Raw genomic sequence first — 144,179 nt, 5'->3', positions numbered from 1 at the left:
AGAAAGGTAAATATCAGACTATTGATTGATTAGACATAACTGCAAAGGTATATTAATCTAAGCTACTCATTTTCCATAAAAAATAATTGTTATCGGTATAATAATAATTAATACATGTCCTTAAAATTGCCAGTGTTTGTTAGAAATTATTGATGTGCATTAGTTCATGTTATTTTGTTAACAGTCTCATGAAGTGTAGAGAATTAAGTGTTTTTCAGAGTAACACAGATAAGATGTGATCCAAATGAGACTCAATACTTGTCTGTCTGCCCTATGTGTACCTACCCCTAGAACACCACCTCTGTGTGGTGTTGGCTTCACTACTAATACTACCACTGCTACCCTTGCCTTCACCTCCCCTATTTCAAGTTCACAAAGTGACATTTGACCCTACAGGCAGAACATGCCATAAGATGTATAAACAAGTATGACTCTGGAGAACTGATGAAAGCTGACATCTAGAAGAAACTCCATATTGTTCTCTGCCTCCCTTATCTGCTCGCCAATCCATCCTCCCACAGGAAAACAACATTCAATATCTGGAACATAGAGCCTTGCACTTTTGACACGGTAGTAAGTGCATGATTTCTCTTGAGTTTCTTTTTTGGGATTTATTTTTTTTTCCACACAATGACATACGACATGTCAAAAAATATGCCTTTCTAGAATTTCTAGCTACAGAGTATTTGGTAAGGCAGTATAGAGAATTTATGCCTGAGACACTACAAAATAATTATTATGGAATTCTGTTAAATTGCTTTTCCTGCTTACTCTGTCCTTGATAGCAGGATAATTTCTTGGCAGAATTGGAGTGCTCCCAGATGGATGAGGTTTGGGCTTATACCTTGACTAAATTAAAGCAGATGTTTCACTCAGCATAGTACCCTCCAGTTCCATCCACGTCGTAGCAAATGATGGGTATAATAAGTCAATTGGAGAAGGACAAACATTATATGGTCTCATTCATTTGGGGAATTTAAAAAAATAGTGAAAGGGAATAAAGGGGAAAGGAGAAAAAAGAGTGAGAAATATCAGAAAGGGAGACAGAACATGAGAGACTCCTAACTCTGGGAAATGAACTAGGGGTGGTGGAAGGGGAGGAGGGTAGGGGGTGGGGGTGACTGGGTGTTGGGCCCTGAGGTGGGCACTTGATGGGATGAGCACTGGGTGTTATTCTATATGTTGACAAATTGAACAGCAATAAAAAATAAATTATTCAAAAAAAAGTAAATTAAAGCAGATGCCCTGTGGAGACTGACCTAACACCAGGGAAGCAGGGCTGGAGACCTCAAGCAGCCGAGCATCAAGTTAATCTGGAGTTTTCTTTCTAAATTCTCTTCAGGGAATAGGAAGGAGAAGTATCAGGTGCCAGAGGGAGGGAACTGTTTCTGAATGGAAACAAAGTGAGCATTTGCAATCTGTGTTTCACAACAGGCCCATAAGTGAAGTACAGGACTCATATAAATGCTCTTATCCACTAAATAAACTAATTTACAAGCACCACTGAGCACCATAGCTGATCATGATTTCAAATGGAACATAAAGAGTTGGACGATGGCCTTCAGTCAGTTTAAATAGTGACCTTGTTTATTCTTATAAAAAGCTCTATATTGCCAAATCAAATAATAACAATTTGTGATACCAAGAGAGTAGTGTTGAATGAATATGCAAATGCAAAACAAGTCTTGGGGAAATGGCAATATGTGAAAGTGTGGAAAACACTAACTGATTCTCACCTTGGGAAGAGTAAGGAAGACAGTCCTATGACCACAGGCCTAACATTGACAGCCAAGGGTAAAAAGGGGAAAGGACATGGAGCACCGAATAGAAGCCTCTTACAAGCGCCTCTGGCTCCTCTCCACTTTATTTCCTCCCTTCTTTCTCTATCATCAGTTAGAAATGTGGCTTGTTTGAGAGGATAGAGAAAAGGTATTTTTAGGGTTCTCTTCTTCTTATGAGGCAGGTACCATAACTTAGAGACACTCCTGCATCTTTCATCCTGAGAAGGCTAAAAAGAAGCCCAATGTTTTAGTTAATATAGAGACTCTGTTTGCCTCTTTCTATATAACAAGTTTTTCTTTGAACTCAACATTTTTCTCTATTAAAATGGGAAAATACCTGGATTTTAGCCAACTAAAAAGGAGCGAGGAAGATTGTATGCTTCTTGTGCTTTAGGCCCCTTAGGTCCACCTCAAAAATTAGATCACCTTAGAAATTAAATACTAACCATGGCTTAGCTAAGCTTGCAGACAGAAGTTTATAACGAAGCTTATGGAGAAAAAAAAAAATCTATGAGTAATAGAGATCATGCTTTTGTATTGCCTTGTCAGGGGTGCCAATCTCATTCTCCAGGGCCTGTGTTGGGCGGGTCAATGCAAATCACAGAGAGAAGAAACTAGAACAGGACTAAGGATAGGGTTGGATTCCTGTCTCCCTTCCTCATCGTAAGACTCATAGTAAAATCAATGCAGCGAGAGTATAAGACAGAATTGAGAAAACATACATCCATTTGCAGGGGGGAGGGGCCTTCTATGGAATTAATTTCTATATGAGGCTGGGAAGTGGGAGAACCTTTAGAAACAAGAATGAGGTAGTAGAGGTTTATGAACCGATGCCTGGGTATGGCTGACACCAGTATCAGGGAGGTGCAGCCCCACCTCAAGGAAGACAACCCGGACCTGCTCAGCTCTGCTAGGACGAGACAGCTTTGCCACTGCAGGTGCCACTCAGTGGGATGACAAGTTCCCCTCCCCGGATACTGTTCTATGAATGAATAAATAGGAGCAGGGGCACACACTGCCTTTCTTCTGAGTTACAGTTCTCCACAGCAAGGGCATTGCCTCATCAGGAAGATACCCACCACTCCCTCATCAGCTGCCACACTGTCTCACTGTGTTGACACAGGGGTGGACTCAGGACCCTGAGCTGTTCTATTTCATTTTCAGAGAAGAAAGGATTCATGTGCTGGGGCCTGTGCATTGAGCAACGACAACCAGATGCCCTCTGGACAGTTGAGTGGGGTGTGTGCCCTGAAGAGGGCTCAGGTTTCAAGAGGGCCAAAACACAGATTTATGAAGTCAGCCATCACTCTGTGAATTACCATCTTCCTGGCCTCAGACAAGTAATTGAGTCCCTGCTGAGGTATTACCCTATGCAGGGAAGAGGAGGACAGCTAATCAAGCAGTGCCTCCACATGAATGTCTGTTGGGAGGATCATGGAGAGCACATGACCACCAGTCGACCTACGCACTGGAGCCCAGAAATCGAGGCTCCTCACTCTTGACCCTGTCCTTGCATTGTGCATAGAGTTTGTCTTGCTTTTTCTCACAGCGGCCCCAAGGGCATAGTTTTGTGTTGCTGAGATCCTGTGGATCATATACAGACAGTTCAGATAAGGACTCTGCATACAAGCTCTTCAGGTTCCCATTCGCAGAGCAGAGATCTACTCTCTTGCCACCACCCACGATAAGCCTCCTATTTTAGTTCCCTTGCTTAGGAGCTCTGCCACTTGCCAATCTGTGGTGGCCTGGCTTTCTGTCACCTCTCCTTGTCCTCCAATTATGGGAGTCGGTATCAGATGACACTTGGGAAACTTCCGAGGAACTTGAGATCCAACAGTTTAAGTTTTGGGAGCATTGGCAGGCAGGGGGCATGTCACTTACTTCACCCTTCTGTCTGAAGGTAACTGGCAGGGGTCTGCATCTCTGCCTCGGCTCCAGCTTCTGCTGGGCAAGGTCACCTTGCCTATAGCTCCAGGAACACCACCTGTAACTTCCCCAGCCCAGTGGTTGTAGCAGCCTCCTGCTGTTGTAAATCTCTAGGTTTTATTCCCATCTGCTAGTCAGTTTCTCAACTGTTTTGAAACCCATACAAACAATTCCCAGGTTTGAGCTCATTGTTGTATTGCACTAGTTTTTATGTTAATGTTTCTCTGTCTCAATCCCACCCTTTAAGCAATTCTTTTGTTTCTAGGGCCGGACCTCTGCAACTTGTCATTTCTCCTTTGCCACCCAGTTCCCAAGATCTGCAATTGGCCAAGGGGGAGGGTGGGCTGCAGAAGGAAAACATTACAGTGGCATCATTGTTTCTATTTTGCAGCTTTCCACATTTCCAGAACTAGTCACATGATGACCTGTAAAAGACCACAGAACAAGCTAAAGATAAATCCCCTGCCAACCCCACCTCCCCCTATCAGGGTGAGTCCCAGGCACACAGGACTCTTGTCTGAACTCTTGAGACCTAAGCACCACCTAAACAGCACCCATTCCTCCAAGTCTGAGTTTCAGCTCTGGCGGGGTGGGGGGTGTCTTTGCCTTTATCTGGTCAGAATTAACACTATCTCCTATATTTGTTCCCCAGACCTAGGGTGAGAGATGACTTTAGGAATTTATACCTTCGCATTCCTTTTTGTCTGGAGTATTCTCAAATAGTTTCCCAACAACTTTTTTTACATTATGTTTTCTCCATTTAAGGAACTGATGTAGTTAAATATAACTGATGAATACTGTTCTGGACCCTGGTTTTGGTCTCCTGGGTTAGATTGTGGCTGATACATGTGAATTCAAGATTATATACAACATTCCAAACCCTGTGCTAGGACCTGGAGACACATGCCAATCAGGAGTCCTCTGGGAGCACTTATGGTATAGTCAGAAATATAGCAGGTGCATTCATTGCAGTCTGCATAAAAGGACTGTTATTGAGAAAGTAAGGCATAGTATGGGAATTCCCAAGAACACACTCTACAAATAATGAGAAACAATTGAACAGAAGAGACACTAAAATTTCACAGATGCTTAAGGAAGAAAACCATTCACAGGATTTTCATCAAATAAAGCAGAAATCATGAGTTTGTTCATTCAACAGATGCTTAAAGAATACCTTCTGGTGTGCTACAATATTTCATACAAAGTAGACACAACTGTGAACAAAATAATTAAGGCAAGGCTCATTCTGATCATGTTTATGTTTTAGTGGAGATGACAGACAACAGAGAAGTAATCATTTGAGAGCATGAAGAGTGAGATGAAGAAAATAAAATTCAAACTAGGAACACATGATTGACACACTCAGGCTTGCCACCATGCTTTACACGGTGGCCAGCACTTAATCAAAGCTCCACATGTGTTGATTGAATAAACAGAGGGAGCTTCAAGTGAGTCAAGCAATGCAGAGTTGGGTTTTTATTTTTCGTTATGTTTTATTGGGCTGGGCAGTGTGAAGAGGAGGTAAGGGGCAGCATGAGCTAAAGCACGGGGTTTGCACATGTGGAGCAGAAGGAAGTACTTCTGTCACAGCTGTTGCTGAGGAAGATCAAGAGGGAGAAATGGGAGAGGAGGTGGAGGGGAAAAGGGAGCCGAAGACGGGTGGGAGGAGAAGAGGAAAGGATGAGACAATGAGAAGGAACACGGGAAGCTCTGGAAGAAAGAGGGGTGTAAGCAAGACGAAGGAGAGTAACTGGAAGAGGAGAAGGAGCATGAGGGACAGAGAGACAGCAATAAAGGGAAGGTGAGTAGAGGTGTGATCACCACGTGCTTTATAACCACTTAATCCATGGAACTTTCCCTTCTTTTCCTTCAGCTTTGAGGTGATTGTACTTTCTTCAAGTGCCTGGAAACTACTCAGATAGTCAGCATTACATGCTGAAACCTTTACTTCTCCACCGCCCCCAAAGATCACCAGGTTAGGTGTCCATGCCCCTGGGCCATACCCTCTGTGTGTGTGATGGGGGGCTTGGTGACACTTCTATGTAATAGAATAAAGAGTAAATAAGCATGTGTGAGGCAAACACAAAACTGAAAAAAAAAAAAACCTGGAAAATTAAAGAAAGGAAGCTGAGTAGCATTATACCAGAAATCACTCCTTCTGGAGAAAGTTATGTCAAGAACATTGCTATGGACGGGCCTCCATGGAAGCCTCCTTCCAACAGCCATGCGAGTTTGGGAGTGTATCTTCCAAAGCTAATCAGCATCAGAGACTACAGCCCTAGCAAGAGCCAGATACAATGAAAGAATCCAGGCCAGACCACCCGATCAATCTACTCCTAGACCCTAAGTGCATGAGCAATATGGCAGAGTTCACCTTTTTTTCTTTTTTTGAGTACAGTTGACACATAATATTACATTAGGTCTACAACACAGTGATTCAACAAATCTATACATTATGCTGTGCTCACCGTAAGTGTAGCTGCCATGTCTCACTATACGATGCTATTACAATACCCTTGAGTGTATACCCTGTGCTGTGCCTTTAATCCCCATGACTTACTCATTAAAAAGGTGGAAATCTCTGTCTCCCACCACCTTTCACGCATTTGCCCATCCTTCACCTGCTCTGCCCACAGGTATCTTTCAGTTTGTTCTCTGTATTGATGGTCTATTTCTGCTATTGTTTCTCTGTTTGCTTATTTTTTAAATATAATCCATGTGCAAAGATAATATGGGATCTGTCTTTCTCTGATTTATTTCACATAACACAATACCCCTAGGTCCACCCATATTGCTGCAAAATTGCAAGATCTCATTATTTGTTATGACAGAGTAATATTCCACCCTATATGTAGATCATCTCTTCTTTTTTTAATTTGTTATTTTTGTATATTTTTTATTGGAGTTTGATTTGCCAACATATAGCATAACACCCAATGTTCATCCCATAGTGCCCTCCTCAGTGTGAATAGGCATTTTTCCAAAGATGAATGCATACAAATAGTCAACAGTTACTTATCATCAGAGAAATATAAATGGAAACCACAGTAAATTATCACCTCATATTTAGTTTGATGGGGATTGTTTTGTTTATTTGTCTGTTTTGAGGTAGAGAGAGAAGGGGTGTGTGTGTAGAGGCAGAGAGAGAGAGAGAAAGGGAGAGTATCTTAAGCAGACTCTACACTGGACCGAGGGTTGATCTCAAGACCCTGAAATTATGATCTGAGCTGAAATCAAGAGTCTGACCCTTAACCAACTGAGCCACTCAGGTGCCCCCCCCCTGCTTTGGTGGCTATTATCAGAAAGACAGGAGAACAAACGTTTCTGAGAATGTGGAGGTTAGAGAACCCAAGAACACTGCTGGTGGGTTACAACCAATGGTTATAACAATGGTTGTAACAATGTAATAACAATGGTTATTACAACCATTATGGAAAACAGTATGAAGGATCCTTTAACATTTAAAAATAGAATTATGGAGGGAGGAGGGGCAAGATGGTGGAAGAGTAGGGTCCCCAAGTCACCTGTCCTCTCCAAATTACCTAGATAACCTTCAACTCATCCTGAAAATCTACGAATTCGGCCTGAGATTTAAAGAGAGAACAGCTGGAATATTACAGTGAGAAGAGTTCGCGCTTCTATCAAGGTAGGAAGACGGGGAAAAAGAAATAAAGAAACAAAAGGCCTCCAAGGGGGAGGGGCCCCGCGAGGAGCCGGGCTGAGGCTGGGGCGAGTGTCCCCAGGACAGGAGAGCCCCGTCCCGGAGAAGCAGGAGCTGCACCGACCTTCCCGGGGGAAAGGGGCTCGCAGGGGCTCGAGCAGGACCCCAGGAGGGCGGGGATGCCGTCGGGTTCCCTGGGACAGTAACAGAGCAACTGCGCGCCCGGGAGAGTGCGCCGAGCTCCCTAAGGGCTGCAGCGCGCACGGCAGGACCCGGAGCAGCTCGGAGGGGCTTGGGAGGCTCCGCGGAGGGGGCTGCGGGGCGGGAGCTCGAATCCAACAGCGCAGACCCCGGAGCACAGGGCTCCGGGACACAGCCCAGGATCCGGCCTCCCCCGGGACAGGCAGAGGCCGGGAGGGCCCAGGACAGCAAGGACGCTCCTGCCCCGAGCTGAGCAGATCAGCGGCCCCGCCCCGGAGCCTCCAGGCCCTGCAGACGGAGAGCTCCGGAGTTACTGCGGGAGCTGACTCCAGGGCTCCAGAGCTGGCCCCGCCAGTGGGGTTGTTCCTCCTGGGGTCTCACGGGGTAAACAACCCCCACTGAGCCCTGCACCAGGCAGGGGCAGAGCAGCTCCCCCAAGTGCTAACACCTGAAAATCAGCACAACAGGCCCCTCCCCCAGAAGACCAGCTAGACAGACAAGTTCCAGGGGAAGTCAAGGGACTTAAAGTACACAGAATCAGAAGATACTCCCCCGTGTTTTGTTTGTTTGTTTGTTTGCTTTGTTGTTTGTTTGTTTCTTTGTTTTTTTTTTCTTTTTGATTTCTGTTTGCTTTCCCCACCGTTTTTTTTTTCCTTTCTATCTTTTTCTTTCTCTTTTTCTTCTCTTTTTTTCTTTTTTTCTTCCTTTTCTTTATTCTTTTTCTCTTTTCTTTCCTTCTTTCACTCTCTTTTTCTCCTTTTCCCGTTACAACTTGTTTTTGGCCACTCTGCACTGAACAAAATGACTAGAAGGAAAACCTCACCTCAAAAGAAAGAATCAGAAACAGTCCTCTTTCCCACAGAGTTAAAAATTTGGATTACAATTCAATGTAAGAAAGCCAATTCAGAAGCACTATTATACAGCTACTGGTGGTTCTAGAAAAAAGCATAAAGGACTCAAGAGACTTCATGACTGCAGAATTTAGATCTAATCAGGCAGAAATTAAAAATCAATTGAATGACATGCAATCCAAACTAGAAGTCCTAATGACTAGGGTTAACGAGGTGGAAGAACGAGTGAGTGACATAGAAGACAAGTTGATGGCAAGGAGGGAAACTGAGGAAAAAAGAGACAAACAATTAAAAGACCATGAGGATAGATTAAGGGAAATAAACGACAGCCTGAGGAAGAAAAACCTTCGTTTAATTGGGGTTCCCGAGGGTGCCGAAAAGGACAGAGGTCCATAATATGTATTTGAACAAATCATAGCTGAAAACTTTCCTAATCTGGGAAGGGAAACAGGCATTCAGATCCAGGAAATAGAGAGATCCCCCCCCCCCCGTAAAATCAATAAAAACCATTCAACACCTCAACATTTAATAGTGAAGCTTGCAAATTCCAAAGATAAAGAGAAGATCCTTAAAGCAGCAAGAGACAAGAAATCCCTGACTTTTATGGGGAGGAGTATTAGGGTAACAGCAGACCTCTCCACAGAGACCTGGCAGGCCAGAAAGGGCTGGCAGGATATATTCAGGGTCCTAAATGAGAAGAAAATGCAACCAAGAATACTTTATCCAGCAAGGCTCTCATTCAGAATGGAAGGAGAGATAAAGAGCTTCCAAGACAGTCAGGAACTGAAAGAATATGTGACCTCCAAACCAGCTATGTAAGAAATTTTAAGGGGGACTCTTAAAATTCCCCTTTAAGAAGAAGTTCAGTGGAACAATCCACAAAAACAAGGACTGAATAGATATCATGATGACACTAAACTCATATCTTTCAATAGTAACTCTGAACGTGAATGGGCTTAATGACCCCATCAAAAGATGCAAGGTGTCAGACTGGATAAAAAATCAGGACCCATCTATTTGCTGTCTACAAGAGACTCATTTTAGACAGAAGGACACCTACAGCCTGAAAATAAAAGGTTGGAGAACCATTTACCATTCAAATGGTCCTCAAAAGAAAGCAGGGGTAGCCATCCTTCTATCAGATAAACTAAAATTTACCCCGAAGACTGTAGAGAGATGAAGAGGGACACTATCTCATACTTAAAGGATCTATCCAACAAGAGGACTTAACAATCCTCAATATATATGCCCCGAATGTGGGAGCTGCCAAATATATCAATCAATTAATAACCAAAGTTAAGACATATTTAGATAATAATACACTTATACTTGGTGACTTCAATCTAGCGCTTTCTATACTCGATAGGTCTTCTAAACACAACATCTCCAAAGAAATAAGAGCTTTAAATGATACACTGGACCAGATGGATTTCACATATATCTACAGAACTTTACATCCAAACGCAACTGAATACACATTCTTCTCAAGTGCACATGGAACTTTCTCCAGAATAGACCACATACTGGGTCACAAATTAGTTCTGAACTGATATAAAAGATTGGGATCGTCCCCTGCATATTCTCAGACCATAATGCCTTGAAATTAGAACTAAATCACAAGAAGAAGTTTGGAAGGACTTCAAACACGTGGAGGTTAAGGACCATCCTGCTAAAAGATGAAAGGGTCAACCAGGAAATTAAGGAAGAATTAAAAAGATTCATGGAAACTAAAGAGAATGAAGGTACAACCGTTCAAAAATTTGGGATACAGCAAAAGCAGTCCTGAGGGGAGAATACATCGCAATACAAGCATCCATTCAAAAACTGGAAAGAACCCAAATACAAAAGCTAACCTTACACCTAAAGGAACTAGAGAAAAAAACAGCAAATAGATCCTACACCCAGAAGAAGAAGAGAGATAATAAAGATTCGAGCAGAACTCAACGAAATCGAGAGCAGAAGAACTGTGGAAGAGATCAACAAAACCAGGAGTTGGTTCTTTGAAAGAATTAATAAGATATATAAACCATTAGCCAGCCTTATTAAAAGAGGAGAGAGAAGACTCAAATTAATAAAATCATGAATGAGAAAGGAGAGATCACTCCCAACACCAAGGAAATACAAACGATTTTAAAACCATATTATGAACAGCTATATGCCAATAAATTAGTCAATCTAAAAGAAATGGACTCATTTCTGGAAAACCACAAACTACCAAAACTGGAACAGGAAGAAATAGAAAACCTGAACAGGACAATAACCAGGGAGGAAATTGCAGCAGTCATCAACAACCTCCCAAGACACAAAATCCTGGGCCGGATGGCTTCCCAGGGGAATTCTATCAAACGTTTAAAGAAGAAACCATACCTGTTTGGAAAGATAGGAAGAAATGGAGTACTTCCAAATTCGTTCTATGAGGCCAGCATCATCTTAATTCCAAAACCAGACAAAGGCCCCACCAAAAAGGAGAATTACAGACCAATATCCCTGATGAACATGGATGCAAAAATTCTCAACAAGATACTGGCCAATAGGTTCCAACAATACATTAAGAAAATTATTCACCATGACCAAGGAGGATTTATGCCTGGGACACAAGGCTGGTTCAACACCCGTAAAACAATCAATGTGATTCATCATATCAGCATGAGAAAAACCAAGAACCATATGATCCTCTCATTAGATGCAGAGAAAGCATTTGACAAAATACGGCATCCATTTCTGATCAAAACTCTTCAGAGTGTAGGGATAGAGGGAACATTCCTCGACATCTTAAAAGCCATCTACGAAAAGCCCACAGCAAATATCATTCTCAATGGGGAAGCACTGGGAGCCTTTCCCCTAAGATCAGGAACAAGACAGGGATGTCCACTCTCACCACTGCTAATCAACATAGTACTGGAAGTCCTAGCCTCAGCAATCAGACAACAAAAAGACATTAAAGGCATTCAAATTGGCAAAGAAGAAGTCAAACTCTCCCTCTTCGCTGATGACATGATACTCTACATAGAAAACCCGAAAGCCTCCACCCCAAGATTGCTAGAACTCATACAGCAATTTGGTAGCGTGGCAGGATACAAAATCAATGCCCAGAAATCAGTGGCATTTCTATATACTAACAATGAGACTGAAGAAAGAGAAATTAAGGAGTCAATCCAATTTATAATTGCACCCAAAAGCATAAGATATCTAGGAATAAACCTAACCAAAGATGTAAAGGTTCTATACCCTCAAAACTATAGAACACTTCTGAAAGAAATTGAGGAAGACACAAAGAGATGGAAAAATATTCCATGCTCATGGATTGGCAGAATTAATATTGTGAAAATGTCAATGTTACCCAGGGCAATATACACGTTTAATGCAATCCCTATCAAAATACCATGGACTTTCTTCAGAGAGTTAGAACAAATTATTTTAAGATTTGTGTGGAATCAGAAAAGACCCCAAATAGCCAGGGGAATTTTAAAAAAGAAAACCATATCTGGGGGCATCACAATGCCAGATTTCAGGTTGTACTACAAAGCCGTGGTCATCAAGACAGTGTGGTACTGGCACAAAAACAGACACATAGATCAGTGGAACAGAATAGAGAACCCAGAAGTGGACCCTGAACTTTATGGTCAACTAATATTAGATAAAGGGGGAAAGACTATCCATTGGAAGAAAGACAGTCTCTTCAATAAATGGTGCTGGGAAAATTGGACATCCACATGCAGAAGAATGAAACTAGACCACTCTCTTTCACCATACACAAAGATAAACTCAAAATGGATGAAAGATCTAAATGTGAGACAAGATTCCATCAAAATCTTAGAGAAGACGGGCACTGGGTGTTATTCTGTATGTTAGTAAATTGAACACCAATAAAAAAAAAAAATCTTAGAGAAGAACACAGGCAACACCCTTTTTGAACTCGGCCATAGTAACTTTTTGCAAGATACATCCATGAAGGCAAAAGAAACAAAAGCAAAAATGAACTATTGGGACTTCATCAAGATAAGAAGCTTTTACACAGCAAAGGATACAGTCAACAAAACTCAAAGACAACCTACAGAATGGGAGAAGATATTTGCAAATGACATATCAGATAAAGGGCTAGTTTCCAAGATCTATAAAGAACTTATTAAACTCAACACCAAAGAAACAAACAATCCAATCATGAAATGGGCAAAAGACATGAAGAGAAATCTCACAGAGGAAGACATAGACATGGCCAACATGCATATGAGAAAATGCTCCGCATCACTTGCCATCAGGGAAATACAAATCAAAACCACAATGAGATACCACCTCACACCAGTGAGAATGGGGCAAATTAACAAGGCAGGAAACCACAAATGTTGGAGAGGATGCGGAGAAAAGGGAACCATCTTACACTGTTGGTGGGAATGTGAACTGGTGCAGCCACTCTGGAAAACTGTGGGGAGGTTCCTTAAAGAGTTAAAAATAGACCTGCCCTAAGACCCAGCAATTGCACTGTTGGGGATTTACCCCAAAGATACAGATGCAATGAAACGCCGGGACACCTGCACCCCGATGTTTATAGCAGCAATGGCCACGATAACCAATCTGTGGAAGGAGCCTCGGTATCCATCGAAAGATGAATGGATAAAGAAGATGTGGTATATGTATACAATGGAATATTACTCAGCTAGTAGAAATGACAAATACCCACCATTTGCTTCAACGTGGATGGAACTGGAGGGTATTATGCTGAGTGAAGTAAGTCAGTTGGAGAAGGACAAACATTATATGGTCTCATTCATTTGGGGAATATAAATAATAGTGAAAGGGAATATAAGGGAAGGGAGAAGAAATGTGTGGGATATATCAGAAAGGGAGACAGAACGTAAAGACTGCTAACTCTGGGAAACGAACTAGGGGTGGTGGAAGGGGAGGAGGGCGGGGGTGGGAGTGAATGGGTGACGGGCACTGGGGGTTATTCTGTATGTTAGTAAATTGAACACCAATAAAAATAAATTTAAAAAAAAGAAAATTAAAAAAAAATAAAAATAAAAAAAATAAAAAAAAAATAAAAAAAAGAAAATTATTCACCATGACCAAGTAGGATTTATCCCTGGTACACAAGGCTGGTTCCACACTCATAAAACAATCACTGTGATTCATCATATCAGCAAGAGAAAAACCAAGAACCATATGATCCTCTCATTAGATGCAGAGAAAGCATTTGACAAAATACAGCATCCATTCCTGATCAAAACTCTTCAGAGTGTAGGGATAGAGGGAACTTTCCTAGACATCTTAAAAGCCACCTACGAAAAGCCCACAGCAAATATCATTCTCAATGGGGAAGCACTGGGAGCCTTTCCCCTAAGATCAGGAACAAGACAGGGATGTCCACTCTCACCACTGCTAATCAACATAGTACTGGAAGTCCTAGCCTCAGCAATCAGACAACAAAAAGACATTAAAGGCATTCAAATTGGCAAAGAAGAAGTCAAACTCTCCCTCTTCGCCGATGACATGATACTCTACATAGAAAACCCGAAAGCCTCCACCCCAAGATTGCTAGAACTCATACAGCAATTTGGTAGCATGGCAGGATACAAAATCAATGCCCAGAAATCAATGGCATTTCTATATACTAACAATGAGACTGAAGAAAGAGAAATTAAGGAGTCAATCCAATTTATAATTGCACCCAAAAGCATAAGATATCTAGGAATAAACCTAACCAAAGATGTAAAGGTTCTATACCCTCAAAACTATAGAACACTTCTGAAAGAAATTGAGGAAGACACAAAGAGATGGAAAAATATTCCATGCTCATGGATTGGCAGAATTAATATTGTGAAAATGTCAATGTTACCCAGGGCAATTTACATGTTTAATGCAATCCCTATCAAAATGCCATGGACTTTCTTCAGAGAGTTAGAACAAATTATTTTAAGATTTGTGTGGAATCAGAAAAGACCCCGAATAGCCAGGGGAATTTTAAAAAAGAAAACCATATCTGGGGGCATCACAATGCTAGATTTCAGGTTGTACTACAAAGCCGTGGTCAACAAGACAGTGTGGTACTGGCAGAAAAAGAGACGCATAGATCAGTGGAACAGAATAGAGAACCCAGAAGTGGACCCTGAACTTTATGGTCAACTAATATTAGATAAAGGGGGAAAGACTATCCATTGGAAGAAAGACAGTCTCTTCAATAAATGGTGCTGGGAAAATTGGACATCCACATGCAGAAGAATGAAACTAGACCACTCTCTTTCACCATACACAAAGATAAACTCAAAATGGATGAAAGATCTAAATGTGAGACAAGATTCCATCAAAATCCTAGAGGAGAACACAGGCAACACCCTTTTTGAACTCGGCCACAGTAACTTCTTGCAAGATACATCCACGAAGGCAAGAGAAACAAAAGCAAAAATGAACTATTGGGACTTCATCAAGATAAGAAGCTTTTACACAGCAAAGGATACAGTCAACAAAACTAAAAGACAACCTACAGAATGGGAGAAGATATTTGCAAATGACATATCAGATAAAGGGCTAGTTTCCAAGATCTGTAAAGAACCTCTTAAACTCAACACCAAAGAAACAAACAATCCAATCATGAAATGGGCAAAAGACATGAAGGGAAATCTCACAGAGGAAGACATAGACATGGCCAACATGCATATGAGAAAATGCTCTGCATCACTTGCCATCAGGGAAATGCAAATCAAAACCACAATGAGATACCACCTCACACTGGTGAGAATGGGGCAAATTAACAAGGAAGGAAACCACAAATGTTGGAGAGGATGCGGAGAAAAGGGAACCCTCTTACACTGTTGGTGGGAATGTGAACTGGTGCAGCCACTCTGGAAAACTGTGTGGAGGTTCCTCAAACAGTTAAAAATAGACCTGCCCTATGACCCAGCAATTGCACTGTTGGGGATTTACCCCAAAAATTCAGATGCAATGAAACGCCGGGACACCTGCACCCGATGTTTCTAGCAGCAATATCCACATAGCCAAACTGTGGAAGGAGCCTCAGTATCTGAAAGATGAATGGATAAAGAAGATGTAGTTTATGTATACAATGTAATATTACTCAGCCATTAGAAACGACAAATACCCACCATTTGCTTCAACGTGGATGGAACTGGAGGGTATTATGCTGAGTGAAGTAAGTCAGTCGGAGAAGGACAAACATTATATGTTCTCATTCATTTGGGGAATGCTGAGTGAAGTAAGTCAGTCGGAGAAGGACAAACATTATATGTTCTCATTCATTTGGGGAATATAAATAATAGTGAAAGGGAAAATAAGGGAAGGGAGAAGAAATGTGTGGGAAATATCAGAAAGGGAGACAGAACGTAAAGACTGCTAACTCTGGGAAACGAACTAGGGGTGGTAGAAGGGGAGGAGGGCGGGGGGTGGGAGTGAATGGGTGACGGGCACTGGGTGTTATTCTGTATGTTAGTAAATTGAACACCAATAAAAATAAATAAATAAATAAATAAATAAATAAATAAATAAATAATAGTGAAAGGGAATATAAGGGAAGGGAGAAGAAATGTGTGGGAAATATCAGAAAGGGAGACAGAACATAAAGACTGCTAACTCTGGGAAATGAACTAGGGGTGGTGAAACGGGTGGAGGGCGGAGGGTGGGGGTGAGTGGGTGACGAGCACTGAGGGGGACACTTGACGGGATGAGCACTGGGTGTTATTCTGTGTGTTGGCAAATTAAACACCAATAAAAAATAAATTTATTATAAAAAAATAAAAATAAATAAAAATAGAATTACCATCTGATCCAGCTATCCCACTTATGGTATATATCTAAAGGAAATGGAATCAGTATCTCTAAGGGATATCTGTACTACCATGTTAATAATAGCTTAGTATTGAAAGCACTTGTGTTCATCAACAGATGAAAGAATAGAGAAAGTCTGATTTTATACAATGAAACATTATTCAGCTGAGAAGAAAAGAAATCTTGCATTTTGTGACAGCATGGATGAAAAGCATTATGCTAAGTGAATAAGGCAGACAGAGGCAAATACTGTGTAGTATCATTTGTACATGGAACCTAAAAAAAAGGCAAACTCAGAAACAAAGAGTAGAATGATTGTTGATGGGGTTTGGGTGGGGAACAAGGGGGAAATGTTGGTCACAGTGTCTGAACTTTCACTTATAATATGAATAAGTTCTGGAGATCTAATGTATGGCATGATGACCATGGTTAATAATACTGTATTGTTTACTTGAAACCCGCTAAGAGAGTAGATCATAAGCATTCTCATCCAACACACACCCATAAAGACTAACTCTGTGATGTGGTAGATGTGTTATTCAATCAATACTTTGCAACGTGTATCTATGTTAAGTATCACACTGTACACTTTAAAGTATACAATTTTATATGCTAATTGTATTTCAATAATCTGGAAAAAAGAAAAGTAAACATTTGAGAATGTTTAGGCCACTATGGATGAATAAACTCCAGTATGCATATTAAAAGAGAGAAAGAGAAGAAAAGAAAGAAAGAAAGAAGAAAGAAAGAAAAAGAAAGAAAGAAAGAAAGAAAGAAAGAAAGAAAGAAAGAAAGAAAGAAAGAAAGAAAGAAAAAGGCAGAGGGATTAGAACAGGTAAAGACACAGAGCTAAAGAAAGGGTAGGCATTAAAGGAAATGGAACCTAATTCAGGGAAGTGGGGTTAGTTAGAAGAAACAGAAAAAAAAAATGATCTAGATTTTTTAATCTTCTTCAAACTTACCTTTTTTTGTTTCAAAAATCTAGATTATTTTAAGGAGTTTAATGTTCTAAGAACAGTGGAAAGCCGTAGGAATTTTATGCATAACATTGCACAGGTCAAAGTGTATTTTAACACATTATTCCTAAATCTACTGTTTTTTTGGGGGGGAGGGTGGGGGGTTGTGATAGTTGGCGGTAGGGTCGCTTGATTCAGTGGCCACTCTATTGCCCATAGCATACTTTACCCCTCATGAGGTGGGCAGCCTCTTTTAACCAAGGAAAAATCTAGTGCCTTAACTGCCTGAAGGAAAGTCTCATTCAACTCCAATTAGAAACCAATAAAATACCTTTCTGTGGGGCTTAGGAGTCTCTGGGGAAATAACTCTGCTGCCATGTGGTACAAAATAAGAAATGGCAGTTCACATAACTGATAGGGGCTAAAATTAACATGTATAATATATTTAAACAGGCATAAGGAAATTTCCACCTTACTCATTTAAGCATTGAATCATTTAAGAAAACCAACAGAATTTAAAGTTAAACAAATTGCTATAGACGTGGTGGTGAGTGAACTGTGGGAACTATCATTTTGAAGTAGTTGATTAGGGCTTCTATGTGGCCATCCTAGTCAGAAGGGCCAGCTGTCTACAAAGGCACACATTCTCAATCATGAAAATAGAATGATAATATTTGTGTATAAAGTAATAGTTTGTTGCTGTTATTTAAGTGACTGTGAATAGCAAGGATTCTAATTCAATTTTTTTTTGTAATCCAATTTTAAGAGATAAATTATAAATTAAGTAGGAAGGGACATCAGAGTGCATTTGCATTTTAGTCTGGTAGAAAACATTAACTAATTGACCAGAAAACTATTTTTATTAGCCCAAGCTATGGCAATGTTAAGCTATAGGTTCTATGTAACCTTATAATTGGACCATGTGTTCGCATAAAAGTCACTCAAGTTACCTATAACAAGCTCTGTTCCATATAATCAACATAGGGGAACAGAGTTTCCATAAAGGGACAGAATACATCAAAAGTAAGGATTGGATATTTTCATGACAAAGATATACCTCCTCTTGATATAAAACACTGGCAAAGAAATTTCAACTTAGAACATCAAATAAAACACTATTATGCCTTTGGCTGTTATTTTCAATGGTCTTGTGATACAAGATTTAAAGACAGCCATTGGAAATGAAATTATGTGTACTCTGTGTCCAACCAGAAGGAAACATGCCCATGAATGAAACGAAGGCAAACAATTGGCAATTTTGGGGTCCACTGTCGGGATTATTGTGGAATATCTCTGCAGACAGACACAGAGATGCTGGCTGTGCTGTTCCAGGAAGGTGACCTGGCTGATTTGGGATAAAAGAATTACTCAGGTACAAACTGGGACGTGGGCCTACAAACTCCTAATAGCTGCAGCAGGCATATCTCATGGTCTTCCCACAGGACTGTACTTTTTTTCATATTTGTTTTACCAATAAAAAATTGTATTATGCTTCAGGAAATAGCAGGAGCCAGGACTCAACGGTGAGAACAAAATATAAGCAAATGATGGATGTGATCAGACACACACAGTAACAGGAGCAGTGTGGGGAGGGGAAATTGCAAGAGGGGCATAAGGGTTATAGGCTGATCCTTTAGGAAGCCATAGAGTGATGTAGATAAGTGATGTAGATAAGAGTCATAGAGTGAAGTAGGTAAACGTGAAAGTAGCTATTCAATGAGAGAAAGTGATGGCTTGAGGAGATATTCAGAGGGAACAGCAATACATTTTTATAAAAAGACCTTCAAATCCTCCTAAGTGGTGGTGACATTTCCTGAGCATAGGAACACTGAGAGCAGGCCCAGGGTGGGGATGGGTGTAGGTTGGGACCTGTTGGATTTCAAGTAAAAAAGGGAGGCTCAGCCAAAGATACTACAGAATGGCAGCCACTGGATTTACCAATGAGAACATACTGACTTAGGCGATCAAAGGAAAGAGCGTCCAGGATCTGCTTCACTCCTGCCCAATTATAGAGATGGTGACAACCAACTATCCTGTTTTCTAGTATTAATGCTCACAGCCACATACCTACTACTCTCCCTGGGCGGGGGCGGGGGGGAAGTACGAATATCCATTGTAGAGCCTATGAAGGCCCCACTTTGAAAAGCAATAGAACATCTTGACGTGGGCCACGTGATCATTCTACGAAATGTTCGCTGTGTTAGACATTTTCACAAGCACTGGTCTACCTAGTTTGTCAACCCTTCTATAATCGCAAGAGGTAGGTACTATATTATCACCTTCTTACAGATACTAAGTGATTTGTCTGAGCCCTTTATCCAAGGAGTGGGGTCAGGGGGCAAGAGCTTAAAGCTAGGTGATGTGACAGGTGGACAAGTGCAGGGCCATATTCCCACAGGCGTGCAGGCTCATGTGCAATGCAAAATAATAAACATCCAGAGGAGGTATCAACTCCCAGGCTTGGGCATGGTTAACATAACTTCTTCAAACTTTCCCCTTGAGAGTAAGAGGATGCCAGGGTCCCTCAGGCCCAATCTATTTACTTCTTCCCCAAATTGAATATTGGCCAGAAATAATAAATGAGCAGAGAATCCATCTTTCAACCATCCCTTGCTTTCTCCTTCACTTATTTCTTTGCTTGCTGCCTGCCTTTCTTGCAGAGTTTCTAGCTGGCTCTCAGCACTACTTTTCTGTATGCTGAAATCTCTATGCCCAGCATACTTTTCTGTATGCCCAAATCTCATGATTTAGGTGAGTGCTGGCTGTTTGAGGGGTGTGGCCTGAACCAGGTATTGGACAGAAAAAAGAGGTGGGTGAGAACTCAGGGCTCAGTTTCCAGGAGCCATGCACTGAGACAGTCCCTTCCTTTCTGGGGTGATTCCCACATAGAATCCCAGGTCATGGTTACCAGAATTGCACAGATGCTCCGTCAAATGGATGACAAAGATCCAGACAGATCCACAACTACACACCTGGTTTGAAGATGGCCAAGCTAACTGTTGTCAGCAAAATTCTGGGTCAGACATGTGACAAGGACCCCCACTCTGACCTAAAAATGAGACTAAGTCTGCAGTTGTGTGTGTGTGTGTGTGTGCATACATGCATGCCTGAGCGACTTCTGTAAGTTTGGATGCATCTATCTGCTCTGTTCTCTTCTTCACCGAGTGATCTGACAGTGAAGGATGATACAGATGATAGCAAATGTGGTCTATAGAGAGACTTACAACAGTCCGTGCTTGCTATGGGCTAGATACTGCACTAGGGAGTGGTTTGGGGGCATGTCTTTTATGTCCTAATAATAACTAAGAATTAGAGCTATTAGACCCTTTTCAAAAATGTGGGAACCGAGGAATTATACAGTTCAAATAATCTCACCTATGTTCCACATTTCGTAAATCGTGGAGCTGGAATTTAAATGCTCAGCGAAATGATCTGGCTCCACAGCATACCCATGTGATAATATTTCCTTGTGTTACTATGTGAATCTGTGTCGTGTGTGTGTTTCACCATAATACCATACACATATTTAATAAAGTGAATACTAATAATTTATATCATCCAATACCTATTAATATTTAAATTCCCACAATTATACATCATCTACCAATCCTTGAATTTTTTAAAACAATTCAATAAAGAATTGCCTTGGTGGTTCATTCTCTTAAATTTATTTAACCTAGAGAAGTATTTTCCTCATCTAAGCACCTTCCACTCTGTTAATAGCATTGACTTATTTTTTTTTGTCATTTTAAATTTTTACCCATTTATTTGTGAGATTTTTATATCTCAGTTTAAATTTGAGTTTATCTAATTTGAGTGAATTTGAACATTTTTTCATATTAGAGGGCTATTTTAATCTTTTCTGTATCTGTTTGTGTCTTTTCCCATTTGTCTTGGGGTTTTGGTCTTTATCCTTCAATTTTTAAAAGTTCTTTTTATATTAGGTATATAAGCTCTTTGTGATTTATGTTATAAATATTTTCTCCCAGTTTGTCAGTTGACTTTTAACTTTGGGGTTCTTTTTTTTTTAACTTTTTAAATTTTTTTTTAAATTTCTTTTTATTGGTGTTCAATTTACCAACATACAGAATAACCCCCAGTGCCCGTCACCCATTCACTCCCACCCCCGCCCTCCTCCCCTTCTACCACCCCTAGTTCATTTCCCAGAGTTAGCAGTCTTTACGTTCTGTCTCCCTTTCTGATATTTCCCACACATTTCTTCTCCCTTCCCTTCTATTCCCTTTCACTATTATTTATATTCCCCAAATGAATGAGAACATATAATGTTTGTCCTTCTCCGACTGACTTACTTCACTCAGCATAATACCCTCCAGTTCCATCCACGTTGAAGCAAATGGTGGGTATTTGTCATTTCTAATAGCTGAGTAATATTCCATTGTATACATAAACCACATCTTCTTTATCCATTCATCTTTCGATGGACACCGAGGCTCATTCCACTGGCACAAAAACAGACACATAGATCAATGGAACAGAATAGAGAACCCAGAAGTGGACCCTGAACTTTATGGCAACTAATATTCGATAAAGGAGGAAAGACTATCCATTGGAAGAAAGACAGTCTCTTCAATAAATGGTGCTGGGAAAATTGGACATCCACATGCAGAAGAATGAAACTAGACCACTCTCTTGCACCATACACAAAGATAAACTCAAAATGGATGAAAGATCTAAATGTGAGACAAGATTCCATCAAAATCCTAGAGGAGAACACAGGCAACACCCTTTTTGAACTCGGCCACAGTAACTTCTTGCAAGATACATCCACGAAGGCAAGAGAAACAAAAGCAAAAATGAACTATTGGGACTTCATCAAGATAAGAAGCTTTTGCACAGCAAAGGATACAGTCAACAAAACTCAAAGACAACCTACGGAATGGGAGAAGATATATGCAAATGACGTATCAGATAAAGGGCTAGTTTCCAAGATCTATAAAGAACTTATTAAACTCAACACCAAAGAAGCAAACAATCCAATCATGAAATGGGCAAAAGACATGAAGGGAAATCTCACAGAGGAAGACATAGACATGGCCAACATGCACATGAGAAAATGCTCTGCATCACTTGTCATCAGGGAAATACAAATCAAAACCACAATGAGATACCACCTCACACCAGTGAGAATGGGGAAAATTAACAAGGCAGGAAACCACAAATGTTGGAGAGGATGCGGAGAAAAGGGAACCCTCTTACACTGTTGGTGGGAATGTGAACTGGTGCAGCCACTCTGGAAAACTGTGTGGAGGTTCCTCAAAAGAGTTAAAAATAGACCTGCCCTATGACCCAGCAATTGCACTGTTGGGGATTTACTCCAATGATTCAGTTGCAATGAAACGCCGGGACACCTGCACCCCGATGTTTATAGCAGAAATGGCCACAATAGCCAAACTTTGAAGGAGTATTGACTTACTGAGCAGACCAGACTGTTTCATAGATTGCCCTGACTTCTATATTTGCCTGGCATAAACGACAAACCTCAAGGATGACACAGACTATGTGTGCCCATGTGTGTGTTTTAAAGGCTTTGGGTGACTGTGTGAACATCTGTTGTGTCTGAGTGCATGACACATGAAAAGTAGAAAAGACTCCTCCTAACATGGTTATGAATCAAGGATGCCTGCAGACAAGCTGAAGAGCTGGGATTGACAGCGCTGAGCTCAGGGTCCTGATGCTAGGTGCTGTTTCAGGCTATGAGCAGCACAGAGATGGGTGGGTTTTCACATGAAAGCTGAACAACCAAATCATATCCCTACTATTGGAGAAGGGAGAATCTTAGGCCCCCCTGAATGCATAAGAAGGAGATGAAGGTCACTCAGCCAGAGAGCAGGCATACGGAGCAGATGGGGGCTGGACTGTAGCCACTGTGTGAACTTGGGGTGTGCTCCTGAGCCTAGAACCTAAAATAACAGAGACACTTTAGAAGAGGGTTTCTGAGGCTTCCAGAAAAGTGTTTTTCTGTATAGATAAGGGAAGGTCAGAGAGGAAAGAAGAGATCATCCTGCTTCTGTTTTTAACAAAAGCAGAAGGGTGGAGACTGGAAGTGTTGGTCTGGCAGATGCTGGTCTGGTGAGCTGGGCCTAAGAATGAATGAAATGTGGGGCTTGGCAGGAGGCTGAATGTGAGCTTTGTCCATCAGGACTCAGAGGTGCAGGAACAGCACAAGCTTCCTGTCACTGCTGCTCTTGGTAGTGAGTGGCTGGCTGTATGGTGGCTTATGTGTAGAATATAAATAATGTTTCATGCAACACATTGCTGGAGATGAAAGGAGGTAAAGGAACCTAGTCTTTAAAAGAGCAACTCTCCAAGTCAAAATTCTGGGAATTCATTCAAGAAATAGCAGTTCCAAAATCCAGTTGTTAAATAGGTTGTTTGTACTTTCATTGGTATGTGTGCATGTGTTGGTATGATGCATGCAATGTGTGTAGGGTGAACATGTGCAGGTATGGTGTGTGTGTGTGGTGCATACATGTGTGAAAGATGTATCTGTGACACATACAGGGTGCTGGGATTAGCATGGGTTGGTGAATCTATTGTGGTAAAATGCATATTAGATTGTAAACACAGATCAGAGAATGTTTGAGATTGTGTGTCTGAGAGAATAACTGTTGTAACATCTGTGCATCTATCCAATAGAATATGGATTTGCAAGGAAACAATCCTTTTGGAAAGAAATTTTGACTAAATGTGTTACTAAGTCAACATAATAGAATGTTATGCAGCTGTTTAGTGTAGAGGGTCTTGAAAATTATTTTTTGGGCGGGAGGGTGTGTAGAGCAGACACTCATCTGCTCTCTCATGAACCTCATCTATATGGAACTTTTCTAAATTTTATTTAAGTTCTACATGTTGTTCAGCATAGGCAAAGAACCTACTGGTTCGGCCTCTGTTTGTTCAATTGACTAAATTTTTGGATTTTTACCTCCTCCAAAAGAATGGTTAGCACACAAATGTAAGAGCCATAGCCATCCAGCAGCATTAAAAGAGCAAGTATTTATGGTGAGGCAAATTTTGGTATTCCAAATGACAGGATAAGCAAATCTCGTCAAGATATTGTCAAGACTAAACATCCAAAAGTGTCTATAAAGACACAGAAATTATTACCACCATAAAAAAGTAGATACTATAATTTTTAACTGTTATCAGAGGTATGTCATAGCATAAGAGAGGAATTGCAGCCAGTCTGGAAGGCTGCCTGGGAGAGTCGTGTAAAGTAGCCGAGATTGCTAGAAGAAGGAACATCTTCTCTTGAGGTAGAATGACTATAAGTCTCAATATATCTGAGGCAATGCTAGTTTATGCAAACTACCTGCTGTTGTATCAACACAAAACTTTATTTATTTCAAAAGTATTCTTCTTAACTGATATGGTCTTGTTGTGTTTAGGAGTAAAAAATGATGAATGGTTGGAAATGAGAGTGACTCAAGTGACCCTAACTCTCCTCTACTGCCCTCTGTCTGTCCCCAGGACCTGTATTTAGGTCATCATGTCTGCCATGATCATTTTCAACCTGAGCAATTACAACCCAGGACCCTTCATTCTGGTGGGAATCCCCGGCCTGGAGCATTGCCATGTGTGGATTGGGATTCCCTTCTGTATCATCTATGTTGTGGCCCTCGTGGGAAACTGTACCCTTCTCTACCTCATCACAGTGGAACGTAGCCTTCATGAACCCATGTTTTTCTTTCTCTCCATGCTGGCCATGACTGATCTCATCCTGTCCACAGCTGGTGTTCCCAAAACACTCAGTATCTTTTGGCTTGGGGCTCGAGAAATCACATTCCCAGGGTGTCTTACACAAATGTTCTTCCTCCACTATAGCTTTGTCCTAGATTCAGCCATCTTGATGGCCATGGCATTTGATCGCTATGTGGCCATCTGCTCCCCCCTGAGATATACCACTATTCTGACCCCCAGGACCATCACCAAGATTGCAGTAGGCATCTCCTCTCGAAGCTTCTGCATCATTCTGCCAGTTATATTCTTGCTTACACGTTTGCCTTTCTGCAGGACACACATCATACCACACACATACTGTGAGCACATAGGTGTGGCCCGGCTCGCCTGTGCTGACATCTCCATCAACATCTGGTATGGCTTTTGTGTTCCCATCATGACAGTCATCTCAGATGTGATTCTCATTGCCGTTTCTTATACCCTCATCCTCTGTGCGGTCTTCCGCCTGCCCTCCCGAGATGCCCGCCAGAAGGCCCTTGGCACCTGTGGTTCCCATGTCTGTGTCATCCTCATGTTTTATACACCTGCTTTTTTCTCCATCCTTGCTCATCGTTTTGGACACAATGTCTCCCGCACTTTCCACATCATGTTTGCCAATCTCTACATTGTTATTCCTCCTGCACTCAACCCCATTGTCTATGGAGTGAAGACCAAGCAGATCAGAGATAAGGTCATCCTTTTGTTTTCTACCAAGGGTTCAGAATGATGTTTAAATATGCTATGCAAAGCTAATATCCTTTTTTAGTGGATATTACTGTAGCAAGAAGGAAAAAGTAAGCTAAAAATATTCAAAGTGAGAACTACATACAGGTGCTTTTACATACCTGGGAAATGGTGTGATCTTAATGAAGGAAATTATTCTATGTATAAAAAATTCCCTGATGATCTGTTTACTTGTGGAATATGAGTTGCACTGAATATGAAAAGGAAGAAAGGTCAAAACAGAGAACTGACTTACTTTAAAAGGACAACACATAAATTCGGAAATAGAGATTTGCAACTATAGTTGAAGACTGTGTTAAGTAAGGCAGAAACATGAAGAGAGAGACTAAAAGTGAAAATATCAACAAAAAATTATTATTAAGGGGATCTTTAGAGGGACAGAGAGCATTTACAATAATATCCAATAGTTATTATTATTGATGAGATGCATTAGCAGATCCCATTCAGTGCTCATGCCCACCCTCCGCCCAACACATGAAATCTTTCGATACAAGTGCTATGAGCAGGGTGGTCTACCAGAAGGGTTGCAATGAGGAGGAGAGAGGATATACTCTTCACACCAGCATTGTTAGCCCCAGTGCTAGCAGAGGATGGTAGCTTCTAGGCTCCAGGACACATTGAGGAAGGGAACTGCAGAGATCATTTCAAACCATTTCACTGGGACAGTAAAGTAGACCTGGAGCCTGTGAGGCCCTTATGTACAGAGTGTGTTTCCTGGAAGGTGAGAGAGAATCAAATCTCAGACACATAAGTGTGGTACAGGAGGGATAAACAGAGGAACTCTACAGGGAAGTAGCGCATGCATGAGAAGATGCATCTAATTGCACAAGGATCACATGGCACACAACACCATGTGTCATATTCGAAGAATGATCTAGAGTTCTTATGATAAATCTTTCATTTTTTGAAAATTATCCACTGCTTTAGAATTATCTGCTGAGTACTCACTGTATTGCAATGAGCTTCAAAGCATTCGCATTATAAAGGTTAGTAATACAAAGAGACTCTGCCCTGCTCTATGGAGCTTATATTCTCAGGAGAGAGATTCACAAGAAACACGAAAACAAATAAATTCCCTACTTTCAAAGAGTAATGTAACTGAGAGAAAAATGAAGTGAATGCAGTGATGCACTACAAGTGGGCAAGGAGGACAGTGGCAGAGAGGACAGCACAGGCAAAGGTCCTGGGACTGGAAACAGTGTGACATGACTGTGGACAGAGGAGAGGTAAGCGTGGCCGGAGCACAGTGAGGTGAGGGGAGGGGGACCAGAGGAAGGAGGAGGAGGAGCATCGTCAGGTCCTGTGGGACTGGAATCATCCAAACTTCGTTCTAGGAGGAGGAAACTGAAGCCTGCAGAGTGAACATGACTTCTCTAAGGCACACGGCAAGACACTTATAAATGCAGAGCCTTGAATAGCATGTGTCAAACCCCCAGTACAGAGATTTTTCCACTCCACATAACCTCACTCCTGAGAAAATAATGCCAGAGGGATTAAAAAATAAGTAGAGATATCAGAGCCCATTTTTCTAATTTGGTGAAGTCTAATTGTCTTAAATTAAGCCCCATCGTACTACCTGAGGATTCTGCTCTATGTACTAGCTCGCTAAATCTGCTCACAAATGTCAGAAGAGATGGCCTCTTATTTTCTGAGAATATGGATTAGCTAAGGGCTGATATTTTTAAAAGTTTAATGAGGAAATCAAAATAAACACATTCTAGGAGGCCTGGGCTGCTCAGTGGTTGGGCATCTGCCTTAGGCTCAGGGCGTGACCCTGGAGTCCTGGGATCGAGTCCCACATTGGGCTCCCTGCATGGTGCCTCCTTCTCCCTCTGCCTCTGTCTGCCTCTCGCTGCGTCTCTCATGAATAAATAAATAAATAAAATCTTTGAAAAACAAAAACCAAACAGATTCTGAGCTAATTTAAAAGTATGTTCTCGTTTCATCCTGTTAGGAATTCAAAGCCATGGTTGTTCACCAACACACAGGAATGGCTCCCATGAAAGATAATGCCCTAAAAAAGCAATACAGCAAGGGAATGTCCTCTGCACTGTGTCCATTACCTTCTCCCACCCTCTATCTTTGGACCAGTTATCCGTTATTGTATTTCTACCATCGCTCTATAAAGGGGTTCATTTATTTCTGTGACTTATAGCCCCTGTGCCGGTAACTCTATATCCTAGTGTTCATATATGAGATTCCTAATAAATCCTAGTGTCTGCTTTCCTACCTAAGAGGGCCAGTGTTAGGATGAAACAAGTAATGTGGATCATGTGCTTTGCAGATTGTAAAATATTGATCTAATGCTGGCTGTTATGTTAGTATTCTACTACTTACCACTGCCATTCTCATCTGGAAAGAGAATCTCGTCACCATGTTTTACTCTGAGGTCATCCTTGTTATTTAAAATGCTCCCTCCACTTTACTATTTATGGAAATAGAAAACAGGTTAAGCCTGGTGTTTCTCTTCCCTCAGGTCAAATCTACTGCTTCAGCTGCCAATGGCTTTTTGTGGTAAGACTGGCTGCAAACATTGTGTTCCAGTGTCAGGCCATGAATGACATTACATGTTCTGGTTGGATTTAATAAAGAATACTTATACAAATATCAGCAGGTAACTTTCTCACACGTGAATTGTCTTATCCTATACCTTTTTCATTTTGCAAATTCCTTATATCCCTTATATTAGATACGAGATATTAAAACCAAACCATTAGGGGAATTGAAGTGTTTTACTTTTCCATCCTCAGAATTTAGAGCTGTTTCCTACAAAAAGTAGGGATCCATGGATGTGTTTCTACGCCATGTCTTCCAGAGTTACCACATGTCAGCATTCTTTAGATGTTTGTGTTTCTATTTTTGTTGGCTCTCATATTTTAGTCCTATTCAGTCCACTGTCCATTTGCCTACACCTTAGTCAGACATTTACTATGTGTCTAGATGTGTTTTACTTTATAAGCCAATGACAGCTAGATGTAGCCATTGTGTTCAGGAGAATAATGTAGGACTTATGAAAATGAGTAATGGAATAGAGTTGCAATGTCTCTCTTAGAAGAAAGGAGGCAATTGGAAATTTTATGCTTTGCCTGCCAATTTGAACCTATATTATTAAAACAAATATGCAATGATTTTTCTGTCATATTTCATTTCAGTAACATTCACAATATACATGTTGTAGGAAACAAAATGCATAGAAATTGGCAGTACTGATATGTAGCAAGTACTACCATGCTGCTTATGATTGGAAAACTTCTAAATTGGCAAAAGGAGTACATCACATATATGGATACTTTGCTCAGCTAATCTTATGTGTTGCAATGAGTGGCATAGGATGTTAGGGAAACATCAAGAAAGCACATGCAACCATTCCTCAGAGGCAAGGAAAGCTTCCTAGCAAGGTTTATTTCTCTGATGGCGTAGAAGAATACAAGTTGAGCCTCATGAATAAGGGGAACAGGACATGCCAGTCAGAGGGAACTGCCTGAGCCTAGGTAAGAAACCGTGTGTTTCAAAAATCAACAAGTCTTAGGTTGTTGCAGGAATCAACCATAGTGACAATGGCATTGCTCAGGGGAGCTGTAGGTTTTGGATGTGAAATATAGGGGAAATAGTCTTCAGTAGACGTAGGAAGCTAGTTGGATATCAGTAGATGAGATTTGTAAACCTACATCCCATAGGTTGATTCTATTGTTGGCACTTGAAAGTTAATAAGTTGTCACATATTCTTTATTTCCTTTTGCAAAGTAATTGAGGATAAGCATACAGGTCAGACAAATTGATATACAAATATGAGTTTTACTTCTGGTAGTGCTAAATTCAAGAATTGGATAGGGATGTCTATTCAGTTGGTTTCTTACCTCCATGCGTAATGTTGGAAGGACATATCCAAGAGAGAGTTCAGATCCATAAAACAATCATTCTTCAGCTGAAAAAATACATTGAATCACCAACGTAGATATACTTGTAGGTGGACAAAATAAAGATGCTTCTAGGAAAGCTCTTCAAACTGTCAATGTGGAAGAACCGTTTTTTTTTTTTTTTTAATTTCCAACAACTGTAGATTAAGGTTTTTGTAATAAAATAAATAAAATACTGATGAATTGCTGTATGAGTTCTAGCAATCTTGGGGTGGAGTCTTTTGGGTTTTCTATGTACAGTATCATGTCATCTGCAAAGAGGGAGAGTTTGACTTCTTTGCCAATTTGCAGTGTGGCAGGATATAAAATAAATGCCCAGAAATCAGTGGCATTTCTATACACTAACAATGAGACTGAAGAAAGAGAAATTAAAGAGTCAATCCCTAGTTATTCCTAGGAATAAACCTAACCAAAGAGGTAAAGTATCTATATCCTAAAAACTACAGAACACTTCTGAAAGAAATTGAGGAAGACACAAAGAGATGGAAAAATATTCCATGCTCATGGATTGGAAGAATTAATATTGTGAAAATGTCAATGATACCCAGGGCAATCTACACGTTCAATACAATCCCTATCAAAATACCATGGAAAAATAAATTGAATCACCAAGTAGATATACTTGTATATGGACAAATGTAAAGAGGCTTCTAGAAAAGCTCTTTTCAAACTGTCAATGTGGAAGGACCGTTTTTTTTTTTTTAAATTCCCAACAACTGTAGATTAAGTCTTTTGTAATAAAATAAATAAAATAAAATAAAAATAAAATAGAACACATAAGTCTCATTTCTAGTCTTGTATTGAAAGCATAAAATATATTACAGTAAGTATTACTAATGTAAACACAGCACACAAATGAAATACTTGCAGAAATGTATGCACTTTTTCTTGAAAGTGTGCAAATCGGTGTTTCTTTTTTTTTTTTTAAATCGGTGTTTAATATAGACAAATTATATTACTTTGTGAGATTTTAGCATTCTTTAATTGCAGTTACACAAGAAGTCAGCAGTGGAATAGTGAAAGCCTCATAGTAAAGATCTAAATATAACTTTAGAAGCAATGCCATGCTCTTGTGTATCATATTTATAAAATTTAATGTATCAAAGGAGCTTGCATCTTTCTTGTTAATTTATCTAACATATGCTGGCTTGAGATCAATGCTACTTGTAAGCAATAATTTATGTTTATTTTTTGTGTGTGTCGGGTAACAATTTGTCATGCTAAAAACAAGGAAACCTGCCTCTAAAATTTCTATTATGAAGAATAGAAGAAATGATTTCGAAGAAATTTGATCATTTTGAGAACATTTATTTGAACTTTTTATTCAAAATTAGCTAAGCATTGCTATATTCTCATTATTCCAACAATTTATCTTCTGTGTTTACACTAAATTCAACTGATCTTTCAATGAAAGAAATAGTCTGGATCCTTGATTTTCTATCTGTGGATTTTGCGTGATGGAAGATGAAATTCAACACATTCTATTCAACGTGCATGGTGTTTAGTGATGAATTTTTATTTTTACAAATGCCTAATATAGAGTTCATCACTTATTTAATTATTTTTTTATAAATTTATTTTTTATTGGTGTTCAATATGCCAACATATAGAAAAACACCCAGTGCTCATCCCGTCAAATGCCCACCTCAGTGCCCGTCACCCAGTCACCCCCACTCCCCGCCCACCTCCCCTTCCTTTTTTTATTGATAATTATTGGTACTTTGTGGAATATGACATAACATTCTGGAGAAATTCTGATCTTTCAAACTTCTAACTTGCATATCTACCTCTCAAACTCATCCACCAGTGATAAATACATTGCATGAAAGTAGCAAGCATATTAAGAATACCAAAGATGACAAAAAAGAAAATCTGGATGCTCCATTCATATCCTTAAGAGGTAGGAACAAAAATGTTTGTTCTTTTGCACAAACACTAAAGGTTTAGTCCATAGTTCAAACATCTCAGTGGAAGTTTTCCCCACAATAGCTATCAGTGCACATCAGAGAGTTCCTCTTGATTGTTTTTGTCAGCTTCTGGGTCATCACACAATAAACAGGGTAATCTGGAATTTAACCCATTAAACTTTATTATTCCCCATTCTGACTACAGCACCAATCTCATTATTCAGTTTAGCTGACTTGTTTTTCCTAAGAAGACTTCTGATATAAGCCCCATAATCATCTCCATTGCTGCAGTGTTGCTAGCATCATGACACAATTGTATAGGAAACTGAAAATTTAAACTATGAGGTGCCTGTGTGGTTCAGTTGGTTAAGTGTCTGACTCTGGATTTAGGCTCAGGCCATGATCTTAGGGTCCTGGGCAGATCCAGCCCCAACATTGGGCCCCATGCTCAGCTGGGAGTTTGTTTGGGAATTCTCTCCTGCCCTGCTCGCTCACTCTCTCTCAAATAGGTGTCAGTTGGGTTTGTTATTTGAGCAGCATGAAGCAGGTCTCCATCTGAGTCTACTGTGCCCCACCCAAGGGCTCTGCAGAGACCTCCCTGCTTGGCCTCTTCCTTTCCAGGGCTGAATGTATTAGGCATGGAAACCTAGGAGAACCAGGAGATTCAGCAGAGATGACTGCAGACTGCTGCAGATCCCTCATTAACAGTGCACAACTGAGACTCACAGGTTCTCAATCCCAATAGGAATGCAGCGTCCATGGCCCCCTGATGCCCTGAGAAGAGACCCATAAATTCTTCCTGCCCACTCCTGCTCTCCCCCAGGCTTGCCGGAGAGTACCTTTGGAGTCCCCAGATCACTGATGCCCTGACTACTGAATGGACAGGGTGGAGCAACAGGGACTGGAGCATCACTGGATAGATGGAGGCTGAATGTTCTTCCTCATCTCTAATCCCACCTCCCCAGCAGAGAGATGAGAGCTCCTGACTGATGAGCAACAGGAATTCCTCAGCCAGGCTCAGTCACAGGATCTGAGGGTTCTTGAAAACATCTTCTTTTCCCAATGCTCTACCTGGATTTATCCCATAGTGATCCAAGCACTGAAGGTCCTGCCACCATGCCAGTCATTGGATGACCTAGGAAGCTACTTTGTCCTGATGGGAATGAGTTGTTCAGATTCTTTTTCAGAGAACAACATTGGGGTGCCAAGGAGAGTGTAGGTGGAGACCAGTGTGGCTGTTTGAAAAGTGGGGTCGGGTGTCACCAGTCCCTTGTCACTGTTCCTGGAACAGTAAAACATGGAAGGTGCAGTTGGGGCCTGGGAGCAGGGATTAAAGGACAATACCACCACATTCTCTATTTTCCTTGGAAGCAATCTTATATTCAATCTGCTTCTCTTGGCTCTGTTGTCAAAGGAATTTCCTTTCTTTTTTTAAAATTTTATTATTTATTCATGAGAGTTAGAGAGAGTGTTTGTGCGTGTGTTTGAGAGAGAGAGAGAGAGAGAGAAAGAGGCAGAGACATAGGCAGAGGGAGAAGCAGGCTCCCTGCAAGAAGCAGCCCAATGTGGGACTCCATCCCGGACCCCAGGATCATGCCCTGAGACAAAGGCAGATGCTCAACCGCTGAGCCACCCAGGTGTCCCAAAGGAATTTCATTCTTTGGTCTGATTACTTAAAATCTTAGAGTTTAAGCTAGCCTCTTAACCACTGCTTTATCCATACTCAGGACCCTTCTGATTTCAAATATCCTTTGTTCAGTCCCCACCTGATATATTTTTGTTTTGTTTTGTTTTGTTTTGTTTAAGATATAGGATGGTTGGTCAGATTACAAAATTGAGAGCTAAGAGTGCACTGGAAAGGACTCAACAGAAATGGGCTCAACAAATTTTATGACTGCTGGAAAGATTGTCAATTCTATCTAACAGTGTTGCGTATTCACTTTCACTGTGTTTTAGGCAGAATTGCTTTTCATGAGATTTTATTTATATTTACATGATTCCTGTAGAGCAGGTGCATTTATTCTTTCCTCAGTTTAGGGAAAAGAAATAAAGGAAATAAAGACATAGAGAGGTTGAGTATCTTGTGAAAAGTCCCACAGCTGGTAGGTGGCAGAACTAGGGTCTGAACCATTTACTGTGGCCACGGAGCCCGCTCCAGATCTTAACCACTGTGCTAGAGGAGGAGTACATGGCAACAAGAAAAGTGGATCATTGTACCTGGCTTCCCTCTCACTCCTACCTCCACAGAGAGCATGAGGATCATGAATTCTGATTAAACCAACGGCCAAAGTGCTTAATCCGTTCACTCCAAATCATATGACAAAGCTGGGACTGAACACATGCTGCCAGAGTTCAGTTCCCGAACTCTTCCCCTCTGCCTTCTTTCTGTGTGACTGCTTCCAGCTGCATTTAATACATTCCTTGTTCTGCTCCTCCCTGGACGGAACACTTGTGCTCCCAGCCCCTTGGGCAGGACACAGTCTGTGAGCCACTCTGAGGAGAAGCAGGCAGCGTGAGAAGGATCATCAGCGCAGGAAGAGGTAGGACACAGGCTCTGGCTTGGAACCCATGGGGGCGAGACCATGGATGGATCGAGGTGAGTCTGAGTCTGTGGCTGGTTCATGCAGGTGTGTGTGTCCCAGTGCCCCCAGTGACTCATGCCAGCAAGACAGCATGCCTGTGTGAATGGAGTCAGAACAAGGACCCCCTCAGAGTGGGGGGATCCCAGGTAAGATGAGCTGCTGAATCTGTGTGAGTGGCAGAGTAGCTTCTCCTGCCAAGAGGAAAATTGCTGTCTGCTGGGAACAAGGCAAAGACTTCCCAGGCAGGAAAGGGTCCTGGAATAGTGCCTGGAGACCTTATTCCTCGTCCCAGCTGTATGTGACCCGGGCCTCACTATGCATTGGTTTCCTGATCACAGAAAGGGGCATGGACGGTGATGGCTGCGTGCATCGGCAGGTAGGAGCAGCTCCAGGGTCTAGGCTGTGGCTCAGAGACACAGTCTCCTGCCCAGGAGTCAGGGGGAATGGCAATCCCACTGCCACCTCCATCAGCATGTCCCTTGTGAACCCCTGACCCTGAGAGGACACTGAGGTGTGGATGCCTGGAGATGAGTGAGAGACCCGGCAGAGAGCAGAGCAGGCAGGGGAAGATGAGAAGCTCTAGCTGTGCACCTCTATTGAGTTCATGATACAATGTTCTCACTGAAGTGAAAGTGAATATTGTCAAATGCTGCTGAGAAGTCCAGCAAGGACTCACACCCGAGTGGGACATGGACTTCACTGGTGATGTTAGCAAAAGCTACTTTGGTGGAAAGATGAGGATAGATCTTGGAAACTAGCCCTTTATCTGATACGTCATTTGTAAATATCTTCTCCCATTCCGTAGGTTGTCTTTTAGTTTTGTTGACTGTACCTTTGCTGTGCAAAAGCTTCTTATCTTGATGAAGTCCCAATAGTTCATTTTTGCTTTTGTTTCTTTTGCCTTCGTGGATGTATCTTGCAAGAAGTTACTGTGGCCGAGCTCAAAATTAATAGAAATTATATTAGCATGAGTTAAAAAGGTAAGTAGGACATGAAAAGCGTGTATGTGGTATAGATAACTACACATCTAGCTATGATGAGAGAATTTAATTACTTTTTGTAATTTCTACTAGAAAATATTTGAGCCCATTTTAATTGTTTCTTTTTATTTTATTATTTTATTTTTTTACTGGAGTTCAATTTGCAAACATATAGCATAACACCCAGTGCTCATCCCATCAAGTCGCCCTTCAGTGCCTGCCACCCAGTCACCCTCACACCCCGCCCACCTCCCCTTTCACCACTCCTTGTTCATTTCCCAGAGTTAGGGGTCTCTCATGTTCTGTCTCCCTTTCTGATATTTCCCACTCATTTTTCCTCCCCTCCCCTTTATTCCCTTTCACTATCTTTCATATTCCCCAAATGAATGAGACCATATAATGTTTGTCCTTCTCCGATTGTCTTATTTCACTCAGCATAATACCCTCCAGTTCCATCCACGTCGAAGCAAATGGTGGGTATGTGTCGTTTCTAATGGCTGAGTAATATGCCATTTTAATTCTTTAAATGTTGAAAGAGTAGAAATTTTAAACGCGTTTGTTGAAGGCAAAGGCAAGAAGAGAATGAATGATTATGAAGATTGGAAAGATTTGAGAGAGAACGGGTTGGCTTTTTGGGACCAGATATGAAAGGGAGTTGTACGATTGTAACAGGAAATAAAATGTAGAGGATATGTATGTGCGTGTGTATGTGTATATACATACATATGTGATGTGATTGCTGTCTTACGTGATTGCATATCTAATGAGTTTAAATCTGTATGAAGTGAAATAAAAAAAACTGTCTGTTGAGAAGGAGATAGCTGGAGTTGGTGGATGTGCTTGGAAAAAATTAGGAAAAACTCACAGGGAGATGATGCTGAGCTAGATCATGTTGATAGTCATCAGGCAGTGTTGACAGTGAGCTTTAGTTTGATGATCATGAGATTATGGAAATAAAAACATACTTGGCTAAGGGACTTTCCGTCTTGATCTGAAGGTGTTATTAGGTTTTTGAATCTAGGAGTTGCGTTTTGCATACATACGTGATGGGAGGTCGGTGGAACAAGGGCAAGCAAAATACGTGTAAGAAAGCGGTTGATGTGATGAATCAGAATTTAACTTAGATTACCTAGGTTAAATTTAGTATCTTCTTCCATACGAATATCATATATATGCCATTTGCCATACACTCTATAGAGAATTATCTTTCTCACATGAGAGTCTAAGAAAAGACTCGCTGGTTTTATTTGTAGCTCTAACATTTGCTTACCTTGTGGCCTTTGGCAGATAAATTACCTTCTCTGTGCTCCATTTCTGCATCCTGAAAATGTAGGCAACATTATTACCTATATCATAGAGTTTTTAAGAGCATTATAGAAGTGATTTCATGTAAAGTTGTAACTTGTGTAGTACTGTGAAAGTTTCCAAAATATTATTTTTTATGTTACGGAATTTCCTTGTTTGCTTTTATCTTAACCTGGGATTTAAATGTGTCAATTGTATATTTCCTCCACTAGAGGTCCTCTCTGTATTTACCAAGAGCAAACTTTTTTTTTTTTTTTTTTTTTTTATGTGGTTGGAACTAGAGGGTATTATGCTGAGTGAACTAAGTCAATCAAAGAAGGACAAACATTATATGGTCTCATTCATTTGGGGAATATAAAAATTAGTGAAAGGGAATAAATGGAAAGGAGAGAAAGTGAGTGAAAATATCAGGGAGGGTGACAAAACATGAGAGACACCTAACTCTGGGAAATGAACAAGGGGTGGTGAAAGGGGAGGTGGGTGAGGGGTTGGGGTGACAGGGTAATGGGCCCTGAGGGGAGCACTTGACGGGATGAGCACTGGCTGTTATGCTATATGTTAGCAAATTGAACTCCAATTAAAAACAAAAACAAAAACAAACACAAACAAACAAAAAACAAGGGCACACTTTTAAAGATTCCCCTTTCAGTGCTGAGAAGGGGCTGGAGGCTGAACTGTGTATATCCATTTCCATATCATTCTCCATGATGAGGCACCAAACCTCAGTCTCAGAGAACATTCTGGTCTGCAAATCCCAGGTGGTAGAGTGTAAGGGAAATCAGGAGAGTAATTGCAATTGGCGTAGGGTTAGTGTGCTGGACACACTGCAGATTGAGTGTTAGGTTTTCCACCACTGACTTCCCTGCATCCCAGGCCTCTTCTCAGCGCCTGGCATCTAAGAGTGTGTCACCTGAGCAATCACCTGGTTGGCACCACAGCTGTGGTGGAGTTTTAGCTGTGGACTGTACTGACCTTGGCTCTGCCAGTTATCCAAAATGAGATCTTAGGTAAAATTTTCTCTCAGATTGTTGGATTCTAGAGCAAAACAATAAAAAACAAATGAGGAGAATGCAAATACTTACTCAGAAGATTATTCTAAATGAGATGAACTGTGTAAAGCCTGACGTCTAGTAGGAGTCTGTCATTGTTAATTATCCTGTTATTTTCCCATTGTATCCCCACTTTTCTTAGTTTCTTTCTCTGTATGTACTTAGATTGTAGTTCTCTCTGGTCAAATCAACATATCAAATAATTGCATTATTATTAATATAATTTTTATACAATAGTATACAGTCTTTGGTATTCAAATGGGAATAGCAGTTTGAAGAGATTCCAGATGCCCAAGGGTAGGACGACTACTGGGTATCAAGTCTAGGGAATCTTTCTTAAAGAGATGAGCACTGGGAGTATCTTTCTTGGCAGATAGGAAAGAGGAGAACTAACCGGAAGGAGAGAGTGCAGGAAGAATTACCATACAATATTCTCAGGTTCACTATACACATTTTGTTTTTCAGACTCAAGATCGATTCATGAGACCACCCTGGCCATGTACAACCTGAGTAGCTACAACACAGGTGACTTCACCCTCCTGGGCATCCCTGGCCTTGAGCAGTACCACGCCTGGATCAGCATCCCCTTCTGCTTTATCTATCTCGTGGCCATTGTGGGCAACAGTATCCTCCTCTACCTCATTGCCGTGGAGCGGAGTCTTCACGCACCCATGTTCTTTTTCCTTTCCATGCTAGCCATTACAGATGTGATCTTGTCTACCACATGTGTCCCCAAATCCCTTACCGTCTTCTGGCTTGGTCCCCAGAAAATCAGTTTTCCTGGTTGCCTCACCCAGTTATTCTTTCTGCATTATAGCTTTGTCCTGGACTCAGCTATACTCCTGGCCATGGCATTTGATCGCTATGTGGCCATCTGCTTCCCCTTGAGATATACCGCTATTCTGACCTCCAGGACCACTCTCAAAATTGTTGTGGGAATTTCCTTCAGAAGTTTCTGCATTTTTGCTCCATGTGTTTTTCTTGTAAATCGTCTACCTTTTTGCGGGACACGCATCATACCACACACATACTGTGAGCACATAGGTGTGGCCCGGCTCGCCTGTGCTGACATCTCCATCAACATCTGGTATGGCTTTTGTGTTCCCATCATGACAGTCATCTCAGATGTGATTCTCATTGCCGTTTCTTACACCCTCATCCTCTGTGCGGTCTTCCGCCTGCCCTCCCGAGATGCCCGCCAGAAGGCCCTTGGCACCTGTGGTTCCCATGTCTGTGTCATCCTCATGTTCAATATACCAGCATTCTTCTCCATCCTTGCCCATCGCTTTGGCCATAATGTCCCCCGGACTTTTCACATCCTCTTTGCCAACCTCTATGTAGTTATGCCACGTGCACTCAATCCTATTGTCTACGGAGTAAAGACCAAGAGTATCTGGGACAAAGTTGTTCTCTTGCTCTTCCCTCGTGGGACTCAATGATGTAGGCCTGAAATCTGGGTGGGCAGGGTAAGTTCTTAGTGTATATTAGCTTAGAAACCTAATCTGTAGCCCTAGGTCCAGAGAAGGGACACAGATGAAAAAATTATTTGGTAATCAGAGCTGTGGTTTTACCTGTAATTTTATTTTTTTTAATTTTTTTAATTTTATTTTTTTTGCCTGTAATTCTGGTCAGATTTTTACTTACTCATTCAGTTTACAAAAAAGTGTAATCTGTGTCTGGGCAACTGTGTATATATATTTTGCAATTTCTTCTTATTGCTATGAGGTAATTACAAAACTCTTAATGAAAATAATAAAATGGCATCTCCTTTTCATGACAAATATTTTTCTACAGAATCTGAATAATCTTTATCCAGCTCCATAGATCTTAGCTGTTTACACATCACTGAAGATCAAGAAACTTCTATTGTGATGACGCTGAGGTTTGGGACTTTTACTTTGGTTACTCCAATCCATTTCTAGACAGCTTCAAGCACAGGTTGTGGCACGTAATAGGTGCATAGGGAATGTTTATCATACAAATGAGTGGCAAATAATCATGAAATCAAAGTTAAGACTGCAGGCATTTATTGTGGACAAAGGAAGAAGGCAATCGGGAACCTAAAGCTCATTTTTCACTCAATCTTGGAAAAGTCGAATGAGATATGAGTGGTCAGAGGCCCCTAAGAATAAACGTAAAGGTGATGCTAACTTCCTATGGCCAATTAGAAGGAAAAGTACATACAGTATAAGATGTGGGTTTGAAACCCAGGCAGTTGGAAGAACCGGTGGCCCAAGTCTCTTCTTCCTTTTCATACCTCAAAGAGATGTCGTCCAATGCTAAACATGTCTCTTTATTTGTATGATTCTCTTTTCAAATCCAGCATGTCTATAATTGGGTCAGAGGGAGTCACTCAGTCTATGTTAAAGAATAGCTATTTTTGGTGTTTGCCAGGTGTCAAGGGTAGTTGATGTCTGCTTTTCTCCCAGATCCAAGGTGTCCTCAATGCCTGTTGCTTCTTTCTATACAATCTCTTCAAGTCCCCAGGGAGTGTGAGGACCTCCTCTCTCCCCATAGTGATCCCCACACTTGTCACTTTCCTCTGCAATGGAAATGCCAGAGTTCTACATGGTTTCTCTACTTCTACTGCTTTCCCATCCTTTTCACATAGGATTAGATTCATCATTCTACAGTAACTCTCAACATATAATTGTAATAAGTAAGACTGCTTTTGTGGACACAGACACTATAGTTTGAGTGTATGTTCTTTTCCTATGTGACAATAGTCACATATTTTCCTCCAGAATTATTGGATATATTTTGAACACCATACATAGAGATGCGATGAAGTAAGTACAGGAGGTAGTGGAGGCAGAGAAAAAAAAAGCAGTGATGAAGATTTTTTTTTAATAAGAAAAGGATTAATATACTTTCCCTCTACCAAGTGTTCCTATGCTTTTATTACATGAGGGTAAAGAATTAAGTTGTAGTCTACGTGAGAGATAATCATGATTCAGTTTCATAATCCGTAGTGAATATAAACTAGAAGACAGTGAGATGTTCAGAGAAGAGCGACCTCTCCTGCTATGAGAACAGAAGGGAGTATCATCAGAGAGCTCGTAGAGAGAAGGCACCGGTAATTATTCATACTCTTGCAGAATATAGTTTCAAGCAACTCTTTCGTCTCTCATCCCAGTATAGAGCTGTTAGAACATCCTAAATTTCTAATCAGTAAAAGCAAAAAAAAAAAAAAAAAAGATATTTTTCCTAACAAAGTTGGGAATCATAAGAAGAAGCCAGTCAAATTGGGTTGGGAAGAGTGCATGGTTCAGGAAGAGGACCTGATGTGGCTACAAAGGCAGAAGGAAATGTAGACAAAATAAAATATCCTTATAACCTGCAGCCCGTTGACAAATACTTGAGGCAGGCTGAGTATGCTGATTCCCAGGAAGCTCCCAAGAGTCTGAATGTTACTGCCTTGCTAGAGGGAGAAACATCCTTAGTTTTACAGTAGCAAAGCCTCCAGAATGCTCTGGAGTCTTCCTTAGCAAATGAAAGTCCTTTTGGAACTTCCCTCATTTTTACTCCTCTCCCCTCCCCCTTTACGATCCTGGGGCAACAGTTCTTTCCGCACAGGACTGCTGTCCCTGTGCTTTATAATAGCACCTTGGCATTGAAGGTGTTTCAAGAATTCTTTTTTGGCCATCTGCTCTGGACCCCAAACATTACTATTCAAGTCACATCAAAATCACATCAACCACCTTACGTGTCCTCGACCCGTGGTGCAAACTTGTTGAGTACTTTCCTCTCCAGGGGTTTTTCAGGGGTATGATCTTAATGGAACACTTTCATGTGGATTGCTTGGGCTGCAAGCTTCCAGGCTGGGGCTACTCTATGGGGAGGAGAAAGCTTGGCTTGGCTGGAAGTTATAGTACAATAGCCAGAATGGTAACGATGAGGTAGCAGAAGGCATGCTGAGGACGAAGCACAAGCTGATACCCTGCAACCCTCCCCAACCAGGTGGGGTATGTGTGCCGTTCCTAGGCACTCCTGGCTGCCCTAAAGTTAAAGGAAGGAACAACGAATACATAATAGAGATGACAGCCCAGCCAGACACGAATCTTCCTCAGTTTACAGATGTCTTAGTGATTTGCAAGGAAAAATATATTACCAATAACCTCACTTTCAGAAGGAAACTCTCAACTTGTCTTCATGTTAATGATTTGTTAGAGGGAAAAACAACCTTAACTTGACAATGGTAAGATCATGTAGGATCTTGTAGGTCCTCTTTAGGATGTACAAGTTCTTTTGAACTTATCCCCTTTTTCCTTATCTCCAACTCCCAAGTCCTGGGAGTTATTGTAATCTCCAACTGATGATATAAATCAGTCACCCCTCACAACCCTGGTGCAGCAGCTCTTTCTGCCCACAGGTCCTGTCCCTGTACTTTAGTAAAACCATCATTTTGTACAAAAGATGTCTCAAGATTTCTTTCTTGGCCATGGGCTCCAGAACTCACCTCACCTACATTCTGAAACTACATCAGTAATAAGACCCAGAAACTTGATGCCCTCTCTTTATTCCTGTCTTTATACAAAGTTGCCTGTCTTGGGCACAGGACAGCCTCCTAAGTGACTAACATGGCTGCCAATCTTCAGAGTCCTGTGTGGGGTTTCCTCCTCATTGGGCTAATGTGATCCCCTCCCCATCCCTGTTCTAGCTGCTTCTGGCAGAGAGACCTCCCCTAGAAACCGGCCTAAACAGTACCTGATTGAATTAAAACCCAACCAGGGACTATTTCCTAGGGAAGTTGGCTGAAAAGACTTCATATGTTGGAATGTTGCTTAGAGCCATGATGGATTTAAATCTTTACTGTTTTCTGTCAATATCCTCCACTAACTACTTAAGTTACACAACTGGGTGATTTCTTTGATCTTGTAAAACTTTTCTAGTGTTTCCATGGGTTTAGAACGTGCGGTTCAACATGGCCTTCATGGCAGGGCCTTTGCAGCAAGGCATCCTCGGTCCATATGCTGGCATACATCACAGTCTAGAATGCAAAGGGGAAGCAGGAGAGGGCAAGCCTCCCTCCTCCAAGGCCTTCAGGGCAGGCGATGATCAGAGCAATCTTGTTGAGGGATGGCTCCGGTCACTTTGACATCAAGAACCTCTAACATATCCTGCAGGCGGGAGACCACACAGGTAATGGGAGTTGGAGGGGCAGATTTTCTTGGTAATAGAACTTCTCTCTTCAGTCCCTAAAGACTCTGCCTTGGGATGCTCTTTAACCCACTGGAAACAATTCAGATTGCAGGATTTATGAAAAAAAAAATGGTGACTGGTCATCTCTGAGGTTGAAGCAGGAGAGCTAGGTTCTTATCTCACCTAGTAGAAGAATGAATCTTGCGGGCAAAAGAGAGCGAATAAAGTGATAGAAGTTTATTAAGCAAAGATACAGAGAAAGCTCTCAGGGGTGAGAGGGGGTCCTGACTGTTGCCAATGTGGGTCTCTTCTGATAGTCTTTGATTTAGAACTGACCAGAGAGCTTATGGCCTTAGCATTCTGTGACGTCTTGGTTCGAGTAAGGACTGGTGATACCATCTTTAATGGCTTCTCTTTTGGGGGGTCTGGTTATTCTTTGTTGTCACAGATGACTATCAAAAAAAGACCTAGGGCAGAGTGGTCTGGTTTGTTCCCTTATCTCTGGTTTCCTTACATCTCAGCATTTTGGGGATTTCTGTGAGCCTGATCCCATAGCCCCCTACCTATTTCTCCCTTCCTAGCTCCACCTGTCCCTTACTCCAGGTGATGAAGTTTTGAACCGGGAACCCTTTTTCTCTGTCTTCTGGCAGCACCTCACCTTTTCTGCCTTCTTTTCCTCTTGTGTCTGTATCACCATGGGTGTGGCCTTCATAATTGGCTTCTAAATCATCCTTGGTGCCTCTCCCACCAGTGGCTTCTCCTCCTCCTCCCCTTGCTCTCCTGGAAGAAAGAACACTCCTGGACTTATCACCTCCCATGTCCCCACCAGTGCCCCAGGTAAAAACTGGCAGTGGGGAACATACTGATTGATTTTTTAAATGTTTTATTTTATTTAAATTCAATTTCCCAACATAGTATAACACCCAGTGCTCTTCTCATCACGTGTCCTCTTTAATGCCCATCACCCTGTTACCCCATCCTCCCACCCACCTCCCACTCTGCAACCCTTTGTTTGTTTCCCAGAGTTAAGAGTCTCTCATGGGTTGTTTTCCTCTCTAATTTTTCCCCTCTCAGTTTCCCCCTTCCCAATTGATTTTTCAGTGGACCCAGGTGGAACATAATTCAGTATTTAAACTAATTGAAACTTTTTATTCTATAAGCTTTACTAAAGGTCAAATAGCTGGTGTTATCTCTGTTGCAAGTTGTTAGCAAAAGGATGATTTACAATGATAATCTTCAGTCTCAACATTTCCATGGGTAATTGTTAAGATAGCTTTGCAAAGTCTTTGGTCATCTGAAACTGTATAAAAAGTTTTGCTTGGGTGATAAATTTGGATTGAATTAATTGGATATCTAGGTCTTTCCCAAAGAGAATGGAATACTAAAGCAATGATTACCAAAGTAGGTTTGAAGTTTTGACTTATTGCAGAGAAATAAGGATATTTGAGTCTGTTGGAAAACATGTTTTGTGCTGAAATGGTTGATAAATTTGCCATCTAAGGAATTCTGGTGTAAGAGTTCACACTTGGTTACTACTTAGTTTTCACTGGACACTAAGGTTTCTAAGAGTTAAAATTCTGCTAAATGTAATTAAGACTGATGGAAATAAGGGAAACAACTCTGAACAAAAAAGTTGTAAAATGCTTATGAAGGGAAATCGTTAGAAAGGAATTTTATATGTGACCAGGACTTAGGTTGACATGAATGGATTTTATTTTATTTTATTTTTTTTTTTTTTTATTTTTTTTTTTTTTTTATGAATGGATTTTAAAAGTACTTTGGGGAAAGATTGAAATTCTACTTTTCTCAGTTCAAAGGAAAAAGTTTTCTTAAATCGTTTGCACTTGATAAGAAAAGGTAAACAGAGATTTTTTCCTTCTCTTTTATCTGCCCAGAAAACCAGGTTCTAGGTTTTATCTTTATCAGTTCTCTGTTTTCTTGGTTAAAACGTCTCAATATTAAAGGAGCTCAGTTTTGCTAACAACTATATAGCTATACATTGCCTTTGAAATGTCTTATTGCCACCTTGGTTAAATAAATAAGTTCAATTTTGCAATGATCTGTAACCCTATTTATTTACTCATGTGCTTTCAAAACGTTCTGAGGTTTTTGAACAAACTTCCCCAAGATTTGAATTGTAAAGAAAGTCACATTGACTCATAAGGTCTTTTTATTTGGTATGTCAAGTTGCTCTGGAAGCACTTATTGTTGCTTAATAAGTCTTAGATTATACTTGGGTAAATGCCATTTTAGAGATGATATGCAATTTATAAAGTTTTAATATGTTCTAGTATAAGGCCATTATTTGATCTTCTTTTTTTTTCATTACTTGATGTTCTAATTATTGAAGTGTTATGTGTCACAGAAATAATGATTTCCTTGCCAGCTATATTGTAACCTCTCATCAGATATTTAACCACGTCCATTTTTGAGTCTTTTTGTCATTTGTAGTTATAGTTCTTATTCTCTTGCAACACAGGTTTCATCTTAGGAGATTCATCAAAAGGGCTTTTGACAAATGCAGGCTTTTGATACCTTTAAAGTCCTAAAGCTAAAATTGGTATTTCCACAACTTCCTAAAAAGCTGCATTCAGACTAAATACGAATTAGTAACATGGAACTAAATGAGCTTAAAAAGATGAGTATAGTTTGTGACTCTTGTTTGAATCTCATTACAGGACACGATTGGAAACACTAGTTATTTTACCCAGGCTTTGACTGTAATGTTATATTTGAGAGAAATGCATAGACTCAGATACAGCTAAACAGCTCTAAGGAGCTAAAGTTGACTTTATGAAGCATGAAGACAATAGAGCCTTTTGGAAAGGTTGGCCAGATGCCTTCTTAAGAGCTGCCAGCACCTTACCAGGTGAGTAAAGAATGTCACTTCCTGGCAAGTGCAAGAACCTTAGGATACTTTGGGGACCTCTTGAAGAAGAATTTGCCCAAATCTATAGGTATTGCAGGAATGTGAGATGGCAAGTACTTGGCATGGCTTCTGGCATGGAGAGACTACCAAAAGGTCAATCTGATTCCTTATAAAAAATATCAGCAAAACAGAGTCTAAAAGACCTATATGACTAGTCACTATTCTTACCGAGTTTATATAAATCATTAGGCCAAGTTTGTTAGAATTAGACTTGCTTTACAAATGAATTAGTACTGATTTGGTTATCTCTGATTTAAATGGAGGGTTATTATAGACAGAAAATGTGTCAATAACACATCTTTCTGGATACTATATTCTAAGCACTGAGACTCAAGAAAACTGGATTACTACTCTTTTACTATTAGGGCTTCTCAGAAGTGAGATTGCCTCCAAACCACCAATATGATTCTGTCCCTTTGAATTACTCTATGAAAAGCCCTTTCTCACTGTAGACCTGTCAATATATGGAGATTATAATGGTCTGTTAAATTATTCCCTTGAGGCCAGGTGAATTCATAAATCTCTAAATGCACACACAAAACATATCCTCCCTAAAACTAATCTGATGGTCACTAGCAACCACCATATAAATGACTGGAAGTCTAATACAGCAGGGGTTTTAACTTTAAAATGGAAGGGCCCCTACTGGGTCATAATATGTACTCTCACTGCAAAAGAGTTAGAGGGACACTCTTCATGGGCTCATATATAGAGAATGAAACCTTATCTCCTTCACATGAAACCAATGAGCAAACTAATGTGCCTTCTTATTCCTGTGAACCTGTGGAAGACCTCAAATTTCTCTTCAAACAACAATAAAGGACTGGAGGACAATTTTAGTCAACTATCAGGTCTTTTTATTCAGACTTCTATTTCTTACTATAATACTAAACCTTCTTTTGTTGTCTTTTCTGGTGCCTTCCTGCCTGGTGCCAAACTTCTAGCTACAGATGATCTATTCTACTCAAGGAGGTTCATATATGATGTCTACCTTGCATTGGCTGTCACTGCCTTTGGGAACTCCTATATGAATCGCCCATTTGATCAGTGTTGACCCATAGGTAGGGATATCTCTATGCCTCTATTAAGTAGGAAGAACTTATGGAGAATAAGACCTTCCACCCTCATCAACCTTAAAGATTTAAGGTTGTCAAAATTGTTCATAGGGGATTGATATATGAAAAACACAGGCAGAAGGAAATGTAGGGAAATTAAATGTCTTTATAACCTCAGCCCATGGAAAAATACTTGAGGCAGGCAGAGTATAATGTTCCTCCAGGAAATTCCCAACCGTCTTAATGTTAATGCCTTGTGAAAGGGAAAAACAACCTTAGTTTGAGAACAGCAAGACATATGGTATCCTGCGAGTCTGTGTTAGAGCATGAAAAGCCTTTTGGAACTTCCCTGTCTTTACTACCCCCCACCTCGACCAACACCCACTCTCCCGAGAACTATATAATCAGTAACTCCTCACCATCCCAGGGCAGCAGCTCTTTTTGCCCACAGGTTCTGTCCCTATGCTTTAAGAAAACCACATCTCTGCACAGAAGACATCTCAAGATCTCCTTCTTTCTTCGCCCTCAGCTCCGGAACTCAACGCCACTTCAAACCACATCAAGGTGGCTGCTAATTGGGAGGATAAGAGCTTCTTAGGTTCAAACTGAGACCTGTCCTCCAAGCTCCTAACATTGTCAGTGGGCACATTTAACAGACCTCCCGCAGGAAGATACTTTATTATTCATATTTGTTTTATCAGTAAAAGTGGTATTAGTGTTTCATTTGGGTTGAGTTCATTAAGGAAAACATGAAAAAGTTGCCAATGAAGATTAGTTAAGCTACCAAAAGGCAGCAGGAGCCAGGAATCAGAGATGAGAACAAAATGGGATATAGCAAAGGGTGGGTGTGACCAGATATACATGGTAGGAAGAGCAGTGTGTAGAGGGGACACTGTGGGGGAGGGGCACAAGAGAAATAAGCTGATCCTTTAGGAAGCCATAGAGTGATGTAGATAAGAAGTGATGTAGGTAGGAGCCATGTGTGATGTAGTTAAGACATGAAGGTAGCTAGACAATGAGAGAATTTGAGGAGATATTCAGAGGGAACAGCAATACATTTTTATAAAAAGACCCTCAATTCCTCCTGAGTAGTGAGGTGACATTTGCTGAGCCTAGGAACATTGAGAATGGGCACGGGGGTGGGTAGTGGATGCATTTTGGAGACTGACGGATTTCAAGTAAAAAAAGGAGGCTCAGACAAAGCTATTACAGAATGGTAACCACTGGATTTTCCAATGAGAACATACTGACTAAGGCATCAAAGGAAAGAGCGTCCAGGGTCTGCTTCACTCCTACCCAATTATAGAGATGGTGACAATCAACTATCCTGTTTTCTAGTATTAATGCTCACAGCCACATACCTACCACTCTCCCAGGACAGGGAGGCAGGGAGGTATGAATATCCATTGCAGAGCCTACGAAGGCCCCACTTTGAAGAGCAATAGAACATCTTGACATGGGCCATGTGATCATTCTAAGAAACGTCTGGTGAGTCTCTGCTGTGTTAGACATTTTCACAAGCACTCGTCAACCTAGTTTGTCAACCCTTTTATAATCGCAAGAGGTAGGTACTATATTATCACCTTCTTACAGATACTAAGTGCTTTGTCTGAGCCCTTTATCCAAGGAGTGGGGTCAGGGGGCAAGAGCTTGAAGCTAGATGATGTGACAAGTGGACAAGTGCAGGGCCATATTCCCACAGGCATGCGGGCTCATGTGCAATGCAAAATAATAAATATCCAGAGGCAGTATCAACTCCCAGGCTTGGGCATGGTTAACATAACTTCTTCACACTTTCCCCTTGAGAGTAAGAGGATGCCAGGGTCCCTCAGGCCCTATCTATTTACTTCTTCCCCAAATTGAATATTGGCCAGAAATAATAAATGAGCAGGGATTCCATCTTTCGACCATCCCTTGCTTTCTCCTTCACTTATTTCTTTGTTTGCTTCTTGCTCTTCTTGCAGAGTTTCTAGCTGGCTGTCGGCACTACTTTTCTTCTTCCCGTGTGGCCCAAATCTCATGATTTAGGTGAGTGTTAGCTGTTTGAGGGGTGTGGCCTGAACCAGGTATTGGACAGAAAAAAAGAGGTGGGTGAGCTCTTAGGGCTCAGTTTCCAGGAGCCATACACTGAGACAGTCTCTTCCTTTCTGGGGTGATTCCCACATAGAATCCCAGGTCATGGTTACCAGAATTGCACAGATGCTCCGTCAAATGGATGACAAAGATCCAGACAGATTGACAGCTATACACCTGATTTGAGCATGGCCAAGCTAACTCTTGTCTCCAAAATTCTGGGTCAGACGTGTGACAAAGACCCACCACTCTGACCTAAAGGATGGGATTAAGTCTGCAGTTGTGTGTGTGTGTGTGTGTGTGTGTGTGCGCGTGTGTGTATGCACATACATGCATGCATCAGAGGCTTCTGTAAGTTTGGATGCATCTATCTGCTCTGTTCTCTTCACCAAATGACCTGACAGTGAAGGATGATACAGATGATAGCAAATGCGGTCTATAGAGAGACTTACAACAGTCCGTGCTTGCTATGGGCTAGACACTGCACTAGGGAGTGGTTTGGGGGCATGCCTTTTATGTCCTAATAATAACTAAGAATTAGAGCTATTAGACCCTTTTCAAAAATGTGGGAACCAAGGAATTATACAGTTCAAATAATCTCACCTATGTTCACACATTTCGTAAATCGAGGAGCTGGAATTTAAATGCTCAGCGAACTAATCTGGCTCCACAGCATACCCATGTGCCAATATTTCCTTGTGTTACTATGTGCATCTGTGTCGTGTGTGTGTTTCACCATAATATCCACATAAATATTCACGCATTTAATAAAGTGAATACTAATAATTTATATCATCCAACACCTATTCATATTTAAATTCCCACAATTATGCATTATCTCGCATTCCTTGTTATTTTTGTAAGCAATTCGATAAAGAATTGCTTTGTTGGTTCATTCTCTTAAATTTCTTTAGTCTAGAGGAGTATTTTTCTCATCTAAGCACCTTCCACTCTGTTAATAGCATTGACTTATTGAGCAGACCAGACTGTTTCATAGATTGCCCTGACTTCTAGATTTGCCTGGCATAAACGACAAACCTCAGAGATGACACAGACTATGTGTGCCCATGTGTGTGTCGTAAAGGCTTTGGGTGACTGTGAACATCTATTGTGTCTGAGTGCATGACACATAAAAAGTAGACAAGACCCCTCCTCACATGGGTATGAATGAAGGATGCCTGCAGACAAGCTGAAGAGCTGGGACTGACAGCACTGGGTTTAGGGTCCTGATGCTGGGTGCTGTTTCAGGCTGTGAGCAGCACATAGATGGGTGGGTTTTCACATGAAAGCTGAACAACCAAATCATATCTCTACTATTGGCGAAGGGTGAGTCTTAGGCCCCCCTGAATGCATAAGAAGGAGATGAAGGTCACTCAGCCAGAGAACAGGCATACTGAGCAGATGGGGGTTGGACTGTGGCCACTGTGTGAACTTGGGGTGTGCTCCCGAGTCTAGAACCTAAAATAACAGAGACACTTTAGAAGAGGGTTTCTGAGGCTTCCAGAAAAGTGTTTTTCTGTATAGATAAGGGACAATCAGAGAGGAAAGAAGAGATCATTCTACTTCTGTTTTGCCAAAAACAGATGGGTGGAGACCAGAAGTGTTGGTTTGACAGATGCTGGTCTGGTGAGCTGGGCCTAAGAATGAATGAAAATGGGGGCTTGGCAGGAGGCTGAATGTGAGCTTTGTCCATCAGGACTCAGAGGTGCAGGAACAGCACGAGCTTCCTGGCACTGCTGCTCCTGGTTGAGTGGCAGGATGTATGGTGGGTTATGTGTAGAATATAAATAATGTTTCATGCAAGACATTGCTGGAGATGAAAGGAGGTACAGGAAGCTAGTATTTAAAAGACCAATTCTCCAACTAAACGTTCTGGGAATTCACTCAAGAAATAGCGGTTCCAAAATCCAATTGTGAAATAGGTTGTTTGTATTTTCATTGGTATGTGTGCATGTGTTTGTATGATGCGTGCAATGTGTGTAGGGTGAACATGTGCAGGTATGGTGTGTGTGTGTGGTGCAAACATGCGTGTAAGATGTATCTGTGATACATAAAGGGTGCTGGGGGGTGTGTTTTGCAGGAGTATGGGTTGGTGAATCTACTGTGGTAAATTGCATAATAGATTGTAAATATAGACCAGAGAATGTTTGAGATTGTGTGTCTGAGAGAATAACTGTTGTAACATCTGTGCATCTATCCAATAGAATATGGATTTGCAAGGAAACAATCCTTCTTTTGGAAAGAAACATTGACAAAGTGTATTACTAAGTCAACATAATAGAATGTTATGCAGCTGTTTAGTGTAGAGGGTCTTGAAAATTATTTTTTGGGTGGGGGGGGTAGAGCAGAGACTCATGAACCTCATCTCTATGGAACTTTTCTAAATTTTATTTAAGTTCTACATATTGTTCAGCATAGGCTAAGAACTCGGCCTCTGTTTTTTGAATTAACTAAATTTTTGGATTTTTACCTCATCCAAAAGAATGTTGATCACACATATGTAAGAGCCATAGCCATCCAGCAGATTTAAAAGAGCAAATATTTATGGTGAGGCAAATTTTGGTATTCCACATGACAGGACAAGCAAATCATGTCAAGATCTTGTCAAGACTAACCATCCAATAGTGTCTATAAAAGACACAGAAATAATTTCCACCATAAAAAAGTATACACTATAATTTTTAACTTTTATCAGAGGTATGTTATATCATGAGAGAGGAATTGCAGCCAGTCTGGAAGGCTGCCTGGAAGAGTCGTGTAAAGTAGCCGAGATGGCTAGAAGAAGGAACATCTTCTCTTGAGGTAGAAGGACTGTAAGTCTCAGTATATCTGAGGCAATGCTAGTTTATGCAAACTACCTGCTGTTGTTTCAACACAAAACTTTATTTATTTCAAAAGTATTCTACTTAACTGATATGGTCTTGTCGTATTTAGGGTCAAAAATGATGAATGGTTGGAAATGAGAGTGACTCAAGTGACCCTAACTCTCCTCTACTGCCCTCTGTCTGTCCCCAGGACCTGTATTTAGGTCATCATGTCTGCCATGATCATTTTCAACCTGAGCAATTACAACCCAGGACCCTTCATTCTGGTGGGAATCCCCGGCCTGGAGCATTGCCATGTGTGGATTGGGATTCCCTTCTGTATCATCTATGTTGTGGCCCTCGTGGGAAACTGTACCCTTCTCTACCTCATCACAGTGGAACGTAGCCTTCATGAACCCATGTTTTTCTTTCTCTCCATGCTGGCCATGACTGATCTCATCCTGTCCACAGCTGGTGTTCCCAAATCACTCAGTATCTTTTGGCTTGGGGCTCGAGAAATCACATTCCCAGGGTGTCTTACACAAATGTTCTTCCACCACTGTAGCTTTGTCCTAGATTCAGCCATCTTGATGGCCATGGCATTTGATCGCTATGTGGCCATCTGCTCCCCCCTGAGATATACCACTATTCTGACCCCCAGGACCATCACCAAGATTGCAGTGGGCATCTCCTTTCGAAGCTTCTGCATCATTCTGCCAGTTGTATTCTTGCTTACACGTTTGCCTTTCTGCAGGACACGCATCATACCACACACATACTGTGAGCACATCGGTGTGGCCCGGCTCGCCTGTGCTGACATCTCCATCAACATCTGGTATGGCTTTTGTGTTCCCATCATGACAGTCATCTCAGATGTGATTCTCATTGCCGTTTCTTACACCCTCATCCTCTGTGCGGTCTTCCACCTGCCCTCCCGAGATGCCCGCCAGAAGGCCCTTGGCACCTGTGGTTCCCATGTCTGTGTCATCCTCATGTTCTATATACCAGCATTCTTCTCCATCCTTGCCCATCGTTTTGGGCATAATGTCCCTCGTACATTTCACATCCTCTTTGCCAACCTCTATGTAGTTATCCCACCTGCACTCAACCCCATTGTCTATGGAGTGAAAACCAAGCAAATAAGAGAAAGGGTCATCCTTTTATTATCTACCAAGAGTTCAGAATGATGTTTAAATATGCTATGGGAAAGCTAAACCTTTTATAGAGGATATTAATGTAAGAAGAAAGAAAAAGTAAGCTAATAATATTCAAAGTGAGAACTATATACAGGTGCTTTTACATACCTGGGAAATGGTGTGATTTTTATGAAGGAGATTATTCTATGTATATAAAATTCCCTGATGATCTGTTTACTTGTGGAATATGAGTTCACTGAATATGAATAGGAAGAAGAGGTCAAAACAGAGAACTGACTTACTTTAAAAGGAAAACACGTAAATTCTGAAATAGAGATTTGCAACTATAGAGAGAAAAATGTGTTAAGTCAGAAACATGAAGAGAGAGACTAAAAGTGAAAATATCAAAAAATAAATAACACTGAAAATATCACTCACTCTCCCGAGAACTATATAATCAGTAACTCCTCACCATCCCAGGGCAGCAGCTCTTTTTGCCCACAGGTTCTGTCCCTATGCTTTAAGAAAACCACATTTCTGCACAGAAGACATCTCAAGATCTCCTTCTTTCTTCGCCCTCAGCTCCGGAACTCAACACCACTTCAAACCACATCCAGGTGGCTGCTAAGCGGGAGGATAAGAGCTTCTTAGGTACAAACTGAGACCTGTCCTCCAAGCTCCTAACATTGTCAGTGAGCAAATCTAACAGACCTCCCACAGGAAGATACTTTATTATTCATATTTGTTTTATCAGTAAAAGTGGTATTAGTGTTTCATTTGGGTTGAATCCATTAAGGAAAACATGAAAAAGATGCCGATGAAGATTAATCAAGCTACCAAAAAGCAGCAGGAGCCAGGACTCAGAGATGAGAACAAAATGGGATATAGCAAAGGGTGGGTGTGACCAGATATACATGGTAGGAAGAGCAGTGTGTAGAGGGGACACTGTGGGGGAGGGGCACAAGAGAAATAAGCTGATCCTTTAGGAAGCCATAGAGTGATGTAGATAAGAAGTGATGTAGGTAGGAACCATGTGTGATGTAGTTAAGACATGAAGGTAGCTAGACAATGAGAGAATTTGAGGAGATATTCAGAGGGAACAGCAATACATTTTTATAAAAAGACCCTCAATTCCTCCTGAGTAGTGAGGTGACATTTGCTGAGCCTAGGAACATTGAGAATGGGCACAGGGGTGGGTAGTGGATGCATTTTGGAGATTGATGGGTTTCAAGTAAAAAAGGGAGGCTCAGAAAAAGATATTACAGAATGGTAACCACTGGATTTACCAATGAGAACATACTGACTTAGGCCATGAAAGGAAAGAGCGTCCAGGATCTGCTTCACTCCTGCCCAATTATAGAGATGGTGACACCCAACTATCTTGTTTTCTAGTATTAATGCTCACAGCCACATACCTACTACTGTCCCAGGACAGGGAGGCAGGGAGGTACGAATATCCATTGTAGAGCCATGAAGGCCCCACTCTGAAAAGCAATAGAACATCTTGACATGGGCCATGTGATCATTCTAAGAAATGTCTGGTGAGTCTCTATTGTGTTAGACATTTTCACAACCACTCGTCTACCTAGTTTGTCAACCCTTTTATAATTGCAAGAGGTAGGTACTATATTATCACCTTCTTACAGATACTAAGTGTTTTGTCTGAGCTTTTATCCAAGGAGTGGGGTCAGGGGGCAAGAGTTTGAAGCTAGATGATGTGACAAGTGGACAAGTGCAGGGCCATATTCCCACAGGCATGCGGGCTCATGTGCAATGCAAAATAATAAATATCCAGAGGCAGTATCAACTCCCAGGCTTGGGCATGGTTAACATAACTTCTTCACACTTTCCCCTTGAGAGTAAGAGGATGCCAGGATCCCTCAGGCCCTATCTATTTACTTCTTCCCCAAATTGAATATTGGCCAGAAATAATAAATGAGCAGGGAATCCATCTTTCAACCATCCCTTGCTTTCTCCTTCACTTATTTCTTTGTTTGCTTCTTGCTCTTCTTGCAGAGTTTCTACCTGGCTGTTGATACAACTTTTCTTCTTGTTGTGTGGCCCAAAACTCACCATTTAAGTAGTGTTAGTTGTTTGAGGGGTGTGGCCTGAAGTAGGAATTGAACAGAACGCAGAGGTGGGTGGGCACTTAGGGCTCAGTTTTCAGGAGCTATGCACTGAGACTGTCATTTCCTTTGTGGGGTGCTTCCCACATAGAATCGCTAGTCATGGTTACCAGAATTGCACAGATGCTCCATCAAATGAATGACAAAGATCCAGACAGATCCACAACTATACACCTAGTTTGAGCATGGCCAAGCTAATGTTGTCTGCAAAATTCTGGGTCAGACTTGTGAGGAGGACCCACCACTCTGATCTAAAGAATGGGGTTAAGTCTGCAGGTGTGTGTGTTTGTGTGTGTGTGTGTATATGTATATGTATATGTATATGCACGTATGCCTGAGAAGCTTCCTTTGGTTTGGATGCATGTATGCTCTGTTCTCTTCTTCACCGAGTGGTCTGACAGTGAAGGATGGTACAGATTATATCAAATGCGGTCTATAGGGAGACATACAACAGTCCATGCTTGCTATGGGCTAGACTGCAGCAGGGAGTGGTTTGGGGGCATGTCTTTTCTGTCCTAATAATAACTAAGAATTAGAGCTTTTAGACCCTTTTAAACACGTGGGAACCAATGAATTATACAGTTCAAATAATCTCATCTATGCTCATTTACATTTGGTAAATCGTGGAGCTGGAATTTAAGTGCTCAGCGAACTGATTGGCTCCACAGCATACCCATGTGCCAATATTTCCTTGAGTTACTATGAGCTTCTGTGTCATGTGTGTGTGTTTCACCATAATACCATAGACACATTTAATAAAATGAATACTAACACTTTATATCATCCAATACCTATTCATATTTAAATTCCCACAATTACGCATCAGCTCCCAATCCTTTTTATTTTTGTAAACAATTCATAAGAATTGCTTTGGTGGTTCATTCTCTTAAATTTCTTTAGTCTAGAAAAGTATTTTCCCCATCTAATCACCTTCCACTCTGTTAATAGCATTGACTTATTGGGAAGACCAGGCTGTTTCATAGATTTCCCTGACTTCTAGATTTGTCTGGCACAAACGACAAGCCTCAGAGATGACATTGACCATGTGTGCCCATGTGTGTGTGTTGTAAAGGCTTTGGGTGATTGTGTGAACATCTGTTGTGTCTGAGTATATGACACATAAAAAGTAGACAAGACCCCCCCTCACATTTTTATGAATCAAGGATGCCTGCAGACAAGCTGAAGAGCTGGGATTGACAGCGCTGGGTTTAGGGTCCTGATGCTGGGTGCTGTTTCAGGCTGTGAGCAGCACACAGATGGGTGGGTTTTCACATGAAAGCTGAACAACCAAATCATATCTCTACTATTGGCGAAGGTAGAGTCTTAGGCCCCCCTGAATACATAAGAAGGAGATGAAGGTCACTCAGCCAGAGAGCAGGCATACGGAGCAGATGGGGGTTGGACTGTGGCCACTGTGTGAACTTGGGGTGTGCTCCTGAGTCTAGAACCTAAAATAACAGACACTTTAGAAGAGGGTTTCTGAGGCTTCCAGGAAAGCGTTTTTCTGTATAGATAAGGGAAGGTCAGAGAGGAAAGAAGAGATCATCCTGCTTCTGTTTTACCAAAAGCAGACTGGTGGAGACCGGAAGTGTTGGTCTGGCAGATGTTGGTCTGGTAAGCTGGGCCTAAGAATGAATGAAATGTGGGGCTTGGCAGGAGGCTGAATGTGAGCTTTTTCTGTCAGGACTCAGAGGTGCATGAATAGCAGAAGCTTCCTGGCATTGCTGCTCCTGGTAGTGAGTGGCTGGCTGTATGGTGGGTTATGTGTAGAACATGAATAATGTTTCATGCAAACACATTGCTGGAGATGAAAGGAGGTATAGGAACCTAGTCTTTAAAAAAGCAATTCTCCAAGTAAAAGTTCTGGGAATTTACCCAAGAAATAGCAGTTTCAAAATCCAATTGTGAAATAGGATTTTTATATTTTCAGGTATGTATGCATGTGTTTGTATGATGTGTGGAATGTGTGTAGGGTGTACATGTACATGTATGGCATGTGTGTGGTGTGTATGTGTGTGTGGTGCACACATGTATAAGATGTATCTGTGATACATACAGGGTGCTGGGGGTGTGTTTTGCAGGAGTATGGGTTGGTGAATCTATTGTGGTAAAATGCATATTAGATTGTAAACATAGATCAGAGAATGTTTGAGATTGTCTGAGAGAATAACTGTTGTAACATCTGTGTATTTATCCAATAGAATATGGATTTGCAAGGAAACAATCCTTCTTTTGGAAATAAACTTTGACAAAGTGTGTTACTAAGTCAACATAATAGAATGTTATGCAGCTGTTTAGTGTAGAGGGTCTTGAAAATTATTTTTAGGCAGGGGGGTAGAGCAAAGACTCAAGAACCTCATCTCTATGGAACTTTTCTAAATTTTATTTAAGTTCTACATATTGTTCAGCATAGGCTAAGAACTCGGCCACTGTTGTTGAGTTGACTAAATTTTTGGATTTTTACCTCCTCCAAAAGAATGGTTAGCACACATATGTAAGAGCCTTAGCCATCCAGGAGCATTAAAAAGCAAGTATTTATGGTGAGGCAAATTTTGATATTCCACATGACAGGACAAGCAAATCTTGTCAAGATCATGTCTAGACTAAGCAACCAATAATGTCTATAAAGACCTAGAAATTATTTTCAGGGACTCCTGGGTGGCTCAGCAGTTGGGCGCCTGCCTTTGGCTCAGGTTGTGATCCCTGGATCCGGGATCGAGTCCCGCATCGGACTCCCTAGGAGGAGCCTGCTTCTCCCTCTGCCTATGTCTCTGCCTCTCCTCTCAATCTGTGTCTCTCATTAATAAATAAATAAATCTTAAAAAAAGAAATCATTTCCACCATAAAAAAAACTACACACTATAATTTTTAACTTACATCAGAGGTATATTATATCATGAGAGAGGAATTGCAGCCAGTCTGGAAGGCTGCCTGGAAGAGTCGTGTAAAGTAGCCGAGATGGCTAGAAGAAGGAACATCTTCTCTTGAGGTAGAATGACTATAGGTCTCAACATATCTGAGACAATCCTAGTTTATGCAAACTACCTGCTGTTGTTTCAACACAAAACTTTATTTATTTCAAAAGTATTCTACTTAACTGATATGGTCTTGTCGTATTTAGGGTCAAAAATGATGAATGGTTGGAAATGAGAGTGACTCAAGTGACCCTAACTCTCCTCTACTGCCCTCTGTCTGTCCCCAGAACCTGTATTTAGGTCATCATGTCTGCCATGATCATTTTCAACCTGAGCAATTACAACCCAGGACCCTTCATTCTGGTGGGAATCCCCGGCCTGGAGCATTGCCATGTGTGGATTGGGATTCCCTTCTGTATCATCTATGTTGTGGCCCTCGTGGGAAACTGTACCCTTCTCTACCTCATCACAGTGGAACGTAGCCTTCATGAACCCATGTTTTTCTTTCTCTCCATGCTGGCCATGACTGATCTCATCCTGTCCACAGCTGGTGTTCCCAAATCACTCAGTATCTTTTGGCTTGGGGCTCGAGAAATCACATTCCCAGGGTGTCTTACACAAATGTTCTTCCTCCACTGTAGCTTTGTCCTAGATTCAGCCATCTTGATGGCCATGGCATTTGATCGCTATGTGGCCATCTGCTCCCCCCTGAGATATACCACTATTCTGACCCCCAGGACCATCACCAAGATTGCAGTAGGCATCTCCTCTCGAAGCTTCTGCATCATCCTGCCTGATGTATTCTTGCTTACACGTTTGCCTTTCTGCAGGACACGCATCATACCACACACATACTGTGAGCACATAGGTGTGGCCCGGCTCGCCTGTGCTGACATCTCCATCAACATCTGGTATGGCTTTTGTGTTCCCATCATGACAGTCATCTCAGATGTGATTCTCATTGCCGTTTCTTACACCCTCATCCTCTGTGCGGTCTTCCGCCTGCCCTCCCAAGATGCCCGCCAGAAGGCCCTTGGCACCTGTGGTTCCCATGTCTGTGTCATCCTCATGTTCTATATACCAGCATTCTTCTCCATTCTTGCCCATCGCTTTGGCCATAATGTCCCTCGTACTTTTCACATCATGTTTGCCAACCTCTATATTGTTATTCCACCTGCACTCAACCCCATTGTCTATGGAGTAAAGACCACACAGATCCGACATAAGGTCATCCTTTTGTTTTCTACCAAGGGTTCAGAATGATGTGTAAATATGCTTTGAAAAGGTAATATGTTTTTATAGGGGATATTCATGTAGCACAAATAAGAAAAAGTTAATCTATTTAAAGTGAATTGTTTGTAACTGCTTTTGTGTACCAGGAAAATGGCATGTTATATACGAAGGAAGTTGGTCTATGTATAAACATTTCCTTGATGATCTGTTTGCTTGTGGAATATGAAATTGTATAGGATATAAGTAGGAAGAAGAGGTAAAAACAGAGAGCTGACTTACTAAAAGGACAATGCAATACAACTGTGCAAATTGATATTTTCAGCTGTGGAAAGAGAAAAATGTTAATTATGCCAGAGATGATGAAGAAGTAAGACAAAAAGTGAAAATATCAATGAATAATTCTTTATTTAGGGGATCTGTAGGTGGATTGAGAATATTTACAATAATATTCAATACTCATTATTATTCATGATGTGCATTGGCAGTTCTCTTTCAGTGCCCCCAACACATGAAATATTTCAGTACAAGCACTGTGAGCAGAATAATCTACCAGCAGTGATGCAATGAAGAGGAGAGAGCATATACTTTTCAACACCAATGTTTATCACCCCAGTGCTGGCAGAGGACAGTAGCTTCTAGGTTCCAAGACACATTGAGGAAGGGAACTGCAGAGATTGGGTCAGGAGATCTCATGCCAGTTCGCTGGGACAATAAAGTAGATATTTAAACCCACTGGCCTGGAGCCTGTGGAGCCCTTGTTTACAGAGTGTGTTTCCTGGAAGGTGAGAGAGAATCAAATATCAGACACATAAGTGTGGTACAGAAGAGATAAACAGAGGAACTCTACAGGGAAGTAGCGCATGCATGAGAAGATGCATCTAATTACACAAGGATCACATGGCACACAACACCATGTGTCATACTCGAAGAATGATCTAGAGTTCTTATGATAAATCTTTCATTTTAAAAAAATTATCCACTGCTTTAGAATTATCTGTTGAGTACTCACTGTATTGCAATGAGCCTCTAAGCAGTCGCGATATAAAGGTTAGTAATACAAAGAGACTCTTCCCTGCTCTATGGAGCTCATATTCTTAGGAGAGAGATTCACAAGAAACATGAAAACAAATAAATTCCCTACCTTCAAAGAGTAATGTAACTGAGAGAAAAATGAAGTGAATGCAGTGATGCACTACAAGTGGGCAAGGAGGACAGTGGCAAAGAGGACAGCACATGAAAAGGTCCTGGAACTGGAAACAGTGTGACATGACTGTGGACAGAGGAGAGGCATGTGTGGCTGGAGCACAGTGAGGTGGGGGGGGGTGTCCAGAGGAAGGGGGAAGAGGAACATGGTCAGGTCCTGTGGGACTGGAATCATCCAAACTTCGTTCTAGGAGGAGGAAACTGAAGCCTGCAGAGTGAACATGACTTCTCTAAGGCACACAGCAAGGCACTTATAAATGCAGAGCTTGAATAGGGTGTCAACTGGGTGTCAAACCCCCAGTTCAGAGATTTTCCCACTGCACATAACCTCACTCCTGAGAAAACAATGCCAGAGGGAAGAAAAAATAAGTAGGGATATCAAAGCCCATTTCTCTAATTTTGGTGAAGTCTAAGTGTTTTTATTATGCCCCATCCTACTAACTGAGGATTCTGCTCTAAGTACTAGCTTGCTAAATGTGCTCACAAATATCAGGAGATGACCTCTAATTCTCTAAGAACATGGATTAGCTAAGAGCTGATATTTTTTAAAGTTTACTGAGGAAATCTAAATAAACAGATCCTGAGCTAATTTAAACATACATACCTATTTCATCCTGTTAGTAACTCAAAGCCATGGTTGTTCACCAACACACAGGAATGGCTCCCATGAATGCTTAATGACCCAGACAAAAGCAGCACAGCAAGGGTCTTCTGCACTGTGTTCCTTACCTTCTCCCACCCTCTGTCTTTGGACCAGTTATCTGTTATTATATTTCTACCCCTCTTCCCTGGAGGATTCGTTCATTTATTTTCATGACATATTATCTCTGTGTTGGTAAGTCTATATCCTAGTGTTCATATATGATCTTCTTGATAAATCTGTGTCTTTTTCCCACCTAATAGGGCCAGTATTAGCTTTAAACAAATAATGTGGATCATGTGGCTTGCAGATTGTAAAATATTAATCTAATGTTAGCTGTTAGGTTAGTATTCTACTACTTACCACTGCCTTTGTCTTTGTCATCTGGAAAGAGAATTTCATCATCATGTTTTGCTCTGAAGTCATCCTTATCATTTAAAAACCTCCTTCCACTTTACTATTTACAGGAGTAGAAAACAGGTTAAGCCTGGTGTTTCTCTTCCCTCAAGGTCAAATCTACTGCCCCATGTGCCAATGGCTTTTTGTGGTGAGACTGGCAGCAAACATTCTGTTGCAGTGTCATGCCATGAATGACATTACATGTTCTGGTTGGATTTAATAAAGAATACTTATACAAATATCAGCAGGTAACTTTCTCACACACAAATTGACTTATCCTATATCTTTTTTCTTTTTCCAAATTCCTTATCCTTATGTTAGATATGAAATTAAAACCATACCATTTGGAGAATTGGAAGGTTTTACCTTCCCATTTTCAGAATTTAGAGCTGTGTCCTACAAATATTAGGTGTCCATGGATGTGTCTCTAAATCATCTCTTCCGGAGTTACCAGATGTCAGCATTCTTTAGATGTCTGTGTTTACATTTTTGGCACCTCTTAAATCTGAGCCCTACTCATTCCACCATTCCATTGGCCAACACCTTAGCCAGACAGTTACATAGTGTACCTAGACTAGAGAGTGCACATATAGTTTAAATTATAAGGCAATGACGTCAAAATGTAGTTATTGTGCTTAGAAGAATAATGTAGGGGGGCACTTGGGTGACTCAACCTGTTAAACATCTGACACTGGCTCAGGCCATGGTATCTGGGTCCTGGGATCCAGCCTAGCATCAGACTCCATGCTCAGTGGGGAGTCTTCTTTTCCATCTCCTTCTCCGTGTCCCTCTGCTTCTCCCCCACTCATTCTCTCTAATATCTCTCTCAAGTACATAGCTGAAATCTTTTTTAAAGATTTTATTTATGCATTTGAGAGATAGAGTATGAGTGAAATAGAAAGCATGAGCAGGGGTGTGGTAGGAGAGGAGGAGCAGAGGGAGAGGGAGAGGCCAACTTCCTGCTGAGCAGGGAGCCTGACATGGGGCTCCATCCCAAGACCTTGTAATCATAACTATAACCTAGGTCAAACACTTAACCAGGGATCCCTGGGTGGCGCAGCGGTTTGGCGCCTGCCTTTGGCCCAGGGCGTGATCCTGGAGACCCGGGATCGAATCCCACGTCGGGCTCCAGGTGCATGGAGCTTGCTTCTCCCTCTGCCTATGTCTCTGCCTCTCTCTCTCTCTCTCACTGTGTGCCTATCATAAAAACAAACAAACAAAAACACTTAACCATCTAAGCCACCCAGGTGCCCCTAAATAAATAAGATATATATTTTTTAAAACACAAAAAGTATGTAGGGCTTATTACAAATGAGTAATGGAATGGATTTACAAGGTCTCAGAAGTAAGGAGGAAGTTCAAAGTTTTTATGCTGTCCATCTGCCATTTTGAAACTTTTTAAAAATAAATACACAATGATTTATCTAATTTCAGTCCGGTGACATTCATGAAGTATCTGCTATAGGAAATAAATGCATACAGACTGGCAGTAAATAGAGATAGTAAGTACTACCCACATTGCTTACAATCAGAAAGCTTATGGGTTGGTAAAAAGAACGTATCACCTGTATAGATACTTTGCTCAGCTAATCTTATGCATTGCAATGAATGGCAGATGATGTTAAGGGAGCACAAAGGAGCATACTCAACCATTCCTCAGAGGCAAAGAAAGCTTTCCCGCAAAGTTCATTTCTGTGACTGCTTAGAAGAGCACAAAGCGCCCGGCGCGCCGGCCTGGGCGATGATGCCGGACTTCTGCGCTGCCCCCACCTGCACGAGGAAGAGCTCGCAGTCGGGCCTGGCCTTCTTCAGGTTCCCGCGGGATCCGGCCAGATGCCAGAAGTGGGTGGAGAATTGTAGGAGAGCATATTTAGAAGATAAAACACCTGATGGACTAAATCAACATTATCGATTATGTGCCAAACACTTTGAGACCTCTATGATCTGTAGAGCTATACATTTTGCAGAGGCATCAGAAAACTAAAGAAGGATTGGGTTATTTTATTTCTCAAAATTAACTGAAGCAGATACTTGTGAAGTCATTGGGAGAGTCCTTATAGGACAGTTCTTCGTGATATGCAATACCAACGATATTTGATCTTACCAGTCATTTGAGCAATCCACACAGGAGACACAGAAAACGAATAAAAGAATTGAGTGAAGATGAAATCCGGACACTGAAACAGAAAAAAAATTGATGAAACTTCTGCACAGGAACCCAAACATAAAGAAATAAACAACAGCAATGCTCAGAACCCCAGTGCAGAAGAAGGGGGTGAAGAACAGGATGAAGACATTTTACCTTTGACTCTTTTTTTTTCTTTTTTTTTTAAATTTATTTTTTATTGGTGTTCAATTTACTAACATACAGAATAACCCCCAGTGCCTGTCACCCATTCACTCCCACCCCCCGCCCTCCTCCCCTTCTACCACCCCTAGACTCTTGAACAGAAAGAAAACAAAGTACCTAAAATCTTTCTTTGAAATTTTGATTCTTATGGGAAAACAAAACATACCTCTGGATGGGCATGAAACTAATGAAATCTCAGAGGGTCTCTTTACTCCTGATAACTTTCAAGCACTGCTGGAGTGCCGGATAAATTCTGGTGAAGAGGTTCTAAGAAAGCGTTTGGAGACAACAGCAGTTAACACATTGTTCTGCTCAAAAACACAGCAGAAACAGATGCTAGAAATCTGTGAGAGCTGCATCCGGGAGGAAACCCTCAGGGAAGTGAGAGACTCTCACTTCTTTTCCATCATCACTGATGATATAGTGGACATAGTAGGGGAAGAACACTTGCCTGTGTTGGTGAGGTTTGTTGATGAATCTCATAACCTGAGAGAGGAATTTTTGGGCTTCTTGCCTTACGAAGCCGATGTGGAAATTTTGGCTGTGAAATTTCACACTACAATAACTGAGAAGTGGGGGTTAAATATGGAATATTATCGTGGTCAAGCTTACATTGTATCTAGTGGATTTTCTTCCAAAATGAAAATTGTTTTTTTAATAAATTTATTTTTTATTGGTGTTCAATTTGTCAACATATAGAATAACACCCAGCGCTCATCCCATCAAGCACCCACCTCAGTGCCTGTCACCCAGTCACCACCACCCCCCGCCCACCGCCCCTTCCACCACCCCTAGTTCGTTTCCCAGAGTTAGGAGTCTTTCATGTTCTGGCTCCCTTTCTGATATTTCCCACTTATTTTTTCTCCTTTACCCTGTATTCCCTTTCACTATTTTTTATATTCCCCAAATGAATAAGACCATATAATTTTTGTCCTTCCCCGATTGACTTATTTCACTCAGCATAATACCAAAATGAAAATTGTTGCTTCTAGACTTTTAGAAAAATATCCCCAAGCTGTTTACACACTTTGTTCTTCCTGTGCCTTAAACATGTGGTTGGCAAAATCAGTGCCTGCTGTGGGAGTATCTGTTGCATTAAGAACAATTGAGGAAGTTTGTTCGTTCTTCCATCGATCTCCATAACTGCTTTTGGAGCTTAACAATGTAATTTCTGTCCTCTTTCAGAATAATGAGCAAAAGGGTAAAGAACTGAAGTAAATATGCCATTCTCAGTGGACAGGCAGGCATGATGCTTTTGAAATTTTAGTGGATCTTCTACAAGCACTTGTTCTATGTTTAGATGGTATAAATAGTGATACAAATATTAGATGGAATAATTATATAGCTGGTTGAGCTTTTGTACTCTGTAGTGCAGTAACAGATTTTGATTTCATCCTTACCATTGTTGCTCTTAAGAATGTTCTATCTTTTACAAGAGCCTTTGGGAAAAATCTCCAGGGGCAAACCTCTGATGTCTTCTTTGCAGCCAGTAGCTTGACTGCGGAGCTGCATTTTCTAAATGAAGTGATGGAAAATATTGAACTTTATCATGAATTTTGGTTCGAAGAAGCCACAAACTTGGCAACTAAACTTGATATTCAGATGAAACTCCCTAGAAAATTCCGCAGAGCACAGCAAGATAACCTGGAATCTCAGCTCACCTCTGAAAGTCACTATAAAGAAACTCTAAATGTTCCAACAGTGGAACACATTATTCAGGAACTGAAAGATATATTCTTAGAACAGCACATCAAAGCTCTTAAATGCTTATCTCTTGTGCCCTCTGTCATGGGACAGCTCAAATTTAATACATCGGAGGAGCACCATGCTGACATGTACAGAAGTGACCTGCCCAATCCTGACACACTCTCAGCTGAGCTGCATTGCTGGAGAATCAAGTGGAAACACAGAGGGAAAGATATAGAGCTTCCATCCACCATTTATGAAGCCCTACATCTACCAGACATCAAGTTTTTTCTTAATGTTTATGCATTGCTCAAAGTCCTATGTATTCTTCCTGTGATGAAGGTTGGGAATGAACGCTATGAAAATGGGTGAAAGTGTCTCAAAGCATACCTGAGGAACACTTTGGCAGACCAAAGGTCAAGTAACTTGGCTCTGCTTAACATAAATTTTGATATAAAACATGATATGGATTTAATGCTAGACACATATATCAAACTCTATACAACTAAATCAGAGCTTCCTACAGATAACTCAGAAACCATCGAAAATACCTAAGAGACTTTTAAAGTAGGCTTTCTCTTATGTTTGATATTTGGAAAACTCTGTAAGAAATTTGAAACATCTTACAGAAAGAAAAGCTGTCGGGTGTATGTAGGCCACTTAATCACCGAATATCTTGACTTATTGACCTCTCATTAAGTACATTAGCCATTGATAATCTGCCTATTTAAAACGGCCCCTGATTGAACTCCTGTGCTTTGGAGACATAACTGTTCTTCCAGAAGATAGCGTTGAAAGTGCCACATTACACTTCTACGGGATCTCTGCTACTAGCACTTGGGAATTGTTTTAGTTAAGTCATTTTAGACATAACATTTATTATCACTGGATCCAATTGTCGGGTATTGAGCTATCAGTTCTTAGGAGAAAATAGATTTTGAAGAGGTGTGGGCAGAAGGAGTACATTTTGTAAAATGTTACAAGGAAGCTCACGAGTGACCTTTGAATAGTAGGGGTGTTAGTATGTTAAAAATTTATAATGGAGTTAAGGGAGTTACCAGACAGAGAGAAAAGTGAGCTTGCCAAGCAAAGATTGCAGTGTTTGATAAAGATTTTGTCTTTATCAAACGAACTTAAAGGAACAAGTTATACTTAAAGTTTGAATGAGAGAACCTGCCATTGTTCCACATTGGGTTGTTGCTGTTTACATTCCTTTGTTGAGCCTACATCCTCATGAGCTGTTTAGCAAGTATATGTTGAACACCTATGTCTTCGTAAGCTTTTTAGCAGGTGTATGTTGAACACCTCTGTTCATGGTCAAGACAGGATCAGAGGCCATGGATACTGACAACTGATTTGTCTGTTTTCCTCTGTCTTTTCCCATGACTATTATCTACTGCCTCATCTTGATTTATAACCAAAACCTGAAAAAAATAAAAATAAAAAAATAAAAATAAACAAAACCTGGAAAACCTACAAAGATAAGTGTTTTGTGGTTATCTAGGAATAATACAGAAAATACTGCTGTTATTTTTGGTGAAGAAAATCAATTTTGTATAGTTTATTTCAACCTAAATAAAATGTGAATTTTGTTTAAAAAAAAGAAAGAGCACAAAACAGTTGAGCCACAAGAATAAGGCGAACAGGACCTGCCAGCCAGAGGGGATCACCTGAACCTAAGGTGAGAAACCATGTGTATCAAAAATCTGTTTGTCTAGGTTGCTGAAGGAAGCATCCATAGTGATGATGGCATTGCTCAGGGGAGTTGTAGGAGTTCAGCAGTGAGAAATAGGGGAACTCATAAACTAATCTTCAGTGAATCTAGGAAGCTGATTGGAATATCAGTAGATGAGATTTGTAAACTATCCCATAGCTTGATACTCTTTTTGACATTTGAACGTTAATAACTGTTCACACATTCTTTGCTTTCTCCTTTAAACTAATTAAGAGATAGTTATAGAAGTCAAACAAATGGATATATGAATATGTGCCTTATTTCTGTTAGTGTCATATTTGTGGATGAGCACTGGGTGTTATTCTGTATGTTGGCAAATTGAAGACCAATAAAAAATAAATTTATTATTAAAAAAATAAAAATAAAATTGTGAATGTGATATGAGTGTGTATTCAGGTTAACTTCCTACTATTTTATTTCCAAGTATAAACTTGGGGAGACACAACCTAGAGTAAGTCAAGATCTACTGATCTACCCTAGATCATTCCTCTGCTGAAGAAAATGACTGAATCACGAAGGTGGATATACTTCCATGGGAACATATAGAGAGAGGCCTCTAGAAAAATTCTTCTCAAAATATCAATGAGGAAGGACCACTTTTTTTTAATGTCCCCAAACTGTAGATTAAGGTTTTTGTAAAATAAATTTCTAGAAAAATACATTTTTAAATAATCATAGAATACACAATCTCATTTCTATTATTGTATCCAAAGGCATAATATATAAGTATTATTAGAATAAACAGAGGAAACAAACGAAAGATTTGCAGAAATGTACATACTGTTTCTTGAAAGTGTGTATTGTGGTATTTACTGAAAATTTATATTACATTGTGAAATTGTCATTCTGCAATTATAGTTAAACAAAAAGCTATGAGTGGAAGAGTGAAAGCCTCACAGTAAAATCCATTATATCCTTTAAAACAATGGCATGCCATGCATATCATATTTAAAGTTTTAATGTATCAAATGAACTTTTATCTTTCTTCTTAATTTACCTAACATAACTTGGCTTGATGTCAATGCTACTTGTAAACAATAATTTATGACTAAACCATTTTTTGGTGTATTGTTTGCTTAGGTTCTGCATTTCTACCCTTAGCAGTAGGCGAATGTGTCTCTAAAAGGTCTATTTTTTTAAAGATTTTATTTATTTATTTATGAGAGACACAGAGAGAGGCAGAGACATAGGCAGAGGGAGAAATAGGTTCCCTACAAGGAGCCTGATGTGGGACTGGGATCATCCCCTGAGCCAAAGGCAGATGCTCAACCACTGAGCCACTCAGGCTTCCCCAATATCTGTGCATTCTTCAAGAGCAAATGAAATATACTTTTCCAGCTTTATTTGTTTTGTGAGTTGGCTTCTGTATCACTAGCAAGTCCCTAAACATGTGATGTTATGTGGTCATTGTAAAATGGGCAGCCTGCTTAGGCACATATTCTGACAAACCGCAGTACGGGATGGATTCCTCACTTGGAACTCCTAGGAATCAATTGTCATGTTTGCAAAGTGGACTTGCTGTTTCTGTCTCTGGACCATATCTCAGCCACTGCTCTCACATGCTCCTGCCCAGTGTATCCACACACTCTCTGCAAGGGAAAGGCCAGTCATGAGAAGAGTTTATTGGACTGTTCTAGAATATTGAAACACATGATTACTATAGTAATAAGGATGTTTTTGTTGTTTTTTGGAAACCAGTAGGTTTGTTCTGTGACAGTGTAAATACGGAACAAGTCATTCAAACTAGGTCTAAAAACAAATATAAACTGTAGGGGACATATTTTGAAATATCTGGTGTTACCACATCTTCTTCTGCCCTGATAAATGGAAGGCAGGGCATTTTTGAGAGAGGGAAGATTTGTGAAATACTGTCTACTATGAGGGTCCAGTAGCTACCCCATGTGGGTCCCGCAGGCATCTCAGATAGCCAGAGTTTGTCCTTAAGCTGACACTGTAAGCCACACACTGTAAGCTGACACTGTAAGCTGAGTAATGTGTCAGCTCTCCCAGGCTCAAACACCCTGCTGGTGCTCCGGTTTGCTGCTCTACTCTTCACACCACCTCTTGGGGAAGGTCCATGAATTGTCATTGTATAAAAGAAAAAAAAAATAGCTCAAAGAATAAGACACTTACTCTAGTCTGTTTAACAGTGGAATCTATCCCATTTTTGCCTGATTCAACAGCCCAGGCTCTTCCCCCACACTGCTTTGTCTGTATATCGGGCTAGGGGGCAGAAACAGTGCTAAGTAATGAGGACTGTCCATGTCAAGGTGGCAGCTGGGGTTGTTATTGTGCAGCAGGAAGCATGTCTCCATCTGAGTCTGCTGTGCCCCACCCAGGGCTCTACAGAGACCTCCCTGCTTGGTCTCTTCCTTTCCAGGGCTCTGAGTGCATGAGGCATGGAAACCTGGGGGGACTAAGAGAGTCAGCAGAGATGACTGCAGACTGTTGCCGATCCCTCATTAATAGTGCACAGCTGAGACTCACAGGTTCTCAATCCCACCAGGGACACAAGGTCCATGCTCCACCTGATGCCCTGAGAAGAGACCCATAAATTCTTCCTGCCCACATCTGCTCTCCCCAAGGCTTGCCTGAGAGTACCTTCAGAGTCCTCAGATCACTGATGCCCTGACTACTGAATGGACAGGCTGGAGCAGCAGGGACTGGAGCAGCACTGCATAGATGGAGGCTGGACGTCTCTTCATCATTAACCCCACCTCCCCAGCAGAGAGGTGAGAACTCCTGACCCATCAGCAGTAGGAATTCCTCAGCCAAGATCAGTGTCATGTACACAGGGTCTGAGGGCTCTTGAAAAGCTCATCTTCCTTGCCCTACCTGGATTCATCTCATAGTGAGCCAAGTACTGAAAGTCCTGATAGCAGTGCCAGCCCTCCTGTGAATCCTTCAGAAATACTTTGTCCTGATAGAAATGTGGTGTTTAGACTCATTTTCAGAGAACAGCTCTGGGGTGCCAGGGAGAGCATGGGTGGAGGCCAGTTGTGGCTGTTAAGTTTGAAAACTGGAGTGAAGTGTCATCACTTGCTTGTCACTGTTTCTGGGTCAGAAATATGTGGAAGGTACAGGTTGGGAACCAAGGAAGAGAGATTAAAAGATATTCTCTATTTTATTTGGGAATTTTGTATTTAATCTACTTTTCTTGGCTCCATGATTCCTGTAAAGCAGGTGCATTTATTCTTACCTCAATATATGTAAAGGAAATAAAGGCATAGAGAGGTTGAATATCTTGTGCAAAGTCCCACAGCTGGTAGGTGGCAGACCTAGGGTCTGAACCATATACTGTGGCCATGGAGCTCACTCCAAATCTTAACCACTATGCTAAAGGGGGAGTACATGGCAACAAGTGGATCATTGTGCCTGGCTTCCCTCTCACTCCTACCTCCACAGGGAGCATGAGGATCATGAATTCTGATTAAACCAACGGCCAAAGTGCTTAATCCGTTCACTCCAAATCATATGACAAAGCTGGGACTGAACACATGCTGCCAAAGTTCAGTTCCCGAACTCTTCCCCTCTGCCTTCTTTCTGTGTGACTGCTTCCAGCTGCATTTAATACATTCCTTGTTCTGCTCCTCCCTGGACAGAACACTTGTGCCCCCAGCCCCTTGGGCAGGACACAGTCTGTGAGCCACTCTGAGGAGAAGCAGGCAGCGTGAGAAGGATCATCAGCACAGGAAGAGGGAGGATCACGGGCTCTGGCTTGGAACCCACGGGGGCGAGGCCACAGATGGATCAAGGTGAGTCTGAGTCTGTGGCTGGTTCATGCAGGTGTGTGTGTCCCAGTGCCCCCAGTGACTCATGCTGGCAAGCATGCTTTGCCTGTGTGAATGGAGTCAGAACAAGGACCTCCTCAGAGTGGGAGGGTGGAGAGGGGGGAACCCAGGTCAGATGAGCTGCTGAATCTGTGTGAGTGGCAGAGTAGCTTCTCCTGCCAAGAGGAAAAGTGCTGTCTGCTGGGAACAAGGCAAAGACTTCCCAGGCAGGAAAGGGTCCTGGACTAGGATCCAGGAGACCTTATTCCTCGTCCCAGCTGTGTGTGACCCGGGCCTCACTGTGCATTGGTTTCCTGATCACAGAAAGGGGCATGGACGGTGATGGCTACTGTCAGAAGACTGTAGTTTTTTAGTCAGATGAGTTTTGATTCAAATCCTAGTTTTATTTACTAAATGTGTGACCTGTAGTAAGCCTGTTGACCTGTAAGAAACCAAATTCCTTCATTCATTTTATGGGAACATTAGCAAATCCACAGGTAGCTAGGGAATCCGCGGGTCAGCATATGGCTCTCAGCAAATGCTGTAGCACCCAAAGTCCTGACCCTCATCACCACCTACCTAAAATCTCTGGGGAACTGGTGATTGCTTCTCACAGGCCTCATTCATACCCTGCAGGGATAGAACCAGGGTGAACCAGGAGATGGAACTGGATCCTGCACTGCCTGTTCTCAACCAGACTGTGCTCACCTCTGGGCCTGGGCCTTTTGTCCTGTTGGGGGTGCCAGGACTGCAGACCTTGCATGCCTGGCTTTCAGTGCCTGTGTGTCTGCTGTACATGGCTGCTTTGGCAGGGAATGCCCTTCTCTTGGGGCTGGTAGCCACTGACAAGACACTTCAGACACCCATGTACCAGCTGCTGGGGCTTCTGGCAGCCGCGGACTTGGTTCTGGCCACATCCACAGTGCCCAAAGCTCTGGCTGTGCTCTGGGGCCTGTCAGGGGAGATCTCCTTCGCAGCCTGCCTAGCCCAGCTCTTTGTAACCCATGTGACCTTCATTGCTGAGTCTTCAGTGCTCCTGGCCATGGCCATAGACCGCTATGTGGCCATCTGTCAGCCTCTGCGCTATGGGGCACTGCTTACCCAGCGTGTGGTGGGCATAGTGGCAGTAGCCGCAGTGACCCGTGGTGCCTGTGTCATGGCACCTCCAGTGGCCTTGCTCCAGAGACTGCCTTACTGTGGGCAGCGGGAGCTCCCCCACACCTACTGCGAACACATGGGTGTGGCTCGGCTGGCATGTGGCGACACACGCCCCAACGTTTGGTATGGCTTGGCCACCACATTGCTGTCTCCAGCCCTGGACTTAGGGCTCATTGCTGCTTCCTATGCCCTCATTCTCCGTGCTGTATGTCGCCTGCCATCCCATGGTGCCCGCTGCAAAGCCTTGGGTACCTGTGGGGCGCATGCCAGCGTCATCACTCTTTTCTACACCCCTGCCCTCTTCTCTTTCCTGGCTCACCGTTTTGGCCGCCACACAGTGCCCAGTCATATCCACATCCTCCTGGCTAACCTCTATGTGGTGGTGCCACCTGCCCTTAATCCTGTGGTCTATGGAGTACGTACCCAGCAGATTGCTCAGAGGCTCCGGTACTTGCTTCGGCTCTGGTGGGCAAGGGCAGTAAGGGATGTGGGCCCCGAGAGGGCCTCCCGTGGCAGTGAATGAGCACCTGTTTGCTGCAGGATGTGCCCTCAGATGGCTAAATGGTGCTGTGAGGCTCCTCTGCCCAGAATGCTAAAGAAGGTATCTTCATTATCTGCCAATAGGTGGCGCTCTGGTCACCCCAACCTTGTTTCATTGAATGAACAGAAGGCATACTGAACTCACCTCTTCTGGCCTGTGCCTAGTGTGGCTAGTTTTTCTGGTTTTTCTAACTATGTATTCATCCCCACAGTTACGTATCACACACATAGAACATGTTGGACCTGGACTGTGGCAAACAGGGAGGCCCAGGACACAACCTGGAGATCAAAATCTCATCTTTCTCCATCACTCTGCCCAGCCAGCACCAAATTAAGTGAAAGATGGCTTTGTGTAGGGCCTTCGGTGTGTGTGTGTGTGTGTGTGTGTGTGTGTGTGTGAGAGAGAGAGAGAGAGAGAGAGACTAAGCAGGAACTCCATGTTTGCTGAAGGGGTGAAAACAGAAGGGGCTGAGGAAATGGTACTATATGAATAAAAGAAAACATAGCTCTGGAAACTTGACACAACTTTTTTTTGTATTTTTTTCTTTTTTTATTATTTAAAAAAATTTATTGGAGTTCAATTTGCCAACATATAGTATAACACCCAGTGCTCATCCTGCCAAGTGCCCCCCTCAGTGACCATCACCCAGTCACCCCACCCCCCCGCCCACCCACTTCCCCTTCCACTACCCCTTGTTCATTTCCCAGAGTTATGTTGACACAGCTTCTGACCTGGCTGATTCATACCTCAATCTTGGAAAAGCTGCTGGCTCTGGGAGGGAAGACAGTGGACTGCCCCATGCTACCTGCCTGAACTATTTCCGCTCTCTGCTCACAAGCCTAGCTTTTCTATGCTTTCCCAACTAGTTCCAATCACCAGGTTGAGTTGGCAAAACAGGAAGATGACCCTAGCACCAGTTGTCATGCTTCATGCTCTGTGTTCTTGCATGCTTTCTCCTCTCCATCCTTCCTTCCATAAAGTTCTAGTAACACCCACCTGTGGACAGTGATTCTGGAGATGCTTCTTGCTCCATGCAGCTTAGGGTGCCCAACTCTCATACCTCCCTAACCTCTGTGGCTCCCCTGGACCCATGGCTATGGCAAGGCTAGGCCAGAGGAGTTGATGGAGAGTGGATACCAGGCCTCAAGCAAGGAGTCAGAAGGTGAAAATCTGTAAAACAAGATGAGGGTATAATCTTTCATCAAAGATTGCCCAATGGAACTCAAGGTGTGTCTTCCTGGAGTCATATGTTCATTTAAGCTCTCCAACCCCTTCCCTAAAAGGAGAAGTAGAGACTTCATATGCTTCTCTCTACTGGGTATCATGTGTTGGGCAAAGGGCTCTAAAGGAGGGGATGCATTAGCAAATGGCCTTTATGCTAAATGCCTATGATATCTGAACTGGGGGAGCAATGACAAGTAGGAAATACCAAAGGATACAAATTGCTCAATGGAAAAATGGGGAAAATGCAGTCTTCATAGGAAATCTGACATGTCCTTAGGTATTTGGAGGGTTTAAAACTACTGCTGCCTGGGAAGTACTCAAGAGACATAGTGGAAGAAGAAAGAACAGTTTTGAGTGTCTGGCACTAGGAACACTGAGCTATGACCCAGGAACCAGCTCTTCCTTTTCTTTGGGGTACCCTAGGCAAGAGCCCAGAGGACCAGAGGCTTAACAAGAAGATACTGGCCAGGGGGGCCTTCTTGAAGGACAGGCAGTGGAGGCTGTTGGCATCAGGAGCTGGGATTAGGAGAAACATTTGAATAGTGGGATGAGATGGAAACCTTTGGAGTGCTTAGAACAGTGAAAAAGACAGACTTCTAGGTGTGGGGAGGGCATGCGGCAGAACAAGCCAGCACAGGGCCGCACAGTCCCTCCAGGTATACAGCTTGGTCTTCCTCCAAGGGCCCTTGGTTACCAAAATGGCTTTTGTCCTAGAGATGGATCAGATGGAGTTACTAAATATCAGAGGAGTACTCTAGAGTATTCATGTTGAGAGAAAGACCGTAAACCCTCCTGAAAGGGACCCATCCCAAGGCCCCCACAGCCTGTCTCAGGTTTGCCTTATTCTGTTTGGACAGGAGAACCCAGCAGGATGAGGATATATCTCAGCTTGAGGACAGATGAGAGAGATCCTGTTCATGTAAAAAAGTCACTTCCACCTCATTTCTGGAAGCACAAGAGTGTCACAGCCTCTTCTCCCATACCCCACCCCATCCCCTCCCCACCCCTCTCATGCGCTCAGTCCTTTCAGGTGTTGAAATCTGTATCCCTCCTACTGAGACCATTCACTTGGACTGGAGATAAAAGGCTAGGAGGACTCAAAGGTCTTGTTCCCCTTCTATAGCAGAAGCAAGATGCAGCCTGCCCTGGCCCTCACAGTACCCTTACTGCTGCTGCTCCTGGTGCTCCCAGGACAGCCTCAGGTACAGACTGGGGGTGGGGAGATCTCAATCAGGTGGGGAGGTGGTTCTGGGTTTTGGACTGGCTTCCCTCACCATTCTGATCTGTATCAAGAAGCCCCAGGTTCTGAGAGAGTGAAGGTGGAGAGGCCTAGGGATGTCTGGAACAAGGATGGGATACCCAGTCAACTCTGTTGCTGGGCTTGGGTAAGCATTGAGTGAGAGAGGGAAAACAAGGATGAAGGTTAGAGAGGAGGATTTCTGGGCTGTCCACCCTGCTCTTCTATGAGGCTTCACTTTCTGCAGAAATCTGCCACCCTTTTCCTGTGTGAAGGATGCTGGAGCTGAGGGAGGCCAGCCTGGGCTATTATAGGCATGTGCCCTCTGCTTCATCATCCCCAGAAACTAAACCACTGGGCTGGGGTTGCAGACTGAAGACATAGCCAAATTAATTCCCAGGACCAGAGAAGCTACATGTGGGACTATTCAGAGAAGGACAGGAGTCACATATCTTGATTCTTGAAGAATCTGTAAGAACCCCAGCTGATTCTTTTTTTAAACTCTCAGTACCTCTAGTTTTTCACCTAAAAAAAAAAAAAAAGAAAAAGAAAAAAGAAGAAGAATTGAAGTCATATGTTGTCACATTCTTGTGAATGCTAAATATCAGTCTGGTGCCTCATGGTGCTACTAACATCCATCTCCTTTCTTTGACAATTTGGAACTCTGTTCTTGCTGTTTCGAGACAAAGTGAACTTGTGGTAATATACTATTCTCCAGAGTAGAGGTACTGTAGCCCCTAAACTGGTTCCCTAGGGACTTATTTTCAGAGCAGCTTTCTTCTTCTCCACAGAGCCTTGAGGAAGAGTTTACTCCCAGCTCTGTGAACTGCGGCCAGAGCCAGCCAGAATATAAGGTAGAGTGAGGGAGGCCCTACTGCTAGGAGCTGGAAGGGGGCTCTGCTTCGGTTCTGGGAAGTCAAGGGAAGAGTCGCTCAAACTCATGGCAGAAAGAAACCCAGACAGTCATGAACAATCTCCTGTGCAAAGAGAGCTCTTCTCTGACACTCCAAAGGAGGGTCAGCTCTTCTGCTTCATGTTCCTAAACAGTACATTGTTGCCCCAGCATGTTTGATTATGCTTAATGTATGATGGTCTTGTTTTTGCAGCTGGTGAAAAGTGTGCCAGGTTCTGAGGATGAAGATGGCCTGTGCCACTGTATAGTTCACCTGTCCAACAATCTCATTCCACTGAAGCAGCTGGAGCAGCTACAGAGTATAGCCCAGGAACTCATGGACAAGTACAATCAGGGGCTATCCAGGGTGAGCACTGGAGCTGTGGGCCAGGGCCAGCAGTTATACAGGCACATTCTCTCCTGGATGCAGCATGAGGATGAGCCAAGGTGGAAGAGAAATTGCTGAGTGAAGCATAGCCCTCATCTTTGAGATGAATCCTGAGTATGAAGGAAAAATTAGGTACTATTCTTGGGATTCTCAGTGGCAGTCACAGTACAGAGAAGCTTGTGTAGGATGTGCTTCCTCCACTAACAGGCCAATTCATGGGTATAGGTGCAGTGGGAGATGGGAATACGTCATAGGAAAAGAAGAAGGAAGTGGGATGACCAGTATAAGGGAGACAGAAAAGATCTGGAGTTGAGTTAAAATAGGGGCAATATCTGGAGAGACTTGTGGGTCAAGCTGGTGAGCTGTGCTTACACTGTAAGGTTGAGTGAATGGAAATATGACATTCAGCATGTGATGTGAGCAGTTGCTTTTTGGAATGGCCACTCGTGGAGCCCTGGGAAAGGTTGATGGGAGAGGGCCTGGAAACTAGGAGTCTGTCCATTCATTCACTCACCAAGACACCCCTGAGGTGTGGCTGTAACCAGGAAGGGGGAGACAGAGTCTAGGCATACCCGGGAAACAGTTATTTTCCCTGCAGTGAACAGAGGGACATGAATGTCCTCATTTGTGAGATGGAGATAACACTAATACTTACTTGAGGTTATTAATGGAATAAAAGAATGTATGGATCTGAGAGTATTTTGTTGGCTGTGTGGAACTGGAACTGGGAGACTGTGAATAGAAGAAAAGAGCTATAGGTCTTGAAGTTTGAGGGAACTGCCTGTCCATGCCCCGCACCCGGGTTGGCGAGTAGGCACACACCATTGAAGGTTAGGATAACCAGGTCCGGGAAATAAACCGTGCCCTGAAGGCCGGGAATCCCATTGCCTTTGCTTCCTCCTAGGAGACCCCAAACTACAGCCTGCTACGCCTCAAACTGGAGGGAGCACGGAAGTTGGTGGACCAACTTATGGCCAAAGGAGAAGTTTGTGAGGCTGAGAACCTCCTCTCTCAACTCCAGAGCCAAGTATGTGGATAGATTAGAGAATCCCTCTTCCCTTCATGGCATCCTCTCTTATTTAATCTCATAAATTTGATGATTTCCAAAATCACTTACTTCTGGAGAAAAGCGACACTGAGCTGAGTAATATGGGAGCCTCACTTCAGGTCTTAAGAACAGTTTGTGACTTATATCCTTGACATCTCGTTTCCATAGGTGGCTAATGCCAGCCTCACACTCAAGCTTCTGGCTGACTCTGACCAACGTAGCCTCTGTGCTTTCCGCCAGAAGGTGGATGTCCTTGAGGGCCGGCTAAGTGAGTGTGAGAGGACGAAGAGGCAAGAGGACTCTGGTCCACCCCTGCCACCTGGTGAGGCATCACTGAATTCTTAAGATCTCATCTCCCCAAAGACAGAGTTTGGGAATGTAGGATTGGCTATGGTATGCAGGGTTGGACAGTAAAGGTCTTGGTATAGAATGAATCTTTTGTTTCCTTGCATGGTACATCACTAAGGGATGCAGACTCTCACATACAGACATGCTAGTATACACAGATAGATAGAAACACACTTATAATCAGACATGTGCACTGTCCTGTATTCGCACAAAGTCACGCCTGCTTATATACCTGTACATGCCCTCAGGTAGATGGACACATGCTGAAATGCACGCATGGATATCACACTTTCATTATCCTCTCCCTGGAGGTTGTGTGTTTCACTCCGGTTTCTACCTTGGCTGCTCTCTTCTCTAGGTTCTTGTGCCCACAGAGGCCTGCAGAAAGTCAGCAGACTCTTTGTGGTGCAACTCAACTGGAGAGGCTCCTCCCACAAGGCAGGTGTCTGGGGTCGAGACTCAGGACCCAATCCAGACTCTTCCCTCTACTGGGTGGCCCCTCTGAGTTCAGATGATAGGTGAGTTTAAGATGGTTTCCATTTTGCAACCAGTTTCATTCCAAATGTTCTCCACATTACCCTAACAGGGTTCTTTATGGCCCCAGCCGAGCTTCCTCTCTCCATTTTAGGTATGCCCCTGGACAACCTTGGCCTAGGCCAGACAGGTCACTTCCTAGGCCTCCTTTCAGGATTAAGGATGGCCCAGATGGCCCTGAGCTACCTCAAAAACCCACTGTCTGAAATTTCTAATCCCATCATAAACGAAACTGGTTCCATCTGTAGCCTGATCTAATCTCAAGAGCAAATTCTTCCCCGCCTGGCTTCAGAATCCTACCTTCTTCCTAAAAGATGTTTACAGGATGAGCTTGACCATACTTGAGAGATGGACTCAAATGGAGCTGAGTTTAAATCTCAGCACTTAAGCTAAATGAGTCTGGAGAAATGCATTCATGTCTCAGAACCACTCTAGCCATCTAGAAAGTAAGGATAGTTAAATTGCAAGAATATCATGTGAGATTCCATAGCAAAGTGTGAACAGCATAGTAGGTGCTGATAGATGTTTTTTAGATGAAAGAATTGCTAACTAAATCCATGAGTAGACAAATGAGCCCTTCAATAAACTGGCAGCCTGTCTAGGTAGCTAGGCTCAGTGCACAAGCAGGGTTTTTAAAGTCAGGACGTGTAGGAGTATGAAAAAAATCCAGCTGAGCAGGAGATCATGGGAGGGAAGGATGAACATGGCTTGAACCTGAAGAGTCTCAGTGGAAGCTCATCTCAGACAGATTAGTGTTACTTATAATATTGATCCCAATTCCTACAGGTACTTTGTATCATATGAAGCACATTTACATGACTTTGCTTTTTAAATCCTTTCAAAATATCTCTTTATAAGGCAGGACTTGTTGTCCAATGTTAAGCTGTGACAATACTCATAATTCAGGGATAATTTAAAGTACTTTCCAAAGTGGCCTCATGAGTATAGATCTCCCCAACTTCAGCTCTCGAACTATGTTTGGTCACAGGACACTGGTGTCTCAAGAGCAGGAGGAAAGCAGTGGAGTCAAGGGTACAGAAAGTCTCCATAAAGAAGAAAAGAATAATAACTATTCCTTGATTGCTTACTTTGAGATGAATATTCTACTAATTGTTTTATTCACATTATTTTGGTCAGTCCTAACAATCAATGAGATAGATTCTTTTGGTATTCTTTTTTTTTTTAAAGATTTTATTTATTTATTCATGAGAGACAGACAGAGAGAGAGAGAGATTGAGGCAGAGACACAGGCAGAGGGAGAAGCAGGCTCCATGCAGGGACTCGATCCCAGGTCTCCAGAACCAAGCCCTGGGCCGAAGGTGGCGCTAAACCGTTGAGCCACCCAGGCTGCCCTCTTTTGGTATTCTTTTTATGGATTTTAATTATGAGGTGAGAGACTTTCAACAAATTATTTAGCAAATTATTTAGGTCTCTTTTTGAGACCCGGTCTCCTAATCTGTGGGAATACAAACTGCCTTCTGGTGTTTTCACTATAATTAAATGAGATAATGCATGCACAGTGTCCATGAGGCATTATTGAGTTTGATGTCACTGTTATTACTGTTACTGATTTTCTTACAGTTATTTTTTGTCACAGTATGTTGTAAGTAAAAGAAGAAAGATTACAAATCAGTTCTGTCTGATTCCAAAGCTCCCACTATTAATTAGAACACTAGTCTGTTCATTTTTATTGGCATTGTGTACCCTGATGATTCTGGTGTGGTGCTTGGCCTAGGTACTTTGACTCCTACCGGCTGTACAAGTCCTATGATGACCTGGTACTGATGAAGAACTATAAGGAGTGGACAATGGGCTATGGTGATGGCAGTGGTAATACTGTGTATGAAAACTTCATGTACTTTAATTACTATGGCACACATGACATTGCCAAGGTGAATCTTTCCTCCAACACCCTGGTGCTACAACGCCCATTGCCCAGCGCCACCCACAACAACCGCTTCTCCTATGCTGGTGTGTCCTGGAAAGACATAGATTTTGCTGGTGATGAGAAGGGGCTGTGGGTCCTTTACGCCACTGAGGAAAGCAAAGGCAACCTGGTTGTGAGTCGTCTCAATACCAGCAACTTAGAAGTGGAGAAAACCTGGCACACCAGCCAGTTTAAGCCAGCTTTGTCAGGAGCCTTCATGGCCTGTGGAGTGCTCTATGCCATACGCCCACTGAGCACCCGCCAAGAGGAGATCTTCTATGCTTTCGATACCACCACAGGGCGGGAGCACCATCTCAGCATCCTGCTGGATAAGATGCTGGAAACCCTGCATGGCATCAATTACTCTCCCTTGGATCATAAGCTTTATGTCTATAATGATGGTTACCTGGTCTATTATGACCTCAGCTTCCGGACACTGAAGCACAGGCCAGCTAGAAAGGTCTCTTGGCTTTCTACTGAACCAAATCCTGTCATTCCCAACAAAACTTCCAGGCCCTGAGACCCGGGGTGGGGGGGCAGAGTATTGGGAGAAGCATGTCTTCCTCACCCTTCAGATGAATCACCCTCCAAAAAGGCCATCAGTATACTGATTGGAAAATGTCGATTATATCTTTATAGTTGATAATTCTGTAGAATTAATAACTCAATCATCACATAAAGTTCTTTTTAATAAAGGCCTCAGTAAATTAGATTGGGATTTCATTGGGAAACAAATACTAAAACTAACAAACACCTCTTTACTAGAATCCCAGAATTGTAGGAGCTACACTCCAATTTTTAAAACAAATCTATTCTGTGTTTTGAAAACTGTGAATCCAGCTCTGACAACTATAAAATTCCATTAACAAGGCTTAGCATAGTAAGTCTTAAGTTGAGAGCCTCTGGTCTCAGTGCAGAGACCTAGGGCAACTGGTCATTAGAATGGTCATTATCCTCAGCTTCCTGTAGGGTACCTGGGAAGACAGAGGCCAGTGTCTTGGTATGAAAATCAACGATTCACTGTCCTGAATCATCTCACTTTGAGTGAAATTGAGTGAGGGACTTAGGTCTGAGTCCCATTCTAGGAAGTGAGCAGCTATATGACTGAGGATGAAGAGGGTCTGACATGGACTGAGCTGGTGGTCTAGATATTCTCAATAGAGAATCCTTTGGTGTGACACAGGAAGTCCCCTGGCAAGCCGTCTGTAATTTCTTTGCTCATCTTCAACACACTGAGAACATAGAGACCCAAACATTCCACATCTGTTACTTACCTATCTGTGTGATTCAACTCCCTTCCATGAAGTTGGATGGAATGTTCAAAATTTCAGACCCCAAAGTCTTCAGTCACCCAGAGGGTACCAGATTACTTCATACACATTGTCTTATGTTTACACTTCTGCATATACAAACATTCACAAATATACATCCAATCAGACATATGGGTTCTTATTCATATGTATGATATTTCCATCTACATAGACATAAGTACACATTTTAACACACTAACAGAAAATTCATCTACTATGCAAATAAGATCAAGCACTATCCTCCAAATCTGCATGGAACTAAGAATCTGGTTTAGTTGCCTAAACCTGTCCTGTTAGGTATTTCACTATGAATCTCTTCCACCGTCACCTCTTGATTTATAGACCTCTCTCTTTCTAATGCTTTGACACAAAGGTGGGCACTAAAGACTGGGCTAAGACATTGAAACAAATTTTTCTAAAAGTTCTGCTAAAATGTTGTGTAGAAAAGACCAAGTGATAAGTGAATAAAAAATACTTTGCCAGTAAGGGCTCACTCACCTTTAATTTGAAATGCTCCTCAGAAAGCCTCCCCAGCTAGCCTTGCTCCTGCTTTTAGGATAGAGGAAATCTTTCTCCACATGAGAGCACTCACTTAAGTCCAGAATCACTAAACCTAGAGTCAGAGAGGACCATGACCTCCTCTTCCACTTGTGAACTTTGTTCTTGTTCCCTTTTCCTTTGTAAGGCCTTACTTTTTTGAGATCTCTAACAAAAGTAGTAAGATCCCTCTTACAGGAGAGATTCCATTCTTCCAGGTATGCAGTTTTATCTATGGCTTCAACGAACTATATATATATAGTTATATAATGATATATATATATCATTATAACAAGCCTGCCGTCTCAACAGGGACCCACACAGCACCACAGAGAAGCACACATCTCACATAAGCAATCTGGTCTTTTTTTTTTTTTTTTTAATAGTTTCATCCTGAGAACCTGACCTCCATTTTCTGGAAAATGACCTTGTTTTATTTTATTATGAAGATCTGGTGACGCCACCCCCACACATACACAAATATGACTCCCTGACAGAGACTGTGAGACTAGAGTTGACTTCACAATATCCCTTTTTTGAAGAAGTTATGGTTTTGGTGGGTCGGGCAGAAGGGAGGGGCAGCCCTGGGTGGAGTCATCTTTACTTAGCCCACCTAGTACCAACTATGAATCAGTAGCCACGACAGGCCTCAGCTAGGCCACATCTGGAGAACTGGGGTGGGGGGTATAACATCATAAAATACCTGGCCCCAGCCTGGTCACTCATCCCTTTCTCAGCAACAAGGAAACTAGCCTTTGGCTTGAGAACACAACAACTGAGACGGGGGCCAGCAGAAACACTCCTCTGCCCTCACCCCTTCTGCCCCGGTTTTCACCTGCTCACCATCTGCCTTCCCACTGAGGTCCATGCCGCATGTCATCTCTCGAACACCCAAGATGGCCCAGAGTGGGCATTCTTCAGGTATGCCTGCAGACAAGAACATTTCTTCGAGTGTCACCCGAGTGATAGTGAAGACAGCAGGCAAGCAGGAAGATTTTATGATAGCTGATGACACCTCGGTGAGGCAGTTCAAGGAGAAGCTATCCACCCACTTTAAGTGCCAAATGGACCAATTAGTGTTGGTCTTCATGGGCCGCCTTCTCAAAGACCATGACACACTGAGCCAGAGGGGCATCCTAGATGGCCACACCATTCACTTGGTCATCAAGTCCAAACGCAGCTCCAGATCCCTAGCACATTCCTCCCGGAACCTGTCGACCAAAGAGCCCTGCCACCAGGTCAGAAACACTGAAGGAAACACCAATGGGGTATACCAACCTGCGGGTGTGAGTCACACCCCATTGGAATCAGCCCTCCTTGTGGAGCCTGATGCTCCCAAAGTGCATTCCCAGGATCTGGAAGTGAGTGGTCCAGAGTACATAGCACAGATGCTACAGAATCCTAGTATCCAGCAGCTTCTATCTAACACAGACCTCGTGAGACAGTTCATCTCAGAACACCCAGACATGCAACAACTGATGCAGCAGAGCCCAGAAGTCTCCTACATCCTTGACAATTCTGACATTCTATGGCAGACTCTGGAGCTGGCCAGAAACCTTGCCATGATTCAAGAGATAATGCAGATCCAGCAACCTGAGCAGATTCTTGAGCATCCACTGAACCCACAGTCACACCTGGGCTTAGAGACATTGCCAGGTGGGGATAATGCCTTGGGTCAGAGTTATGTTGATTGCAATGACCAAATGCTCAACAGTTCACAAGATCTTTTTGGGGGCAACCCTTTCCCAGCTCTCCTGGAAGGACAAGTTTTGCAACAACTTCAGTCCTCGCCTCCATCTCCACCACCACCCCAGGAACGGCAGGACCAGCTTCCACAGCTCCCTACAACCCGAGTCATCTATACTAGTTCTCATGGTTTATCCTCCATCACCTCGGCCAGTGTTACCCCCAACAAGGTGAACCATACTCCCAGTACCCATACCACCACTATCTCCACCAAGGGCCCGAGTCCTACCTGTCCCATTCAGCAGCCGGCTAGGGTACCAGCCTTACCCAGCATAGAGCTCACTCAGCAGCCCCAGACAGAGGACATAGATGCCACCATCTCTCTAGATAGCTCTGACCAGAAATTAGAGGATGACCTCCAGCCTTCAGATGAGCAGACCAAATCCCAAATCACCGGAAGTATGATGCAGTTGCTTTTGAACAACCCGTACTTGGCAGCCCAGATGATGTTGTTCATAAGTATGCCCCAGCTGAGTGAACAGTATAGGCAGCAGCTGCCCACATTCCTACAGCAGACACAGCTTTCCGACATGCTTATAGCCCTAGCCAACCCTAAAGCATCACAAGCAATATTACAGATCGAACAAGGTCTGCAACTCTTAGCCACAGAAGCTCCTGTTCTTCTACCCTGGGTTGCACCCTCCCTTTGGGGCCTGGGTTGGCTTCCTGCACCCAGCTGTAGCCACCCTGATACAGTGCTCTGGGCCTGGGATGTGCCAGATATTGCTGAACCCAAAGGTCCTGAATGCTGCCACAAATCTGGAACAGGCCTGCAGAGTCTACAGTCCTTAGCTGGAGACCCTTCTCATCTTCTGCAAGCCCCTGAGATTCGTTTCAGCCAGCAAATGGAATCTCTTCAGGCCATGGGATTTGGGAACCACCATGCCAATCTGCAAGCACTCATTGCTACTGAGGGGGACACCAGCGCTGCTATTCGCAAGCTCAAGAGATCCCATGGATTCTAACCACCATGCCTACTTTTTTGCTTGTTACCTGCCTGATGATCCATTTGACCACATCATCTCTCTCTTCTACCTCTTCTGCTGCTTCCAACCAGGAAAGGCCCTGGAACAGGAGAAACCAAACAATGCTTTCTTCACTGAAGAATAGACCATTGGCCATGGGTAGAAGATCTGTCAATAAAATGGCTACTCCCACATACCCCCATCTGAGGTTTGGCTTTGTTTCTTTTGCAAAAAAACAAAAAAGGAACTATCTGTGTGTACGATTTCCCTGTCTCACCTACGGTACATACATGAGCACATACACATACCACATGCATATGTCAATTTAGAGATAGAGAATCATAGTTGCACGCATAGAACCATAAGCTCAGATACCATGCTCACATATCCAAAAACATGTATACATAGCCTCAAACAGTGTTGCACACATACACAACGTCATACAGTCAAAGATTCACATTGATAGACACAGATATTCAGCACACTGCACACACAGCTATGGACATGCATAGAAGCATACAGATGCCTAAAGATGCATAAACAGACTCATCCATGTGTAGAGGAAGACAGTCATACATACCCATACAGAAAGGGAAAATTGCTATAGATAGACACAGGTATGTAGTCATAAAGACTTCCTCAACTTTCCAAGTCCAAATTGTTCAAGTTTAAAAGTGGAAGAATGGCCTGGTGGGCCAGAGTAGGAAAAGTCCACATTTCAGTTAGGTCAAGGTAAGTATTTGTCCTCTTTAGGAATCTCTTACTAACTGCCATCGTCACAATCATAGGACTTTCCTGGACTGTTACTATTCACTCTTGAGCCCAGAAAGATGGAGCTGCCGACCCTGACTGCATATTCCTGTCGCCAAAACTCAGACATCCGGGGCATGGCAGATTCCAAGAATATACATCCTTCAGCATAATTAATATCCGTAGATTGTGTTCTCTGTAGTTAGCCAAGGCCCCATCTCTTCCTCTTCCTGCCTCCAGAGGAGTATCCCAGCCAGTTGGTGTGTAAACAATTACATAAGCTAAATATTATTTTAGGCGTTGAAGAAATAACAGTGACCAAATAAATTTCCTTTATTTATGGAGTTTACTTTCGTGGGGATAAGACTGTATTCTACCTAACTTACAAATAAGTGTTATTAGGGAAAATGAAGCAGGATAAGCTCTTCTACAAGCAGGGGTAATCCAGGAGATCTCTCTGTAAGGCAATAGTTGAGCAGAAATCAAAAGGAAATGGGAGAACTGAACATGCACTCCCTTGGGAGAAATCTATTCCAGGCATAGGAGGCTACCTAGGGGTAAAAGCATAAGGAAGGAATGAATATTCTTGAGGTATTTGAAGAATAAAAAGGAGATGCTGTAGCTGGAGTGGAGTGTGAACTAAACAATGGGAGGAAAAACAGAACATCAGATAAATCAGGAAGAGCTTTGTAGGTCTGATGAGGACACTGAATTTTACTAGGAATGTAGTAGAAAATCCATGCTTAATTTCAAGCGAACAATGCAGGAGTTTCGGTGGGTGGGTCTGGCTGCAAAGTGGGGAAAGACTGTAGTAGAGGTAGAACTATAAGTGGGTGCACTAGTGAGGCAGCTCTTGCAATGGAGCAGGTGGGAGATGGTGGTGTCTGGAGCAGTGGAGGTGGTGACTGGTATTCAGATTCTGGTCTGCAAAGGGTACCCACAGAAATTTGTGTACTTCTCACAGACCACCCCTCTTCCAGCCCTGACACTGCAATCAGCAAGATTGAAGGAGAACCCACAAAACTCCTATAGATCTATTGCCAGACTCCCACTCCACCCCCTCAAACTAGTAAAAAGATATGTCTCAAGAAAGAATTACATCTAAAATGGATTTTCCACCTTCCCATTAAGATGTTTCTATCCAATCAATCTTTTAAAAAAATTTTATGTATATATGTATGTATGTATGTATAGAGCTCGAGTGGGAGGGAAGAGCTGGAGGGAGAGAGAATCCCAAGAAGACTCCACACCAGGCATGGAGCCTATTGTGTGGCTTAACTACCTGCTTGAAATCGGAGTCGACCTCAAAACCCTAAGATCATAAGCTGAGCCAAAACCAAGAGTTGGAGGCTTAACTGAGTAAGCCATTCAGGGTATCCAATCAATTAATATGATTGAACTTTATACCCTGTTTACCACAGTTTACATGAAAGCCCAAGCTCTTTGCATCATTTTTCTGATTCTTACCCCAATATGCTCTGAAAATCCCTCATCTGACCCAATTTTTCCATTGGTCATCAATTCTCCAAACCTTTCCACCCACCATCTAGAACTCATAATTTAGCAACAGCAAAACCTACTCTATCTAACTTTTCCTCTAAATGATCCCCACCTTTGTGCCATAACTGAAATCTGACTGTCCACTGACAGTCTGTATGCTCTGTCCTCCATCCTCTTATCATGAGAAATTTCTTTGGACCTAAATCAAGCTCTCCACTAGGGCACTGATCTCAGTCTCTCCAATTCATCTACACAACAGTTTACTTTTGCAATTATTTTCTCTTCTTTCTGCATCATTTGTCCTTCCTTCCTCTATGTTGTTCCCATCAGAATAAAAGCATGATATAATATTGTCCGTCTAAGAAAAACATCTCTATCCCCATGTTTCTACACAGACATCGTACCCTTTCTCTTATGTATAATACTCTTATTTAATCCACTTCATTTCCAACTCACTTGCTTTTTTAAAAGATTTATTTATTCATCACACACACACACACACAGAGGCAGAGACACAGGCCAAAGGAGAAGCAGGCTCCCCACAAGGAGCCTGATGCAGGACTTGATCTCAGATCCAGGATCACGCCCTGAGCCGAAGGCAGAGGCCCAACTGCTGAGCCACCCAGGCAACCCCTCACTTGCTTTTAAATCTACTTCAGCCAGATCTCTGCCCCCTCCACTCTTCCAAACTCAAGCTCATCATTGTCCTCCATTCTCTTGCCAAATCTAATAGTTTTCAGCCTCTATCTTCCTAACCCACCAGCATCATCCAATACCATAGGTTACTCTCTTCTTTCTGAGACTCTTCATTTGCTTTTTTCCCCTTTCTCTCTTTTCTGACTATATATTTTATTTCTTCTCAATTTCCTTTGTGGAACACATCTTATATTCCAGACTTGTAAATATGTAGTTGCTCATGCCTTCGTCTTTTTACCTCTATCATGTTACTGCTACTCACGAATCTTATGATTTTAAATACCCTGCCACGGCTGATGAACTGTAGACTCACAATAGTGAACTCCCTCCCTTCATGTCCATTTGGGTATAAAATAAACTTCTCAAATGTACATAGCTTTGAATTCTGGGTTTTCTGTTTAACAACTTTATTCCTCGGCCTTTTTTTTTTTTTTTTTTTTTTTTTGTCAAATCTCAATAAATAGCCAATCCATTCTTTGCATTCTTTTGGGGAATAACAACAATCTTTTTAAAAAGTAAAATAAAAACTTTATGTCATTTTTGGCTCCTCTTTCATGCTCTAGATCTTGCCTATCAGTAAGTTAATGCTCTGAAAATATATTAAAAATTTATAGCTAATGTTGAATCAAAGAGAAGGCAGAAACCTAGAATGCCAGGAAGAGGAGCAATTCAAGGTGCAGCTGAATTTGGGTCTTTACAGGGACAAGGGAGGATGAGCCTTTCCTAATTGGGCAATCTGAGGTGAGTCTCCACATACCACATACAGATGTGTGGAAGTAGGACTCTTGGCCTGAAACGGAAGGGTCAGCCCGGACCGCTCACTGTGAAGAAGGCATCAAGATAAAGGTAATAAAAGAGGTAAAGGTGGGGGGGGGAAAGGGTAGTTCCTGAGGATACAGAGCACCTTGGAGGAATCTCAAGAATCCATTGTGTGAGGCTGTGATGTCAGTGCTGAGGTCACAGAGGTCACCTGATGGAGTGGGTTCCGGCCCAGAAGGCTTCAGGGGTGGCTGTTAGCAAGATGAGGGCGGTTTGGAGCCCGGTATAAGAGGGAGGACGGGGCCACAGCTGATTGGTATGTATGCCCTGACCCAAACTCTTCTTCTTACCTTTGTCCTTCACTCATCAACCGTAGACCTCTTTCTCAGGGCATCCAGTGTCCCTCTTTTGACCCTGACACCTCTCAGATCCATAATCCTCCACAAGCATCCAATCATAGGACCTCAGTTTACTTCCGTGGGGATAAGACTGTATTCTACCTAACTTACAAATAAGTGTTATGAGGGAAAATGCAGACTCCCTGTGCCCTTACCCTGAGACCCCAGGCCCTCTTCCCGCTCACCTTTCCTTCTTTCGCCACTGCCCAAAAGGATGATTCAGTACCCCCATCCCAATCCCCCAGCTGTGTCCCCACAGACCTGGGCCTCCTGCTGCCCACCATGGCCAAAAGCGGAGAGGCCCTGCCACAGGGCAACCCAGCGCCGATCCAGGACCCCCGCCTCATCAAGGTGACAGTGAAGACGCCCAAGGACAAGGAGGATTTCTCAGTTACAGACACTTGCACCATCCAGCAGCTGAAGGAAGAGATATCCCAGCGCTTTAAGGCCCACCCTGATCAGCTGATCCTAATCTTTGCTGGCAAAATCCTCAAGGACCCTGACTCACTGGCACAGTGTGGAGTCCGAGATGGCCTCACTGTCCACCTGGTCATCAAGATGCAACGCCGCACCATGGGCACTGAGTGTCCAGCTGCTTCAGTCCCTGCCCCAGCCTCCAGCCCTGGATCGTTCCCTCAATCGAGCTCCATTTACCCAGCTGATATGCCACCCACCTTTAGCTTAGGTGTTCTCACAGGCCTCAATGGGCTAGGCCTGACCTCCAGTAGCTTCCCTGACCAGCCAAGCTCACTGATGTGGCAGCATGTGTCTATGCCTGAGTTTGTGGCTCAGATCATCGATGACCCTTTCATCCAGGGTCTGCTATCCAACACAGGCCTGATGCGCCAGCTAGTTCTCGACAACCCCCATATGCAGCAGCTGATCCAGCACAACCCCGAGATTGGGCATATTCTCAACAACCCTGAAATCATGCGGCAGACACTGGAGTTCCTGCGCAACCCGGCCATGATGCAAGAGATGATGCGTAGCCAGGACCGGGCGCTCAGTAACCTGGAGAGCATCCCTGGTGGCTACAATGTGCTTCGTACCATGTACACAGATATTATGGATCCAATGCTGAATGCAGTACAGGAGCAGTTTGCTGGCAATCCCTTTGCTACTGCCACTACTGTTAATGCCACCAGCAGCAGCAACCAACCTTCGAGGACAGAGAATTGTGACCCTCTCCCCAACCCCTGGGCTTCCACATATGGAAGCTCAGGGGGCAGGCGAGGCAGGCATCCTGGAGACCAGGATGCACCCGAAACTAGAAACAGGGTTCCCAACATTCTGGGTAATATAGGGCTCTATGACTATCTTCAGCAATTACATGAGACCCCCCAGTCCCTGGGAACCTATCTGCAAGGGATTGCATCCACCCTCAATCCCAGCCAAGAACCACCACCACCAGGAAATCGTATCCCCCCAACTTCCTCCTCCTCCCAAGAACGTGAGTCAGGCCAGCCTCTCCCCAAAGAGTCAGCAACCATCAAGGGAAAGTCCTCTTGCCCATCATTCCTAAGATACCCCCCAGAGAGCAATACTGACCAATATGGAAGCCAAAGTGGTGCAGGGAATGGCTCCACTAGCCACAGCACCAACATGCCTGATCTTGTCTTAGGGCTTGGGCATTCTGCTAACAGGGCACCATTTGTTCCTTCACCACTTTCCTCTGTGGCGGCTACCCTCGGCAGCCCCGAGCATGCCTGGCTGCCACCACCAGCTTTTCCAAGATCTCTGAGGCCTACCAGCATGAGCCAGGTCCCACAGTTGCAGGATGAGATGCGCCGGCAGCTGCCACTGCTGCTGCACCTTCAGGCAGCCATGGCTAACCCTCGTGCCATGCATGCCCTGCTACAGATTGAGCAGGGTCTGCAGGTCCTGGCTACTGAAGCCCCGCGCCTCCTCCTCTGGTTCATGCCTTGCCTAGCAGGGCTGGGAAATATGGCAGGCAGTACAGAGCCTAGGGAGGGTGCCCTTATGCCTGAGGATCCCCCTCTCGCCCCAGCTCCTGAGGTTCCCCCAGCACAGGGCTCTGTGGAGCTAGGTCTCCATTCTACCCCCTTCCTCCAGATGTTGCAAGCTCTTGTTGGTGCCAATCCGCAGCAGCTGCAGCCCGAGATTCACTTCCGGGTGCAGCTAGAGCAACTGCGGGCAATGGGCTTTCTGAATCCCGAAGCCAACCTCCAGGCCCTCATAGCCACTGGGGGTGATCTGGATGCTGCTGTGGAGAAGCTGAGGCAGGCATAGGAGCCCTAGGTGGTCAGACCATATCTTTTCCTCTGTGCCTTTCCCCTGTACCCCACTACCCTAACTCCCCCGTTCTTGAATGCAGCTGCACTATGAACCAAATCCACTATGATGCCCTTTACTGTGGAGACAATGTTGTTCCAGAGTCATTGAGGAAGAATGAGAGCCAGAAACAGGGTGGGGGTGCTGGGAGTGACCCAACCACCCCTGCCACTGTACCATCTTGGGGCCCCAGTCTGAGCTCTGCTTATGCCTATCTTGAGATGCAATTACATCCAATCTCCAGTGTCTGCTGCTGCCTGAGTCTGGTTTTTTGTGGGCTGGTGGGGAAGGGGACATATGGGAGAAAAGCTGGCAATAAGAGCTGTGTTTGCATGCATGGGAGGACTTGGAGGATAAGCTCAGAGGTTTGAGGTTCAAAGATTCATGGAGAACAAAGGAGGAGGAATGGAGGCCTGCAGCTCCACTGGGGTCCTTCCAGAGGACTCCCAGATCTTGTGTCCTGAAGGAGCTGCCTCCATGTACTCTGTTCCTTGGCACGTTCCGACCACCAGCCTGCCTGCAAAGCAGGCACAGTTTCTAATTTCTAGCACCCCTGAAGACCATCCCATAGGTGGCTCTCACTTTCTGGATTTGAGGCTGATTCCTGGGTAGATAGGGAGCCCCAAGAATTCAGGCTGAGTTCTAAGATTCCCTAATCTCACCAAGGTTACAAAGTACTCTTTCCGGCAACTGCCAGCACAGAAATGGAATACTCACCCTGTGCTCAGTATTTTGTCAGTGATTAGAGAGTCAAATGAGTCAGAGACACCTTCAGAAGGTGATGGTCTGGGGGCACAGAGCATTCAAACTGTATTTGAAGACTACTCATTATACAGAATACAAACTGTGATAGGTGCTGTAAAGAGCGGGAGCTATGTGGGTAGCACATGGGCCTGAGCTTGCCTGGGGAGATGGGGAGGGCTTCCTGAGTGCCAGCTCCAAGCTGAAATCTTAAAAAGTGATAACAATGAAGTAGCCAAAAATGGGACAGGAGAAGGGAAAGCATCCCAACCAAGACAGTGTCGTGGGGCAGATCTATTTTTAACTCTTTGAGGAACCTCCACACAGTTTTCCAGAGTGGCTACACCAGTTCACATTCCCACCAACAGTGCAAGAGGGTTCCCCTTTCTCCACATCCACTGCTGGGGATTTACCCCAAAGATAGATGCAGTGAAACGCCGGGACACCTGCACCCCTATGTTTCTAGCAGCAATGTCCACAATAGCCAAACTGTGGAAGGAGCCTCGGTGTCCATCGAAAGATGAATGGATAAAGAAGATGTGGTCTATGTATACAATGGAATATTCCTCGGCCATTAGAAACGACAAATACCCACCATTTGCTTCGACGTGGATGGAACTGGAGGGTATTATGCTGAGTGAAATAAGTCAATCGGAGAAGGACAAACATTATATGGTCTCATTCATTTGGGGAATATAAATAATAGTGAAAGGGAATATAAGGGAAGGGAGAAGAAATGGGTAGGAAATATCAGAAAGGGAGACAGAACATAAAGACTCCTAACTCTGGGAAATGAACTAGGGGTGGTGGAAGGGGAGGAGGGCGGGAGGTGGGGGTGAGTGGGTGACGGGCACTGAGGGGGGCACTTGACGGGATGAGCACTGGGTGTTATTCTGTATGTTGGCAAATTGAACACCAATAAAAAATAAATTTATAAAAAAAAAACCCTACAATGAACTGGAATATTCTCCGATCTGTATCTTACATATGTTTATATATGTGTATTTATGGTGTTTTTTTAAATTTAAAAATTTAACTTCAGTTAAATTTCAGTTTACTGAAATTCACACTTCAGTTGTTTTAACTTTGAAATAGTGACAAAAAGTTCAATGGTTGACTCATTATTCCTTTGCAAAATACCATTGTCTAATTTTTTCTATTTTTCTGCATACACTTATGTACATGTCAAATTTCAGAAAAGGCCAAATGACATCTTGATTGGCTTTCTACTACATTTATAAATTAGAGAGAATTGAGAATTTTAGTTTTTTAATTTTTTTAAAGATTTTTATTTTTTTGAGATTAAGTGAGTGAGAGAGAGAGCATGAGTGGGGGAAGAAGCAGATGGAGAAGGAGGAGCAGGCTCTCCACAGAGCAAGGTGCTTGACGTGGGGCTGGATCCCAGGACCCTGGGATCATGGCCAGAGCCAAAGGCAGATACTTAGCCCACTGAGCCACCCAGGCTCTCTCAAAATTGAGAATTTTACAAATGACAATTTTTCCTTTTAGAATAAGGAATGTTTCCATTCATATTTCCTGTTTCTCTATAAAGAAGCGTAGCTTCTCCCAACTGCTGGTGAATAGAAGAGGTGGGGTTGGGAGTAGATGAAATAGATGAGGGGGATTAACAGGTGTAAACTTCCAGTCATAGAATAGCTAAGTCATGGGGATGTCATATACAGCATAGGGAATATAGTTGGTCATGTTGTAATAACGTTTGGTGACATAATGTATAAAATATCAAAGCACTACAATGCACACCTGAAACTAACAGGGTATTGTATGTTGATTATACAACAACAACAACAAAAGGACTGCAGTTTCTTTATATTAGTCCTACACATGTGGGTTTACTTAAATGTTACATTTTTCTGGTTCTTTTGAGATTTTTTTCCATTATATTTTCAGGATGGATATCGCTGTGATGAAACTGTGCTATGACCAATTACATTATAAATTCTTATTTTAGGGGTGTCCGGGTGGCTCAGTTGATTAAGTGTCTGCCTTTGGCTCAGCTCATGATCCCAGGGCCTTGGGATGGAGCTGAATCAGGTTCCCTGCTGAGCGGGGAGCCTGCCTCTCTCCCTCTGCAGCTCCTCCTGCCTGTGCTCTGTCTCTCATTTTCTGTCTCTCTGTCTCTGTCTCTGTCTCTGTGTCTGTCTCTGTCTCTCTGTCAAATAAAATCTTTAAAATAAAATTCTTTCGATGAACACCGAGGCTCCTCCACAGTTTGGCTATTGTGGACATTGCTGCTAGAAACATCGGGGTGCAGGTGTCCCGGCGTTTCACTGCATCTGTATCTTTGGGGTAAATCCCCAACAGTGCAATTGCTGGATCGTAGGGCAGGTCTATTTTTAACTCTTTGAGGAACCTCCACACAGTTTTCCAGAGTGGCTGCACCAGTTCACATTCCCACCAACAGTGCAAGAGGGTTCCCCTTTCTCCACATCCTCTCCAACATTTATTGTTTCCTGTTTTGTTAATTTTCCCCATTCTCCCTGGTGTGAGTTGGTATCTCATGTGGTTTTGATTTGTATTTCCCTGATGTTAAGTGATGCAAAGCATTTTCTCATGTGCGTGTTGGCCATGTCTTTGTCTTCCTCTGAGATTTCTGTTCATGTCTTTTGCCCATTTCATGATTGGATTGTTTGTTTCTTTGCTGTTGAGTTTAATAAGTTCTTTATAGATCTTGGAAACTAGCCCTTTATCTGATAGGTCATTTGCAAATATCTTCTCTCATTCTGTAGGTTGTCTTTGAGTTTTGTTGACTGTTTCTTTTGCTGTGAAGAAGCTTCTTATCTTGATGAAGTCCCAATAGTTCACTTTTGCTTTTGTTTCTTTTGCCTTCATGGATGTATCTTGCAAGAAGTTACTGTGGCTGAGTTCAAAAAGGGTGTTGCCTGTGTTCTCCTCTAGGATTTTGATGGACTCTTGTCTCACGTTTAGATCTTTCATCCATTTTGAGTTTATCTTTGTGTATGGTGAAAGAGAGTGGTCTAGTTTCATTCTTCTGCATGTGGATGTCCAATTTTCCCAGCACCATGTATTGAAGAGACTGTCTTTTTTCCAGTGGATGGTCTTTCCCGCTTTGTCAAATATTAGTTGACCATGAAGTTGAGGGTTCACTTCTGGATTCTTTCTCTATTCTATTCCATTGATCTATGTGTCTGTTTTTGTGCCAGTATCACACTATCTGGATGACCACAGCTTTCTGGTACAACCTGAAATCTGGCATTGTGATGCCCCCAGCTATGGTTTTCTTTTTTAAAATTCCCCTGGCTATTCAGGGTCTTTTCTGATTCCACACAAATCTTAGGATGATTTTTTTTTTATTGGTGTTCAATTTACTAACACACAGAATAACACCCAGTGCCCGTCACCCATTCACTCCCACCCCCCACCCTCCTCCCCTTCTACCACCCCTAGTTCGTTTCCCAGAGTTAGCAGTCTTTACGTTATGTCTCCCTTTCTGATATTTCCCACACATTTCTTCTCCCTTCCCTTATATTCCCTTTCACTATTATTTATATTCCCCAAATGAATGAGAACATATAATGTTTGTCCTTCTCCGACTGACTTACTTCACTCAGCATAATACCCTCCAGTTCCATCCACGTTGAAGCAAATGGTGGGTATTTGTCATTTCTAATAGCTGAGTAATATTCCATTGTATACATAAACCACATCTTCTTTATCCATTCATCTTTCGTTGGACACCGAGGCTCCTTCCACAGTTTGGCTATCGTGGCCATTGCTGCTAGAAACATCGGGGTGCAGGTGTCCCGGCGTTTCATTGCATTTGTATCTTTGGGGTAAATCCCCAACAGTGCAATTGCTGGGTCGTAGGGCAGGTCTATTTTTAACTGTTTGAGGAACCTCCACACAGTTTTCCAGAGTGGCTGCACCAGTTCACATTCCCACCAACAGTGTAAGAGGGTTCCCTTTTCTCCGCATCCTCTCCAACATTCGTTGTTTCCTGCCTTGTTAATTTTCCCCATTCTCACTGGTGTGAGGTGGTATCTCATTGTGGTTTTGATTTGTATTTCCCTGATGGCAAGTGATGCAGAGCATTTTCTCCTATGCATGTTGGCCATGTCTATGTCTTCCTCTGTGAGATTTCTGTTCATGTCTTTTGCCCATTTCATGATTGGATTGTTTGTTTCTTTGCTGTTGAGTTTAATAAGTTCTTTATAGATCTTGGATACTAGCCCTTTATCTGATATGTCATTTGCAAATATCTTCTCCCATTCTGTAGGTTGTCTTTGAGTTTTGTTGACTGTATCCTTTGCTGTGCAAAAGCTTCTTATCTTGATGATGTCCCAATAGTTCATTTTTGCTTTTGTTTCTTTTGCCTTCGTGGATGTATCTTGCAAGAAGTTACTGTGGCCGAGTTCAAAAAGGGTGTTGCCTGTGTTCTTCTCTAGGATTTTGATGGAATCTTGTCTCACATTTAGATATTTCATCTTAGGATGATTTGTTCCAACCCTCTGAAGAAAGTCCATGGCATTTTGATAGGGATTGCATTAAATGTGTAAATTGCCCTGGGTAGCATTGACATTTTCACAATATTAATTCTGCCAATTCATGAGCATGGAATATTTTTCCATCTCTTTGTGTCTTCCTCAATTTCTTTCAGAAGTGTTCTGTAGTTTTTAGAGTATAGATCCTTTACCTCTTATTTAGGTGAGCAAAATATCACAAATTGCTATGTTGGTAAATCACTGTCTGTATCTGCATGTAATTCAATCTCCCTTTCTCCTTCCTTACCAGCCTCCCTCCTACCGTTACTTTCTTTCTTCCTTCCTTTTTTTTTTTTAAGATTTTATTTATTTATTCATGAGAGACACAGAGAGAGAGAGGCAGAGATACAGGCAGAGGGAGAAGCAGGCTCCATGCAAGGAGCCCGACATGGGTCTGGATCCCAGGTCTCCAGGATCAGGCCCTGAGCGGAAGGCGGCGCTAAACCACTGAGCCACCCGGGCTGCCCCCTTTCTTCCTTCCTATATGTATTTTATTTAGTATTTGCTGGCAATGGGGTTACAGAGGCAAATAAGATAAAGTCCCGGTTCTCGGGATCCCTGGGTGGCTCAGTGGTTTGGCGCCTGCCTTTGGCCCAGGGTGCGATCCTGGAGCATGGAGCCTGCTTCTCCCTCTGCCTGTGTCTCTGCCTCTCTCTCTCTCTCTGTGTGACTACCATAAATAAATAAAAATTAAAAAAAAAACATTAAAAAAAAAGTCCCGGTTCTCATGGAGCTTAATTCTAGTGAAGGGAGATGGAAACATAAATGAATAGAAAAGAGGAAATGATGACATAATGCATTTTATACAAATAATTAAAATCTACTGATAAGATTTGGAATGGTTGGGAAAGGCTTGGTGAAGAGATGATTTGAAAGGTAAGAAGGACAAGCCTTGTAAAAATTAAGTGGATAAGCATTAAAGCTTTAGGGATTAGCAATTACAATGGCTCTAAGTATGGGAAGGCACTTGGCTTGTTTCAGATATAAAAGGGAGGCAAATGTGGCCAAGTTTTATAGAAAAGGAGGAAATCATCATCAGGTAGTTGAGATGAGCAGGAGTCCATGCAGGAGAGGCTTTGTGGCTAGACAAGGAGTTTGGATTTTATTGCCAAAGTAATATGGAGGTAGTCTTTGCTACTTCCATTAGAGGATCTTTTTAGGTTTAATTCAACAAATTTATAAGATTATCATAAACCAGACTTGGCTCAAACCTACTCAGTGGGTTACAGGAAGCTCACTAGTAGGACAGAATGAGGCATTTCTCTTTTAATGGGACTACTTATAGCACTTCATGTTCAGTTAGCCTGGCCACCAGGAGCCATCTTCTCCCAGGTGATAGTTTTGGTTAAAAAGAATTAAACTCTCATTAGATATTTCTGAAACAAATTACTGACAAGAAACACTAAAACTGCATAAAATACTGAGCTTTTATGGCCACCTAGGTGGCTCAGTAAGTCAAGAGTCTGCCTTCAGTCATAATTTTAGGGTCCGGAGATTGAGTCCCATGTCTGGCTCAATACTCCATGGAGAGTCTCCTTCTCCCTCTCATTCTATCTCTGCTGCTCTGCCTTTTGTACACACACACTCTCTCTCTGTGTCAAATAAATAAATATTAAAAAATACTGAGATTTTTATATAGTTTGATCTAATAAAACTCTTAGCAGAATAGGATAACCTTAGCCAATCTCTGTGAAGAATATGGGAATGAAATATGTTTTCTGGAAATTACATCTTAATATAATAAACCTTAAATCAGGTGCATAAAGTCAGCATTTCAGTCCAGGATTAGAGTCCTGGGTCTAACAGAAGATACCACACTTTCCTCACCAGTCAGTCTGCTTGGAGCTGTCTTCACCATCTGCAGCTGAACATATCTCTGGGCATTTGGTCAGCCCTGACAGGTAGATCTGTTCTCCCTGTCTCGAATCTAGTTAACGGATGTGACCGCAGGATATGCTGAAGATCGATAGTGACTGTAGTATTGACTTCATACTCAGTATTTGACAAGTATCTGCTCTGTGTCAGATACTTTGGATTGTACTTTATGTGAATTATCTCCTCAAATCTTCAAAACAAATCTGTGAAAAAATACCATTTTATAGATTTGAAAGCCAGGCTTTAAAAGAGTGAATGACTTGTTGAAGATTATTAAGTGGTAGGAGTGGTATTTAAACCAGGGTTATTTTCCTCTAGAGAGTTCTATGTTCAATTTAAGTTTTAAATTGATTAAATAAAAAGTTGATACTTTAATTTTCTAATTATAAAAGAAATATAGTTACAATATAAGATATCCCAATAATGTCAGCTTCTCAGGAAGGATGAAGGGCGATTCCTGTGTTGAAGAACTCAGTGGACAGTGTGGGCAGGGCTCCCTCACTGAGACAGAGTGTGTAAATGGACTGTCAGGACCATCAGTGGGTGCTTGGGAAGGAGACATTCTGGGTCCTGATAATAGGGCCTGAAAGAGAGGAGAGAAGGGATGCTTCACCCCACAGGCCATGCATAGAAAAGAGGAAATCCCTGGGAGCATGAAATATGAGAAAGCAATTCTAGACAATGTCATCCAGAATGTTCAACACCTGTTACATATTATTAGCTAATGAAAATCCAGGAATGTTAGTTTGAAGATCTAGTTATGCTAGGTGAAATCCAAAAAAATTCTGCAAAGGAATTGATTTTGCTAATAATATTTGTGTGGTAGGAGTTGTTCTGAGGTCTGGGCATTCCCAAGAAAAGTATTTGCTTGATGCCAGACTGCTCAGTCTGCTTGCTGCCAGCCAGCCACAAGGCTTGCTTTATGAGGTTGCCTCAGACTGAGAAGGTCTTTTAAACTCAGGAATTACAACTTGTTAGAGTCTTGATATTGGTGGGATACAGGAGATACTCATTCAAACTAGTTCAAGTTTAAGAACATCTATCGATATCCCATAAACATCGTAGTTGTAGACGGTTCTAGATGTTCATGTTTACCAAATCCAGCAGAACCTTTTGAAGGTGGTATTATAGGCAGCCAAGTGCTCATGTTGTAGTCCTTGGAAATTCCAGAATCGGAAAAAGGGTCAATTATATAATAGCAAGGCCTAGCAGCCTATTGTATCCATCTTCACAGTAAAAAACACAAATGTTGCAGATTTGACAGACTTTACCTTGGGTCCCACCTGCTTGGAGTAATCAAAACAATCAAAACGATCCCTGGGTGGCTCAGCAGTTTAGCGCCTGCCTTTGGCCCAGGGCGTGGTCCGGGAGACCCAGGATCAAATCCCACATCGGGCTCCCTGCATGGAGCCTGCTTCTCCCTCTGCCTGTGTCTCTGCTTCTCTCTCTCTCTCTCTCTCTCTCTCTCTCTTTCTCTTAAATAAACATAAAATCTTAAAAAAAAATAGCTCAGAGGATCATCATTTTCTGCTTTTGCAGCTGAAATATGTCAGCTCCCAAGTAACAATTTTCCTCTTCAAATTGTATTAAATCTAATCATTGTTGGGACGCCTGGGTGGCTTAGTCAGTTAAGTATCTGCCTTAGGTTCAGGTCATGAGTCCTAGGATCCAGTCCCACATCAGGCTCCCTGCTCAGTGGGCTCTCTCTCTGCAGCGCTCCCTCTGCAGCTCCCCCTGCTTGTGTTCGTGCTCTCTCTCTGCCTCTCTCTGTCAAATAAATAAGATCTTTTAAAAATTAATCATTGTTAAGTCATAAAGACCTAGAGTAAACTTATTACTTTCTTATCATTTCTTTTGTCTCAGCTCTAATCCTGGAGGGTTGAGATGATGGTTTATGACTGAGTACAACTGAGTTCACAAGTTTTTGGGGAACATGATGCTATTTTTCTTAGAACCATGTCAATAAGTTAGTCAGCCTGGTGGGCCTCAGAGATGCAAGCTGCCCTCAAGCCCTGCTGAGGGTGAATGGACTAATTATATGTATCTTCATTCTGTTCATGTAGAAACAAGGGAACTTGTGGCCTTGACTGGGCCATGATCCATATACAGTGATTAAGTGAAAAATAGGTGACTAGAATCAGCACTTCCTAAGCCAGTTCTTACCTTTTCTTAGCTATATTTGCTTGCCAATCTCAGGTGGTATGATTTTCAACAGTGAAATAGCCTGATGCAAAACAGGCTTTCTAGACAGAAACATTTAATTTTTTTTTTCTATTGCTATTTAAGTCAAATTGTAAAGAGAGCCAACCTCAGACAGGTAGAAGAGACCTCTGCCCTTCCCCCATTCAAGTGTCCTTCTCAACTGTGACCTCATCACTGACATCACTGACATAACCCCTAAGGCTGGCCCTGGTGAAGGATAGCTGACACCCCTATGGGAGCCAGGTGACCTCAAGGCTACATTAGGAAGAGGTGTCCAGAGGCCGTGGGTGAGTGGACATCCCTAAACACCTACTGGTCCCTGCACCCAGGTGTGCTTAGTGCCATACCTGGGCTTCTACAGGTCTTCAGGGGCTCCTGCATCCTGCTCTTGAGATAATATGGCTCGGGCTAGGGAAGAAGCAAGGGACAGCCAGCTGGTGTCTGGTAGGGAGCCGACATCACGCATCATCAGAGTGTCAGTCAAGACCCCACAGGACTGCCAAGAATTTATGCTGGCAGAAAATAGCAGTGTCCACCACTTTAAGAAACAGATCTCCAAACGCCTTCACTATGACACTGACCGATTGGTGCTCATCTTCACTGGAAAGATCCTCCGAGACCAAGACATACTGAGCCAGCGCGGCATCTTTGATGGCACTACGGTCAACTTAGTGGTGAGAACCCGTCTGAAAGGAACTCTGCCTGGTCCTGGAACTCTTCCAGGCCCTACTGACCACTGCACGCATCACTCTGAACCCTCTACCTCGGAGAGCGCTGGGATGCTGGCCAGGCTGGGCCGGCTGGCCCAGAGCTCACCTGAGCTGACTGACTTTCTTGGCCAGCTGGCTCAACTCCTAACGGCTGCACCCGAGTCAGTGGTGCAGTTCTTGGAAAACCCTGTGATTCAAGGCCTGGTCAATGAGAAACCAGCCAAGGCCAGACAAGCTCCTGAATCCTCAAGGCAGAATCCTCAGAAACCTGAGCCAACTCTTAAGGCTCTGGAAACCTTGCAGAACCCAGCCCGGCAACAAGAGCTCCTGCAGGCAAATAAACAGGATCTAGAGGCATTGACGGCAGTGCCAGGTGGTGACAATGCTATGCGTCCAGTCTGCTCTGATATCCAGCAGTTCATGCTCTTCACTCTGGCCCCCCTGGTTGCCTCCAAAGGCCAAAACCCAGCTTCAGAGCTTTGCAAAGAGGAGGCCAATGCTCACAGCAATACTGACACTACCACCACCATCCCCACAGCCTCAGCACCTGCCAGGCCATTGACCCAGAAGGTCAGGGCAGGACAAGCTACCCAGGCCAGGAGCGTGGCCTCAAATCAGACCCATTCAGGATGTGGGCTTAGAATGCCAGATATAAACTCAGGCCACAATCTTCTCTCCCAGGAGAGCCAGCAGCCCATAGGGAAAGCCACTTTAACCAGTCAGCTGAGACCCTCGCCCTCTGCCTTGCGTAAAGCCTTGCATGTCCTACAGCAGAATCCAGCTCTGCTACACCAGTTGGCAAGTGGAAGCCCCCTACAACACCATCTGCCACTACTTCCCATCCTGACCAACCCTCGAGCGCTGCAGGCCTTGATACAGATAGAAAAGGGCCTGCAGATACTGTCTAAGGAGGTGCCTGGGCTGGGACCTTGTTTGTGGGACCCAGGTAGGGAAACTAGAGAACCCCCTGAGACTAGGGATGGAGGGCAGGGTCAGAGAGCAGGCTCTGTGCAGCCCACCTGGGCTGTTCTTCAGCTTCTCTATGCACTAGCCAAAGCCTGTTCTCAGTCCACACAATCCTCACTATCCTCATTCTCCCTCCCTGAAGGCTGCTTCCAGCAAGAACTGGAGCATCTGAAGGCCATGGGTTTTGCTAACCATGATGCCAATCTACAGACCCTCATGGCCGCGGGAGGAGACATTCAGGTTGCCATTGAGAAGCTACTAGGGCTACCAGAGGCCCAGGTGCCACCAACTGATGCCTACAGTGTACCACCTCATGGAGAGGGAGGGAATGGAAGGGAAAGGGGAAGGGGAGGGGAGGGGAAATAGTGTATTTTGAACTCCTCTTACTCAGATCATGTGCACACTTGAACAGCCCTCCTCACTCACTGCCCAAGCCTGTTCCTCATTAAAAAGATTGCTTGGATCTCACGTGTGATGTCCAATTTGGGGGTATGTGGGCAAAAAGAATGTTGTTTGGGGGAGATATTGATAATGTTATAGGGTCTTGGATCCAGGCTGCACCTATTCTCATACCCTTAATCTCAGTGTTTTCCAAATTTGAACATGAGTTTGGGGTAGTCCTGAGTGTTTTCAGCAACCTAGGTCCCCTCCAACATTGCCCTTATCATCACAAGCCACCTTTGCTCCAACTTCAGAATTACTCTGAAGGAATTCTGGCTTTTTCCCCCCAGGAAGCCACTCTCTCTTTCACCAAATGTCTCCATCTTCAGGTCCAGTCTCTCCATATTATGGAAAGCCTGTCCAACTTCCCTCTCATCTCAGGCTCTATCTCTCCTACCGGCCTGGCAGGATCTTGCTTTGTAAAGTGAACTCCGACCACTTCTGAAGCCTCATCCTCTCCTCCTGGGTAGACTTCTTGCCATTAAATTGTAAAATGGTTGACTCTACTGTACCACCAGCCATCCAACTTCTCTCTCTTTTCTCCAAAGAGAAAAGAATTTTCTCTGAATTCCTCCAAAGTTGGCTACATCTCCCCATCCTCTGCAGTCACTCCCAGGATGGTATGGAAGTTTCTCAAAATTCTCTCATTACTCATCTTCCCATTTTTTTCTTTTGTACAGATGATCAACTGACCTGTCTTTCTATAAGCTGCTTTATTGAATCTATTTTCTCATCCATTTTTTATAGAGTGATATTTCCTGAGAGTGTGCTACATGGATTCTTTATTCATCTTTCAGAGAGTTTGATCATGTCCATGGCTGTGGGTCTTACTTCTGTGTTCATGGTTCCTTCATCTCTAAGTCTATTTGTACTTTCCATAGCCTACCAGCCTTTTCTTGGGTGTCACAGAGGAAACTCTGGCTCAGCATCTTTCCTGGGCCCCATTCCTACTCTAAGTTCTGGAGTCCCTGTGTCTTCATGAAAGTCCCCAATACTTTCCTAATCCACCCATTCTCTTCTGTAAACTCTCCTATCATAGAGGTGATTCACAGTGTAGGCACATGAAGTGTGACCCAGAGCACCAGGGGCTGTATGAAACCATGCAACAGGATACCACCTGATGAAAGAGAGGCACAGACCATATTGGAAGTGTTATTTTGGGGGAAATCAAGGAGTGCAGATTCAGAGCCAGATCCAGGGGTCAACTGACCCTAGCTTGAAAAACAAATAAATCTCATGCTTCTGGTGGCTGGGGAGGATAACATCTCTGAGCTATACACCGTGACTCAGTTGTTTTGTGACACTGCATGAACCTAGAAATGAAGGTTATGGCAGTCAGGGACTATGGATAAAATATCTTTGGGACTACATGTCCCAACAATGATCCTGATACACAGTTTACTCTTCATTTCCCCATGGTACCAGGATGTTGGTCTGAATTTCTGAGATCAGTGATGCACATTGGGTCCCAGGGAAGAATGAGAGTCTGGGGATGAAGTGGGCATGACGGGCAGGGCAGTATCCCAGGCTCCTAGAAGTATGCTTCCTCTATCATGTGGGGTCCAGTAGCCAGACACCTGAGTGAGGTGGGAAATCTTGGCAATAATGTTAATAGTCTTCCTGGGGACTGAACCTTGCTACCTCCAGTCTTCTAGAAGCCTTACTGACTTCTACAAATCACCCTCTCCTTCTAGGAACTATTGCATTTTAGTGTCAGGATGATAAAAAGAGCCAAAACCAGAACTTTAGGGAGTGGAGCTTGCTGCCAGAGATGCAGAATCCTTCATCTGTTATCTATGGTATGTGAAACTTGGATTTTGGTCAGTAAAGGGAAGCCATGGGGAGGAACCACCCTGTGCTGTATCCACAGAGTATCAATCCAGAGCATAGGTGGCAGCTAGACTCTTGCACCAAGGTGTTAGCAGCTGTGCGATCCTGCACCCCTCCTCCTCTTCTAGTCTCCAATCTACCCCCTTTGACCTTTCTCCTCAGGGCTCCTCTCAGGCCACACATATAGCTAGAAGAGAAGGATAGCCCAAGAGTTATTTTTTAAAGATTTTATTTATTTATTCATGAGAGACACACACAGAGAGGCAGAGACATAGGCAGAGGGAGAGCCAGGCTCCATGCACGGAGCCCAATGTGGGACTCTGGGATCATGCCCTGACCCAACGGCAAATACTTAACTGCTGAGCCACCCAGGGGCCCTAGCCCAAGAGTTATGATGGATGATTGATGACTTTGTGCCTGAGATGAGGGAGCACTAGGCTGCAAACCACTGGACTTGTGGCCTAATATCGGGTACATCATTTGCCCACTCATACACCTGAATTTCCTTACCAGTACATCAAATCCCTTAGCACTGTATGGTCCTGCAAATCTAGTCCACAGCTGGGTGCATTATTTTTTATTTTTTTTAAAGATTTTATTTATTTACTTGAGAGAGACAGAGAGAGAGAGTGGGTGGGCACGCATGAACAGGAGGAGGGGCAGAGGGAGAAGCAGACTCCCCACAGAGCAGGGAGCCTGACGTGGGGCTCAGTTCAGGAGCCTAGAATCATGACATGGGCAGAAACAAGCCACCCAACCAACTGAGCCACCCAGGTGCCCCTGGGTGCATTTTAAATATTACCATGGGAGTCCAGAGTCCTAAATCCTGGCCCTGCCCTTGATACCTACTTCCTAGGTTACTGACCCCCACTTTATTTCAGGAAAGATGTGAGGTTCATGGCAGGTAATTAGTAGTGTGAATGGTAAGCAGTTGTCCTGTGAGGGGGACCTTTTGATCAAATTCAACCATCATCTTAGGGGAGTAAGCATAAGGCCACAAAGAATTTTGCTGCATTTCAGGAGCAGAACAGCAGTTCCCTTACCCATTCTCACCCTCAGCTCTTTTTATATATTTTTCTATGTTCCTGAAATCATTACACTACTGAGTCTCTTTACCATTTATGACCTCAACAGACAAAGGGACTTCACTTTTGTTGCTGTTTGTTTGTGCAGGTTGGGCATCCTCACACATATCTCATACTGGATAATTCATGAGATATGGTCTATATAGTTGCATAACCTTAAGACTATTAGTCTCTCTGAGTTACAGGCTCTTAATTTAAAATAGAGATTATAGCTACATTTTGAATCATTGGGAGCAGCAACTGGGGACTTATTTGTGTATTTTAGAGCTGAGGTTACAAGGGGAAAGGAGGATTATTTAAAAATGCATTTGGATTTTGAACAGGCCTCCCTGAATCCTTAATGAGGGGTAATTTTATGGCTAAAAGGAAAGGGATTTCAAAATTGAAGACCAGAGGAGAAAGAGGAGAAAACATAGTTTCAACAAGCACCATTCATATCCCAAGCACTATCTAAATATTTTAGAGATGCCATATTATATAGTTTTCATAACAACCCTGTGAAATGATACCAGGAAAAACAGTCCTAAAAGTTATGAGTTGGATAATAATTTTCAGAGTTTATATAACATTTTCATTTTCATATTTTTGTTTTTTAAAGATTTTATTTATTTATTTGACAGAAAGAGCACAAGTACAAGCAGGGGGAGTGACAGAGGAGAGGGAGAGGGAGAAGCATGCTCCCCTCAGAGCAGCAAGCCTGATGTGGAACCCGATCCCAGGACTCTGGGATCATGACCTGAGCCGAAGGTTGACGTTTAACAAACTGAGCCATCCAGGCACCCGACATTCTCATATTTGTTGATCATTTTGCATGTTAGCTACTACCTTAAGTTCTCTACATTCATTAACTTATTTATTCATCGCCACAGTATTAAGAATTAGATATTTAAAGAGAGAGAAAGAAAGAGACAGAGAGACAGAGAGAGAGAGAGAGATTAATATTATCCATTTGATAATTAGACAAACCAAGACATAGGAAGATTGAGTACCATGATCAAGGCTATAAAACTAACAAGCAGAGGAACCAGCATTCAAACCCAGGTACTCTAACTTTAGACTTTGTGTTCTTCATCACTATCCAAAGAATTGGAAATTAGATTAAATTTACCTAATTTTTTTAACTTGGACTAGCAGAGAATATTCTCACTATGAAGCCCAGACTCATTTCATATGTGGAATTGACTTGATCTTTAGTAAGTCATAGAAATATTTGCAATGAAAGAAAAAAACATTAAGCGCATTCTACACTGGCACTATCATACCTACTCAGATTTTCTCCAACACCTGCTTACTCCTAATGGCAAAATATTCCCAAGAGTAAAAATATTATCATCTCTCTGGGCTCTTCAGAGTTACTCCAGGAGCCTCAGGAATATGGTATGTTCAGTGTGATTTTTGATACCTCTGATTCATCTGATCTTCACTTTCCTTCAAGTGCTTCCTTGCCTGTAAACACATTTCTGTAATATCAGAGGTCTCCATTCGTGTCAATGCATCATGACAGCGACCATACCCACTCATTTTCCTTATTATCAATCTGTGCTCAAGTTTCACATTAAAATTTTCCCCAAGTGAAGGAATCTCAGCAGTCGACTCTGAATCTCCTTGGTCCTAGCTCCATAGATGATTGGATTGAGCACAGGAGGCACCAGCACATAGAGGTTCGCCAGAAAGATGTGCACATTCTTGGGAACTTGGTGCTGGCCAAAACGATGGGTGAGGAAGGAGAAGAAGGCAGGAATGTAGAAGACCAGGATGACCCCGAGGTGGGAGCCACAGGTACTCAGAGCCTTGTGTCTGGCATCTTGAGATGGAAGGCGGAAGACAGCGTGGAGGATAAAGCCATAGGAAATGGCAATGAGGATGGAATCCAGACCCATGGCCAGCAGGGCCACAGTCAGCCCATAGACAATATTGACAGTGATGTTGCCACAGGCCAGGCGAGCGATGCCCATGTGCTCACAGTATGTATGTGCCATGACATGGTGACCACAGTAAGGCAGTCGCCTCAGCAAGAAGATAAATGGGGAGACAATGGCCACGCTGCGGAGGAGGCCAACAAGGCCAATTTTGCCTATTACAGTATGGTTAAGAATGGTTGTGTATCTCAGTGGGTTGCAGATAGCTACATAGCGATCAAAGGCCATGGCCAGAAGAACTGAGGACTCCAGAGCATAGATAGAATGGACACAAAACATCTGGGCCAGGCATCCACCAAAGGAAATTTCTCCAGCATGGAGCCACAAAATGGCTAGCATTTTGGGCACGGTGGTTGAGCTGAGAGCCAGGTCAGTGAATGAGAGAAGACACAGGAAGAGGTACATGGGTGCATGAAGAGCACTGTCTGTCACAATGACCAGGATGAGGGCAGCATTCCCAGCCAGTGCTACCAGATACATGGCACAGAAGGGGATGGCAATCCAGGCATGAGCCCACTCCAGCCCTGGGATTCCTGTCAGGAACATGATGGCTGGAAGACTGTCATCACTGAGGTTGGAGGTTGACATTCTGCTTGGTAAGTAAAAGGTTCTATCCAAGAGGTGATGGAATCATAGTATGACTGCCCTGTAACATCAGGTCCTTGGTTCATTAATATAAAATGAACTTTCTGTGAAACAATTTTTTTTAAACCAAGAAAAACATTTGTCACTAACTTGCTCAAGAATCTTAAAAACTCTCTCAATATAGTCTGCTCCTTTTTTTTTTTCATTCTGCTCATTCATGTACTCATCAATCATGTTTTGAGTTCTATATTCTGAGCACCAAACTAACCATTGAAGCATCTTTCCAATCTGATCCTTCATAACTTACCACCTATACATCCTGCCCAACATTTAGTCAACTCACTCGGAGGGGTGTTCCTTGCCTCTTTCCATGCCTAGGGTGTCTTCTGGCTTTATTTTCCCCTTCTCGGTTTTCAAAGCTTCAGTGAATGTTTTCCTTTCTCTCAGAAGCTTCCCCTTTTTTCTGGTCCATAATGGTCTTTTATTTTTTTCATTGTTCTACTACTTTACACAATCCCATTATCTGAGACTATGCCTTTATGCAATTGCAACTTCCACACCAACCATGCCTTTGGCTGGACCTAGACATTTTGATCAATGTTCACTTAAGACTCAATGTTTACTAGTCAATGGAATGTAACATTCACTTTTGGACTTTATAATATAATAATGCAATCACTTTATTTTCTGTGTTTCTAATGCATCTTCATATATATATATACACTACATAACTTCATTTTGTACCTCAACTGGAATGCCTAGAAAGTAGTTAAGTCATCTCAATATGCTCACATAGCACATGAGTGAGTATCCACAGTTATTTGAGTTCTCATCAGGGTACAATAGAAGAAAGAAAAAGATATATCATTCTATTGAGAGACAGCAATCTCTACTCTGGCAAAGCCAGCTAGTGGTGCTGCATGTCCATCAGTGTGATGGCTGGATATTGAGGCTAGATGAGAATGCCAGGTGCTGACCGAGACAGCTCAAGGGAAGAAACAGAGTGTCCTGGGGTTGCTTACTGTAAAGATATTCTGGAAAGAGAATCTGTTTTTGCTCTGGAAGGCTAGCTAGTACTTAAAAACATTTCCCTTTAGTAAACACATTTTCTACTTAAAAGAAACCTGTGTGGGATTCTGAGAAACTCGAAATTAGTCCTGATTCTCTAACAAAATTGATGTGTGACTTTGAACAAATCTTCCATTTCTTTGGCCTGTCTTAATTTGGAAAAATCAATGACTCTATATTCATTCTCTCTTTTCCATCTGTTCCTTATGTGGCATTGGAATAATCCCATAACCTCTTTGGGCCTTTTTTTTTTTTTCATCTCCAAATTGGAAATGGCATCACATGGTTTATCACTTTCTAAAGCTTATGGTTGAGAAAAAAATAATATTCATGAAAAAAAGTTCCGATATCCCAAATAATTGCTCCCTTTTTTCAAGCTCTTTATCGCCAACAACTTTCCAGAGAAAATAGAGTGTGATACCTACCATTTGCTTCAACGTGGATGGACCTGGAGGGTATTATGCTGAGTGAAGTAAGTCAATCGGAGAAGGACAAACATTATATGGTCTCATTCATTTGGGGAATATAAATAATAGTGAAAGGGAGTAAAGGGGAAAGGAGGGAAAATGAGTGGGAAAAACCAGAGAGGGTGACAGAACATGAAAGACTCCTAACTCTGGGAAATGAACAAGGGGGGGTGGAAAGGGAGGTGGGCGAGGGGATGGAGTAACTGCGTGATGGGCACTGAGGGGAGCACTTGACGGGATGAACACTGGGTGTTATGCTATATGTTGGCAAATCAAACTACAATAAAAAAAATATACAGGGCAGCCTGGGTGGTTCGGCGGTTTAGCTCCTGCCTTCGGCTCAGGGCGTGATTTTGGAGACCTGGGATCGAGTTCCACATCGGGCTCCCTGAGTGGAGCCTGCTTCTCCCTCGGCCTGTGTCTGCCTCTCTCTCTCTCTGTGTCTCATGAATAAATAAACAAAATCTTAAAATATATATATATATATATATAAAAAAATTTTTAAAAATAGGGTGTGATAGGGTGTGATGGTGGAACTTGCTTCTCCCTCTGCCTGTGTCTCTGCCTCTCTCTCTCTGTGTCTCATGAATAAATAAACAACATCTTAAAATATATATATATATAAATTTTTTTAAATAGGGTGTGATAATCATTTGCACCCCTAATCAGTGGGAAGACAGTGTCCAGAGAAGTGAACTGATGTCATCCAGATAACAAAGCATGTTCATTACAGAGTTTAAATTAAGGGGCCTGATTCAAGTTTCAAGTTTTACCACACCCAAACATCCATGATATTACCAATATCTAATTCCTATCTCTTTCAAGCAAGGCATTTTGTCTAATATCAATTCATAAGGTTCCTTTATTTGTTATCTGAATTCTAAATGTGAAGAGAATTAGGGAGTCCCTCATATTTGCATAGAGACTTTCACTGATGACATCAATTGGTCTTAAGCTTGGTCTTGATGCATGCCTTGACACCTGGGGAGAGAGGCTTGGATGGTGGATGGCAGAGAGCTGATATCACTACCATCTTCCCTTCCCTTCTCTTATCAGCCTATTCTTGACCTTTAAGGGTGATTTCAAGTTGAATTATAAAATAGTAGTACTCTGTGACCTTCTGGGATGTGAGAAGCAGAAAATCTAATGTAAAAGCAGAGTTGGATTTTTCCCCCCTCAGGAAACGATGGGATATGGATATTGAGGAAATGCCACTCTGGTCCACAATGGGGGCATGCTTTCCAAATTGTTTCAGGGTCTTGTCATTGAGGTCCCCCTCTCTGACCTAGACTTCAATGATTTAACTCTGTGCTATTTCATTTAACCCAGTTGTTGGGTAGCCTGATAAGAAGAACATACCTGTATGGTAGACATGCACTTGCAAGTGGAGTCCACTGAGGCTGGAGCTCTGTGAGTGGGTATACTGAGTGTGAGGCTGTGTAGGCACACAGGGTGATGGAGAGAAAGCTTGTGCAGGAGATGGGTATCTGATTACTCAGTGTTATTTAAGGAGGTTAAAGCTGCGTTTCAGTGCAGGTTCATGTGGGTGTGGTAGGAAGAAGCAGAGGGGTCTGAATGTGTAATCTGGGTTGAAATGTCTGATCTTTTCTTTGTTCTCTGTTTCCTGGGCTCAGCGAATGTCTTTAACTCGGCTCTGTGTCCCAGCCTCCTCTGGTCAATGAGCTTGATAAGCAAGTTTATTTATTGACTCTGCCTATGATGCTCAGGAGTATAAATCAAATTGGCCTCCTCCAGGGATTTGGCCTGTGATGCACATTTGAGAGAATGAGGAGGATTGATAACATGAGGAAGAATTAGGAGAATCTTCCTTGACTTATCCAGAAAAAGTGGAAATGAAACATCTGGTATATTTTATGCTTTATTCTCCCTTCTCACCTCTTAATTTTTTTTCCTTCCTGTCTCCTCATTTTCTTTCCTTATTTTTATTCTATCTGTTTTTTTTGAACTCCATCTCTCTGTGAATCCTCCAGAGTTCTGTGGTGATAGGCAGCAAACGATGATGGTGAGCATGTGCATTCATACATCATTATAACCTAGGCTTCACTTACAAAACACAAGTTCAAAGGTAAAATTACCAAGAATTTCATGATGATAACAGAATGCTAGGGAATGCACAAGGCCATTCTGAGAATGAGCACTATGCAAGTGTCCATTCATTTGCCATGAAGCTGGACTGGTATGAAGTGACATCATCCATACTCTAGGTAGATTCCCTCTGATTTTTAACTTCATCCATCCACCAGGTCCCTGAGCTAGCACTTCAAGGATTAACTGATCATTCTTCAATGACTTTAGAGTACTCTTCTTTCTTCCCTTTTAACATACCTCTCTCCTCTCAAACTAATTCAATCTAGTGGTCTTCAAAAATCTTACTGGCGGGGATCCCTGGGTGGCACAGTGGTTTGATGCCTGCCTTTGGCCCAGGGCGTGATCCTGGAGATCCGGGATCGAGTCCCACATCGGGCTCCTGGTGCATGGAGCCTGCTTCTCCCTCTGCCTGTGTCTCTGCCTCTCTCTCTCTCTCTCTGTGACTATCATAAATAAATAAATTAAAAAAAAATCTTACTGGCTATTTCATAAAATAATTTTCAAAACACTATATTCCCCTTTACATTGACTCTGAGAATTGTCATTAAAAGTTTAAAGAGAAAAAAAAAATAAAAAAAAATAAAAGTTTAAAGAGTAGAAAAAAATGTAATTTCCAGTACATTATAAATTTTGATATTTAAAAATAAAAGTCCTATATAACAATTTTTAATATATCCTTTGGAAACTCTGTGCCCTAGAATTTCTAACTCACCACTGCCCATTTAAAAGTATATGAACGAGTTTTTCTTAACTGTTAGAAATTTGAAATTATTGCTTTGTCTCTTTGAAGTTGGTCTATTTTCTCACATGTATATTTTTGTTTGTATATCTCATTATGATAACTCTTACATGCCAGTAATAATACAAGAAATTATAACAATAACCTTCAAGTGTTACAATGTTTTATTAAAACAATTATAGTCATACATTCACAAGAGCAATATGAAAATATTTAAGTTTTATAAATTATAAGTATAGGCCAAATTTGTTTTGGAAATATTATCCTTAGTGAGGTTGATAGAGCTTTTATCTTCTTCCAAACTACCCCATATATTAACAAGTCAATATTTATTCAATGAAGTGTGATTCATACTTAATTATTCTTAATTTTGGCTTTATAAAGGTAAGCTCTGAGAACCTTTGTTTATATAAGTACTTCAGTTGGGGGTGGATGGAGTTTTGTTTCTGCATTGTGGCAGTCAAGCTGTAATTGAGAGTAATTGCCTTAATCAGTAATGGTCCTAAGAGAGGAGGTTCTGGCAAAGGACAGTGGCCTCATAGTCTGGACTCAGATCTCTGAAGAGGGATTCCAGCCAAATGGTAGTGGCATATCTGAAGGACATGATGAGGTTGGTTCAAAATAAGGGGCAATATTAAAATGCCACTTGGAACCTACTGTCTCTATTAGAATCAACTGCTGTTGTCAATGAAAATAACAGATGCTTGGGTGACACAGAACAGAATGCGCATAGGATAAACAAATCCTCTGACCCTGTCCCAGGGTCTAATTGACCTCTACTGCCCTCTACTGGTTGAGTCTTAGGACCAGCCAGCAGGTGAAGGACAAATGTCCCATCCTAGGCATCCCCAAGCAAGAGATCAGAAAGGTTTGAAGCTGAGAGGCAATAGCATAGCAATTAACACAGTATCCTATAATTCATATGTGTGCATGCATGTGATATAACCTGTGTTATATCTGGGGACTGAGGAAATATAAATCATATGTAAAGATCAGGTATAATTCCATTCATTTTTTTATACCTTACAATAATTTTTAAATTAACATTAAGTGTAAGAAAAACGTACATCACTAAAACAACAGGAAACATTTCATAGGATTAAATAACTTTAAGATTGAATGTAACTCAAAAATATTTATATAATTTGATAAAAATAGTTTTAAATGAACAATACTTAACTTTTCTAACACACATCTTCTCTACAGCCACACATACACATGACATAATGTTTTCACCTTAAAAAATCATCTAGTGAATTTTGAAAAATATAGTTCATTAAGTATGTCAGTTATACTTATAATTACTAAATGCAATAATTCACCTATTTGGGGAGATTTTTCTTTCTAGTTAACAACATAATCTAATGATAGATATTTAATTACAGTTGCAAAAATTCCTTGAAGTTAAACATATGAAAAAAGCAATATTTACTGTTTGAATCTTTCTTTAATTTTCTTTCATGTAACTCTCTGCTAAGGGTTTCACTTTTTAAAATTTATTTTATTTTATTTTTTAAAAAGTTTTTATTTATTTATTCATGAGAGATAGAGAGAGAGGCAGAGACACAGGCAGAGGGAGAAGCAGGCCCCATGCAGGGAGCCCGACATGGGACTCGATCCCGGGACTCCAAGATCATGCCCTGGGCCAAAGGCAGACACTCAACTGCTGAGCCACCCAGGCATCCCACTTCTTTAACTTTAGATCAAGGATGAAAAAGACAAAACGACTCCTACTGTCCTGTTTTTTAATATCTTTATATTTAGAACATACAAACACTGCCAAACTACTCAGCTCAAAAGCCCTGCATTGCTCTTAAAATCAATATGCATAAGCAGTAAAAGCAAGCCTTAATCAAGTATATGGTGATTTAATTACTCATTGAAGAAAATTTCTCTGATGTTCAACAACAGGTGAATGGGTAAGGAAGATGTGATATGTATACACACACACACACACACATATACACACAGTGGAATATTATTCAGGCATCAAAAAGAATGAAATCTTGCCATTTGCAATGATACTGATGGAACTAGAGGGTATTATGATATGGATGGAACTAGAGGGTATTATGCTAAGTGAAACAAATCAGTCAGAGAAAGATAAGTCCCATATGATTTCACTCATATGTAGAATTTAAGAAACAAAACAGATGAAAATAGAGGAAAAGAAGGAAAGATAAAATAAAATGAAAACAGAGAGGGAGGCACCATAAGAGACTCTTAATTATAGGAAACAAACTGAGGGTTTCTGGAGGGGAGGTGGGTGGAGGGATGGGGTAACTGGGTGATGGGCATTAAGGAGGGCATTTAATGTAATGAGCCCTGGTGTTGTATTCAACTGATGAATCACTAAATTCCACCTCTGAAACTAAAAATACAGTATATGTTAATTAAATTTAATTTAAATTAAAAAATTAATTTAAAAAGACACTTGCTTGCAGAAAGCACTCTGCCTTCACTTGATCTTTTTTTCCCTCTGAGCATGAGCAGGGACAAAGTGATTCTCTGGTGCCTCTCCTAAAAGGACACTAATCCTATCAGACTAGAGCCATACTTTTAGAACCTCATTTAACTTTAATCACCTTCTAAAAGTGCTATCTTCAAATACAGTTATATTAGGGGTTAGAGCTTCAACACATGAATTTGGGGGGCTGGGATACAATTAATCCATAGCAAATACTATGGATAAAAATAATAAATATCCACAGACTGACACAATATAAATTCCTGGCCTCAAACCTTAGCTTTATCCAGCAATCATTCTGCTTGATCTGGTGTTAATTTCCTCTATTTTCCTCACTAGATATTGTCTCAAACATCCATTGTACCTTTGGAGTTTGTTCAGGATGTAGAATATTCAGGATACAGAATATTTAGGATTCAGTGACTACTTAAATGAATGCAGGGAATTAAGGAGAAAAATATGCGCGCAATGGCATCTGTTTTTTTGTTTTGTTTTGTTTTGTTTAGTCAGTATGAGAGTTAATTTTATGTGTCTATTTGACTGGTTCCCAGGATGCCTGAATAGTTGACTAAACAGTATTTTTGTTGTGTTTGTAAGAGTATTCCTGGATATAAATAGCTTGGTGGACTCAGTAAAGCAATTTGCTATCCCAACATCTGTGACCATCATCCAATCCATGAAGGCTTGAAAAGCAAAAATTTGGAGGAAGAAAGACCTAGGCTCTTCCTGTCTGATTGCTTCAATTGAGACATCATCTTTTCCAGTCCTTGGTGCTCCTGATTCTCAAGTCTTCAGATCTATACTAGAACCTATACCATTAGCTGCTCTGGTTTGCAGGCCTTAAGATTTAGACAGCATTACACCACCAAATTCCCTAGGTTTCCATTTTGGAAATGACAAATCATGGGACTTTTCAATCTCCATAATTACATGAACATGTGTCACTTCCTTATAATAAATTCAACATCTATCTATCTATCTATCTATCTATCTATCTATCTATTACCTATCTATCTTATTGATTCTGTTTCTCCAGAGAAGCCTAAGTAATACTGACCATTTAAAAAACTTGTGTCATTTATTGAGAAATAGGAACTACCAAGAAAAGTTTACATTAGTATTTGGGATATGCTGTCTTCCAAATTCTATGCAGCAGCCAATGATAGATATCTAACTGTTATTTGTAAAGTAATTATAACTAAACATGTAGATTTTAAATCTGATTTTTTCCAAGATCATCCAGTAAGAATATATAGTTAAAATTGAATCAAACTTTAGAAAGAGCTGAGGAGAATACTAGTATTTAGGAGAGAAAACAGGAGAAACATTTGTAAAGGCAACTGAAGAAAGATGAATGTGGAGATAAGCAGAGGACCAGGGAAGTGTGGGATTTAGTAATTCAAGAAAAGAGAAACAGTCAAGAAATAAGGAACAGCCAGCTATACCAATATTTCAAGTAAGAATCCAGCATATTTAGTAATATTGAAGTCAGTGGTGACAGTAGAAGCACAGTTTTATGGTATGATACTACTAAAACATTGTCAATTAGTGAATGAGTAAGAAGAAAGAAGACATAAAGGAATCATATGGCAAATAAGCATGTCCTTGAGCAACTCATGGTATAGTGACTCACTCAAGGCTGTATCACACATTCTTCTACTTGTACTGCCCAAGAAATGGAAGAAGATTGAGTATTCCAGCCAAAAATCAATGGTCAAAAGTAGTAGAGATGAATTAAGACTAATTCCTAAGGATGATACATGCCTGAGTCATTTCCCAATTTTTAAACAAAGGGTAATGTGTATGTTTTGAAGAACTTATGCAAGAATATTTGGATTTTAGAATGATAAGCCTGTCAGCCAAGGGAAGAAATTTATGTATTCTGGCAGAGCTGGTGCAGGAAAAATCAGGAAGTTGCTTTGGTAATTCAGATGGTGAAAGTCTAAACTCAGGCAGATATGATATATATGAAGTGGCAGAAATGTTTGTAGAAAGAGAGGCTATGAAACTTGAAAATTAAATGGACATGGAAATGTGAGTAAATAATCAAAGAGCAGTGGAAGATTTTAAGCCAGGACTAAGAATGACAATGCCATAATAAGAAAAGTTACAGGAAGACATATGAGCATTTGCCTGTCCTTTCTCTGTGAAGTTAGTATTTCCCTCCTCAGTCCTAGCATTCTCCTCCACAACTGACTGGAGACGAGATTCTGATTTCTACCCTGTTTGTTCATTTTTTGTTCCAAAAGTGGAGTAGCTGATGGTGAAGGGAAATGACATTTGTTGCACTCTTGCCATCTTACAACCTAAGTAAATAATTCATATGATACACTCAATGAGGAGATTTAAGATAGTATCTCTTCATAAGGAAGAAGTAATTAAAGTTTAAATCATGGTTTAGGTTAACATCATCTAACTGATAAGTGACTTGCTTGATATTCATAACAAGTCTGATTCCAAAACCATTTTCTCAAGTATAACAAACTTTTCCCCATTTTCCCAATGGATTTCTTGGTCCCCATGTCTGCCAGCAAAGAAATAATATGGAGTATGGTGGGGACAACTGTGAAAATGGCAGAGTAAGGACTTTGGAAACTTTCCTGTTCCATTGAGACAATGAAAATTCTGGCAAAAAAAAAATGGTTTGAATCAACTTTTTCAGAATTCTAGGCATTAAACAAAGCCTTGCATCTATCCATCCAGGGAGGCTGTCTTTAAGAAAAAATGGTTGAATTTTTGTAGGATAAGTGGCTGTGTATCATTTTGATTTGCCCTAATGCCATTCTCCCACTCTCCAGCCCTGCAGTAGCCTTAAAAAATAACAGCCAGAATTCACAGTAAAACCAGTGGATGTCAATGACATCCAGAGGGAGCAGATAGGCTGGAATTCTTTCAAAATCTCCTTCCCTGAAAATTGTCATTATTTGGCATGATAGTTCCCCTGAAGACCACTCTTGCAAGGCTGTCTCTATTTCATCTGATCCATAGCTCTCTTAGTGTAAGCATTCTTTTTCCCTATGGGTAATTTTCAACAACAATTATAGGCAATCAGTTAACTTGGAAGCTGCCTATGATAGTGGATAACAGTTGGAGAAAATAAGAAACTAACCAAAAAGTAAAGACAAAATGTTTAAGAATGTGATATTTATAGGAACTTTGTATATTTTTGACACATCTCTGAGGATATAGAAGGCCATGTGCATATCCAGGTCTCTGCATTTGCTGATGACTGTAGATATAACCAGAAAAGACCTGAGAAACCCCTGTGGTCTTATCCTTGTCTCACCTTGAAGCTCTGCACAAGTAGGAAAGGAAAGGCTAACATAAAGTTTCACACTCAATGTCTGAGTATTAAAGTTTTGCTCCAACATGCATATAGAGAGCAGAGATAAAGACTTCCTGTTTCCAAGTATGTAAGAAAATCTCTTTCCAATTATTAACTAGCAGACTTTAGTGACTACAAATAAAAATGAATTTGTGTTACAGAATTAACTAAAAAAACACTAAATACCAGCAGCAAACAACAAAAACCAAAAGAGAATGAGGAAAGAGAATTATTCTCTGAGTTGCCACATTATGTTATTAAAAATGTTCAGTTTTCAGAGGCAACTGGGTGACTCAGTCAGTTAAGTATCTGCCTTCAACTCAGGTCATGATCTTAGGGTCCTGGGATCGAGCCCCACATTGGGCTCCCTGCTCAGTGGGTAGCTTGCTTCTCCCTTGCCACCCACTTCTGCTCTCTCCCCCACTTGTGGGTGTGCTTTCTCTCTCTCTCTCAAATAAATAAATAAAATATTTACAAATAAATAAGTAAATAAATAAAATCTTCAGTTTTCAACAGGTTATGGGATGTCAAAAGAAACAAAAAATTATGGCCCACACACAGGAAAAAAATTACCAAGAGGAACTGTCCTTGAGGAAGTCAAAACATTGGATTTGCTAAACCATGACTTTAAATCAACTATTTTAAATATGCTCAGAGAACTAAAGGAAACTGTGATAATGATAATATTAATTAAGAAATAGAAATTATTTTTAAAAAATTATATACAAATTATGGGCTTAAAAAGTACAATAATTGAAATAAAAATTTACTGTAAGGTCTCAATAGTACATTTGACTATACAGAAGAGAGAAACAGCAAATGTGAAGATTGGTCAATGGAGATTATTCAGTATGAGTAACTAAAAGAAAAATAATGAGATTATTCAGTATGAGTAACTAAAAGAAAAAGAAATTGAACAGAGCCTCGGAGACTTGTGATACATCATCAGGAAGGCCAATATATATATGTATGAAAGTCTGAGAAGGAGCAGAGGGGAAGGAGAGAGAGGAAGAGAAAGAAGGAACACTTGAAGAATTAACATTCAAAACTCTCTGAATTTATTGTTGGTTGGTTGGTTAAGCATCAAAATCCTGGTTTTGGCGCAGGTCCTGATCTTTGGGTCATGAGATTGAGCCCTATGTAGGTCTCTGCACTCAGTGCAGTCTGCTTCAGATTCCTTCTCCCTCTGCCCCTCTCACTCATGTGCTCTCTCTCTTCTAAATAAATAAATAAATAAATAAATAAATAAATAAATAAATCTCTGACTTTGATGAAAATATTAATTTACGGAAGCTCAACAATTTTTTTTTCTCAACAATTTTCAAGTGCAATAAACTTAAAAGTACACTTAGTCACTGAAGTCAACAAGTGACTATTTAGAAAGGCAGTAGAACTCTGATCATGCTTCTATAAATCCTTAGTAAGGGATACATTTATGACAAAAGGAAATAAACCTCACAATCAGAGGAGTGGATAGGAATGGAAGAAAATATGGTTTTACTGAGTGCTAATCATATACCAAGCAAAGCCTAACTTTATGCAGCACTTATATAATAGAGTAACAAAAATTATGTGAGATGAGATAATACAAAATTGCTTAGATGAGTTATGAACCTAAAATAATGTTTTGAGAGGTTATGTAACTTTTACATCTTACATTCATTTCTTGAGCATTTTATGCTTTAGACACTGTTCTAAATTTTCTACATACACTCAATAAGTTATTTTATACTCACCACAAACTCCAGAGTTAGATATTATTATTCTCATTTACACTTGACCAAAATAGGCATACAAAGATTTTGCAACATGCTTGAAAGATAAACCTAGTGAGTGGAGAAGCCAGTGTTCAAACCTAGGCAATCTGTTTATACCACTTCTGTTCTTGTGCTCTTAAACATGGCACAAAGCCTTGGAGTTCATTCAAATGCACTCCAAATGTTCTCTTTTGTTTGTTTGGAGTTCATTCAAATGCACTCCAAATGTTCTCTTTTGTTTGTTTGTTTCATATCCCAGTAGAATATTTCCAACATGAGATTCAATGTGAAATCCAGACAGGAGCGCCTTTCTTCTTGGCTAAATATTGTACTTACTGAGATGACAGAAAAAAAATAATAATCTTTTTCCAAGCAACTTAGAATTATTCATGCAGCACATTCATCATCATATTCAACATAACCAATTTGCCTGGCCATTTCTCTTTCAGTGCTTCCTTTCCTGTCTACATTATAGGGTTACATCCATGTAAAAGCTTCTAGGCAATTATCTTGCTCATTTACCTTTCTTTATCATTTCCAAGTGCTACTTGGAACTCACACTGAGACCTTCCCCAAGTGAAGCAGTCTCAGAAGCCGACTCCGAATCTCCTTGGTCCTAGCCCCATAGATGATTGGATTGAGCACAGGAGGCACCAGCACATAGAGGTTCGCCAGAAAGATGTGCACATTCTTGGGAACTCGGTGCTGGCCAAAACGATGGGTGAGGAAGGAGAAGAAGGCAGGAATGTAGAAGACCAGGATGACCCCGAGGTGGGAGCCACAGGTACTCAGAGCCTTGTGCCTGGCATCTTGAGATGGAAGGCGGAAGACAGCATGGAGGATAAAGCCATAGGAAATGGCAATGAGGATGGAATCCAGACCCACAGCTAGCAGGGCCACAGTCAGCCCATAGACAATATTGACAGTGATGTTGCCACAGGCCAGGCGAGCGATGCCCATGTGCTCACAATATGTATGTGCCATGACATGGTGACCACAGTAGGGCAGTCGCCTCAGCAAGAAAATGAATGGGGAGACAACAGCGATACTACGGAGTATGCCAGTAAGGCCAATTCTGCCTATGATACTATGGTTGAGGATGATCATATATCTCAGTGGGTTGCAAATAGCCACATAGCGATCAAAGGCCATGGCCAGAAGAACTGAGGACTCCAGAGCATAGATAGAATGGACACAAAACATCTGGGCCAGGCATCCACCAAAGGAAATTTCTCCAGCATGGAGCCACAAAATTGCTAATGTCTTCGGCACGGTGGTGGAGCTGAGAGCCAAGTCAGTGAGTGAGAGAAGGCACAGGAAGAGGTACATGGGTGCATGAAGAGCACTGTCTGTCACAATGACCAGGATGAGGGCAGCATTCCCAGCCAGTGCTACCAGATACATGGCACAGAAGGGGATGGCAATCCAGGCATGAGCCCACTCCAGCCCTGGGATTCCTGTCAGGAACATGATGGCTGGAAGACTGTCATCACTGAGGTTAGAGGTTGACATTCTGCTTGGTGAGTAAAGGGTTCTATCCAAGAGGTGGTGGAGTCATGGTATGATTGCCCTGTAACATCAGGTCCTTGGTTCATTAATATAAAATGGCCTTTTTGTGAAACAATCTTTTTTTAGACGGAGAAAAACATACATTGTTTGTAACTTGTTCCCAATCTTAGAATACTGTATCATATATAATCCATTTTTTCCATCTATTTTCTATTCTCAAAATTAATGTTTTGATTCCACATTCCAAGCCCCAAGCATACCTAACAGAATCCTTTGTAGGATACCTGGACTCCTAACTTTTAGTCCTAATCTGTCACAAAAATGTTGCAGATTCTTGAGAAAAATATTTTCCCTTCTGGGCAGTCTCCATTTATGAAGCACAATGAATCTGGAATCCAAGTCACAGCTTCTCAACCTATTCACTATATAGCATTAGATAAGTTCTACAATGTTTTTGAGACTCACTTTTCTCATTTATAAGTTGGAAATGACAGCACCCGGCCTCCTTCTCTCACACAATTTTTTGTGGGCAAAAAAAAAAAAAAAAAAAGAGTTAAGTATATGGGATTAAAATGTTTGGACACCAAAAATAACATCTTCCCCATTTGTGCAAGCTCTTTTTCCTGTATCCACATATTGGAATGATATAGAGTGTTATAATTATTCTACCTCTGTTTTACCAGGGGGAAGTCCAAGTTTAGAGAAATAAACTAATGCACTCCAGATCACTAAGTATGTTACTGTCAGATTTGAAATTACATCTTAAGTGTCCCGATTCAAAGTTTGGTGTTTTCACCTTACTTAGCCTCACTTATATGGCCAATACTTGAATTCCTATCTTTTCCTTGCCAGATATCCCAATATCAGTATCTAATGCAATCACTTTACTCATTATCTGGACTTCAAAGAGACAGATACTAGTGAAAGCTGCTCCTATTTTCCAGGGGACTTTCACTGATGGCCCCAGCCACTGGAGGAAAAAAAGGATGGGTGGTGGGGTAGAGAGCTGGAGTCACTATTACCTTCTTCTGTCCTCCCTTTCCAGCCTATTCTTGCCAGTAAAGGAAGATTACCAAAGATTACTGTAAGGAAGCTACTACTTTGTGAGATACTCTGCCACTCTGAAGATACCAGAAAGCCTAGGTACAAATAAGGTTGTTTTTCAGGGAAACAATAGGAAAATGACATTGAACTGGAGCAACACTCTGGGTGGAATGTGGGCATCCTTCCAAATTCATCCCACTCAGCCTTGGCTCTTGGTAGCTATCATGCCTTGGAGACCTAGGCTTTAATAATTGAACTCTGAGTTCTTTCTTTTCACATATTTTTTTCTGTAATATTTCAAAAACATACCTGTTTCCAGTGACATGTGTTCACAGATTGAGCATGCTGAGGCTGGAGCTCTGTGATGGGTGTCACATGTGAATGTGGGGCTGTGCGGGAGAGTATGTGGTAGAGAAACAGTTGGTGCAGGTGATATATGCCTGAATGCAGTGGTTTTTCTTTTTGGGGATGTGAAAGCTGTATTATTGTGCAGTGTGTATGGATGTGATTTGGGGGATGATGGGGGCTGAGTGTGGAATCTGAGTTCAAAAGTCCAATCTGCCCTCAGTTTTGTGAGCTCACTGAGTATCTTCAGCTTAGTTCTGAGTTCCAGCCTTTTCTGATCAAGGGATTTTGTAGGCGAGGTTACTTGTTGACTCTCTCTCTGATGCTTGATTATAAAAACCCAAGGCTATTTTCTCTAGAGATTTGATTCACGGTGCTCATTCTTAGGGAGACAATAAGGAGAGGTTGAAGGAAGAGAAAGAAATGACGAAAGAACATTTTCCATAGGGAATTTTAAGGAAAGTTGAAATAAAATGTAGTAAGTTTTATGTTTCCCTTCTTACTTTCCCTTTCCTTCCCTTTTCTTCTTTTTCTCTGTTTTCACTCTTAATTGTGATACGTCTCTGAATTTCCATGTGTAGTGGTCCATGGTATTTTGTGTACACATGGCATCGTGAATGCCATATATATAAATATGGTGGTAAGAAATGGTGGTGGAGAGGCTTAGGCTCCATTGTCTCATTAGACTTCATAAGTTCAAAAATAAGTTAGTAAGAATTTTAGGAACATGGCAGCAGTATACTAAATCTAACACAGGACTCTTCTGAGCACAGGCATTATGCTACTCTGCAGATTTCACACCCACAGAGCTCATCTTAGGAGTGAAGCCATCAGTTCTCTAGCCAGATGCACTCAGATTCTATGACATTACCCATCTATCGAGACTTGACACCATGGTTTGCATCAAAGCCTTCTGAGTGCCGTACTCTTTTCCTTTATTCATGCTTGTCTTCTCTCTCTTTTTAAAGATGTATTTATTTGAGAGAAAAAAAGAAAGAGAGTGAGCACACACAAGACAGTCAGGGAAGGGCAGAGGGAGAGGGAGAATCTCAAGCAGACCCCATGCTGATCAAGGAGCCCCATATGGAGCTCAATCTCACCACCCCAAGATTATGTCCTGAACTGAAACCAAGAGGTAAGATCTCAATCTACAGAGCCACCTAGGCACACCTTCTCTCATGTAAATACAAACCAGTGGTCTTCAAACTTTTTTGCCTACGTACTTTCCAAAAATTTTTGAAATAGTATATACTTCCTCAAAAATGTTGACATCTAAAAATTGTCATTTAATATTTAAATATTAGAAAAAGATATAACACAGTATAGTATGAATACTGATATTTTTAAGATAAAAATACATCAGCCTTTTAAGTGTATCCTATGGAATGTAAACAGACTTGAAATTTTCTGCCTCTCATTTATTATCCATTTAAAAATAAATGAACAAGGTTTCCATAGCTCTCATAATTTTTTGCTTTTTAGAGAGAGAGTAAGAGTGGGAGGAGGCAGTGGGGCAGAGGGAGAAACAGAGAATCCAAAGCAGACTCTGCTGAACATGGAGCCCATATGGGGCTCAGTCTCAGGACCATGAGATTGTGATCAGAGCTAAAATCAAGAGTTGAACGCTTGAACTTGGCCACAGCAACTTCTTGCAAGATACATCCATAAAGGCAAGAGAAACAAAAGTAAAATGAATTATTGGGACTTCATCAAGATAAGAAGCTTTTGCACAGCATAAGAAACAGTCAACAAAACTAAAAGACAACCTACAGATGGGAGAAGATATTTGCAAATGACCTGTCAGAGAAAGGGCTAGTATCCAAGATCTATAAAGAACTTATTAAACTCAACACCAAAGAAAAAAACAATCCAATCATGAAATGGGCAAAAGACATGAACAGAAACCTCACAGAGGAAGACATAGACATAGCCAACAAGCACATGAGAAAATGCTCTGCATCACTTAACATCAGGGAAATACAAATCAAAACCATAATGAGGTCCCTCACACCAGTAAGAATGGGGAAAATTAACAAGGCAGGAAGCAACAAATGTTGGAGAGGATGTGGATAAAGGGGAACGCTCTTGCACTGTTGGTGGGAATGTGAACTGGTGCAGCCACTCTGGAAAACTGTGTGGAGGTTCCTCAAAGAGTTAAAAATAGACCTGCCCTACGATCCAGCAATGCACTGCTGGGGATTTACCCCAAAGATACAGATGCAGTGAAACACCGGGACACCTACACCCCGATGTTTCTAGCAGCAATGTCCACAATAGCCAACCTGTGGAAGGAGCCTCAGTGTCCATCAAAAGATGAATGGATAAAGAAGATGTGGTTTATGTATACAATGGAATATTCCTCAGCCATTAGAAACGACAAATACCCATCATTTGCTTCAACATGGATAGAACTGGAGGGTATTATGCTGAGTGAAATAAGTCAATCGGAGAAGGACATACGTTATATGGTCTCATTCATTAGGGGAATATAAAAAATAGTGAAAGGGAATAAAGGGGAAAGGAGTGAAAATCCGTGGGAAATATCAGAGAGGGTGACAGAACATGAGAAACTCTTAACTCTGGGAAACGAACAAGGGGTGGTGGAAAGGGAGGTGGGTGGGGGGTGGGGGTGACTGGGTGACGGGCACTGAGGGGGGCACTTGATGGGATGAGCCCTGGGTGTTATGCTATATGTTGGCAAATCGAACTCCAAAAAAAAAAAAGTCATAAATTTAACATTGTTGCTTTGTCTTCCTGAAGTTGGTCCATTCTCCTACATATTAATTTCTGCGCTTAAATATCTTGTGATGATCACTCTTCTTTCAGTGTTTGCAATGAAAATTTGTATGCAAATGAATTCTTTATTTTTTTTAATCATTAGGCTCTGAGTACTAAGATGTTCTACAATAACAATTATTTTAAGTACACATTAATACAAACAATATAAAAAACCTTTAATTTCATAAATTATTGAACATAAGCCTATTTTTAATATAAAGCTTTTAATAGAATTTATGTGGGTTTTCTTATTTTTCCTTCAGTGAATTTATATATTAAAAAATCAATATCGATGATATGAGACAAGGTTCACCCTTAGTTAATTTTTATAAAACTAAGTTCTGGGAACCTTTGTTTTTATACCAATAGCTATGAGTGGAAGGAGTTTGAATACCCTGGCACACTGCCTTCATAGAGATTCAGTAAGTGCTGGAATTAATTTCTGGTGTGAAAAAGGAGATTCTGGTTATAGAAGCTTAAAGGAGAGTGCCCACAGAGCTAGGGCCCAGACTTTCAAGAATGGACCACTGAGAGCTGGAGCTGGTAAATGTGAATTATATGACAAGACTATTTGGAGGTAAGTGTGGGAAAAGAAAAAAACAAAACAAACAGAGTGGAACCAGTTGCTTTTGTCAGAATCAACTGCTGTTGCTAAGGATAAAACAGTTGCTTGAGTGACAATGACAGGAGCAGAAAGCTAACAGGAAAAGTAAATTCCTTCTTCTGACCTCCTGTCTACATCTAATGGCTCCCATTGGCAGAGCTCAACAATATATTCAATTTTAGAACTTCCAGATACTGCCAAAATAATGCAATTTAAAGCCACATGTTATTCTTAAAATAAATATGTGTAACACAAGGAAAGAAAACTCTAGGTGTTATGTGGTGATGTAATTAATAAAGTGGTTTGCCCTGAATCAGTTATTGAAATTACCCCTCTAATTGTTGTTTATAGGAGGGGTAATGCACCAAAAAAGAACAGGAGAATGCATGAAATTGAATTAAATTTTTTTCTCACATGACTGAATTTTTATGGCTAAGTTTATAATCATAATACTAACATAGTTAAAATTAATATCATAAAAACTGATCTCTCTATTTCTCTTTTTTCAAATTTCTTTCTATCAGATATGGTTTTTATGGCAACTTAGGATTTGTTCTTCCATCATCAAGCTCCTTGGTGGTATCTGTCCTGAACCATTCTTGTCACCTAGCTTTTCTGATGTTAGCTCTAAGATGGCTTGATACTCTAGAGAAAAAAAATCACAAATATCCACAGGTTAATACAATGTAAATTTACAGCTTCATACTTTAGCTTTACCAAGCAATTATTTTATTTGACAAAGTTAATTTTCTATGTTATTCCTTTTAACTGCCATTTCAATAAAGTTAATTTTCTATGTCATTCCTCTTAACTGCCATTTCAAATACCTACTGCTCTCTTAGAGCTTGCTGCACTATTTGTACTAAACAGATGTTTAGAATTTAGTGACTTCTTAGATGCAAAGAATGCATGAGAGAAAGGATGATAGTGTGGAATGATAGTTAGGTTTCTGGCTTAGCTATCAAATTCATGCTATGCACTGAGAAGAGGAATCTATGGAGAAAAAAATTTATATTCATATTTTGGGCATTTTGATTTTAAAATTCCCATGACACAGTCAAATAAACATGCCAGGTAGTCATTTGGAAAAGAAATAAATTAGAGCAGAATATACAGATTATTTGATTAATGTGTTTCAAAGATAGCGAAAATCTGGTTGGTTTTCCATGGTCATTCAGAGAGAGTATATAGAGTCAAAACTGAAGCTAGCTTAGAAAAGAACGATGGGTAGTGTTAATAGGAGACAACAGAGGGAGAGCCATTTGTAAAGGAAACTGATATGAGGATCAAGATATGAGGAGGACCTAGAAAGAGTGCCATCATTGGTCCAAGAAAGGAGAAAAAAAAATCAAGAAAGAAGTAAAGTCAATTGTATCTGTCTCTGGACTGAGAGTCTATTGTATTTAGTAGTGTTGAGGTCAGTGGTGACTTTCCAAGCATAGTTTTGCAGTGTGACATTAATAAAATATAGTCCATTATGTACTTAATGAAGAACAAGAATGAAGAGACAATGAGAAGAGGTGGTGGCCCCTGAGCATGTCCATTAGTAGGTCACAGTGTATCCACTTTCCCTAAACTGTAGAAGGTTGCACTTCCCCTTATAAGATTTGAGGACTAGAAGGAATTAGATGTTCCAGGTTAAAAGTTAATAGGTCATGAGAAGTAGATAGAATACCTAAAGAATTATACATACCTCTGTCATTATTTAGCTTTTAAAATAAGGGAGAACTGTCTGTTTTGAAGAAATTAAGCAGGAAGATTTGGTTTTTAAAAATCACTCTGTTGATAGAGGGACGGAATGACTGGGTGGTGGCAGATTTTTGTGCAGGGGCCAATAAGTAGTCTCTTAGTAATTCAGATGTTGAAGGTCTACTTTAAGGCAGATATGGTATTGATGATATGCCAAAACAATTTGAAGGAATGTTACAAGATGCGACAACTAATTGGACAACATAGTTTAGGTAAAATAATTAATGATGCCTAGAAATGTTCAGGCCACAGCTGATAATGTCAGTGCCCTTAATAAGGAAGCAGGACTAGAAAATAGTGGGCCTTTGCCTATCGTTCCTAGTGAAATCAGAAAACTCTTTTTGGTTCTTATTGTCCACGCCTGAGCTTTCTCCAAAATTCTGCTACTGACTGGAAACAGTACCTCAGATTCCCATGCTGTCTGCTCTCTCTATTACAAATCTAGATTAATTGAGACAGGATGGTACTGATGTAAGGGGTAAACATATAGGCTAATGGAAAAGAATTAACATTTCACAAGTAAACTCATATATATATGTAAACTCATATATATATTATAATATATATGATCAGTGGATTTTTAACAGTGGTACTAAGACTGTTTAATGGGTAATAATAATATTTTCAACAAATGTTGTTAGGATAATTGGATATCCACATGAAAGAGGCAGAAGTTGGATCCTCCTCTCAACCTGTATACAAAAAATTAACTCAAAATAGATTTAAAAATATAAAGGGTAAAGCGTAAAACTATAACACCATTAGAGGAAAACTATTAGTGTATTAGACACTGGTTGTTTTGGTATAATACCAAAAGCACAAGCAGCCAAAGAAAAATAGATAAATTGGACTTAATAAAACACAAACTTTCTGTGCTAAAGACAGTGTCATAAAACTGTAAAGACAACCCACAAAATGGAAGAAGATATTTGCAATCATATATCTGACAATAGCTTCCTGTCCAAAATATATAAAGATCTCTTACAGCTCAACAACCAAAAGTCAAATGAACCAATTTAAAAATGGGAAAATGATTTGAATAGACATTTCTGCAGAAACAGACATACAAAGAGGCATTAAGCACATGAAAACACATTCAGCTTCATCAGTCATTTGGGAAATGCAAACCAAGACCACTATGAGATAACATTGCACACATATTAGGAAAACAAAACAAGATTTAAAAAAAAAAAACAGAAAATAAGAAATGTTAGCAAAGATGTGGAGTAATCAGAATCCTCAAACATTGCTGGTGAAATGTAAATTGATGAAGCCACTTTGGAAAACCATTTGGCTTTTCTTCAAGCAGTTGAACATAAAGCTACCAGATGACTGGGTAATTTTACTTTTGGGTAGTAAATACTCTAAAGAACTGAGGACGTATTTTCACATAAAAGCTTATACAATTAACATTCAAAGAAGCATTATTTGTAGCCCCAAAATTAGAATAATCCAAATACCCATCAAATAACTAATAGACAAAATGTGGTCTGTGTATACAATGGAAAATTATATCAGAAATGAAGCACTGATACATAACGAACCTTGAAAACATGCTAAGTGAAAAAAGCCAAACGCAATCAGCAGCACATTTTATTACATTTAGTTGAAGTGTTCGAAATAGTTAAGCCCAAAACAACAGAAAGTGGACGAGCTGTTGCCAGGAGGCTAGGGTAAATGAGAAGGGGGAGTCACTGCTAGTAGTAATGAAACTTCTTTTTAGAGTGATGAAAATGTTCTGTGCTTAGATATTTGTGATGACTGCACAACTTTGCAAATACACTAAAGATCACTGACTTGTACACTTAAAAACTGAATTTTATGGAGTGTGAATTATATGGTAATGGCAAAATTGTAAAAAGGAAATTATAGAATCACATCATCTTTGAAACTTAAAAGTTCCACTGCCTGGGATGCAGCTGCTTTTGCAACACCATAGATGTGACACCATACATAAAGGAGATGTAAGCCCTGGGTTTGATTAGGGGTACTGAGGAAGGGGTCAGGTTTGTCTCCCAGATATTCATTGGTGGCCTTATGGGAAGGCCAGATGTTTACAGTCATAGGATGAGAGAGAACAGTTTTAATTTATTTTATCCTTTTTCTTCTTCTGTTTTCTCTAGTTATTTTTGAGGTAGATTGCACAGAGAAAGGCAAAGACAAGACAACCAAATATGAAAGAAAGGATAAGGGGCAGGGGGGAGATTAAAATGGTAGTGATTAACAGGTAGATGATGCATGTTCCAGGGTCATTGCTAGATGAAAAATTCTACTAAGTTTTCTGAAAATGTTAAGTTAATAAAGGAACAGTCTATGTTTGGATGCAGCCCTGCCACTCAGTGGTATTGTAAGTTTGGACCTAATTTATCTCGTTGGGCACTCATTTTTCTCATCTGTAAAATGGAAAGTGGACATTATTTCTTAAGATTTTATTTATTCTTTCATAAGAGTCACAAAGAGAGGCAGAGATATAGGCAAAGGGAGGAGCAGGTTCCTCATGGGGAGCCTTGATGCAGGACTCAATCCCAGGACCCTGGGATCAAGGCAGCCTGAGCTGAAGGAAGATGCTCAACCAGTGAGCCACCCAGGTGCTCCTGGATATTTCTTTCTAAATGTGGCTATTAGAATAGAAATAGACAAATCTAATAAAGTTCTTGATGGAGTGTAAGGACCGTTGCAAACACCCAGTATCACTGATGATGATTATTGGATTTCTATCACCTATGACCCAAGCCAGCCATGCATTCTGGCTTCCAAAGTCCCCTAAGAAGAGAGCCCTGGAGTGGGGACTTGGTGTGGAAAAAAGAAATCTTGGGGCTGAAGATCAGGATGAATGAGCTATATTCTTAGCATACCATTTACTAACACTGGGCTCCCTGGCGCTCACACCCTTTATCTACTAGAGCTACCTTAGAATGCCCTTAAGAGGATCTCAGAAGCCATGAAGACACGGTGTCGGGGCAGGTAAGCCCTGCTCAGCTGGGAGGAGAGGAGCTATTCCCTTGGCTTTGGCAAGCAGATCTGAATCAACCATGGGAACAGACAGTAAGGAGTGTCCACCGGGATCCAACCATGAATAATCTATTCCCAGCAGGGCTTGGCGGGAGGATAATTAATGGCTTACCATAGCCACTTTACTGCTCAGAGCCTGACAAGCAGCTCCCATGAAATGTGGTATGTATAGGGTCTTTGGCAGCCTTGGCCTAGCTTGGGGAAAACACAGCCCATCCTTGTGGAGCATTTGGCATATGATGTTCTCAATATTCTCAAGAAGTGTTCTTGGCCTTATTTGTCTTCTTTCTTCCTCTCCATGTATAATGTTCTAATTACTATCTTCCTAAAGTTCATTCTCTGGTCTGGAATTCCCTTTCCCCTCCCTTGACTCTCCTATTTCCATAGTATTTCCTCTATATTCTTTATCTCCTTATCTCTATCTCTTTCCTGCTCTCTATCTCTTCCCTGCCTTTCCATTCTTCTCTCTTTGTCTCTTTATCATGTCTCTCTTCATCTTCTGGTCCACCTTCTGCTTTGCATGAACACAGAAAATAAGGAACAGAGTAGGACATTCAATTGAACTCTAACATCTCTAAGTAGGACAGGAAGGATATACTGAAACTGACCTTCTGCAGCACCAGGCTTTTACAATTAAGACAATTTTAGACTTCCTTAGAGTGGAACATGTGACGTGATGGAATGAAATCTAGTGGTGAGTGCTCAAGAAGAGACTGACTCATGTATCTCTAATCTGATTGTTCATTGATGTATTGCTGGCTTTATGGCAGAGAGAAAGAAAGTCCCCTTAGCCAAAGGGACATAAAATAATAAGTTACTCAGTGGTGAGTAATTCCATTCAAGTATTAGGAACTAGCCATGAGAAGTAGAGGGCCTCTAATGCCTAAATTCCAAAGCTAATAGGTATAGCCCCCTATCAGAGAGTATGCAAAGGGTTTTGGGCATTATGAAATATTCCTAAATGTAGCTCCCTCCCCAAATGGTTGATTCTGAAATTCCACAGCGCAAGGAATGGCAAATGCATAGATTACTCATTTATCACCCCTCCTCACAACCTCATCTGGGCTGGTGTAAGGCAGTTTTTCTAATTGTCTACTCCTATTGAACTTTAACACACTCTGAGTTGAAAAACAAGGGTCTGTTATGGAAATAAAAAATGTTATTCCTTAACAACACAAAGAAAAAAAATAAGGTAATGCATAGAATGTTTTCAGTGTTATAATTTTTCTCTCAATAATTCTCAAACTTTTGCAAGTTACTTCTGCTTGTCCATACCACAATCTATTCTGTGGTAACAAATGTTTAAAAATACATATTTAAGTTTATTATGAATATACTCAATAACTTTTGTGCTTTTGGAAAGCACAATATAATATTTATCTTCCATCTAAACATGCTTTTAAAATAATAACAATAATGTCAGTGCTTCTATAATGCTTACAGTGGGCAGGACCTGTTCCAAGTCCAAGTTCTCGCTGTGTTGTCCTCTCTTTGTTTCTCTCTTTCTATCTTACGTATGCATGTCTCCATACCCATAGAGCAGTTCTCTTTTATCCCTGTCTTAAAAGTAAAGAAACAGGGAATAGAGTTTAAGAAATTTATCTAAAAAAAAAATGGACAAACATTATATGGTCTCATTCATTTGGGGAATATAAAAAATAGTGAAAGGGAATAAAGGGGAAAGGAGAAAAAATAAGTGGGAAATATCAGAAAAGGAGACAGAACATGAAAGACTCCTAACTCTGGGAAACGAACTAGGGGTGGTGGAAGGGGAGGTGGGCGGGGGGTGGAGGTGACAGGGTGACGAGCACTGAGGTGGGCACTTGACAGGATGAGCACTGAGTGTTATTCTATATGCTGGCAAATTGAACACCAATAAAAAAATAAATTTATTAAAAAAAAATCTTCAGCCCTCACAGACCTTGTAAGTCAGGGCTTCTTCAGCAGAGGAGACCCAGGCTTGTGCAGTGGGAAAGCATCAGAATTCAGAACTTGAATTTAACTCAGCTCTTTGTCTGATCCAGGGCAAATTGCTTAACTTCTGCTTTTCTGTAAAATGGGAAAAATTATACCACATACTACATAAGATTGTTGTGAAAATTAAGTGGGACAATTATGTAAAGAAATTTATTTTTTTTTATTTTTTTTTTTTTTATTGGTGTTCAATTTACTAACATACAGAATAACACCCAGTGCCCGTCACCCATTCACTCCCACCCCCCGCCCTCCTCCCCTTCCACCACCCCTAGTTCATTTCCCAGAGTTAGCAGTCTTTATGTTCTGTCTCCCTTTCTGATATTTACTCAATGCCTGGCTCATAATATATAAATATGTTGTATCCTTAAAAAAATAAATAAAATAAAAATAAAAATAAATAAAAAATAAAAAAATAAAAAATAATAATAATAAAAAATAAATTTATCTAATGTCACTGGAGTTCAAACCCAGGATTTTCTGGTGCCATGCTCTTTACTAGTATTTTCCAATGCCTCCTGAGACATTTTGATTTTCCCGGGGTCCCGCATGGACTATCCCAGCTGAATTGTGGGCTGTAGACCATGTACAGACCTCAGGGTAGAAATTGGATTAGGGAAATCTAGTTCAAGCCACATAACTGCCTCCCAAGAAAACCTGGTCTAATTCTCATCCTCCCAGTGTATTTTAGCAAGAACATCCATGTGTAATAACAATTTATAAACTTTTGTGTTCCTTTTCCTCCCTAGGAACAACGGTAGTCTTAGACACAAGTTGTAATTTCTCCAAAAAAAGGGGCTGTCCCCAACTTCTCATGGGTGCCTTCGGAATCAATGCCTCTGATGCTCCCACCTTTATACTGACAGGCTTCCCAGGAATGGAGTCCATGGAATCCTGGCTATCCTTCCCTCTCTTTCTATTCTATGCTGTCTCCATTGTGGGAAACACTTTGATCCTCCTCATTGTTAAGGAGGAGCAGAGCTTGCACCAGCCCATGTATTACTTCTTGTCTCTCCTTTCAATCAATGACTTGGGAGTGTCCTTTTCCACATTGCCAACTGTGCTGGCTGCCCTTTGCTTCCATGCCCGGGTGATTTCCTTTAATGCCTGCTTAGCCCAAATGTTTTTCATCCATCTCTTCTCTTGGACAGAGTCTGGAATCCTTCTGGCTATGAGCTTCGATCGCTATGTGGCCATCTGCAACCCCCTGCGCTATGCTACAGTGCTCACTAATGCCTGCATTGTGGCAATGGGCCTGTGTATTGTCCTCCGAAGCTTTGCCCTCATCCTTGTCTTCCCACTGCTGCTGCACAGACTGCCCTTCTGTCACCCCCAGAATATCCTCTCCCATGCCTACTGCCTTCACGTGGATATGATTAAGCTGGCATGTACTGATGTCTCCCTCAATAGCCACTATGGACTTTCCATTGTGCTATTCACCTTTGGCCTGGACTCTGCACTCATATTCATCTCTTATGTACTAATCTTACGATCAGTGATTGCCATTGCTTCCCGAGGGGAGCGTATCAAGACACTGAACACATGTGTGTCCCACATCCTAGCTGTGCTCATCTTCTATGTACCCATGGTGAGTGTGTCCATTGTTCATCGCTTTGGTGCTGGTCTGCCTCATGCTGTCCATATCCTCATGTCAATTCTCTACCTCTTTGTGCCTCCCATGCTCAATCCTATTATCTACTCCATCAAGACAAAGGAGATACGTCGCAGGCTCTTCAAGATGCTCTTTAGGCTTAAGTCCTGAGTCTTGGGTAGAGCTAGAAGCCCTGGAAGATTTGGTGTTGGAGGTATAACCGTTCAGACACCAGAGGAGAAGAGAATTAATCCAGAGATAGCTAGCACCACACTTTAAGTTATAGAATCAATGATTAATCATTTAGTCTGATATATTGGGCCAACACCTGCCAGGACCACTTTGGATCTTATCTATTAATCAACTGTTTCTATGGCCTTGAGACACAGAAAAATGGTCTTTTTTCAAGAATAGCCCAAAGAATGTCAAATATCACTACAGGGTGAGATTATTTTCTGGAGGAGCAGGGAATGATCTTCCAGATATTGGGTGACATGATACTTGGACTTCTGGTTATGGGCCTGTACAATTCTGAAAAAGACAGGGGCAAAGAGGTATACGAGTTTAGCTCAGGTGATTAGTTTCTGATGTTGTCAAGAGCCAGAGCTCTCCCCATCATGCTGTATGAGAAGTCAAGTTTTAAAGTCTGGCAGCTGTGATAGTTAATATTACATATGAACTTGACCGGGCCACAAAGTGTCTAGATATCTGGTTAAACATTATTTCTGCATGTATCTGTGAGGATGTCTCTGGATGAGATTAGAATTCAAATTGGTAAACTGAGTAAGGTATATCACCTTTCTCAATGTAGGTGGGCCTCATCCAACCCATTGAATTCCTGAATAGAATAAAAGTCCAAGTATGAAAGAAAGAAATCTCTGATTGTCTCTAAGTAAGGTCATTAGTCTTCTTTTGCTTTTGGTCTTAGGCTTGGCCTGAAACTTATACCATTGGTTTTCCTGGTTCTCAGGTCTTTAAATCTGGGCTGAAACTATATCATCAGTTCCCTTGGGTCTGGAATTCTGGGTCTCCATAATTGTGAGAAGCAATTCCTTCTAATAAATATAATAAATCCCTTTATATATATATCCTATTGGTTCTGTTTCTCTGGAGATCCCTGACTAACCCAACAGCTACAATATTTAAGTAGTCAGTATTAGACTTTAGGATTCTTGGTATGTTCTTTGCATATGGGAGATCCTGAAATATGTAGGTTTTGTCAACCTCTGGTTTTGTCAACCTCTACTGAATTTTTTTATCTTTTTAAATTTTTTAAATTTATTTTTTATTTTTATTATTATTTTTTATTTATTTATTTTTTTTACCTGTACTGAATTTGACACCCCTGTGCTTATATCTCTCCTATGACCTTTCCCTCTTTCAGATCTATTTGCTTTCCCCTCATGGAATCTAAGCTCCTTAAAGCAGCAACTTTGTCAACGACTCTGTCCATCCACATCAGACAGACTATAGGCCCTCCATTCAGATAATGTCTGATGATAATAGAGCAACAGTTGAGGAATAAGTGAAAAATGGATAAATAAATAAGGACCAATGTAAAAGAGAAGAAAATCATAAGTGAATAAATTAATGAATGAACTTATAAACTAATAATACATTTTGTTTTTTGTTTTTCTTAAGTAGACTCTATGCCCATTGTGGAGCCTATTGAAGGTTTGAAATCACAACCCTGAGATCAGGATCTTAGATGAAATCAAGAGTCAATGCTTAACCAACTGAGCCACTCAGGCACCCCTTAATACATTTTCTTAAATCAGAATCTCATGTCAGGAAACATTTCCTCTCCCTCTATACCACATAATTCCCCCTATAGAAAGAAGCATAAATTAGAGGTGATATCTTTTTCTTTATTTTTTTTTCATTCCTCCAGCTTTATTGAGATAATTGAAATTGACATACAATGTTGTATAAGTTCAAGTTCTATAATATGATGATTTGCTGCATGTACATATTGTGAAAACATCACCACAATAAGGTTACTTAACCCATCTAGAGAGGTGACTTCTTGAGTAAGTGAACTGAACCTCTCGGTCTTAATTTTCTTATCTGTAAACTGGGACACTGATCTCTGATTTATTAAGTCCTGAGTCTTGGGTAGAGCTAGAAGCCCTATGTTTGTTTTTAAGAGTGAATAAATTAAACTGCTCTAAAAATTATATAGTAATACACATAGTTTATTTACTCATATTATTTTTACTCAGCAAAAATAAATACAAAATTCAGTGTTTAGGTTCAAAGCATCATGAGTATAAACCAGAGCCTGAATAAATATTTTGTCTAAGACTTTTCTTGAACCCTAAGTAGCACTGTTCTATACTCACTTTATGTCTCCACTGTACTTGGAATGTACTTTAATATCCATTTGGTTGGGTAGTTTGTCTCCTCCACCAGATTCTAAACAACTCATGGCCAGGGACCATGTCTTATTCACGTTTATACTCTTCAATCTCTAACATAGGACCTGAAATATACCAGATATACCCCAAAGAAGTTAAGAAATGAGTTAATAAATGATTATATTTGTATATGTTTACATACTAATCATCTCTTTATGTTTCAATGAATTGTCATATCCTAAAATGTTTTACTCTAAAATAGATCATAATTTTATTAAAGAACAATTTTATACGAAGACTTTCATATTGTTCATAGTCTAAATACCACATGAATTATGGATGTTACCAGAATAAATAAAAAATAAATTATATCTGAAGTTTTCAAGCATGCCAGAAATGTACCTTGCATATTTATACTGCTCAGACCTTATATACTGTAGAGAAGGTATACCCATAGTAATTTCAATAGAATACTAGCACTGTGCCTGGCCTTTAACATGTGAGTAAAGAAGTATTTTTTGAAACAATGTTGCTATTTAATGATCTTGGCTCTATCACAAATATACCTTATAATGAGGTTATTGCCTTAATAAGTGGACAATATGCTTTCAGTAATAATACCTTTGCTTGCCTCTTTAAGTCTAAAGGAATTTGAAGCAACCATTTGGCTCATTTATGTATCTATGAAAAGCTGTCTAGGAACATCTGGGCTGTTTTCCACATTACATTCTATAAATGACAATACTCAGTATTCTTCTTTTGACCTTAGAAACCTTCTTGGTCTAAGGGCGCCTGGGTGGCTCAGTTGGTTAAGTGTCTGCCATTGGTTCAGGTCATGATCCAGGAGTCCTGGGATCAAGCCCAAAATAGGGTTCCTCACTCAGCGGGAAGCCTGCTTCTCCCTCTCCCTCTGCCTGCTGCTTCCTTTGCTTGTATACATTCTCTCTCTCTCTCTCTCAAATAAATAAATAAAATATTTTTTAAAAGAAATCTTCCTAGTTTAAAAGAAGCTCAGCAGATGTTTGCTGCTTGCATCTTCTTCTATTCAGTCCATTAAATAGAACATTTATCACTCTGTCTGGATCTGTAACTTGCAAATGTGGAGGTAAGTCTCAGATGGTGACCTAGTTTACTGATGAGGACTGTGATCACACCAACACTCTCACCATCACAGGGCTCTGGTTATCCAGGTCATCCTATACATTTCATCGGAGGTCTTGGCTTCTTTATTCTCTTCCTATGATGCAATTTCTACTGCTCAGGTAGTTACATGGCTTCTCGTCCCATTCTTTTATTTTTTAATTTTTTAAAGATTTATTTATTTATTTTAGAGAGAAAGAGTGAGAGCATGAGTGAGTCGGGGCAGAGGGAGAAAATCTCAATCAGACTCCCCACTGATCATGAAGCCCCACATAAGCTCCATCTCACGACCCATGAGATCATGACTTGAGCTGAAACCAATAGTCAGACACTCAATTTAATGAGTAACTCAGGTCCCCCATCTTATTCCATTCTTTAGAACTATAACATGAATTGCATGTGGTCTCTTTAAGCAAAACTAGGGTCACCTGCTTGTCATGGACTGGAAGTAGGTCCAAGGGCCATCCAGTCTATGAGTATGCTTGAGTTGTTGGAAGCAAATGCCAGTATATTTATTGTGTGGAACAGAATGTGAAGGCATTCTCCACCTCGGTGCTGGTTCATGGAGAACCTCCAAGATGCACACCCTGAAGGAGTGTAGAGGATAGGAGGTATCACTGAATGAGATCTGGGTCCCAGGTGGGGTTATTTGACTTTCTGCCCCTCTATGTAATTGTGGAACCTCAGATGAGGTCCCACAATCCCTTCTGTGCCCAACTCCCTCAAGTTCTGCATAGCACACCTCAAACTGCTGTTTGAAGATATGTGGGGTGCTATATCTCCACCCCATAAGGTGCTTCCTGTGTCTGAAGTCCAAGGAATGGGTCGTGGGAATCCCAGTCTATAGCCAGTCAATTCGAAGCACAGGTAACAACCCTAGGTTGCTATTGACATCCGAAGGGAAGGGCAGTCTTGTGGGACTGAGCCTTTCATATTGGGATCTGTAGCTACCTCTAGGTAGATAGCGTCAGAAGAGGGTTAAATTGTAGGTCACTGAGCTAATGTCAGAGAATTGCTTGATTATGAAGGAAATCCCCCCTCCACCCCACATACATGCAGTGTAATTGCTACCAAACATTTAGGGTGCTTAGGGCAATGCATGGCACAGGAAAGTTTCTCTACAAACAGGAAAAGGAGAGAAAAACAGTATTGTATAGAAATGAAAAAAAAAAGTGGTATGCAACTTAATAAAAATAGCGTCCTAAAATAAAGTGTGACAAGAAAGTCCTCCCCAGCAAACAAACATGGATGATGGAAAAAAAGTAAGATATGTGATCCAGGAAATGGAATTCCAACCCCAGGAGAAGAGTAGGACAGATTTCTTGCTGCCATCTCCATAAGAGACCTGAGAAGCAAGAGAACAGAGGGCTTCAGGGAGAAGTTACCAATATTTAAAAATATTTAAAATTAAATTCCACTTATGAGTGAAATCATGTGGTATTAACAGATGAACATAGGGGAAGGGAAGGAAAAATAAAATAAGACAAAAACAGAGAGGGAGGCAAATTATGAGACTCTTAACTCTAGGAAAGAAAGGGTTGCTGAGGGTTGCTGCAGGACAGGTGGGTGGGGGATGAGGTAACTGAGTGATGGGCATTAAGGAGGGCACATGATGGAATGATGTATGCAACTGATGAATTACTAAATTTTACTTCTGAAACTAATAATACAGTGTATGTTAATTAAATTGAATTTAAACAAAAAAATAATTTAAAAAAAACATTTAATAGAAGAGTGGTGTGATTAAGAGGGTGGACAGATTCGAGGCAATAATAAACTTAGTGGCTTCAGTGATTAGCCCAAACTGTAATAACACTCACTATTGGCCATAGATGTTTCCATGTTTCCTGTTTCATACTTTCTCTCTTAGCAAATTGCTGATATTACCCCAGGCTCACTCTAAGCTCATGATCTTACTTTCATTTCAGAAGAAGGTCGATGTGATTACACAGGAATTCTCAACTTCCTATCACTAAGTTTGCACTTACCTTCTGTTAAAAGATAAACTGAGGTAAATTAAAAATTTTAAGAGTTCATTTGAACAAAAACCAGCTCAAATCAAGCAATATCCAATCTTGCAAATAACAAGGAGCTCTGAGGAGCTTACAAAAGAAAGACTTCTATAAGCAGAAGGGAGCTGGAACAAGGAAGTTACACTAGGCAAAAAAGTGGGTTGGTGGGGCAGCCCAGGTAGCTCAGCAGTTTAGCACCGCCTTCAGCCCAGGGCCTGATCCTGGAGACCTGGGATCGAGTCCCACATCAGACTCCCTCCATGGAGCCTGCTTCTCCCTCTACCTGTGTCTCTGCCCCCCTCTCTCTCTCTCTCTCTCTCTGTCTCTCATGAATAAATAAATAAATAAAATCTTTTTAAAAAGTGGGTTGGTTATTGAAAGATTAATTTTCTTAAAATAAAACAAGATGAAAATAGAAAGGGGGACAAACCGTAAGATAATATTAACTCTAGGAAACAAAATAGTTGCTGGAGGGGAGGTGGATGCAGGGATAGGGTAACTGGGTGATGGGCATTAAGGAAGGCACTTGATGGAATGAGCACTGGGTGTTGAATGCAACTGATGAATCACTGAATTCTAGCTCTGAGACTAATACAGTATATGTAAACTAAATTTAATTTAAATAATTTAGAAAAACAAAAACAATAAAAGAAAGACTACTTTCCTTTAGGGCAAGACAAAAGTCCGTTAGACAGATTACTTCACTAGTGTTGATCAGAGGATTCCTGACTGACTGGTTTAAGATTCTCTTCCCGGAATAACAAATCTATAACTAAGTCTGTCTTTGGTGATGTGGAGCTTAACATAAGTGACTCAATGTTGGGCACGTTGTCTTGCTTTTAACATTTCTTTCTCCTGTGTATAGCAATGGCATCCTTCTTTTCCAAATTTCTTGGACACACAATTGAGACCATTTATCGTCTGGCTTTGATGGATTAATTTCTCACTATTTCCAACTTATTTTTTTAAGATTTTATTTATTTGACAGAGAGAGAGAGAGAGAGAGAAAACAGCACGCAGTGGGAGAGGGAAAGGGAGAGGGTGGAGCAGGCCCCCAACTGAGCAAGGAGCCCAATGTGGGGCTTGATCCCAGGACTCTGGGATCATGACCTGAGCTGGAGGTAGACTCTTAACCTACTGAGCCACCCAAGTGCCCCTCCAGCTTATTTTTTAAGCCTTCTAAACCCTTCCTTGTTATGTCTCCCATTCTCCTCTCCAGTGTTGCTTTTCAAGCCCTCATCTCTGTGTAGGGCTTGTTATATCCTCCAGAAACTATCCTTCTTTTATTCTTTCCCTGTCCTCTCCCTTCTGCCTGAGACTCACTGTATTTGTTTTATATTGCTTCTGTAAGAAATTGTCACAAATGTGGCAGCCTAAAACAATAAAAATTTATCTTGTAGTTTCTGTAGGTCAGAAATCCAGAAACCTTACATGTTGAGGGTCTTTCAAGGTGATCATAATGATGGTGGGGCTGAGTTCCATACTGAAAGCTTTGGGGATAAGCTGCTTTGAAACTCATTTAAGTTATTGCTTGAATTCATTTCCTTGTAAAAGTAGGACTGAAGTTTCAAGTTCCTTGCTGGCTATTACCTAGGGACTGGCATTTGCTCCTTTAGGCTGCCCACACTACTCTCATGCTATTCATTCACCAGCCCCCTCAGGTCACTGTGGACCAAACACTTCTCCATTTTGAATCTGACTTCTGCCACATTTTTCTGATTCCAGTCGGAGAAAGTTCCCTACTTTTAAACACTCATGTAAACCAATTGGGTCTACATGAATCATCCAAAAGAAAAAAACCCTTAAGGTCTATAATCTTAATTATAACTTCAAAGTCTCTTTTGCCATGAAATGTACATATTCATAGGTACCAAACTTGGACATCTTTGTGGGGGGCATTCTGCATACCACAGTCACTTCACATAACTTTGTTATGTTAACAGTAACTCACATAATTTGAGAGTCAAGAGATGCACCTGGAAATCTTTTCTCACTGTCTTAGACTATTGCAAATTTCCCTCCTTTGTTCTGTCCTAAAATCTACCTTGGACCTTTATCATCAGTCACTGAAGTATTTATAAGTATTTCCTTAGGAGTCTCCCCCACTGGACTATGAATTGTTACGTTTATTTATCTACACATTCCCTAAGATTAAAATCATGTCTACTGTTGAACGAATGACTCGATGTATAGTTACTTTTATCCACATACACCTTATTCCACAGATCTCTAGGGTAAGAATTGTGACCTTGTTGTAAATGAAAAGAGTATTTTTTTTCACATGGAAAATTATAAAGAGGAAGACTCATGACAAAGGGTCAGTAGACATAAGATACTGATAAATCCACATATATTGATCAGGGCTTGGGTGATTGCCTGACCTTCCTCCATGACCATCAGTGTAACTGCAAGAAGGGATAGGAGGGTATTAGGTGATGCACTGCATCTTTTGGTCTGACTTATCTATGAGTGGAAGTTTTGAAAAGTTACTGCATTTTCAGCCTGGTTTGTCCCACACAAACATTAGGTATCTAAGGGCTTCTTTCTAAACCCAACTTCTTTTAATGTCTTCCCAGTAAAACCAATGTACATGTTCCATATTCCCAGCAGTCCGTGAGTACCTGAGCTGATATAAGCTCAAGGGACTTCCCAGATGCAACCTTATATTCTCAGGCCAGGGAGTTGGCAGAGGTAATGGGGTAGGGGTTTGGAGCAAGGCATGCAGAGCACCCACTACGGTTCTTCCTTTCTCTGCACCTTCCTTTTGTGGCGCTCTCTCAGGTAGGTAAGCTGGAGTGTCAGACACTCTGGTCTCAAGCTTTAAGGCACATTTACTACCTGTTGCTCTTATTCTCTCAAATCCTGCCATGCTTTCTGCTTCAGACTTGACTTTCTCAGCAGGGCGCCCCCATCAGGCTGTACTTGGGTATAGACACCTTGATGTGAACAAACACCCCCTCACTTTTTTCAGAATACTAGGTCTCAGGGGCATATATAAAAAGACATTGGCTGCTTTGGAAGTCACTTGGCAGGACCTTACTCGGTGGTAAAAGACCCTAAAATCAAGGACATCTGCATATTGTATGCAGAGACAAAAATGTGTAGGAAGAGTTTTCAAGTAGAGAAGACAAAGCAGTCCTAAGAATACGCAATAAAGGGGAAAACGCATCCTGCAAAGAAAGGTTAGAGGAGTCCTAAGTCAGATGGAGGTTTGACAAAGGCAGATGAGTGGCTGGATGTGAAGGCAGAGATCAGTCTCTAGAACTCAGGGTTTCAAAATCCTGAAAGTTTTCACAACTACCCACTTTTGGATCTTTACAACCCCATTAGCTCAGTTTGTTAGCATCTCCAGTTTACAAACAAAGAGACCAAAAACCCAGAAGGGATCAGTGACTCGGTGAGTACATCTTCTGTGTGAGACCTTGCGCTAACCACAGAAGGGACTCAACAACAAATGAAAATCAGGGCTGGGTTCTTGGAGCTGAGGAGTCAGGTGGATTCACAAAACTATAATGCAGGCCAGGCAGAGAAGTGGGCACAAGAAGAGATGCAAACCTATAGCTGTGGCAGGGAGCCATGTTACCTCTGCTGGTCATGACCAGCAAGTATTCACAGCAGAGGGCGTTGCTAGTCCTGGGTCCTGGAAGATGGATTGAATGGGGATGTTCTCATACTCAGGGAAGCCTTTGGGAGCTGAGGGGCTACAGTTCTTATTTGGATGACAGCAAAGAGATCAATCTGGCTATCTTGAGGTATAAGGAAGGCAATTTTGATTATTGAGACCAGATCTACTGATTTAGTACTGACTACAAAGGCCTTTAATTCTAGACTAGTGAGCCTGGATTAAATCCTTTGGTAATGAGGGAGCATTCAAGGTTTCCAACTGGAATAGTGCCATTTTCAGATCTGTCTTTTAAAAATATTAGTTTAGTTCTGCTACTCATTAAAATAGTCCTACTGCAGAATGAAACAGAGGGAGGCATAAGGTTTATTAGGAGGCTGTCATTTTGGTACAAGAATGTGATTCCTTGGGTCTGGAGGGGGGACTGTGGGTGGAAAGGAATGGGGAAAGGTCCTGACAGAGGCATTTTAGGGGTCAGTATCTTCCTTGGGTTTTACCTGGTTTAATGCAATAGATACAGGAAAGAAAATCAAAATGATATTTGGATTTTGAGTTTCAGTCTCAGGCATAATGGTGGTATTATTCAAAGAGATGGAGAACACAGACAAGAAGCAACTTCATGGTATAAATGAATGATTATTAATCCAGGGGCTTTCAGAAGTGAGGTTGTCATTTGGTTCTGAAAGACATTATTAAGAACTAACATTTAGTAAATTAAATGATTCAGGGAGAAAACTGATTATATAAGTTAACTGGATAGAAGAATGCAAAGATGAGTGGGTATCTAGTGCTTCTTGTTGAATGCCTGGAAGGTTAT

General features: G+C 41.6%; 11 protein-coding genes, 3 long non-coding RNA genes and 1 pseudogene across 15 annotated transcripts; 10 read left to right on the top strand and 5 right to left on the bottom strand.

The window, feature by feature from the left end:
- The first annotated feature begins 24,659 nt into the window (after window positions 1-24,659).
- LOC144295367 (olfactory receptor 52H1) lies at window positions 24,660-25,616 on the top strand. The gene has a single exon (XM_077867756.1). The coding sequence runs from the start codon at window positions 24,660-24,662 to the stop codon at window positions 25,614-25,616; it is 957 nt and encodes a 318-aa protein (XP_077723882.1).
- Window positions 25,617-37,870: 12,254 nt separating this feature from the next.
- On the top strand, window positions 37,871-38,812 carry LOC144295366 (olfactory receptor 52H1-like). Its single transcript, XM_077867754.1, has one exon. It carries the CDS (start codon window positions 37,871-37,873, stop codon window positions 38,810-38,812), a length of 942 nt encoding a protein of 313 aa, XP_077723880.1.
- Window positions 38,813-51,606: 12,794 nt separating this feature from the next.
- On the top strand, window positions 51,607-52,628 carry LOC144295365 (olfactory receptor 52H1-like). Its single transcript, XM_077867753.1, has one exon. The coding sequence runs from the start codon at window positions 51,607-51,609 to the stop codon at window positions 52,561-52,563; it is 957 nt and encodes a 318-aa protein (XP_077723879.1). The 3' UTR covers window positions 52,564-52,628.
- Window positions 52,629-57,859: 5,231 nt separating this feature from the next.
- On the top strand, window positions 57,860-58,816 carry LOC144295364 (olfactory receptor 52H1-like). The gene has a single exon (XM_077867752.1). It carries the CDS (start codon window positions 57,860-57,862, stop codon window positions 58,814-58,816), a length of 957 nt encoding a protein of 318 aa, XP_077723878.1.
- A 387-nt stretch (window positions 58,817-59,203) lies between these two features.
- LOC144294797 (uncharacterized) lies at window positions 59,204-64,117 on the bottom strand. The gene is made up of 3 exons (XR_013362173.1): window positions 63,545-64,117; window positions 63,133-63,205; window positions 59,204-62,922 (listed from the first exon to the last, which is right to left on the bottom strand). It is a non-coding gene; the product is annotated as an uncharacterized LOC144294797 (long non-coding RNA).
- Window positions 62,773-66,458, top strand: LOC144294796 (52 kDa repressor of the inhibitor of the protein kinase-like; annotated as a pseudogene).
- Window positions 66,459-71,230: 4,772 nt separating this feature from the next.
- Window positions 71,231-72,250, top strand: LOC144295147 (olfactory receptor 52D1-like). Its single transcript, XM_077867612.1, has one exon. The coding sequence runs from the start codon at window positions 71,231-71,233 to the stop codon at window positions 72,248-72,250; it is 1,020 nt and encodes a 339-aa protein (XP_077723738.1).
- A 702-nt stretch (window positions 72,251-72,952) lies between these two features.
- On the bottom strand, window positions 72,953-88,287 carry LOC144294793 (uncharacterized). Its single transcript, XR_013362171.1, has 4 exons — window positions 88,128-88,287; window positions 84,453-84,524; window positions 81,141-81,265; window positions 72,953-73,438 (listed from the first exon to the last, which is right to left on the bottom strand). It is a non-coding gene; the product is annotated as an uncharacterized LOC144294793 (long non-coding RNA).
- UBQLNL (ubiquilin like) lies at window positions 82,296-84,620 on the top strand. The gene has a single exon (XM_077866749.1). The coding sequence runs from the start codon at window positions 82,580-82,582 to the stop codon at window positions 84,422-84,424; it is 1,845 nt and encodes a 614-aa protein (XP_077722875.1). The 5' UTR covers window positions 82,296-82,579; the 3' UTR covers window positions 84,425-84,620.
- A 3-nt stretch (window positions 88,288-88,290) lies between the features above and the next one.
- On the top strand, window positions 88,291-91,067 carry UBQLN3 (ubiquilin 3). Its single transcript, XM_077866748.1, has 2 exons — window positions 88,291-88,445; window positions 88,773-91,067. The coding sequence occupies exon 2, from the start codon at window positions 88,810-88,812 to the stop codon at window positions 90,775-90,777; it is 1,968 nt and encodes a 655-aa protein (XP_077722874.1). The 5' UTR covers window positions 88,291-88,445; window positions 88,773-88,809; the 3' UTR covers window positions 90,778-91,067.
- A 7,228-nt stretch (window positions 91,068-98,295) lies between these two features.
- On the bottom strand, window positions 98,296-100,304 carry LOC144294795 (uncharacterized). Its single transcript, XR_013362172.1, has 2 exons — window positions 100,119-100,304; window positions 98,296-98,538 (listed from the first exon to the last, which is right to left on the bottom strand). It is a non-coding gene; the product is annotated as an uncharacterized LOC144294795 (long non-coding RNA).
- Window positions 100,305-100,340: 36 nt separating this feature from the next.
- LOC144294792 (ubiquilin-1-like) lies at window positions 100,341-102,250 on the top strand. Of its 2 annotated transcripts, XM_077866751.1 has the most exons (2): window positions 100,341-101,813; window positions 101,976-102,250. In XM_077866751.1, exons 1-2 carry the CDS (start codon window positions 100,556-100,558, stop codon window positions 102,197-102,199), a joined length of 1,482 nt encoding a protein of 493 aa, XP_077722877.1. In that variant the 5' UTR covers window positions 100,341-100,555; the 3' UTR covers window positions 102,200-102,250. The 2 variants fall into 2 exon arrangements, with proteins under 2 accessions (XP_077722877.1, XP_077722876.1); XM_077866750.1 differs by having other exon boundaries at window positions 100,342-102,245.
- Window positions 102,251-105,164: 2,914 nt separating this feature from the next.
- On the bottom strand, window positions 105,165-107,696 carry LOC144294788 (olfactory receptor 52D1). The gene has a single exon (XM_077866746.1). The coding sequence runs from the start codon at window positions 107,694-107,696 to the stop codon at window positions 106,740-106,742; it is 957 nt and encodes a 318-aa protein (XP_077722872.1). The 3' UTR covers window positions 105,165-106,739.
- Window positions 107,697-118,929: 11,233 nt separating this feature from the next.
- Window positions 118,930-121,137, bottom strand: LOC144295363 (olfactory receptor 52D1-like). The gene is made up of 2 exons (XM_077867751.1): window positions 120,148-121,137; window positions 118,930-119,085 (listed from the first exon to the last, which is right to left on the bottom strand). The coding sequence occupies exon 1, from the start codon at window positions 121,135-121,137 to the stop codon at window positions 120,181-120,183; it is 957 nt and encodes a 318-aa protein (XP_077723877.1). The 3' UTR covers window positions 118,930-119,085; window positions 120,148-120,180.
- Window positions 121,138-133,454: 12,317 nt separating this feature from the next.
- Window positions 133,455-134,551, top strand: LOC144295362 (olfactory receptor 51I2-like). Its single transcript, XM_077867750.1, has one exon. It carries the CDS (start codon window positions 133,455-133,457, stop codon window positions 134,400-134,402), a length of 948 nt encoding a protein of 315 aa, XP_077723876.1. The 3' UTR covers window positions 134,403-134,551.
- The last annotated feature ends 9,628 nt before the right edge of the window (window positions 134,552-144,179 follow it).

The sequence above is a fragment of the Canis aureus genome, chromosome 23 (assembly GCF_053574225.1).
Source record: "Canis aureus isolate CA01 chromosome 23, VMU_Caureus_v.1.0, whole genome shotgun sequence".
In the NCBI taxonomy this organism is placed as follows: domain Eukaryota; kingdom Metazoa; phylum Chordata; class Mammalia; order Carnivora; family Canidae; genus Canis; species Canis aureus.
Note: the sequence above shows the minus strand (reverse complement) of the source record. Positions and strands in the feature narration are given on the sequence as shown.

Coding starts and splice junctions, on each gene's coding strand:
- UBQLN3 (XM_077866748.1), top strand. CDS start 88,810: ATGGCCAAAAGCGGAGAGGCCCTGCCACAGGGCAACCCAGCGCCGATC.
- LOC144295364 (XM_077867752.1), top strand. CDS start 57,860: ATGTCTGCCATGATCATTTTCAACCTGAGCAATTACAACCCAGGACCC.
- LOC144295363 (XM_077867751.1), bottom strand. CDS start 121,137: ATGTCAACCTCTAACCTCAGTGATGACAGTCTTCCAGCCATCATGTTC.
- LOC144295367 (XM_077867756.1), top strand. CDS start 24,660: ATGTCTGCCATGATCATTTTCAACCTGAGCAATTACAACCCAGGACCC.
- LOC144295147 (XM_077867612.1), top strand. CDS start 71,231: ATGGAACTGGATCCTGCACTGCCTGTTCTCAACCAGACTGTGCTCACC.
- UBQLNL (XM_077866749.1), top strand. CDS start 82,580: ATGCCGCATGTCATCTCTCGAACACCCAAGATGGCCCAGAGTGGGCAT.
- LOC144295366 (XM_077867754.1), top strand. CDS start 37,871: ATGTACAACCTGAGTAGCTACAACACAGGTGACTTCACCCTCCTGGGC.
- LOC144295365 (XM_077867753.1), top strand. CDS start 51,607: ATGTCTGCCATGATCATTTTCAACCTGAGCAATTACAACCCAGGACCC.
- LOC144294788 (XM_077866746.1), bottom strand. CDS start 107,696: ATGTCAACCTCCAACCTCAGTGATGACAGTCTTCCAGCCATCATGTTC.
- LOC144295362 (XM_077867750.1), top strand. CDS start 133,455: ATGGGTGCCTTCGGAATCAATGCCTCTGATGCTCCCACCTTTATACTG.
- LOC144294792 (XM_077866750.1), top strand. CDS start 100,556: ATGGCTCGGGCTAGGGAAGAAGCAAGGGACAGCCAGCTGGTGTCTGGT.